Source organism: Periplaneta americana, chromosome 10, assembly GCF_040183065.1.
Source record: "Periplaneta americana isolate PAMFEO1 chromosome 10, P.americana_PAMFEO1_priV1, whole genome shotgun sequence".
In the NCBI taxonomy this organism is placed as follows: domain Eukaryota; kingdom Metazoa; phylum Arthropoda; class Insecta; order Blattodea; family Blattidae; genus Periplaneta; species Periplaneta americana.
This window is the reverse complement of record NC_091126.1, coordinates 34,535,996-34,657,891: the sequence shown is the minus strand read 5'-3', so window position 1 is coordinate 34,657,891 and position 121,896 is coordinate 34,535,996. Positions and strand designations below refer to the sequence as shown.

The window sequence follows — 121,896 nt, the reverse complement described above, 5'->3', positions numbered from 1 at the left end:
AACATCCCGATTAACGGAACGTTTTGAGGGCACAAAAAGTGTCTTACTTAATATATAGCCTTTGCCCTTCATAATTTTACTATAGCACTACAACGATGAATTCAAGTTGAACAGTAAATAACTTTACAGCACGAGATGTCACATGTCCTGCCATCTGTTGACAGAAGCAAGAACTGATTCTTTTAGCATTTTATGATGCTGCAGCAGAATATTTAATTTAACTTCTTGATAGGCAGATTTAATTTTTCCACATTTTCAGGGAAATTGTTCAGAAGCTGAAAACCCTGTTAAACGTTTTAAAGATACAAATATTGTTGTGAATAACAGTTCATTATTTAATGAAATAATTTATATCAAGTCATTGTGCAAAATAAAATTGAAACTGATAGGGATGAGCTAATGACTCATGAAAAATCGACGGGCCAGTTCAAAAGGAAAACAAATCAACATTTAGGGCCGTATTCATAGACATTTTTAGCGCGGGTTTCCGATGGATGAACAGCGTTTTTCGTATTCATAAACCAGTGTTAGCGATTAGGATATGATTTGAATTCTGTGCAAGTAACCAGTGGATAGCCGGGGCTAGCTTAGTACGCTCGTAGCGCGTGCTGCGAAATGTCTATGAATAGCACCCTTAAAGTTTTGCGAAACCTGCACTTCAAAGCTTCATGTTGCTGTGAAAAATCCAGGATCATTGAAATTACTTCAAATTCCCTTAATAATGTTTTATATATACTATAAGTTTCAAATTGTGTTGTTTGGATTTTTCACAGCAACATGAAGCTTTAAAATGCAGGTTTCTAAAAAATTTAGTCAAACTTTGAATTGTCCCCCTTTCAACTGGCCCGTCGTAATTTTTTATTCTTGCCATATTGATGAGCAGTTTATAACACTATATCCATTCTCACAATGCCTATATAGAGAGTGCTTTTAGTATTGCGTCTTTATAGTGGACCAATGAAACAGGTTCAGTAACAGTAGCATTACTGTAATGTTGTTTTGCCCACTCGTTTCAACTGGGGAAAATTTGTCGCAGTGAATTTTATAGTTATTTACTCGATAAACCTGACTTATTGAATACAATAGCAACTTCAAGCAAATATGTACTTCGGTACATCAAAATAATAATTGGTCTCATTGAATGGTCTCTTCCGAGGTTTTCCCCAGCCGTGGGACTGAAGCCGGATGGTCTATGGCGAGTTAAATGTTATGTTTTATTTAACGACGCTCGCAACTGCAGAGGTTATATCAGCGTCGCCGGATGTGCCGGAATTTTGTCCCGCAGGAGTTCTTTTACATGCCAGTAAATCTACTGACATGAGCCTGTAGCATTAAAGCACACTTAAATGCCATCGACCTTGCCCGGGATCGAACCCGCAACCTTGGGCATAGAAGGCCAGCGCTATACCAACTCGCCAACCAGGTCGACTTTATGGCGAGTCTTAGGCATCACTTTATTTCACCCCTTTGATTTGATTACCTGGTTGGGTTTTTCCGAGGTTTTCCCCAAACGAAAGGCAAATGCCGGGTAATCTTTTGGCGAATCCTCGGACCTCATCTCATCATTGTAGAAAATTACTAAATTGTAAAACTGTAAAATTGTAAAATATTGTAAAAATTTGTAAAAACTGTAATTGTAATATTGTAAAATTTTGACTTGTTCCACATCTTAAAGCTTCATTGCTCATGTAAGATCTATGGAATATAATGAATGAATGAATGAATATTAGCCTACTGGAGTGATAACGCTAAATAATTACTTTTATGACATACTGGCACAGGCTAAGTTTCGGTCTTATGGTGGGGGTATGCGAGCTAGCTAGCTGCGAGTGGAATCATAGCTTCCACTTCTGCTTCTCCTCATGCGCAGGTAGGTTTCACGAGATAACGAATGGCAGTTGTGAATACACCGTCGCCTTTTAGAATGGATGTGACTCGATATGTTTTTAGGGTGGGTATGTAATGCTTTTCCAACTGACATAATAAACACGCGTGACATGATACTGAGTCGTTTATGGATGATTTATCGCTACCCTACCCAATCTTACCCCGCTAATACATTTATGTACTGCCATTTCAAGTAGTACATACACATACATAATGTAGGCCTACACTGTCCTTTCAAGTGACATAATGCTGTATCGTTTCTAAGTTTGATCCCTACCCTACTCTAACCCTCTAGTGCACATACCCTAATCTTTCATTTGTATATTTCAAAATTTCGAACCGCGCCCGCATTCTGACAAAAATGTCGCCATGACTTATGCCTAGACATCGGATTTTTAGGCATTTAAGAATTAACTTTTAGGTACCTAAAATACACTTTCAAGCAGCTAAAAATATTATTTCGTGCAGCTAAAATGTAACTTATATCCACACAAACTACAGTAACTATAAAAGTGCAATTAATTAGTGAATATTAAGCATTACGGTATACAGTGACAAAACAGTAAACAAATATTGCGGTTAGAAATTTCATTTTTGTTAAGTCTTAAATTATGAATCTCGGTATGTAATTTTTAATTGATTCATCGGGCTCATTGCTCTAAGGCTGCTAATACGTAAGTGCTTATATTACAATTAAATTAATTAATTTACCAATGAATTCAGAATGAACACATTATTCATAATTGGCATTGCAAGATTTTCTCTAATTTTCTACCGTGAAAAGTTCCCTTTTCTTAGACAGAACCATTTCATAAGCGAAAAAAATCTTCCCAAGACTTTATTTTTTTTATTTCATTTGGTTATTTTACGACGCTGTATCAACATCTAGGTTATTTAACGTCTGAATGAAATGAAGGTTATAATGCCAGTGAAATGAGTCCGGGGTCCAACACCGAAAGTTACCCAGCATTTGCTCATATTGGGTTGAGGGAAAACCCCGGAAAAAACCTCAACCAGGTAACTTGCCCCGACCGGGATTCGAACCCGGGCCACCTGGTTTCGCGGCCAGACGCCCTGACCGTTACGCCACAGGTGTGGACTTCCCAATGATACCCAAGCAATGGATGCATATTTACTCGTAAATCTAGCAATATTTGCCATGCTGATTTCTTTAGGGAGAACTGCATCCTCCCGATTCATCACATTCCTCTGTATGCTCAAGTGCTCAACAACACCAGACAACTTTCAGGAATTTCTTCATTTCTACAACCAAACTATTACAGGATATTTTAACCATATCCACTCCATGACATTCAAGAATTTCTCTTTCACTGCTATAAAAATACATACATAAAAAATAGAAGAAGGAACTTTTAGGCAATAGATCGTAGAATGTTAAATGTTATGTTTTATTTAACGACGCTCGCAACTGCAGAGGTTATATCAGCGTCGCCAGATGTGCCGGAATTTTGTCCCGCAAGAGTTCTTTTACATGCCAGTAAATCTACTGACATGAGCCTGTCCCATTTAACCCTTTCCAGCCCAATGATTCCATATGGCATCATACACTTTACCTGCTCTGAGAATGCATGTAAAATGCCAAATGACTCCATATGTTATCATAGCCATATTCTTAGTTATTTTTAAGATAGCTGGCACCCCTGAAGTCCCGAAACAAAACACTATCGGGCAGCGTTTCTCCTTCATGTCAAAATATATTTTTTTTAATTGTCAATTTAATTTGGGCTGGAAAGGGTTAAGCGCACTTAAATGCCATCGACTTGGCCCGGGACTGAACCCGCAACCTTGGGCATAGAAGGCCAGCGTTATACCAACTCGCCAACCAGGTCGACTAGATCGTAGAAGGTCGCAGTGCTGCGTCATAGAGCCGCCTCTCAATAGTTTCATTCCATTAAAAAAATGCGACAGTAACTTAAGTCTATTTGAAATATTCGAGGCTACTATTGCTGAAAAAAAAAGTGACGAAATTTAATAGACAGTGTTAACGATTTCGATTCTATAAAATATGTTAACGGAACTCAGTCCTAAAATAATCAGCGTTTCTTAATAATTGGCTCCTTGTAATCGAATACGAAAAATTTGCGGCAAATAACAGCCAGTTCTGGGTTAAACCTTAAACCTTAAAAATAGGTCTCAATGGGCAAAATAGGCATATTTAGGCACCACAAAACCGCTTTCAAATGTTAATATTTTAAATAAAATGTGAAGATATTTTAACTACTAGTTTTAGTTTATCTTTACAAAATAAATGTGTGTGTGTGTGCGTGCGTGCGTGTGTGTGTGTGTGTGTGGGGGGGGCGGCCGGGTAGCTCAGTTGGTAGAGCAGCTGGCTACGAACTGGAAGGTCAGGGGTTCGATCCCAGGTGGTGACAGGATTTTTTTCTCGTTGCCAAACTTTCAGAACTGCCCCGAGGTTCACTCAGCCTCCTATAAAATTGAGTACCGGGTCTTTCCCGGGGGTAAAAGGCGGCCAGAGCGTGGCATTTGACCTGAAATCCGAAGTCTACTTATGCCCCCGCCCTAGTATATTATTTTTCGTTACAAATTACTGTTTTATTTTACTTTTTCATGACGTAGTACTGTTTTATTGCAAAATTATTTGTTAATTCCATAATGCTGTTCATGTGTTCTAAAATAAACGTTTTCAATATATATATATATATATATATATATATATATATGAGGTAGTGACAGGTGTACCACTTCTGGCTGATGCAATTATGGTCACTCTAACATTATACCTACAGTATAGATAGGACGCCTGGGTCAGGAAGAAAGAAACCTATAGACTGTACCAGTCATAGTGGCACAATAAACTCCTTCCTTAACACGAAAACAGTATGTCACTCTGCGAATACTGTAGTCAGAAAATAATGCGAAATGAATCATGAACTTTCTTCTCTCAGATTTGAGTATTTCTTGCTCTGAGAATACATCCCCGCTGTTTCGAAATGGGCAGAGGACATTTATTGTGAGGAATCAGAAATTTGTTGCAACACTTCGTCCATTCTCTTGGACGGAAACTTTGTGTCCAGGTCAGAAGCAATAAACTTGCTAGAATGTTTGGTATATACTGTAGTTACAAATCAACGGCTGACAGGTGTGGCAGGGTTCGGGACTTTGAAGTCCCAGCCACCCTCGTTCCGCCCAGTGCCGGGACACGTGTCCGCCACTTGTTTCCATGCTGTTTTCCTTTAGTGGTCGGCAAACTGTCTTTCTAAAAGCGACTGCAGAGTTCACAAAGATAGAATCTTATTCCCTTTCTTTAACTGGAAAAGAAAAATGCTGAAATCCACAAGACAGATGTACATCTCATCAACTAATAGGAAGCAGACGTGAATGTGTTGCCATCAATCCATACATACGCCTTGCGGTATTCTAGACCATGGCATTCAATCTATGGTCGCTGTTTCAATGGTGCCCATCCCACTTGCTAGATATGTAAAAATGCTCACCGCTGTGGAGTAACGGTCAGCGCGTCTGACAGTGAAACGAGCGGGCCTGGGTTCAAATCCTGGTTGGGACAAGTTAGTTGGTAGGGTTTTCCCTGAACCAATTAAAGCAGAATTGTAGCAGTATTAGTAATATTTAGTAGTATTTATTTATTTAACCTGGTCGAGATAAGGCCATCAGGCCTTCTCTGCCCCTCTACCAGGGGATTACAACTATAACATGAACAATAAAATTACAATTAATATTAAATTTACAATTATAATAAAAATTAAAGTAAGACAAGAATACCTGATTAATGCAAGCTAGACATTTTACCATAGAAGTTAAGAACAAAGAATATTTTTGTATTTACTGAATTACAAATTAAACCTACAATAACAAAATTCTATAGTGATGAAATTACCGGATATTGAAATATTTTGTGATAGATTAAGAGAACTATTTACAAGAAACCATGTCTGAACGAGTCTCAATTACTGACCAAGTGCCTAGTAAGTTTGCGTTTGAATTGAATTTTATTTCGACAGTCCCCGATGCTAGCAGGTAACGAATTCCAGAGTCTTCGCAGGGCTATTGTGAAAGAGAATGAGTATGAGGAGGTGCGATGTGATGGTATTGTTAGTATTGTTTCATGGCGAGAGCGTGTGTTCAGGTTGTGGTGGGAAGAAAGGTAAGTGAAGCGAGACGACAGGTACGAAGGAATAGAAGAGTTCAAGATTTCGAAGAGAAGGAGAAGTGAATGTAAATTTCTTTTTTATCTAGTTTATGCCAACCTATTGCTTCCAGGGATGGGGTAATGTGATCATATTTACGAACATTGCTTACAAAACGTACACACAAATTATGAGCGCGTTGAAGTTTCGTTTTGTTGTCGCTGGAAAGTTCAGTCAGTAAAATGTCAGCATAGTCAAAATAGGGAAATACAAGTGTCTGCACAAGGGACTTTTTTAAGCAAGAGGGAAGATGAACATTTACCCTTTTTAGCACATGGATAATAGAATATACTTTTCTGCAGGTTTCTGTGGTTTGCATGTCCCAGTTGAGATTATTATCCATGTGAATGCCAAGATTTTTTACCGAAGAACTGAAAGGGATATGCACAGTACTTGCTTTAACGGGGGAAATGTCGAGGTGCTTTACAGCGTCGGTTTGCCGTTTGTGTCCTAATATGATTGCTTGTGTCTTTCCAGGATTGATATTAAGATGAAATTTCTTTGCCCATGTCAGAATGGAGTCAATGTCTTCGTTCAATTTATCTATAGCGTCATTTATTCGATCTAAGCGGGAAGAGATGTAGCATTGAAGGTCGTCAGCATACAGGTGATAGTTACAATGCCTTACATGAGATGTAATATCATTGACATATATTGTGAACAACAATGGTCCGAGTACCGAACCCTGGGTACCTGCTTCTGGGTAAGTAACTTTCGGCGTTGGACCTCGGACTCATTTCGCCAACATTAATTCACATATCACCATCATCCATACAATAATAATAATAATAATAATAATAATAATAATAATAATAATAATAATAATAATAATAATAATAATAATAATCCGTGGTGCTACAGCCCGCGAAGGGCCTAGACCGACCAGCCGGCTGTTGGTCTCACGCCCACATGCCGAAGCAGAGGTGCACGATCATCCAACGAGAATGGAGGTATCGTGTGGTAAGCATGAGATCACCCCAGCCGTTATAGCTGGCATTCGCAACCGGATTTCGCTACCTATCGTAGCTCCCCAAGTGCATCACGATGCTGGGTGAGCACCATACACTGGCCGAAATTTTACGAAAAAATTTCTTCCCCCTTGAGGACTCGAACCAGTGCGCATTCCGTAACGCGAGTCCTAGGAAGGATGTCTTAGATCACGACGCCATGGCGTACGGTGTCGTGTATATTTCCTGGGGTAGCTCAGTCGGCAGAGCAGTGTGTTAATTTGATTTTTCAGAGCAATATGAAGCTTTAAAATTCAGGTTTCTCAGAACTTTAAAATTTCAGTTGTTTCCGTTTTGAACTGGGTCTTCGCTTTATGTTAACATCCGGAAGAAGGGCATTATCTTTCTTTTGTTCTAACATAAACCTATCGAATCAACTGATGAAAACTGGCTAGCAATGGTAGAGTTAAAAAGTTTATCACTCTCTTGGAAAGAATATTTGTGCAATTTTCTACCATAACACTACTGAACTTTTTGTTACCGGTAGCTACACTTAGCCATGCGCTTCATAAACAGATTTTTCGTTTGTTATTTCACATTTTCATATGAACAACTAACAAGCCTTTAAGAATTCCAACACATCTGTGGGTAACCATCACCCAGCATATCTTTTGAGAACAGTGCATAAATATAATGTTAACAACTCGTCCCACAACTTAAACGGTAAGAAAAGCCCTGCAAATGAATGACTAACTTACTAATTGGGACGGAAATCTGGCTCATAATCTTAGCCCAACAGTGCACTTAAAATAATTACATTCTTCATTAGAAACATTTAGGAATGAAGAATTACTGTTCACTAAATCGTCATCCAAATATTAGACATTTTTAAAAGCAGGTAGGTCTAAATACTTGTCAACATATTCCAGAGACTGAAACCACAAATTCCTGCGTGTAAGTACAGAGTATGAAAATAGAACTGTTCCAAACTTGGATATCTTTCCTCAAGAAATCTGTAATATGCGTTTTTCTTTCTTATTGCATTTAAGAAAGCCAGTTTTTTATTACATTAATATAAATTTAACTTTATGTAAGATAAAAACTATTTTGAAAAAAAAAAACGTCGGTTTTACATTTATATATTATTTTAGTATACACTTCGCATTTTGAGTAAATTTCACATTTTACCGCATATTCAAAAGTCACTGAAAAGGGATACACAGCTCGTAAAAAATGAAAATACAAAAGCAGAGACCTTTACACTTATTTGACATTTATCGCTTTTGCGAAAAATCGCCACCCCTAAATAGGCTGGGCCTTACCAGGTATAGTCGTTTGGGGATGAGACCTGTCAACCAAGACGGCTATACCAGCGAATAGGGATTATAAAGAATGGACACTTCGCGTCGGTACCTTTGATGTAGCCGGACCGATTTCAATGACCTTCAAGCCAGCTAGAGCGTTAGATTCTGCTTTCTCCCTAGAGTTGGCGCTGACATCACACCAGCTAGCAGTCGACACAGCGGAAATATAACACATATAATTAAGCAAATCAAGATTTTCAGGTATAACTCCCTGTAAAGTTGATTTGAATAATTTCGAGGGAAAAATTGTTCCGGAGCCGGGTATCGAACCCGGGACCTTTGGTTTAACGTACCAACGCTCTACCACTGAGCTACTCGGGAACTCTAACCGACACCGATCCAATTTTTCCCTCTATATCCACAGACCTCAAAGTGGGCTGACAACCGTCAAGCAGCCAACTTCGAGTGCACACTAACTCCGTGTGACTTAAATTGTGGTTTTCTGTTAACGAACAGTGACGTGTATTATGCAAATGAAGATTTTCAGGTATAACTCCCTGTAAAGTTGATTTGAATAATTTCGAGGGAAAAATTGTTCCGGAGCCGGGTATCGAACCCGGGACCTTTGGTTTAACGTACCAACGCTCTACCACTGAGCTACTCGGGAACTCTAACCGACACCGATCCAATTTTTCCCTCTATATCCACAGACCTCAAAGTGGGCTAACAACCGTCAAGCAACCAACTTCGAGTGCACACTAACTCCGTGTGACTTAAATTGTGGTTTTCTGTTAACGAACAGTGACGTGTATTATCTGTAAAGTTGATTTGAATAATTTCGAGGGAAAAATTGTTCCGGAGCCGGGAGTTATACCTGAAAATCTTGATTTGCATAATACACGTCACTGTTCGTTAACAGAAAACCACAATTTAAGTCACACGGAGTTAGTGTGCACTCGAAGTTGGTTGCTTGACGGTTGTCAGCCCACTTTGAGGCCTGTGGATATAGAGGGAAAAATTGGATCGGTGTCGGTTAGAGTTCCCGAGTAGCTCAGTGGTAGAGCGTTGGTACGTTAAACCAAAGGTCCCGGGTTCGATACCCGGCTCCGGAACAATTTTTCCCTCGAAATTATTCAAATCAACTTTACAGGGAGTTATACCTGAAAATATTGATTTGCATAATACACGTCACTGTTCGTTAACAGAAAACCACAATTTAAGTCACACGGAGTTAGTGTGCACTCGAAGTTGGTTGCTTGACGGTTGTCAGCCCACTTTGAGGTCTGTGGATATAGAGGGAAAAATTGGATCGGTGTCGGTTAGAGTTCCCGAGTAGCTCAGTGGTAGAGCGTTGGTACGTTAAACCAAAGGTCCCGGGTTCGATACCCGGCTCCGGAACAATTTTTCCCTCGAAATTATTCAAATTATACATATAATTAATACATATAGGTACATTATGTACTCAAATAAAATAAATTGGATCCATAAAATAATCAATCCTTCATTAATAGTAATGTCTAGACTCTAGAGTTCCTTTATAACGAGAGTTCAGACGTTGACCCCAACAACAAAAATATATAATGATTTGATAGCACTGAAAATTGAAAAAACAAAACTCTTACGAGAAGCAAAACCATATACCTATATTATATTATTATACAAATATTAAACGAATTCGATACTTAATTTTATAATGTATTATATTATTTTATAATATAATTTATGATATCTGAAATATAAAATATTATTATTACAACTAGTTTGTCACTGAGAAATAAGGAAAAGCTGTTAACTTGAATTTATTTGAAGCAAAGCGTTACTGGATTATGCAATAAGGTAGGCGATGTTTGGATCCTGTGCCTTAATTCTATTCTCAATTGTTATCTTAGCGTATGCTCGATTACACTACCTCTAGCGCTTGAAAGTGGAACTAGCCGCTGGCGTACAGAGAAACAAAACACAGGAAAATTCGTTCAGTGTCCATTCTTTATAATCCCTATTCTCTGGCTATACTAGCAATAGCCCTCTTGCTATCAGCATGGGGTTCACGACTGCCTTCGAGGTTACCCTATCACACTCGGACAACCATCGCACGACTATGACGCACAATGGGTCGACATTTCAAGCGGGGATAAAGAAATAGCTGTTCTGTCAAACAAAAACACCCTCGACAGATTAGCTTATTATGAATTGTGCGATTCTCCTGTTACGTAAAGTTGGTGGTAAATGTGGTGGTTACTGAAACATGCAACCGGGCCAAAAACCGTCACTGTAATTAGGCTACACATTTTGTTCCACAATATAAGCGTTCTGAATGAATGACATTTCCGTGGAAGTAATAAGTATCCGGAAGACAGAGTTCGGTTTATCTTCAGTACTAAGAGTCTTTAGTTTTCTTTCCTACATTAACCATAAAATATTGATCTATTACAACCTTTATTCCAGATGTTGTATGTGCTTTATGTCCTTCAATATACCTATGATTTTCATACAGTTCATCTCCAATTGAAGTCTTCGTTGAGTAAAATATGTGTTATTCCAAATTGACGTGAAACAACACAAAATATAACGAACAGTCACATCTTGTGTAAAAATTAGCCTACTTCTTTAATGTTTTTAAATCACAGACATTTTTATATACAGGTTGTTTCCGGGCTAGTGTTACAAACTTTCAGGGATGATGGGGAAGGGCACATGTATCAATTTGAAATAAGGAACCCAGGTCCGGAAATGATCTAGTCGAAAGTTACAAGCAAAAGTAGTTGTGTAGATGTGAAATAATTTTATTCCTCTGTACACCTTATTTATGTGTATTTATCTGTACATCTTCCACATACTGTATTCATCTGACGTTGTTTTCGTTGTCTACTTACAGTATTCCATTCAGTGCGCTTGTCTGAGGGATGGGGACAGAAAACTACACTAAAGCAATGCAGATAGCGTAATGTGAAACGGACATGGTCGGTCCTGATAATGCACGCCTGTAGACAGCAGTGTATGTGTACAAGTTACAGTGTCCAGCTGATCAGTCCTAGTTAAATGGAGGAATACACGAGAGCGGAATATGCAGACCTGATTTTCGAATAGGGATGAGCCAATGGGAACAGTAGACAAGCTCACAGATTGTATTGGGGGCAAGTACCCACGTAGGAGACATCCGGCCCATACCATCTTTCCACGACTATTCCAAATGTTAAGGGAAGGAGGGCACGTGGTGCCAAATTACAATTCCATTTCCACACAAATATTTTTGCTTATAACTTTCGACTCAGTCATTTTCGGACCAGAGTTCCTTATCACAAATAGATACATGTACCTTTTGCCATCATCCCTGAAAGTTTGTAACACCAGCCCAGAAACACTCTGTATAGGCCTACATTAAACAGCCTATCATGAGATTAGTTACGTCGTACATGTGAACCAACAACGAAATTTTAAAGGAAATGCAGCTAGAAATTGTTATAAAAATAAAATGCAGGATTGTTTTCCACATTTCCATATTTTGTGTACGAGTTTTCTTCCATTTCTTTTGATTCGTAAATGTCCGTAAGACTGCTATTACATTATCAAAGTTCTTTGACAAAGATTTTTATTATATATATATATATATAATACAATATATGACAGTGTAATGGGTTTTCTTTTATAAAAGTTTCTTTGAAAAATAGATCTTTTATAAACTGTAAGTGCAGCTTGTTATATTTGATAAAATATGGCGGAACGCAAATGTAACTGGACTGTTGCTACCACAAAAATTCTGATATCGGAGTATGAAGAAAATGAAATGTTGTAAATAAATAATTTGTATAGTAGTAGTAGTAATAATAATAATAATAATAATAATAATAATAATAATTTATAATATTTTTCGAGTCCTCACGGGGGAAGAAATTTTCTCATGAAATTTCGGCCAGTGTATGGGACCGGTGCCCACCCAACATCGTGATGCACTTGGGGAGCTACAATAGGTAGCGAAATCCGGTTGCGAATACCAGCTATAACGGCTGGGGGGATCATAGTGCTAACCACACGATACCTCCATTCTGGTTGGATGATCGTCCACCTCTGCTTCGGCATGTGGGCGTGAGGCCAGCAGCCGGCTGGTCGGTCTAGGGCCTTCACGGGCTGTAGCGCCACGGGTTATTATTATTATATTTTAATTGTAGCCCTTTCAATAAGTTCTGATGTATACCTCGCTTATCGCGCCTTGCAATCCATGGTTTAACCCACAGGCGTTTCTTTTTCAGTAACATGTATATTGTAATAATTGAACTAATTGTAGTTAAGCAACCATTATACTCTTCTTCGTTCATAGTGTTATAAACTTAACGCGTAAATATTAGTATAAACAAATCATAAACTTATCACGTAAATATTAGTATCAACAAATTGTCGGAACACGTGTTCACTGTTATGGAACAAGTGTCAGGCGAGCTTTTGTTCCTAATTTTAGTTTATGTTTGACAAAATCTTTTGTAAAAGATTTTATGTAGTGTAACAGACCCCAAATCCTATCCAGGCGTTTCTTTTTCAGTAATATGTATATTGTAATAATTGAACTAATTGTAGTCAAGCAACCATTATACTCTTCTTCGTTCATAGTGTTATAAACTTAACGCGTAAATATTAGTATAAACAAATCATAAACTTAACACGTAAATATTAGTATCAACAAATTGTCGGAACACGTGTTCACTGTTGTGGAACAAGTGTCAGGCGAGCTTTTGTTCCTAATTTTAGTTTATGTTTGACAAAATCTTTTGTAAAAGATTTTATGTAGTGTAACAGACCCCAAATCCTATCCAGGCGTTTCTTTTTCAGTAATATGTATATTGTAATAATTGAACTAATTGTAGTTAAGCAACCATAGTACTCTTCTTCGTTCATAGTGTTATAAACTTAACGCGTAAATATTAGTATAAATAAATCATAAACTTAACGCGTAAATATTAGTATAAATAAATCATAAACTTAACGCGTAAATATTAGTATAAATAAATCATAAACTTAACGCGTAAATATTAGTATAAATAAATCATAAACTTAACGCGTAAATATTAGTATAAATAAATCATAAACTTAACGCGTAAATATTAGTATAAATAAATCATAAACTTAACGCGTAAATATTAGTATAAATAAATCATAAACTTAACGCGTAAATATTAGTATAAATAAATCATAAACTTAACGCGTAAATATTAGTATAAATAAATCATAAACTTAACGCGTAAATATTAGTATAAATAAATCATAAACTTAACGCGTAAATATTAGTATAAATAAATCATAAACTTAACGCGTAAATATTAGTATAAATAAATCATAAACTTAACGCGTAAATATTAGTATAAATAAATCATAAACTTAACGCGTAAATATTAGTATAAATAAATCATAAACTTAACGCGTAAATATTAGTATAAATAAATCATAAACTTAACGCGTAAATATTAGTATAAATAAATCATAAACTTAACGCGTAAATATTAGTATAAATAAATCATAAACTTAACGCGTAAATATTAGTATAAATAAATCATAAACTTAACGCGTAAATATTAGTATAAATAAATCATAAACTTAACGCGTAAATATTAGTATAAATAAATCATAAACTTAACGCGTAAATATTAGTATAAATAAATCATAAACTTAACGCGTAAATATTAGTATAAATAAATCATAAACTTAACGCGTAAATATTAGTATCAACAAATTGTCGGAACACGTGTTCACTGTTGTGGAACAAGTGTTCGGCGAGCTTTTTTTTTTTTTTCCTAACTTTAGGTTACGTTTGGCAAAATCTTTTGTAAAAGATTTTATGTAGTGTAATATACCCCAAAATCCTATCTTTTCTCAAAGATATTTGATAAAGTATTTTATCATATTCTTTGTCAAAGAACTTGAAAGTGTAAAAGCAACCTATCACATATCAAGACTCACAGAGGCTATCTTCCAGTGGTCCATAAATATGTCTAGTATCTCCGCCCTTTCGCAGACACGATGTAGCATTCTTACAGCATGCGCTCATTTACTGGAAGGGGAGGTTTGACTTGAAAGCTACCTCGAAGCAGACTCACACGTGACAGGAAATGACAACATGAAACAAGCTGAATTGAAATTCTGAGTTTTTATATTCCAAGCATGGATAGAATTTATTTATTAAGATCTTCTTCCCTGTCCCAAATTGTACATACGATATAGAGCTAGACGGTTATGGTATACGCAGATTTAACTTTGCTAGCAAGTCGGAGCGAGCATTTTAATAGGTCATAAATATTTATTCATAATCTGCGTCGCGTGTTTATATCAGTACTAACTTATAAGCTTAGCATAGAGATGAAATTGGTGATAAAGAAATGGTATTTCGCGAGATGAGGCCGCGGATTTGCCATGTGACTATCTGGCATTCGTCTTACATTTCAGGAAATCTTCGCGGAAAACCTAATCAGTTCATCAGCCTAAGGGAATCGAACCCACATCTGAGAGCAGCTCCGGATCGGCGGACGCAGGTAGCTATGGTTTCATATACGGGGTGTTAAGAAAAAGCATTCAATATTTTTAGAGCTGGTAGTATTCATCAAAACAAAGAAGTCTAAAAAACATGTGTCCCAAAACTGATCTCTTAAAAAATATGAGTAGGCCTACTTGTTCACCAGCATCATAGAAGATGCTCAATATGATTTCCATTAAAAAAATTCAATATTCTAACAGATGGTAGTATTCATCAAAACAAAGAAGTCTAAAAAACATGTGTCCTAAACTGATATCTTCCAAAATATGAGTACTTGTTCACCAGCATCATAGAAGGTGCTCAATATGACTTCCATTAAAAATTTCAATATTCTAACAATGGTAGTATTCATCAAAACAAAGAAGTCTAAAAAAAATGTGTCCTAAAAGTGATATCTTCCAAAATATGAGTACTTGTTCACCAGCATCATAGAAGTTGCTCAATATGACTTCCATTAAAAAATTCAATATTCTAACAGATGGTAGTATTCATCAAAACAAAGAAGTCTGAAAAAATGTGTCCTAAAAGTGATATCTTCCAAAATATGAGTACTTGTTCACCAGCATCATAGAAGATGCTCAATATGACTTCCAATAAAAAATTCAATATTCTAACAGATGGTAGTATTCATCAAAACAAAGAAGTCTGAAAAAATGTATCCTAAAAGTGATATCTTCCAAAATATGAGTACTTGTTCACCAGCATCATAGAAGTTGCTCAATATGACTTCCATTAAAAAATTCAATATTCTAACAGATGGTAGTATTCATCAAAACAAAGAAGTCTGAAAAAATGTGTCCTAACAGTGATATCTTCCAAAATATGAGTACTTGTTCACCAGCATCATAGAAGGTGCTCAATATGACTTCCATTAAAAATTTCAATATTCTAACAATGGTAGTATTCATCAAAACAAAGAAGTCTAAAAAAAATGTGTCCTAAAAGTGATATCTTCCAAAATATGAGTACTTGTTCACCAGCATCATAGAAGATGCTCAATATGACTTCCAATAAAAAATTCAATATTCTAACAGATGGTAGTATTGATCAAAACAAAGAAGTCTGAAAAAATGTATCCTAAAAGTGATATCTTCCAAAATATGAGTACTTGTTCACCAGCATCATAGAAGTTGCTCAATATGACTTCCATTAAAAAATTCAATATTCTAACAGATGGTAGTATTCATCAAAACAAAGAAGTCTGAAAAAATGTGTCCTAAAAGTGATATCTTCCAAAATATGAGTACTTGTTCACCAGCATCATAGAAAATGCTCAATATGACTTCCATTAAATTTTTTATGTAGGTTATTTTACGACGCTGTATCAACATCTCAGGTTATTTAGCGTCTGAATGATATGAAGGTGATAATGACGGTGAAATGAGTCCGGGGTCCAACACCGAAAGTTACCCAGCATTTGCTCATATTGGGTTGAGGGAAAACCCTTTCCATTAAAAAATTCAATATTCTAACAGATGGTAGTATTGATCAAAACAAAGAAGTCTGAAAAAATGTATCCTAAAAGTGATATCTTCCAAAATATGAGTACTTGTTCACCAGCATCATAGAAGATGCTCAATATGATTTGCATTAAAAAATTCAATATTCTAATAAATGGTAGTATTCATCAAAACAAGAAAAAAAGTCTAACAAAAATGGGTGCTGAAATTAAATTTTGTATGAAAAAGGACTCTGAAACTGTAACTGTAAGAACAACATACTTTTTAAGCTCTTCGATTCATATTGGGTGTACAGTATCATACAAAAAGGTATAGGTGTGTAAGACGAAGAACAGAAGAATGCGCTGCAATGAATGGAAATCACATTGAGCATCTGTCGTGATGTTGACGAACAAGTAGGCCTACTCAATCTCGGAAGATATTAATTTTAGGTCCTAAGTTTATCAGAATTTTTTTCCTCGTTTTGATGAATACTACCACCTTTAAAAAAAACGAATGTTTTCTTTAACACACCCCCTGGGGTGGCTGAGTGGTCAGACCTCCAACCTGTCATGCAGACGGCCCGGGTTCGAGTTCCGGTTAGGTTTGGGATTTCTAATTAAAAAAATCCAGAGTGACACTTGTGCCGGACAAGTTCACAGTTGTGGGTTTTCTCGGGGTCCTTCCGTTTTCCCCATATTAAGCATCTACATCATTCCGTTATCATTTCTCTATTTCGTCATCATTTCACAGCATTCCCTGGTCCCCGGCTAGCGACGCACGGAGGGGGCTGGCTTGCTCGAAACTTGGGTACGCAGCGAACCTTAGTCTGGTCAGCCGGTGTGGGTTTGGGAATGGGCCTAGCTTGAGGGGATTTTTACTAGAACGTACTTACATTATGAAATGTAAACGTCAGGTAAGGGATTGTATCTAAAGGGTTTCTCCTTGTGACCTTACAATGTTTTGAGCCTGAATTATAGTTACTGGCAAGCCATTATAGCTTGCGCTATTACAGCTCATGCATTTTGTCAAGATACTCGCGATGTGCAGTACGGGAACAACGTTTGTGTAGGAGTAGGAGTAGAAGGGAAGGTCGGGCGTGTGTCTACGGAGTTCACGGCAAATACTAACCCATTCCCCTATAATTCATAAGTAGATCCATCCGATCTCGTGCGCAGCTCTGTAGGAAGAGTGTCTGGACATAATGCATGAGGTGTACTGTACATATTATGTCGCAGGATGTTATCAACACGCAATTTAACATTGCACAGCACCGACAAAATACGCGTTTTATAGTGCCGCACAAGCATCAAACGGTGATAGAAACTGATTGACCGACATATCTTTGGGTTAGAATTTTGAGTGGTGACGCACCATTACACGACCTCCTTATTACGTTATCACGCATCATGGCAAAGGTTCGCTATGGATCCCGCCTACAAAACACATTACTTCGTGATAACATTAATTAGTTTTTCAGATGCTTCAAATATCTTACTGCTATCGCGTTTTTAGAAAAGCAGCAAGTTTGCCATTAATATTTCGAAAATTTGTAACAGATATACTTCCAGAAAGGTCTTATTTAACAACTTGCAAAGATTTTTATGAACAAAACATTATTGAGAAAATTACTTACAAGCAATGGATAGCAAATGACAGATCGAATTTGAAAATTATAGTCAAACGATGAGGATTTTTTTTTGGAAAGTTGCCCTTGCAACCCATCCATTTATTTCTCAGCTGCAAGCTAAATTTCTCAGAGAACGAAAATTTACAGGAAGGAGAATGCTTAGTCATATGTGATTTTTCGAAAAATTATGCGTTCGTCATTCAAAATTCTGTGCAGGGTGTTCACTGGAGTAACGATCAGGCCACGATGCAACCATTCGTAATCTATTTCACACAAGAATTTTAAGTGAAAAAACAGGAATCTAGTTGTAATATCCGAGTGCCTTAAACATGAATCCTATGCAATTAATCTTTCTCAACGTTATTTAATCACTCTTCTAAGGAGAAAGTAGGAACTGTTAATAAATTTATTTTTCTGATGGCGCGAATCCACAATATAAGAACAGAACTAATTTTTTAAGCACATGCTACCATGAAAAGAATTTTGGAGTATGCGCAAAGTGGAACTTTTTTTACAATATCGCACGGTGTACGCAGTTGTTTTCTTGACGTGAACACATCATTAAATTCAGGCAGACACATGGGGTACCAGGATGGAAACGTCGATGTAACCTTTTCAGGGTGATTCATTTCGACACTATTCCTGACCAATTTTATTTATTTTATTGGGTTATTTTACGACGATGTATCAACATTAGGTTATTTAGCGTCTGAATGAAATGAAGGTGATAATGCCGGTGAAATGAGTCCGGGGTCCAACACCGAAAGTTACCCAGCATTTGCTCATATTGGGTTGAGGGAAAACCCCGGAAAAACCTCAACCAGGTAACTTGCCCCGACCGGGATTCGAACCTGGGCCACCTGGTTTCGCGGCCAGACACGCTGACCGTTACTCCACAGGTGTTGACTCCTGACCAATAACACGACTGAAACAAATGACGTCTCGTTCGATTGGGTATACAACTACGCTGCGAGTATGTCCTTCAGGTGGCACCGCACATGCGCGAGGCGCGGTTTGGGGTTGCGGCGACTGGCGGCCATTTTGGGCGTGGACGAAAATTTCCGGGCAGTGTATCTTGCGACTCAGTTGAGCTAGCGCGCTGATTTTGATGCCAAATGAAAGATCCCATCTAGAACTGTCGATTAAAGTCAGACGTATTCACGTAAATCCCACGGCCGTGTCCCCGAGACAGCCACACACCGACTTTTTATTAAAGATTTATTATTATTATTATTATTATTATTATTATTATTATTATTATTATTATTATTCCAAAAATTGTGACAGCCTTTTGTAATTGTATAGGACTTGGTTTGATCCACAAATAATTACTAATCATACCACTAGCATAGCCTAAGCTATCAGTGGTATTGTTCGATTGAAAATATCCCCTTCTGGATTTGTCTGCTTCTCATTATTGGTTGTTCGCAGCGGTCGTTATTCATCGTCTCCGCTGTTACATTGCTATATTATGCCCTAACCACAGCACATTATATGGAACATATTTTGATTTTTGAAGTATATAGGCTAATTCAGAAACATTTCTCTAAAGAGAACATAAATAGTGATTCAATTAAAAAGAATATAACAACAGAAAACGTATTCAAGGAGAACGAAAAGTGCGAAGTTGCTGTCGAGTTCATCCCTTATTGAAGATTATACAATGCTATAAGTAACTTCGAGAGTTTATCATCCGATTGTAGTTTGAATATTATTTGCTTCGGTTACAATGTTTCTGAAAACGTTTATTTCTAAAAATTCTGGTAAAAAAATTATATCTGTATTATCTCAATATTAATTTCTTATTATAATAAAAATTAAGGTTAAACCTTGATCACTACGCCATATTGCTTACATTACGACAAACGTTTCCCGCAAAGTTTTCACGACTTAAGTTTTCTACTTTCGTCTCTCAATGTGTGCTTCACGCATGATGGCACTTTTTTGTTGGTTATTTTACGACGCTTTATAAACTACTATGATTATCTAGCGTCTGAGTGAGATGAAGGTGACTATTTCCTTTATATGACGTCATTCCATTTTCGGCCAATGAAGTGTAATGAAATTTTGAATTCCAACTAATCACAGTCATATACCGCGATAATTTCTGGAGCTAGATTTATCACTATCAATTTATCGCATGGTCGTTCATTTGTTTAGTCATTGTCGTCCACTGCTTCCACGTAAATCGATGAGCATGAATCCATTGTAACAAAGTGCGAGATTCTACATCTACATATTCTAATTCAATGTCCGCTGTATCTAATGAAAATGACACTTCTTCATAACAATTGTTCAATTAATTAATGTATTAATCAGGTTATTTCTAATACCACAAAAGGTTTGAATTAAATTATATCAGCAGATAATGAAAACGTAAATCTGTTATAATAACAAGAGAAAAGCTTTTCTCAATATTGAATAACATTCAATTTCTTTATTGCAATAATCGTTATTCCTCTATTTCGACTTCACAATGTCTGAATAGGTTGTGTTTATAAATATATAATTATTAACATCTTGTGAGCGAATTTTAGGGATATGTTATTTACATTTTTATTTTATTCATGAAAATAGTCCTAATACATATCACTCGAGGTCTCAGATTACTATAGATAATGCTAGAGAAATAATTCCAGGATCCAACGCCGAAAGTAACCAACATCTGCTCTTAAGGGGTTGAGGGAAAACCCCGGAAATACCTCAACCAGGTAACTTGTCCCAACCAGGATTTGAACTCGGGCCCGCTAGTTTCACGGTCAGACATGCTAACCGTTACTCCACAGCGGTGGACGATGGCACTCTTGAACTGTTTTCAGTTCAAGAGAATTATTTCACACGCAATCAGAGGCAGGAGTAAGGTTACAGGAAGACCGAGTGTTTTACACAATCACAGTTCAGGTTATTGAATATATTTCAGCGATTTATGATTAATTACAATAACATTATCATTGCAGTGGTCTACTGGTGCTCACTCGAGTGCGTACGAAGCAGCGAACTCCTGGGCCGAACGCGCCAGCGTGTCCTGTGGCTTGCGGAGCTCTCGCACGATGTCGCCGTCCAAGTCACCGCAGATGCCGCACAGCCGGCCCCTGGCTCCTCTGTCGGTCTGCAACAAGCAATACTTACTCCGTGAAAAATCTGTTGTTATAATTCGATAACAGTTCTTTGAAAGACTGCGCCCCGAAAAAATCCGCTTGGGAAGTTATTATCAATTTCAGTCCCGGGAAAATAGGGCATTATATATCATGTTCTGAAAAAAAAAATTTGTGAAAAAGAAAAATCATATCAAAAAACTATTATATTATTATATTTTTTTCTCTACAGGCCTATTTACACGTTTAGAAAGGAAACCTCAAAAAGTTTTGTTGGATGCTTCTAATGCGTCGCGATTGTTTGAAATTGTTGCAGAGTGTCTTGTTTCATTGCGATATAATCTTCATCTGATAACGTGGATCGAACAGGAGAAGGCTCAATGTGTTTTACAGCTGTCTGATATGCAGTCGGTTAAACGAGTGCAACGTCGTTTTTGGACGAAACGTGGCAGAACTCCGACGGGCGACAGCAACCTCAACTGTGACAAGCAATTTACTTAATTATTTATTTATTTAATTACCTACTTATTTATTTATTTAACCTAGTAGAGATAAGGCCATCAGGCTTTCTCTTCCCCTCTACCAGGGGATTAAAACTACAATATTAAGAATACAATTACAATTATATCACATGGTAACAGGAGCGAATAGTAGTGAGTTCAGAAACCCACATGCTGACGTACGAGGAAGTGTAGAGGTGATGACACATCGAGAAGATAAGTGTAACGTGATCAAGCAGCGTAAGCAGATTCCTAGTCTCCATACGATGGCAGTAAGGTTAGCGCACTCCAGAAGGAATGCTGACAATAACGGAACAAGAAGCACAGGTGTTAGAAAAAAGGCGAGTGGGGATAAAAAGAGAAACCAAGAGTCAGGAAGTGATAGGGAAGAAAGTAGTGAAAAGATTAAGGGTGCGAGTGTGAGTGGAAATCTAGGATGTGGAAGTGAAAGCGTGGGGTGGAATAAAAGAGGAATAGAAGAAGAAGAAGGAAATAGAAAGAAAGACAGAGATAGAAATAAAGCAGAGACAAGCAGTAAAGAAAGGTCAGAACCTGCGACAGCTGAGGATATAGCAATGTTATTAGACACGATTAAAAAATGTGGGGATATGATCAAAAAGTGCTAGTAAAGGGTAATTGTAATTGTAAATGATAGAGAAGTATAGGGGAGCGAGAAAGTGTATAAGCTGATGTGTAGAGAGAAATATAAGATTTATAGGAAGTGAGAGTATTGTGAAAGGATTAGGTGTAAGTGGAATAGAGAGAAAGTTGAAAGTGAGCGCAAATATGAATGAGTGAAAAGTGAAAAAGGGTTAAAAGAAATGAACAAGTGACAGCATAAAATTAGTACTGACATTTGAACGTTGGAACAGTAAATGAAGATAAGAGACAGATAGGAGAAAAGGTAAATGAACAAGTAAGGCAAATAATTCAATATGATAATTTGTAGAGAATAAGTGAAATTGAAATCTTAGTGAATAGTAGTTAGAGGAAAAAGGGGGTTTGAAAGGCATATATAAATTTAGATATATTACGATTAATGATCAAATAGAGAATAGCAAACGAAATGTAGGAGAAATACTGAAAGGGAGATTGAACAATAATAAAAAAAAAGTACATAGTTTAATTGGTAGAAGTTGTGTAGACATGTACTGCAAATATGTGTTACTGTAAGTGTTAATGGTGGCACCGGATACAGAAATGTGAGGTACACCATTACATGTAAAGAAGTGCTGTGACCAAATATATCAAATATCAAATATCAAAATTACAATTATAATTACAATTAATATTAAATTTACAAATACAACAAAAATCAAAGTACTAAAAGATTTATTGATTAATAAAAGCTAGACAGTTTATTGTAAAATTTAAGAAGAGAGAAACATTTCTTTTATTGATTAAGTAAAAATTAAACCTACTCTACGCAGTAAGAAAATGCTTAATAAGTTTGCTTTTGAACGCTACTAAATTCCGACAGTCTCTGATGTCACTGGGTAGGGTATTCCACAAGCGCGAGAGCGAGATTGTGTAGGATGATGAATACGATGATGTCTTATGTGTTGGTATGGCTAGTATGCGGCTATTTTGCGTGCGTGTGAAGAGATTATGATATGACGACAGGTAACTGAAACGGGAGGCAAGGTGTAGAAGTATGAAGGACTTGGAAAAGGAGAACAAGAGAATGAAAATTTCTACGTTCGTTAAGCCGTAGCCAGTTTAGAGTTTGGAAGGATGGGGGTAATGTGATTAGCGCGACGGACATCGCAGACGAAGCGAACACAAGAATTATGAACACGTTGAAATTTTTGCGACTGGTTGACATTGAGGTCAGTCAGTAGAAAATCACAATAATCGAAGTGGGGCATTACTAGTGCTTCCACTAGTATTTTCTTCAGTGATAGCGATTCAGGGAGAGAGGTAGTGTTATATGCCAGAGCTGTAAAGCAAGTGAACAACAGCATCGTTCCCTCATTTCTTAATGACTCCTGTATCTGCCAAAGCGGACCTACATCATGGCCACCAAAATCGCCGGACTTGTGCCCACTGGAAATTTTGTGGGGATTTACGTCGCTGAATCGTGGAGGCGTGGTGACAACATATAGACATGCTCTCACACTTATTAGGGGATTGAGTTTCGCCTGGATGTACTCCGCTTCACAAATAACGCACATATCGAGATGTAATAGAATGTGAACAAAAGTCTGAGTTTTTCCTTCTAAACATGCAGACATCAAGAAAATAAGTGCGGTTTTTCCTGAGATTTTAATTTTTTTACTATGTTTTTCCCGGGACACTTTGTATTTGTAGGAATCAATAACAACAATATCGTTTTTGTATTAATTTGTAACTTCTAAAATTATATTGGTAATATCTTCCTGTATGTATTGTATAGGTTTGTTTCAGAACTAACCAACTCACTAACTTGAATCTAAATTCTAATGCAGGACCTCTCGAAAGTGGCAGTCCTAACATGAACGAAGGTACGAATGGTCATTCCCATCCTCACATCACTTCCATTGCAATTTAAAGTAGTGTTCTATTTTTAACTGACCAAGGGAACTGTTTATGAACACATGTCCAAACCTCTTGAGTAGGTACCACAATGAATCTACGGTCGGTCCCAGAAATCTGTAGAGTAACTTCACGTATATGGGGGCGGAGTCTATCCGTGCCGGAGTGCATTGCGGGCAACATCAGCTCCAGGCCGCTGAGGGGTAAGATGCTCGTGGTAGAAGGTAGAGTAGAGTTCAGATAGAAATGATCAGATCGATGCAAGCGATTGCTAGCATCGTTCAACCAACACCTCCCCCCAGAGCGATCACTGGCCCTAGCTCTCCCACATACCCACTTGCGCAGAGATCTTGTTTCGTCTTTGTACTCTACAGAAGCCTGGGACGGACCATAGGGCATTTCAATGGTCTAAATGCACATCCATATCTCCCACCCTCTTTATGCAATCCAATTCAATCAATCTGTCAGATCCACCAGATACTAGTAATGCGTAGAACACAGATATACTTACCAAAACCAGGGTGGAGGATCCAGTGTAAACTAACGAGAAACCGTGTGCCGGCATTTCCACAACGATTATGTGCTCAGGTTCATCACTGACCACCATCTGCAGGACAACAGTTCCGTCCTCGTCAGCGATCTCGGCCACTACATTGTCTTCAAGGCGCAAGGGCTCCTGGTTCACTGTCACATTGGGCCCGGGCTGCAGAGACACGACCTGGTAGTTGTCGAGGTTCAGCTCCAGCTCCTGCAAAATGTATGATACCTCTTCGCGTGCATCGAGCATTCGTTGTGAAGTTTAATGTCGTTTGTGTGAATTCACATTTCATATAGACCAATCCAAATGTTGAGTTATTTGAAAGAGCCAGACAAAATGGGTCCAGCAGAGTAAGCGTGACTTTGGTTATTTGGCGACATGATCCTGAAGGAACCACTAACAGGGAAGCCTCGACACATGGATTGTGAACCCAAATTGCTATGCACAACATAATCAGTGAAAGCTTGAATTGTCGTGTCTATTACGATCTAATCAGAGTTCGAACCGAACGTTCTCCTTTATGAGTTGAGCAAGCCAGTGGTTCAGGCAAGAAATGGGTTTTCTCCGGGTACTACTGTTTCCCTGTAACATCTCAACAATTCGCCATCATGGTTCATTACGAGCAAAGGCGTTGTAGTTATACAGGTGAACCGTAAGTAATGTCATTAATTTCAGGGTGTTATTCTTTGAGATATTTCAAACAACAATTTAAATACAATTTTGCTCGTTCTCGCTTTCTTTTCAAGATAAAAAAAAAGTTATTTGAAACATTGTATAGCGTGTTTTGGGAAAGCCATTGATTTACTTCCCGATATGGTTTTTTATCGTGTTATTTTAGGAAGCTGTATCAACATCTAGGTTATTTAGCGTCTGAATGAAATGAAGGTGACAATGCCGGTGAAATGAATCCGGGGTCCAGCACCGAAAATTACCCAACATTTGCTCGTATTGGGTTGAGGGGAAAACCCCGGAAAAAACCTCAACCAGGTAACTTGACCCGATCGGCATTCGAACCCGGGCCACCTGGTTTCGCGGCCAGACGCGTTGACCGTTAAATAATAGAAATAAATAATAATAAATTATGTTTTATTTAACGATGCTCGCAACGAAGTGGTTATATCAGCATCGCCGGTGTGTCGGAATTTTTGTCCCCCAGGAGTTCTTTAACATGCCAGTAAATCTACTGACATGAGCCTGTCGCATTTAAACACACTTAAAAGCCATCGACCTCGGCCGGGATCGAACCCGCAACCTCGAGCATAGAAGGCCAATGCTCTACCAACTGGGCTACAGTGGGCGACAGTCAATTTAAAGGAGCAGTGTTTTATAATAATAAATTATTGAAAGAATTTTAGTTTTGTCCTTCAAACGTGTAGAAATTCGATCCGAACAAATATAACATTTTAAAATTCCTTTTCAGAACGAAAAATTACATTTAAAATTATGTATGAGTAACAAAGTCAGAAATAAATGTAACTAGATATTTATTGCTTTAACCAAAAGCGTATCTTTGTTCAAAATATGGATTCTTGGAATTATTTCATTATTGAGACATTAATTTTTTTTCTGGGTTGTTTCCTTTTGAAGAATGTTTTCCAATTCATGCAATGATCAAGCAAAATAACTTAAGAATATATACACAATACAGTATTAAATCACTGGAAACTTTACCGTCCTGTTGCCATCGAAGGAGCGGATGAGAATGGCGACGCGACTGTTCCCAGAGCAGTCTTTCGCGAGAAGGTGCCAGCAAGATGAAAGCTCGTAGTCAAACTCCACGCCGTCAAATGTCCGGAATTTTTTTCCTCCGTGACCGCAGTATGCTGAAAAAAATTACCCGACGTGAAACTGCCTTCCAATACGAAATGACAGCAGAAACATACACAGAGAAGTGACAAGTAGTGTGAAGTATTTATATGACGTTTGATGTTTCTACTGCATATGGTACAGTAATATCACTCACCCTGTCCTTTGAGGCGCTTGCTGTACGGCAGGGCAGGGTGATAGCGCAGGGCGCCCACGACCAGTGGGTTGACAGGTATTTCAGCCAACTCGAGTTTTTGAGTCTCTGTCCGAATCAATGCGTTTATAGAGTCCAACTGTGGAGTTATCTCGAAGAATCCTTGTATAGTGTTGGCAGGGGTGAACTTCCGTGTTGAGTCATCCACGTCCTCCACGACGTTTGGAGTCAGCCATATGTACAAATGGGTCATGTAGCGTCTTACGAACTCCTTTATAAATTGGCCCTGGAATTTGAAGCGATGAGGCATTTAACAAATGTAATTCAATGGATTGTCTACTGATAATATTTCGGCGTACAACTTCTATACGGTGATGTCTACGGGCTATTCCATATGAAATCGATCAGTAAAAAGACCTGGCAATTTTTTATACTCTAATTTTTCCCTATTTATACAAGGTGCTGAGGAGAGTGCATTTTCAAAAATATACTATCGAAAGCCAAGTGGTTTTCGTATTGTTGAGCTACAAATTTAGCGTATTTTAGAAAAACAAGCCTCTTTCAGCGCTCAGAACTCTGGAACCATTTACTGTAGAACAATGAACGAGAGCTCATTTTGAAGCTGGCATTTGGTAGGTTATAATAAGAAGTAAACCTTATTTTTATTGTGTACAGAGAGACAGATAATCTGATTTCACTTACTTTTAGGCTTTTTGCCCATTTTTTAAATGTAAAAAAAATATTGAGAAAAAACCTTGCATTATTAAGAGGAATTTGGCATTGTTTGCTTAGTGATACGGCAATAAGTTTCGAGGTTATTAAATAAATTATTTTCACATGCCTAGATTTGAACGGCGCAGTACCGCACGCACTGGCCGAGAGATGATGATAAGCGAGCGTTGGGCGTCATTTTACTCCTGTGTATATGCAAACTTGTGATAAAGCTAGCCCAGCTATGCGCTACTAGACGAAACATCACGTGTTTGTCTCCTGGCCTTGCTTGTCTCGGCTAGCTCCCGTCTCACAGTCAGCTGGTTAGTTCACGCGCGTACTATTTATTTTCTTTATTTGATATTTTCAATACTTTCTTATCAACATACCATCAGTAAAAAATATTTGTTTATTTGTACTTTCAATACGGAATCTAACTATGTATTTTTAAAATATTTTTCCTAGGCAAAGGCGTCTTAATGAGGAAAAATCTAAATTTCCCCATTTCCATAAAAAGTAAGAAAATCTGTTTATATGTCAATATAAACCTTATTTTCTCAGTATCAAAATAAACCATGATTTTTGTCATTGGGTGAAAGGGTTTCGGAGCTACAACAGTTTAAAATTGCTAATTTTATGAAAATACGATAAATTTAAATATTTTTAATTTAAACACTATGAAGTTCTGATGCCTCAAACTTTGCACAAAGCATTGTATCACAGTTGTCTACGGACAGAAAAAGTTTCATTGTATTTAGAAATTGTAAGGTCAATTTTCTCTATATTTTGGTCGATTTGAGATGGAATAGCTCTATACGGTGATGTCTACGCAGAAAGGTAAAGAGATTCTGTAGGCTGTAGGGAAGTTCGGAGGTAGCCCCCAGGAGAATCTATACAATGGGACCTGTCAACTGGTTTATCTGAGAGGGCATTCCCCAGTTCATGCCCCTTCTCTTAAGGGGTCCAATAAAATAGAACTTCTCATATGCCAAGCATGGCAACCGCTAGATCACAGAGGACGGCGGTTTGGGAATTGTTCTCACTCATATTCATTAGAATGGATCAGTTGATATAGAACATACGTGCCTCTTGGTCGTACATGAGTGTTACGTTGTATTTGTTCATGAACAAGGCCTCCATTGCGGCGTTCAGACACTCGGGGCTGATGTCAGTCTCTGGCCCCTCCCGCCTTTCAATGCATTTGTCCGCCAGACCTCTGTCTTCCAGGTTGTTTAGTTTCATGTTGCCCTGAGACATTACAGTCTGTAAGATAAATCACAAATATTAGTTTCATCTGAAATTTATTTATGTAAACACTATTCTCTACAAACAGAATATCTTATATTAATATTACTGGAGCCCTCCCAAGAAACTAGTTCGATTAATTAAAATGTGTCTTAGTGAAACTTACAGCAGATTCCGTATAGGTCAGTTTCTATCTGATGCTTTTCCAATTCACTGCGGGCTAAAGCAGGGAGATGCACTATCACCTTTACTTTTTAACTTCGCTCTAGAATATGCCATTAGGAAAGTACAGGATAATAGACAAGGTTTGGAGTTGAATGGGTTATATCAGCTTCTTGTCTATGCGGATGACGTGAATATGCTAGGAGAAAATCCACAAACGATTAGGGAAAACGCGGAAATTCTAGTTGAAACAAATAAAGCGATAGGGTTGGAAGTAAATCCCGAAAAGACTAAGTATATGATTATGTCTCGTGACCAGAACATTGTACGAAATGGAACTATAAAAATTGGAGATTTATCTCTCGAAGAGGTGGAAAAATTCAAATATCTTGGAGCAACAGTAACAAATATAAATGACACTCGGGAGGAAATTAAACGCAGAATAATTATGGGAAATGCGTGTTATTATTCGGTTGAGGAGCTTTTGTCATTTAGTCTTCTGTCAAAAAATCTGAAAGTTAGAATTTATAAAACAGTTATATTACCGGTTGTTCTGTATGGTTGTGAAACTTGGACTCTCACTTTGAGAGGAACAGAGATTAAGGGTGTTTGAGAATAAGGTTCTTAGGAAAATATTTGGGGCTAAGAGGGATGAAGTTACAGGAGAATGGAGAAAGTTACACAACGCAGAGCTGCATGCATTGTATCCTTCACCCGACATAATTAGGAACATAAAATCCAGACGTTTGAGATGGGCAGGGCATGTAGCACGTATGGGCGAATCCAGAAGTGCATATAGAGTGTTAGTTGGAAGGCCGGAGGGAAAAAGACCTTTGGGGAGACCGAGACGTAGGTGGGAAGATAATATTAAAGTGGATTTGAGGGAGGTGGGATAAGATGGTAGAGACTGGATTAATCTTGCTCAGGATAGGGACCAATGGCGGGCTTATGTGATGGTGGCAATGAACCTCCGGGTTCCTTAAAAGCCAGTAAGTAACTAAGTTACTGGAGCATTTATAATATTTGAAATAGACAAGCAAAAATAGGCAATTTAAACATAAAAAGGCACTATAAATCTACGAAAGGATAATAGGCAGCCAAGACGTGAAAGAGAACTGTAAGTTTAAGAAAGGGATAATGTATTTTTCATTTAATTATACGATATTCATGCAAGAAAACTTGTTATTCATTGTAAGAGTCATTATTTTCTCGCATTTATTTTTAATTTCGCGGATAGGAAATTTCTTTTCGATTTTTTTTTTCACGAAATATTACCTGCTCTATCGCTTTAATTTCGCTTTGTCTTTATTGAAATGTTTAACAGAGAAATTATGAAAATGATCATACAGGGAATATCTTTTATCTGTCACGAAGAGTTGGAATTTCCCGGTCGCGGACTAGTAGTAGCGACTGTCTCCCGCTATGTACTAGCATGCACCCGCTTTTCGCCTGGCAGGCAAGCAATGCACAGTTATTTGTACTTACCCAGCTCATATTTTATGCTCAAAATGTCCCCCGTTACCTGCTACACATTGCTGACACCTTCTCATAAAATTATTATTAAGTTTCACAAGTTCAGCAGCACAGATTGACTCCATTTTAGCTCTTATGTAATCTTTTACGATCATTTATTGAACCTGTTTCTTTGAATTTTTAGCTACGTTCTTTTATTGTTTTTACACAAGGTACGGGTCTTTTTGGAAATTTCTGTCTGAACTTGCGTCGCGTTTTCGGACAAGATTTTCTGTATTTTATACAAGTATTATAAATATACGCACTCTCACGTAATGGAAATGGGATTGAAACTAAACACTTCACACATTAATCACTAACTTCACACAAATAATTAAACAGCTCAGAAACTAAAGAGCATTGGAGTATGCATCCACCCGTACGGCAGCCAGTCTAGCACTGAGACAGCCAACCGGGAACTGCGTCATCAGCGTGTTGGTCACAAGGTCGCTTGGGAGCGGGAAGCGGCAACTCTCCGGGACAGTTAAAAGATATTCCCTTATTATTATTATTATTATTATTATTATTATTATTATTATTATTATTATTATTATTATTTTAAATTTGTTAAGTATGTAAATAAAAAATCAATACAATACAATACTTACAATTTTATGACATTTATTCTTTATATTTTCTACCGATAATTTACAAATTGCTCAATTCTTACTTTTACATTTTTGAACATGGTCGCAATGAATGGATGAAGACTACCTGCCAGAAATACAAAAGCTGAGATTCTTTGAAACCCATAAATGAGTTAAATGATCCCTTTCACGTTGCAACTTTCATGCAGCCTATAATCTACTGTTGGTCCGTTGTAGGCTACATCATGATTGCAGCTACAGCTTTCACCTTTATTGCGTCTTATGAAGATACGGAATGTAAAATTGGAGAATAGGGTTGTCAGATTTCATGATTTTTGCGGGATTTCTCGAAATTTAGAGAATTTATGTCATTTTCCGCTTCTCGTTTTGAGATAATTTCCCGCTTTCCTCTATTGAAGTTGAGAATATTTGTCAAAGTTAAATTTCAGCCGTTTTATTTTACACATTTAACATCGCAGGACTAAACTAATCGTTTGTACTGCAAGTCAGTTCTTTGCATTGAGCTCTATGATACGAGCAATCACTCGACATGATCACTCGCTCACTACTCGATACTCAATAGTGACGTCATGAGAAAGCGGAAATCCAGATATTCACTTTGATTGGAAATGTGTCTTCGCCGAGTTTCTGTTGTGTGGTCCAAGTAATAAACAGTAAATCTAAAGTAACCGGTGTTTTAATTGTGCTGTCTAAATATTTAGGAAAGCGAAATTCTAATGTTGAGGATATTGCATCGAAAAAAATAAATGTTTCTTAAAGAGCCGGAAATGTGTGTATAATTGGCTTGTGCCCGGGCGTAATAACTCTACTGAAGTTCACAATGAAGCACAAATGATGAAACAGCAGGAACAGAGAAATCTAAATAATGAGACTGGATTAAATTCTAAAATATTTGTTTTCTTTATGAAAATCAGCATTACTTTTCATAAAAAAATATTTCTTTTCCTCATTAATTGGGACATTAACTTTATGAAAAACTTTATTCAGTGCAAAAATAAACAATGTGATAAACTTAAAATGTATAAAATACCGGTTTCCCAATTTTTTGTTAAAAATCGGGAATTTCCATAATTTTTAGAAAATCCATCTGGTGATCGTATTAGATAGTGAATCCCTATCCACGGCAAGGATGGCCAATTTCAAGAAGTGAATGTTGATACAAGTAGCTACTCGATACAGGTCATTCGTTACCTCGTAAAACAAAATGCTTGCGTGCGCCGTAGCATATAGCAAGAGCCTTATGGTGGGGGTAAGTGAGCTCGCTAGCTACATGTAGAAGCGTAGCTAGGGGGAAAGCTTCTCAGTCCTCTTTCTTCTTCACCTTACGCGCAGGTAGGTTTGAGAAGATAACGAATTGCATATACTCGTACCTTACCTTGAGCGACATCTGGAACTGGCTGCTGGGACTGACGTACATCAGATCTGCGTGCCAGGAGGCCCTGATCTGAGCTCGCATGGCGCTCGCAAGCTGTATCATTGGTCGAACTGTCGATACCAACGACGACGTCACAGCGACCTGCGTGACATCAATGTAGCATGAAATTTAACAACAAAAGACTAACACTCAGCGTTTGGTTCAAAATAAAAATTATTGTCGCAAAAATGCAGAAATGAAAAATTATATTTGCGCAAATTGCGAAGAGCTTGTGCGACATTCTAAATAATTGTACAGAAAGATAAAATTAATAAAGTTTGCAGAAACAGAAAAGAAAACATCTAATTTACTTCTTGGAGTTTTATTACTTTCAACCCATTTTACCATTCTCTAGGCAGACGTATATGTAACTAAATTATTACACGTGTGTTTAGAATCATTTACTGCTGAATTTTGGGCCTACATCGCGTTAAAATACGTCTATTTTTATGAGCACTCCAAATGTTTAAAGTATTTAAGAAACAAAATTCTTTGTTAATAGGCCATTCAAGATTTATTTATTGCTAGTAGAGTGCCAATTCTTTTCCTTGAAAGGAGACTTCTTTCAGCTTTTACAAGATTCGTGTAGGCCTATCTAAATCCTAGCGCAAAATTTAAAATATGGAAAGAAATTTTTACAGCACACTGTATAACTAAATAAGAGCAAATTGTTCAACGAACTTTTCACCTGTAACTTATACCTCTTATCCCCGAATATTTTCCTAAGCACCTTGTTCTCGAACACTCAAACTCTGTTTCTCTCTCAAAGTGAGAGTCCAAGTTTCATAACCTTACAGAACAACCGGTAATACATTATTATTATTATTATTATTATTATTATTATTATTATTATTATTATTATTATTTACATTTTGAACTTTTTAACACAGGTATCATATTCCACAATGTTTTACGTTTACTCCCTTTGTTCTCATCGGTGTCCATGTTTTCATTCATATATTAGTTATAAAATTATCGCAAGTTCAAAATAATAAAAATAAATATATTGACGTTTTCAATCGATAAATTTGTAGACCTATTTCAAGCAAACAGTTTATTAATTAGCTAAAGTAAATTTCTTCCACTTGTTACTCCATTTACTCAGAAAACATAAGTAATAGAAGCCGATTCCAAGCATTTTTTTTTTTTGCAGTTCTCTAGATTTAAAATGATTTCTCTTTATTTCCAAACCTACTGCGTTATGCAAAGCGTTCAAGCAATAGTAGACGAAAGAAGAAAAACGTCGGTAGGTTCACAATGCTTATTAAAAATCTTGGTTTAGAATTAGAGTTCCGTGGAAAAGAAATGTCTTTAGCATGGTCCCATGAATGAAAAATTTGGGAATCGATGGTCTACTGGTTCACGAAAGCAATCCATAGATGTGTCCTGCCGTGCTTCCTATATCGCTATCCTTAACCCTCTCGTAACCTGAAGTATAGGTAAAGCTCTTTTACTACGAAACATGATGTAGGACTTGGATATATTTTTGTAGGTTTAAAGGGGTCCCCCTTTCTGTAAGAACGGACAATTTTTCATGTCGTCATGAAATAGCTGCTTTTGGATCAGATCTTATAGCAATCCTTGTGAATGGAGATACACGCTAATGGTGCTAATTTTCCTTCTATTTTCACTTCAGATGATGGTCTTTAGGCTGTTCATCGTACATAAATTTTCATCCACTGAAACGTTTGTTAATGGTAATGTCGTAACAAGGAAAAATGTATTTAATGCTTCTTTAAATATGTATTTGCTTTCTCTGACAATTCTTTGTGTTTGAATATGGGGAATATTTTAATAGACTTACTGGTAGTTTTCGAAAACAAACTCGAGTTTTGTTTTCAAGCGAATTATTCTTAAATTTGGGAAGGTCTTTTGTAGAATGGACAGAGCATTTGGGGAAAAAAACTGCTGTGTACTAAAAAAAATTTTGAAGTAATAACGAGAGAGAAAGACAGAAATGATTGAATGTCTTGAAATCTGGTATTAACTTGCACCAAAATCACACCAAGCATTTTTTTTAATAATCGTTTATATTTTTTAACGATTCGATCTTGTGAGAGCTTGACATATTTTTGTCCTGAAAATCCATTCCTTTGTTTAGCCATTTCAAAGACAATGACAGAAGCTTAATTTGTTCTTATTTATTTAATAAACGGATGAGTGTTTGTTACTTGTTTCTCTCAAAATAACTAACGCTCAGAGATTACTTCTGAACATTTTTAAATAAAAGGCTAATGATCTTTAAGATTCCCTTGAAAACCAATAACCAGAAATAAATTTTCATAATCGTTCATACAATTGAGGAACCATTTTGAAAATGTAACTGTTCTATAACATAAAAATCTTTAGCTATTTTCTCAAACATTGATCTCAAATCATCCCATTCTGTGTAATGTCATTGTTCAATTTATAATAACAAAATTTGGCTTCCTTTCCCAAATTCACTTTCTAGAAATTTCTATCTTTTAATATTGAAATATTTATAAATAGGTACACAAATTCAAATGTATATACAGCCGAGAAGATAAGACTTGAACGAAAATAGACATGCGCGGTATACCATGGTGACATCTCCTTTGAAGTGGCCAGCGGAAGGAAGTGCCTTCAGCGGAAGGGGGGAGTTTCTTCCCCTCTGCGCATGTTTGGTAAGACCTGAGCCAAATATTTGCATGCGTAGTAGATCATGACAGCATCATTTCCTTTGTAGCAGCAGGCGAAGAGAAGAAGTGCCTTTCCCTCTGCGCTTGTTTGTTGAGAATTAAACCAAACATTGGTATGCGCAGTAGACCATGACGGCTTCATTTCTTCTATAGCGGTAGGCGAAGAGACGAAGTATCTTCTCCTGTGCGTGTGTTTGACTCGCATCTAATATTCCTAGTCATACTTATATATTTCATTTGCTCAGATGTATCAATTTTACTTTTGGGCTTGCATTTATAATATACATGAAGTGCGATTCATAATTTGGAAAACAATATATTATGCATGCTCAAATATACGAATTAATGTTCATGGAGTAAATATTATTTGAAGACGAGACTGAAATTTGTTAATATTATTCAGATTTATGTAAGCGGTGTGTCAAAGAAATGTTGAGAAAAAATGTGTTTTAAATAACCGTCCTCCCTCAATTCTTTGTTTAGAAGCGATTACCCATTCATAACAAATTTGTTTGTTAAGAAATTACTTATTCTTGTCCAATAAACGTGAAATCAGTAGTTAATACTCACATACAAAGGGAGACGTACCGGTATTAGTGCAATCAAACACAAAGTACTACTGGTTAAATACTGCTCTGCGATCTTCATGTTAATGTGTACATGGATCTTATCTTATCGGTATGAAATATTTATGTAAGTAAATACAAGAACATAACGTGAAATCCTCCTATGTTAAGGTTCGACTCAAACCAATGCTTGGGTGTTACCTCTCTATCACCATCTTCCAAGAAGAATCCAAAGCGCTTTTCTTTGCCACTGCTACCAGCAGCGTAGCTCATGAAGGTTGCGATTTCTCTTGTCTCCTTACCTTCCACGCTCATGTTTAAGCCTATCACAAGTGCACTTCCGCCTGCAATAAGAAAATCAAACTTCACGTACACACAAATAAAAATAAAATGAAATGTTAAATTAATCAAACATTTTAGCAGTACAAGTACTAGCAGCACCATTAGTAATAGTACTAATATTATTAGTAGCGGTAACACTACTATGGTCTGTCCAAAACAACTTCCGACCTGACAAATGGCGCCTTTAGCATGTTACCATGGCAACAATTCAAATCAACCAATCACGAGAGACCAGTAACCATGGTAACGGGACGGTGTTGCCGTGTCTATGTTTACATGTAGCACGTGAATACCACGGCCTAGTGGTGAATACAGTGGCCGGAATGACTGAGTTGGCTGGTTAGCGTGTGCTTTGTGTGAATTAAAATATTATTTAGTTGTCTTATTGTTTTAGTGTATCGATAATTAATGTGTTTAAATTATATTACACGTATTATCTTCGTTGTCATTGATGGAGTATGTGGCTAGTGTGTGTTTTCTACTTTCTGCGAGAGTTACTAAACAGGTCGGAAGGAAGGAAAGGCAGGCGGAGAACAAAGAATATTGGACAAGGTGTCCCGTTAAAGAGTCAAGCGTGAGAGATGGTGGGTTATGTAAGAGAGTATTTTGAGACGAAAAAAGATAATGGCGGGCCTCTTTTACCTTTGGCGCAAGTCGTAATGAGGACTGCTGCTTGCGTTAAAATTAATAAGAACAGTGTTATCGATATTGGAAAAGAAAAAAAGGCCGTGCAGATTTTTAATCATAAATATTCTTTAGTTTACAATTTTTTTCAACGTTTTTCTAACAATATTACATTGAAGAATACCGACACTCATAAAAGTAAAGGCTTCGTATTAAATTTAAACCTGTTTTTTAAAGTTTACAGTCCTTTCGACGCTTTTCTAACGGAATTACATTAAAGAATACCGGTACTACTACTACTACTACTACTACTACTACTACTACTGATAATAATAATAATAATAATAATAATAATAATAATAATAATCTATCGGCAGTGCGCTCGCTTACACGAAAGATGGGCAACATGACAACACTGCTCCCCCTTCTCTGTAAACTGTCAAGTCGGAAGTAGTTTTGGTCAAGGTATAGTACTACTATTAGTAGCAGCCATAATAAGAGTAACAATAAATATGTCGAGGATTAAGCCGTTTGACCTGTTCCAGTGTTATTCTTGTGAGGATTTTGAAACAACATTACAGATTTACAAGCATCGGGACTCTGTTTATGTAGTAGTATTTATTTAACTCGTATGGCATCACTTAGTGTAGGAGATAAAAATGTTAAGTTGGCTGCCTCGTAATTTCTTGCAAACAATTATTATAATTGTCCAGCTGCATAGTTGATTGTTGTGATACAAAAGGTTTCCATACCACACTCTTATTTCAAGTGATACAATTCAGTATTACATATGGAGTAACCTGTTCTTCGGTATCAGAGAGAGAATATCATAAAAAAAACCCAAAGAGGATCAACACCGCGTATTTCAGTATGCTTGTCAGACTTAACCTCAAATAGTTTCTTAAAACTGGCTACCAACGTTATACTCCCAAACACAATGCAACCAAACTAAACTTGGCATGGCCATCCGCGACGTAACTCCATACAGAATCAACTAAGTAATTAAGTAAACATCAGTGTGCGTATTTTGTGTGTTGTCTAGAATGTTTATGAAACAGAATTCAGTCAAAGAATGAAATTATTTTTATGAGTGTAGTAAAATAGAGTGTTAGTTGGGAGGCCGGAGGGAAAAATACCTTTAGGGAGGCCGAGACGTAGATGGGAAGATATTATTAAAATGGATTTGAGGGAGGTGGGATATGATGATAGAGATTGGATTAATCTTGCTCAGGATAGGGACCAATGGCGGGCTTATGTGAGGGCGGCAATGAACCTCCGGGTTCCTTAAAAGCCAGTAAGTAAGTAAGTAAGTAAAATTAAGTACCGTAATATTATTAGTGTGTTTATAAATCAGGCCCATAGTAAATCTTATCAGGAGACTGTCTGCCACACACAGTAAAATGCGCAATAGGTTTATAGTAGATTTACGGACATCTCCGAAATCTTCCATCGTTTTCAGTATGCCTACAACCAGAGGAAAAATAGCGCAGCGCAACTAGTAACTGATGCAGAGATTCAACAGAATGTTTTCAAAATTAAAAAAAGAAATCATTTATCTTTTCAAATAATCTTTAAATTCAAACCCATTTTCTATTGCAGGTTGTATCCGAGTGTCAATTTTTCGAAACAAGGTTAGAATTATAAAGCCTAATTCTGAAGGTTAGGACTGTCTGCTTCGAAAGCCTCAATCTGTTTTAAAACTTATGTTCATTTATATTTCAAAGTGCTTCACTCTATTTCTAAAAATTCTTTGCCGCCGTGGTCGTTCAGTAATATTGATCACTCATAACCCCTTGGAAAACGTCTGCAATATCCATGTGTATTGCGGGAACCGCCATCTTGAATTGTTGAGTCTTGAACTGCAGTTTAAACGGCAGAGGACTGCCGATCAAGTAAAACTCGAGTTAACTCAAGATTAACTAGTAGTTAAGATTTATAATATGAATCAGAACGAAAAACTTCAATTTCAACTGAAAGCAAGGTTTAAACGGCGTTTATAGTACCGGACCTAAGAATATTTGCAGTCGAAAAGGGGGCGGTACATGAGTGAACTTACTGGGGATTCCCACGAAGATTTGCCGGAGCAAGTAGTCATGGCGACTGCCATTGAGTCCCTCCATGAAGGGTTTCACAGTTGTGACGTTGAATATTCCGTGTTGCAGAACTGCGCTCTTTACAGGCGGCCTCACGGTGGTGGGTGCTGTGAGGGGCAAGTCTGAATACGAAGCTGTGGTGGCTTCGTTGACAACCGTGGTGGGTGTCGCAGCCACCACACTTGGAGCAGTAGGCGTCGTGATATTGTCAGCTGCACCCTGCTGGCTCATTTCTAGGAGTCGCAGACGTCCAAACCAGAAGTTCTGTGGTCTCGTGACTACGGCGTCTGAGTCTGAGGAGGACTTTGCGCTGGCTGCTCCGGACTGCGATGCTCTCTGATCCCCTTCGGAACACTCCTCGAATCTGCTCACTTCTCCAGCTGGCGCACCTCCCAGAATTTCTCGGTAAGCTGGTAACGTAACACAACATTAAAAAAGCAATACATCTACTACACTAAGGATTCTTGGTCGCCTTAGCTTCCAGAAAAAAAAATAAACTTTAATTGAAGTACTTAATTTAAAACCATAAACCTTTTCAGTACCAATTTATATGAAAACACGATAATGCTTATTACAAAATATTATAAGTCTATATAATAATTTATTTTTATTTATTTATTTTTATTGCTAGTAAGTTTGAAATGAATACAAATTAATAAATACAATGGAAGATAAACTAGCCCACTCCTGAATGAATAAAGGCTGGTTCACAATAAACCGGGAACGGAAACGGCAACTAGAACGAGAACGGAAATAATGATAAAATAAATTATTTGAATGTGAACGTTCACAATAGTTAATTGTGAATCCTCAGATTTAAATACATTTATTTTAACAATGTTTCCGTTCTCGTTCTCGTTGCCGTTTTCGTTCCCGGTTTATTGTGAACCAGTCTTTAGACTCGTGCTCAGGAGGGGATTCCAATACAGACAAAAATAAAATTAAAATTGAGAGTGAATACAGATTAAATAGAGTTTAATATGTTTAAACCCAAACTATAAATCCAATACAAATTTTTTTATTTGTTATTAATTTGGAGAGGATTCGTGGTTGAAATATTATTGGAATAAAATTCGTTTAATAATCTGGGACCTTGACTCATGCATTGGTTTTACATTTTGGTTCAGACAAACGCAGAGGATTCATATTTTTAGTTCTATATTTATATACTTTTCAAAGTTATTAAAATTTCTATGAAAATATTTTAATAAAATAAAATAATACATTTGTTTAATGTTGAAAACTTTGAAATGTTTAAGCAACAGTTCAGTTGGGTAATATAATAATTGAACCGGTTATTGGAAAAATCACACATGTACTTAACTATAAGGTTTGAGAAAACTGCAAAAAAAAAAAAAAAAAAAAAAAACTGTCTGCAGTTAAAAAACATTGGATGTAAGTTCTCATCCGTTTACAATGAACTTTTCATATGAATGTAATACTTTTGAATATTATAAAGAAATGTATAGGTCTAATTATATTCGAGAGCGCCAGGATGCTCTGAAGTTCATAGGCATGCTTCCCAAATAACCGACATTTTACAGCAAGAATGCCTAATAATTTGCATTTTTTTGTCTGTAAATTAAAGAGTACAAAAACTGTTTCACCACAAATGTTGTATATAATGTATTATTGTACTTCATATTACAGATCCACTCGGTCTTTCGTAAAATTGTTTGTCTGGACTCTTAGAGGCAATAGAATCAAGATAATGACCAAAAAATCACCTTCAAGTGTCCAGGTGAAGCAAGAATGGGAATTTTACCTTTAAACATTTGCGTCTACACTGTACAAGGATAATTAAATTCATGGCATAGCTCAGAGATTCTTAATCTTTTTCTGGCCAATTCTCAAAGTAAACTAGGCGAAGACCTTGCAAGTCTCATTGATCTCTCTTGAAGTTAAACGGTGGTAATGTAAAAATACCGCATAAATAAGTGCAGAAATAAATTCAATGGGCTATTTGTGAGAAGCCACACAAGTCCATTTTTTAGGCAAAACAGGTTTATAGTGTTACTGACATTAAATCATATACTTGCATGTTTGTGGGAGAAAGTATCAATGGCTATAGGAGCATCGTTTCAAAACGTATTATGTGCAACTTACAATTTTTTTAAACGAGCGACGAAAAACTGGATTACTCGTAAACCGGAGAAGTTTTCAAAACACTACACAAAACCATTTTTACTGGTTTCACAGTTTACAAATATGATGACTTGGAACCATCAGACTTCACAAAATGAAAGATAAATAAACAGAAAGAAACAAATTTAATTTCGTCCACTGGGGGACTTAATACGTTTTGAAACGATGCTCTTCCAATGTAATAGAACACAAAGAAATGTAATTTAACGTAATAATAAGATATAACGCAAATTATTGTAACGAACTGTAAATTAATGCGTCTTAAACAACAGAAGCTATTCATGGACGATGACAACATGGCATAAGAGGTGCAGGAACGAAATATTCAACAGCTACTTTGCTCAGACTTCTGTCACTTCTGTGAGAATTCATCAGTCGAGACTGAGGTACGGTCGGGGGATTTAATAACTGTAATTAAAATGTTCCTAGATGGAATAAATCGTCGGAGAGACTACCTTATTCTAATGCATCTTGAGACTCTTTTAATGTAAACAAAACAACGCCGTCTCAACGTTACTCTTTCCTCTTTCATTCGAATGACTACTGAAAGGAGAAATATGACAAAGTGTTAGCAATTTCATTCCAATCATTGGTATGAACACAAACATTTTATTTCTGTTGTAGACAAAATTACTTGTACTGCAGTGAAATCTAAGCGAAATAGTTTGAGTTGCAATATAATGGTTCAAGCCTAATACTAAAGATGGCGTAGATGATGATGATGATGATGGAAAATAACAGGCGGTAACAATGATGCAATTTTAGCATGTTTCGCCAACTGATTCACAGATATAGCCTCAATAATTGAAAACCAAAAATAATTACATCTAGACTATCAGCAATGACAGATGAATTAGGCGGGCCTTCGATTAGGTGTAAAGGCCCATTCACAATGAAAATTAAACATAACCATAACATAACACAGAAGTTTGCGCCCAGGCTACCAAATGGGGTCATTCACAATGATCCGCATAGGCATTGACATAAACATTACCGTAAGACGTTAATATGAAAGTTTCCAAACTCCAAACTTTCATGCTTATGCTTACGTGATTTACAAACAGAACACAATCGTGGAGCGCTGAAGTATACGACAGAATATGAGAAAATGGCGTCGTTGTTATGTTTCCATGGTTACCAAGTATGTTTGCTGTTACGTTTATGTTCCCATCGTAAATGATGGTATGACTTCTTGATTTTACGTAACGTTTATATTTTTAAGTTAACGTTTACATTATGCTTAATTTTCATTGTGAATGAGCCTTTACTTTAAAACGCTAATTTACCGGGTACCTTCTCGGTTTGATTCGTTCCGTCCTCAGAGGTCATGGTTAGGTTAGGTTACGGTGGCTACGGGCGGTTTACGACGACCGTTTTGCAAGTCGGCCATACTGAGGCCTATTGTGCACCAAGAATGTTATGGGATGAATGAGGATGAGGGTGTACCAGCCCACCGGCCTTTTTTACCCCTCACCCAATTGAGTCATCCTACCCTCTCCCTCTCCAAGTTCATACCGCCAAGGTGACCAAGCAGCACAGGATCCATTCCAACGGCCCTTCCAGGGAGTCGAAGCGCCCTTGGGAGTGCTCTTAATGAATGAATCCTGGCAAAGATATTGTGGAAGGCTGGGAACCCAGAAACGGTTGCGGAGAGGACGCCCCCTCTTGTAAACGGATTAAGACATGCGTCTTGACATTGAATATATCTATTGAAAGAGATCAGGAAGATGAATCATATTATATGAAATCTAATTTTTTTTCTACACGGGAAGGTAAAATGGATCGTGGTAATGAACATTCCAACCCGGCATTTGGAAAACCACGAAAAAACCACAGTCAGGTTGGTCGGTCCGGGAATCGAACCACGGACCACCCGAATGCGTGTCCCATGTGACACGCATGAGCCAACTCGCTCGGTACCGTCCCCAAGTCTGAGGAATTTTAGCAAATAAAACACAAAACATAGGAGTATTCCTTTTCCATATGACGAACATGGCGCAAATCACCGATTAGAAAACACCAGAAGAAAGAGAAGCACCGCAGACAAAATTCAGTTGAGAAGGAAGAAACATTTTCATTCACGTCTGGGAATCGAACCCTGATACACTATCAAATGAGACAGAGCGGGAGACATAAAATACTTTTTTTTTATTATTTTACATTCTTTAATTCTTACCGAATGAAACGTTGAGGGTAACAGAATTGAGTGCATCAATTTCCACTTCCAAAGAGTTTGCTTCAATGGACGGCCACATCATGTAGAATCCTTGGATGTTAATGCTCTCCTGGAGCCACTTAATGGGTGAACGGTTTGGCGCTTCTGTTGTGTAGTTTATGTTCACATTTGGTATTGGCGATTTCCATTTCTGCAATGTGCAATAATTGAATAATTAATTAAAGAAAAAGAAAACTGCAGGATAAACAATTAAAAGTGTATGAGATCGCTCGTCCCTGCAAGGGAATTTGGGGCTGTGAATCTGTGTGAGATCCAAGCCTGAGGCCACTGGCCTCACTCCTCTTTTTACGGTTCTATTGAAGGAACTGAAGAGGATTTGAAGGGGAAAGGTCGAACATGGACGTAATCCAACAGCTACCACATGACGAGGAGAATTGTCGCAAGTACGACTAAACAACAGCAGATGTTAAAAGACTGGGCAGAGCGATTGGTGAGAGTGGGTGTCGCTATACTCGCTAGACAAGGAAAAAAGAGTCCTTGCACTGACGAGTGACGATCGGATAAGATCGACAACTCTATTACTCATGCAGGGATTTTTCTTAGAATTTCTTTAAAATGATTAAAAACCATTACATGGGGCAAAATCTGTTCCAAAATAATGTTAATTTAAGTCTAGCTGCCAAAGTGTAAAATAAAGTTTTTTTTATCTACTAAACTGAGTAATTGGTCACTTTCCATGTAAATCGTTTTCGATTTCTTAGTCTCCCGTACATCCTTGTAAAAAGTTGGCAACCTGAGGGAGTATGTAGGTCCGGGTTCAAGGGTTCAATTGCTGTCATCAGTTACACATCTACTAACTTTCAAGCGTATTGTGCGAGTTGCTCTCAATTAGTTTGGGACATACGCTCTTTCGCATTGACACGATAATATCAAGAGATTTAGAGGTGATCGTATGACTTTAATAACAACAATAATAATAATAATAATAATAATAATAATAATAATAATAATAATAATAACAATAATAATAATAATAACAATAATAATAATAACAATAATAATAATAATTTGCATTATCGATATTTTAAATTTGTGTATTATTGCTATTATTATATTATTATTATTATTATTATTATTATTATTATTATTATTTTACGGTATATATTACTGTTATAATTCGAACGTGCCGCAGCACCAAGCACAGAAGAAGAGGTAGGAGATACCATGTCCCATGTCGATGTAGATTTTGTTACTCTGACAGTGAAAAATTAGAGAAGGGAAAGCGATTATGCATAACAAATATACTCAAATCTAAATATTTATTTTTTTTTTAAGTTCAATGGGTAGGGGGTTTCAAACTCTGTAATCCTGCCTCTTGTGTACACCCCTGGAAACTTGGCACTTAGCTACTAGGTTACTTCTGCTGATGGAGCAAAACATGCGCAGTCACACCTAAATGGACATAGTTTTAAAAATGCATTTTCTTGAAAAATAATTCACTGTATATCTACTATCATTGTTTCTCTCTCAACTTTTCTTCATCAAAACTATGTAAAGAATAATGAGAACTGTCCACTTCCCTGTCGGGAATGGAACCCTGATCTACACGGCAGGTGTTCTTACTGTTGTGCTCTTCTTGTTGTGTACGACGGACGCAGAGTACTTGTGAGTGGCGGGCAGCAGGTCGAACACGCTGTGCTGGGAAGTGAAGGGTTTACTGGAGTGGTGCAGCACCACGCGCTCCTCCGGCCGCATCGTCCTCAGAGCGAACTGCAAGACAGCAGGCGTGGCAATTCGGGCCGTGGCCTGCACTTCCGGCAGCCGCACGAAGCTGACGCCATGGGACGCCGCCATGTGCACCGTGTCGTCCCACTTCGTGAAGAAACTCAGTTCTGATAAAAGCTGCGCCGAGTACCTGTACAGTGGAAAGGTCAGTCATAATCGAGTCAGATTGAAGGTAGTAGGCCTGCATGATTCCTGTTGTAGACACCAGAATATTAATCAATACACGAGTCGACGTTTTCTTTCTAATACTCTGTTGTCTTCATTCTTTCATTTGTAATATGTTTCGTTATTATATTATTTAAATACAAGATGGGTCAAAAGTCACTTTCCCCAAACACTTCCTTACATTTATATCGCATTTTGTACTCCTATTATTTATTTTATGCTCGACCATGCCGAAAAGTAGTAATTATACGCCTGGTAGCAGTCCTTTAATGCATGTCATTAAAGTACACCTACTCATTAAAGTTCAGGTTTTCGATTATTCTCGGATATGTAATCGAAAGACAACTAGCGAAACGTCATGGAGGCTGGAAATCCAATACTGTCGCAGAAGGTTATGTTCTGTTACTATAATAATTAGCGTTAATTGTAAATAATATTCAAATAAATTCAATTTGTCATCTCGTTTTTAAATATTTTTATTATTGGGTTATTTTACGACGCTGTATCAACATCTAGGTTATTTAGCGTCTGAATGATATGAAGGTGATAATGCCGGTGAAATGAATCCGGGGTCCAACACCGAAAGTTACCCAGCATTTGCTCGTATTGGGTTGAGGGAAAACCCCGGAAAAAAACCTCAACCAGATAACTTGCCCCGACCGGGATTCGAACCCGGGCCATCTGGTTTCGCGGCCAAACGTGCTGACCGTTACTCCACAGGTGTGGATTCGTTTTTCAATTCTAAATCAATTTCCAGGTTATACATTCTCTGCATTACATCAAGGTCAATGACATTATTGTTCCTCGGAAAAAATCAATACATTCGCGTCTGCGCACATCTCACAATTCAAGAGCTATGAACAAGGTCACTTCCGATCTTCTGTCAGATACAAATAAAACTGAATAATTTAAAGTTAGAAATATGGCCGAGCATAAAAAGTCGTATGAAACTTGCCTATAATGGTAATTAAGACGCTCGTATGAAAATTATGAAACTCGCTTGCGCTCGTTTCATAAACAAACATACTTGCGTCTTAATTACTATCATTATAGACACGTTGCATAATGTACTATTAAAATATCGCACATAAGAACAGTGTTAACTCAGTGAAAATGGAGCACTGGTGAAATGAAATCGTTTGGTTGGGCGACAGACCCCTACGCTGGATCTCCAACGCTTTGGTTAGATTAGCGTGGAATTGACAATATTTCCCTCGAAAAATATCTTATCACGAAGGCTATTGGAATAGAAAAAACAGGGAGCATTTTTACACAAGAAAATATGACACTTCATTAAAAAATGAACTGTTTTAATTGTGTACATTTTTTTTTGCATTTAGTTTCATCTTGAGTAAAATTCGCAAAAATAATTATTAATTCAATCAATCAAAATCAAAGCAATAAATTAATCAAAATCAAAGCAAGCAGTCAATCAAAATCAATTAATCAACCAAAATCAAGGCAATAAGCAAGGGACAGAGTTTAGTTTCTTCCGCTACGCTGTACGTAGATACTCATGCTGACTGTTCTGTTTACAATATGAGTTTCCCATCCCTGCAATAAGCCAATCAAAATCAAGGCAATCACTCAGTCAATCAAAATCAAGACGACCGACCGACCTCATTATCAACCTCTTTTCCACTGCTTGTGTCCTTTTCGAGATAAAATGAATTGCGAAAAATATCGTTTTAGAAATTTTTTCCATTAGAGTTATGCTAATTCTTGGCCGCTACTGTAAGCATATACAGGGTGTTTCCGAGCTGGTGTTACTAGCTTTCAGGGATGATGAGAAAGGGCACATGTATCAATTTGAGATAAGGAAACCTGGTCCGGAAATGACTGAATCGAAAGTTATAAGCAAAAATATTTGTGTGGAAATGAAATTGTAATTTGGCAACAAGTGCCATCCTTTCCTTAACCTTTGGAACAGTCGTGGAAAGATGGTATGTGCTGAATGTCTCCTACGTGGGTACTTCGCCCAATAGCATCTGTGAGCTTGTCTATTATTCCCATTGGTTCATCCGTATTCGAAAAGAAAATCATGTCTGCATATTTCGCTCTCGTGTACTTCTCCATTTCACTAGGCCTGATCGACTGGACACTGCAACTTGTACACATACACTACTGTCTACAGATGTGCATATCAGGACCAGGGATGTCCGTTACACATTACGCCATCTGCATTGCTTTAGTGTAGTTTCCTGTCCCCAACCCTCAGACAGCGCACTGAACGGAATACTGTAGGTAGACAACGTGAACAACGTCAGATGAATACAGTATGTGTAAGATGTACAGATAAATACACATAAATAAGGTGTACAGAGGAATAAAATTATATCATTTCCACACAACTATTTTTGCTTATAACTTTCGACTCAGTCATTTCCGGACCAGGGTTCCTTATCTCAAATTGATACATGTGCTCTTCCCCATCATCCCTGAAAACTAGTAATACCAGCCCGGAAACACTCTGTATATTAAGGCTGGTTCACAATAAACCGGGAATGAAAACGACAACGAGCTCGAGAACGGAAATATTGTTAAAATAAATGAATTTAAATATGAGCATTCACAATAGTTAATTGTGTATGCTCCGATTTAAATACATTTATTTTAACACTAGCCGTACTCGTGCGCTCCGCTGCACCCGTTAGAAATAAATATAAAGTAATTACATAATTAAAATAGGACATTTAATCCAAGGAACATTCGTGTTTGATAGAAGGATAAATCGTTTAATATGTTACTTAATTTAAATTCCATCCAAATAATTAAAATGCGATCATTTTGGTTCAGAGACACTCATTTGGTGCAATGACGATTCCTTTAACATGTTTCTTAATTTTTATTACATGCAACCATAGTTTAATGAAGATTGACATCATTTAGATTTAATGTGTATATTTTATTTACTTGTTATAGGTTTCCATTGAATTATGGTAATAACTTAATTTTAACCCTTGTTTTCTACGTATTCAGTAAATTTCGCTTGGCCCACTATGGTTCTGAACCCTTCAAATAAATTATATTATATATTATATTATATTATATTATATTATATTATATTATATTATATTATATTATATTATATTATATTATATTATATTATATTATATTATATTATATTATATTATACCAGAAGTTACTGTAATAACATTATAGCATTATGTCCATCTAGAGAAAATACACTTTCCAATGGTGAAATAATAATTAATTATACAAATCAGTTAATTTAGCCTCCGATATTACTTCATACAAACACAGAAACATTCTCTGTAGGCTATCTTTCATAGCTTTCGATTGTTGCTGTCCAAGGCCCCTTATAGACGAAGTCATTGCTTTTTAATTCATTACACGGCCTTAGATGGCAGTTATTTTAATTTTAAAACTCATTTATCTCATTAAATATCAGTCCTATCAACATTTTTCAAGGAATAAAACTTATCGCAAATTATTTTTAAAGAAACTTTTGTTATGTAACATTTTTCACAAAAATCAATAATAAGCGAGATATTTCGATTTATTTAATTCAGGCCCCCTTATAACCCCACTTTTAAATAATGTATTTTGGATGCCATATAGCCTAAAATCTAAGTTACAACGAACTTAATTTATATTCCAATTTTCATCGAAATCCGTTCAGCCATTATCGCGTGAAAATGGTAACAAACATACAGACAGACAGACAGACAGACAGACATACATACAAACAAAAATTTCAAAAAAGCTATTTTCGGTTTCAGGATGGTTAATTATATATGTTAGGGCCAATTATTTTTGGAAAATCGAAAATTACCAGAAAAATTTCGGCTACAGATTTATTATTAGTATAGATTATTTCCGTTTTCGTTCTCGTTGTCGTTGTCGTTTCCGTTCCCGGTTTATTGTTAACCAGCCTTTACTGTGGATAAAACTGGTAATCTAAAACAAAACTGAATATGATAAGCTATGCACACATACGTACGGATGTTACACAGGGCAATGAAAGAAAATACATACATCATTCTGATGTCCAAATCTAAGGATTGGTTCCCAGTGTTGAGTTTGGCATTACCCGTGGCTCGGGTCATCCAGGGCACAGAGAGTTCGAAGTTAACAGGAAATCCTAGCTCGGTGACCACTGCCATCCTCAGAGACGTCTCATCCACCTTCTGGAAATGGAAGTCCTTTCCATATTCCATCGTCGCCAACAGCCTGTGGACAGCTGCAAAATCATGTTCCATGTGACAGTCCCTTCGAAGGGTTCGATATTTCTCGGGTTTAGACACTGAACTATACCTTCATCAATCATTGCGGGCAGTTTGTTGTCGAAAGGGAAGATGCGCTCCACGAGTGCGCCGAACTGCAACCGCAAGTCTCCCTGCACCGGGGGCAGTTTCCTCTCGGCGATCTTCAGTTTGTGGCGTATCCAGCGAGTGGAGCGCTCCAATGTGTCCATGGCTGGCCTCGCCTGTGTAACGTTACCGCTGGGCAGTATGAATTCTTGCATGAGAGTGAGGAGTTGCTCGGGGTTTGTCACAGATAAATCGACCTGGGACGAAAGATAACAAGAACTGGCCATCAGTCATCCACACCCCTAGCACTTGAATGACTGCACGAAACAATAATCATGGTTATAGTAGGCCCAATTGATTTTTAACTTTATGTGTTGAAAGTGTTTCTTGCCGACATCAAAATAATCATTTCAGGAACCGAAAATAAGCATAATCAATTTCGAGAAGAACTGCAAGAACATCACACTGAGCTCAAGAGACATACATGTTAATAGCAATAAATGTCCCTAAATTACAGAGCGTTTCTCGTGGAAGAGAATGATTCTACTACTTCTTCTACAAAAGGAGACTGTTGCATGGATTTAACACTAGAAACAAACTATCATACAAACGATGGACTTTGTGTAAGAACAAAGGCACAGACTTCATTCTGCGTGCGAACTACGGTCATGAGTTCAAATCCTATCCCGAACGTTTTCTGTTCTTCGTAAATGTGATTTACTGAGCTATGGTTGAAAACAGTCGAGCTTGTTCTAGTAGGTTACTTAGAGATTTACCCAGAGAGTAGAGAACGAAAGTTATTGACTGAAATATTAATATCACATGGTTCCTGAAGGCCAAAGGTGTTTAATAATATCTTGTAAACAACAAACAAACACATGAGGAAGAAATTAAACGAGTAAACAAACACTCAAATTAAACAAAAATAAAAAACTATAAGAAATAAATTAAAATAATAAAAATACAGAAAGTAAGAAATAATAGTAAAGAAAGTAAAAACTATGTAAAAATGCAGTAGAAAAAATAAAGTAAACAATAAAAATCTAAAAATAAAGGAACAAAAAAGCTAACAAACAGATGAGGTAAGAAAGTAAAAGAAATTGAATAAACGAGTAAACAAACACTCAAATAAAATAAGAAATAAGCAAAACAAAATATATAAAATAAAGTGAAATAATAAAAAATACAGACAGAAAACTGGAAAATAAAAGTAACGAAAGTAAAAAATAAATAAAAAGCGAATAAAGAAAATTGAAAAATTAAAATAAAAAAGTAAACAAAAAATAAGAGAATGAAAGAAAATAAAAAAGAAAAATAAACAAGCAGAAATTATAAACAAAAGAAAAATATGAACAAATGAACAAAGGAGAAAATAAACAAAAAGAAAATTTAGACAAACGGAAAAATAAAAAAAGGAAAAATAAAAAACGGAAATATAAAGAAACGGAAATATAAAAAAACGGAAAAATAAAAAACATAAAAATAAAAAAGGGAAAATAAAAAACCGATAAAATAAAAAAACGAAAAAACAAAAAAACGAAACAATAAAAAAACGGAAAAATAAAAAAACCGAAAAATAAAAAAAACGGAAAAATAAAGAGAAAGGACAAATAAAAAACGATAAAATTAAACAAACGGTAAAAATTAAACGAGCAAAAAATTAAACAAAAACATAAGCAAACAGAAGAAAATTAGCAAGCAAAAAATAAAGAAACTCGAAAGAAACGAAAACAAATAAACAAAAGCAAAGAAACAAAACCAAGCAAACAAGAACACACAGAAACAAGTAAAAATAAAAAAAAAAAAAAAAAAAAAACAAAGGAAAACAAAAAGCAAACAAAAAACGGATTTTATACTTTCACGGAGAAAGTGTACAGAAATAGACTCCAGGGTACTCCACCGTGTTCTGGAAGCTAACATTTTCAACGTTTCGAAACTACACACAGTTTCCATCATCAGGAAAATAATTAATATAGTCGGAATATTCAGTCGCCTACTCTGTAGGATTCGTTATGTCTGGCTACTCCAGCATCGGCTTAGTTGTTTGTAATAGCCGAACACAACGAATCCAACACAGTAAGCACTATCTGCCCTGATTATGGATTCTCTATGCAATTCCGAGACGTAGGAGGAGTTAATTTCCACGACAACGTGAAACACCCAGAATGAAAAATATTGTTTCAATTATTATGTTTGTTGTCCCATTGTTGCCAAATTTTCTTACAGAGGAAGAGTTCTGGATCATGATCGTTTTATTGCAGTATTGTGTTTTGTATTTCGTCATAGTTAATTAATAAAACATTCCTTCACAATACTGTTGAAATATAAACAATTTAGTACGGATGAAATAACCTTAACGAAGAAACTACTATCTAATCGGAATGTGTGGCTACTTTGAAGAATCCAAATGGCAATTATTATTACTAAAATGTGACTTCCACAGACGATGGTTAGATTTAAACTCAGCTGGTGACTATCCTGCCGATTACTCAATGAATTATAAATTTCAGGCCTGTCTGCGTTTAACATGATTAAAGGAAATGCAAACCAAATAACTATTACTCCAAAATACACGGAATGCTAGTCACCCCAAAGCTACCCTCATTACAGAAATAAAAAAATCTACATATATGAAATATATTTTTTTAATCACTTCATGGTGTCGAATATTAGAAGGGATGGTCTTACGAAGTACTTCAGTAAATAATAAAAATGTCAGCTCCAGTAACACTTTCAACTCTATTCAAATCTCTCACCTCAAGAGGCACACGGAAAATTCCCCCGAGGCGCTGTGTATGTCGGAAGTAGATATTAAAGGGGTCCATCCCCTTCTCGTACGACATATGGTTGAGGATGACAGTGTGTAATTCCTCGTTCACCCGCGTCCACAGGAAGTTCTGCGGAAGGTGCAGGTCCAAGGGCGCTGGTCGTGCCAGAGGCAGTGCAGCAGCTGCGCGCCTAGAACTGAGCATGGTCGAAGCTAAGAAGCGTGTTTCACATGGATTTCTGTTCTTTTTAAGATTGTAATGATTTGTGACGAAGGAAAATATTGAAATTTCAATGTTGAATTTAACAACTTTGTGATATGGCATAACTTTCTTTCGTACATTTTTAAGAACAAAGGATGCTATTCATAGAAATTTCGCTAGCCCGCGCTACGAGCGTGCTAAACTAGCCCCGACTATCCACTGGTTACTTGTACAGAATTCAAATCATATCCTATCGCTAACACTGGTTTATGAATACCAAAACCGCTGATCATCCACCGAAAGCCCGCGCTAAAAATGTCTATGAATACGGCCCTAAGTTACTAATTTTGTCTGGCTCAGGAGACTTTGAAAGGTTTAAAGATTCGCTTTACACTCATTTAGCAATACTGTATACAAGATATAAAATTACTAGCCCTATACTACATTGACCTCTTGAATGAACTACAAATAGATTTGCATAACAAAGGACTCCTTCAATTTAAAATGATTGAAACTGATTTTCAATTACATGGAAATCCTTTTTGGCTTAGAAATAATGAAACTAAGGCCAGAATTACAAGAGGAAATTGTATATTTCTTGAACGACATGTATTCGGAAACCTAATATAAAGATCTGGAAGGTGTTAATATATTCAAATTGCTAAAATTAAAATAAGCTAATCTGAGGTCTTATGTAGCCAAAATCACAGCCATTTTGCCTCCACATTGTATTATTTGTGAAGAGTAATAGTACTCATGTACGAAATACCACTTGAATATAATAACAATTACTTAGTGTTTATTTAAAGGCACCTTATATGCAATAAAATATATTGTTTACCAGGTTAGACAACACTAAATATTTTCAGGAGCCAGCCCCATTATTTTCGGGAACCACCACATTTTGTTCGCACATGCAATGAGAAAACCATTCTAGCTAAGATACATTTACTGATAGATATTTAAAAAAATAAATAAATATCTATGCAATACAAACACACGCCCTCAGAGACGCTCTGCGCTCTCAACTGAAGCTATGTAGTGACTATCTTAAGATGCGCAACAAAATTTACAGCAATATTAATATAAGAAGCACGTTGGAATTTATTCATAACAGCTTTTGTTAAAATTATTTATATTAGTTGTGGTGACATACAAGAAGTCGAAGCCTTAAAAAAATTGAATTCAAGCAATTCAGAAAATACATAAATTTTTTTTGTCGCAACAGCAACATGCTGCCCGGAATTTGTCTACCCCATGATTTTTACAATAAGTAAAACGTATTAAGGTCCCGCGCCGTGACGTAGTGGTCTAAGGCATCCTGCCTAGGACTCGCGTTACGGAATGCGCGCTGGTTCGAGTCCTCATGGGGGAAGAAATTTTCTCATGAAATTTCGGCCAGTGTATGGGACCGCTGTCCACCCAGCATCGTGATTCACTTGGGGAGCTACGATAGGTAGCGAAATCCGGTTGCGAAAGCCAACTATAATGGCTGGGGGGATCATCGTGCTAACCACACGATACCTCCATTTTGGTTGGATGATCGTCCACCTCTGCTTCGGCATGTGGGCGTGAGGTCTAGGCCCTTCACGGGCTATAGCATCAAGATGCTTTATATTTGATTAATGGCTGGAATTAACAAATGAAAAACATACATGTCAGCACAAACTTGAAATAAATGAAATTATGACTGCTTTACGAGTCTCTACACATTACGATGAATGACTGCAAACATTTTAAGTGTTTCAAATAAAAAAAATCTCCTTCTTTCTAATAAAATACATTTTCTTTTTTCCTAATGAAGTGATGCTTACCAAATTCTTCTATTGGAGCACTGATCTCCAAGCGCCCAGCTTTGTTTTGTTTTCGTATGTTCACTGAACAGCAGACCTGAACTTTGTAGCAGGGTCGAGTATCGCCGATCTATACTCCATACATTCCTACACTGTTACGGGTAGTTTGATGCTTCAGGTAACCAAACGCAGGACTCTAGTTATAAAGTTCCCTTTATGATTATTTTAGACTGTACAGATTGAATAAATACTGTAAGAATGGCACCGCAAAACATTAGATTTGCGGTCGACCTGGTTGGCGAGTTGGTATAGCGCTGGCCTCTATGCCCAAGGTTGCGGGCTCGATCCCGGGCCAGGTCGATGACATTTAAGTGTGCTTCAATGCGACAGGCTCATGTCAGTAGATTTACTGGCATGTAAAAGAACTCCTACGGGACAAAATTCCTGCACACCCGGCGACGCTGATATAACCTCTGCAGTTGTGAGCGTCGTTAAATAAAACACAACATTTTTTTAGATTTGCGTATACTCGTATACTTTTCAACCATACGTAAAGATCTGTATTTAAACGCTTTAAATTGATTCAGTAAATCCATCATGGGTGAGGGTTCAATTGAGCGCGACACTTACACCTCACTGTAGACAGGATCCCGCAGGCTGGCCAGGGCCCGCAAAGAGGAGTGCACGAAGGCCGCGACCGTGGCGCTGGGGTCGTACCAGGTGAGCACAGCGACCCGCTGCAGCAGCACCAGGCTGGGTCGCGCGTACAGCAGCAGGGACACGGCGGCCACTCGCACCGCGGCGGGCTGCCCCACGTCGCGGTACAGGGCGAACAGCGTGCGAGCGGCGGCGTCGGGGGCAAGTAGCGTCGGGTGCTTCATGGCCACCACGGCGGCGGTCCGCAGTTGCAGAGACGCGCTCGGCTCCTCCGCCACGGCTCGCAACGTCGCCAGCGCCTTCGGGACGCCGGTGTTGCCCAGCGCCGCCACGTACACCCGGCGCAGAGGGTCCGTCTGGGCGAGGCCCGCCAGCCACGAGATGTAGCGCTCCACGTGCTGTGCGTCACAGCGCGCGTCTAGCGTCTCCTCGGAGTAGCGCGCGCGTCGCAGCCCTACGTCCACGCAGGCCACGCGCAGAAGGTGCGAGAACGCCAGCACTGCAGATATACGCAGCTGGGGGTCCTCCTTCACCGCGTTGCTGCGGACCAGTTCCTGCAACAGCAGCTCTTCTGCTTTCTTGCGATCTAATAATACTCGTTCTGGTTTACTTTGTTGTGGCATGCAGTAATATGGATATACAGTAGTTTATATACTCGTACATTATAAATACTGTATAAACATAAAATATACACAGTGAAAGTGATATAACTAGAGCCTGGATGTTCAGGCATTTATTTTGGTTAAAATAGACAGGCATTTACTTACTTACAAATGGCTTTTAAGGAACCCGAAGGTTCATTGCCACCCTCACATAAGCCCGCCATCGGTCCCTATCATGTGCAAGATTAATCCAGTCTCTATCATCACACCCCACCTCCCTCAAATCCATTTTAATATTACCCTCCCATCTACGTCTGGGCCTCCCTAAAGGTCTTTTTCCCTCCGGTCTCCCAACTAACACTCTATATGCATTTCTGGATTCGCCCATACTTGCTACATGCCCTGCCCATCTCAAACGTCTGGATTTTAAGTTCCTAATTATGTTAGGTGAAGAATACAATGCGTGCAGTTCTGTGTTGTGTAACTTTCTCCATTCTCCTGTAACTTCATCCCGCTTAGCCCCAAATATTTTCCTAAGCACCTTATTCTCAAACACCCTTAACCTATGTCTTATTGTAGGGATTCGTAACAAGCTGTTTTTTTACGGTGATGGGTTGTTAGCCCTTCGCCCAACCCCCAAGCTGGAGGACCACCCCTTATCGGCTGTCCACGACTGCTAATTCAATATATTCGCAGCTACCCTCCATATCTGGAGGCCGTCTCCTCTATTCGCAACCTGAGGACACGCCATGCCGTGGTGATAGGGACCCACCATACATGGATAGACAGGCATATAGGCACTAAAATAGTAAAAAATAGGCAGCAAATAGGCACTTATTATTCATGGACACAGACAAAAAAAATAGACAAATACTTAATAAACTATCCCATACGGTAATCACTTTCCTTGGTTACATGTCACAAAAAGATACTTTTTTAAGTTGCCAACTGTCATAGTGAGCCGCCTGTCAGAGAGAACGTTTTTCATGGTGGAATAAGATCTTTCTACTTCTACTGAAGTGATTGGAGCAAACTTAAAACAACTTATTTCAGAAGGACTGTATCTACTTTCTTTCAGAGATTGGGAAAAACAGACTGTGTATTTTCTGAAAAAGATGGATGTGAGAAGGGATTAGAGACTTCAAATTACGCGTGACTTGTGCGTGCAAGCGACAACAGTAATGGGACCTGGAGACTTGCTTTTAATACTTCCCTCATCCCCTTTCTTTCGCAGGTAAACCCTGAAGCTACCTGAGCACTGAGGGTTATACTGTTCAAACAGATTTGTTAAGTGACATAAAAGATAAAATCTGTAGGGGAGAAAAGTTTACGACTTCTTGGAAACATATGTATTGCTGGAGAATAAGATTCTCAGCAAATATTTGTGTGAGGTGAATATACATATATTTTTAATTTGTAAAACTGTTATTTTTTGTTTTATATATGTATATATATATATATATATATATATATAATTTATATGCAGTTTAGTTTAAATGCATTAAAAATATAGAAAATGTACAATAACCATGCAAAAAAGGCTAAAAAAAGGCATTTAACCTTAAAATAGGCAACGGGGGCTAAAATAGGGGAAAAAAAGCAAAATAAAAATTGGACCTATCATTCTCAAATGTGTGGAAACATGTTTATCTCTAATAGGTCTTTCATACATACACTCAGTTTAAAAAAAGGCATTTTGCCTAACATCCGGGCTCTAGATATAACTGTGCAGATTGAAAGGGGAATGGAATACATTAAAATAAATAAAAAAAAACTATTATGCGTTTTGTAATTAAGTGCACGGTTAATGAAAGAAGCAGGCTGACAATGTGCCCAGTTTGGCAACAACACATCGCCGTCTCACCTACGAATACTGTACACGAACTCACGTATGAATAGCAGTTTCTTTTTCATTGCAGTAGTGTTGTTTCTCTTCCTAATTGCAGGGATTAATAACGATACGTGTCAATATTTTTATTCAATTTGCAAGATACCCGTCAATTTTGTTGGAAAACTGTGAAGGAATAACTAGCTTATCAGTTTAACTAATGAAAAGAATTAAAATCGGAATCGTGCTGATGGTACTTAACGAGTAAACTGTGTTAATATTTAGGAGAAAATTACTTTTTTAGGAAATTATTCATTTGGAACTTATAGGATATTATAATATTTTTGTTGTACTTTATCTAAAGAACAAGCTGTTAAAATATGCAGTTGTATTACTTTCACTTCCAAGGATGGCTCACCAAGTGATAATGGATTTTCACAACGATCGTTCTTCCCAATATGTTCTATTTTAAATAAGAAACCTCCCAATAAATTTCTACATCCGGAGAAAGCCTAGTTTTTGAGATGATTTTTTTTTTTTGCAAATTCTTCAATCCAGAGCTATAACAGCTAATGTAGCGGTCCTCAGCACACTGCACCCTCGGGCTAGCGTCTCTTACCCGCGGAGAAGACACTGCACTATGGTGCATTCGTAGCTGCTGGCGGGTATGCTCTCTACCTCTTCCTGCTGCACGACGGTGCACAACACGTCGCTCCGCTTACCCTTTACCCATTCCAGCGAGTGCTGACGACCACTGAGCTAATGCAAACAGTGCTATGTGCTAGACATGTCAGGCAATATATCTCGTCTAGCTGCATACCGTACTGTCAAAATCTCCGTAATCATGTAAATTACGAAAACGACATAACAGATACATAATATTCATGAAATTGACTATAGAATAGTCTATGAAAGAATGATAAGGAAATGTAAGCTCATATGAAATCACTCACTGTAGTGATCACACTAGTATAAATCGTTGTAAAAATGCTCAACACACAGTGGAACTTTGCACCACGAATATTTCAGAAAAATAAGTTTCTCACAGTCAGCTTTAGACTAGTTCTGTACATCAACGTGAAAAAATAGTTCTACAGGAGTGACGAATTTATCAGGTTTCTTGTCAAGGTACCAGACTTCATTCCAGCCATATTTGAACATTTTTACATATCTAGAAGATGTAAACTGATTATGTGTTAAGGACTGCAATTTTATCACATTATCTCTCTGATACAATATAATATTCGTGCCAAGTAACAAAACACTATAAGATAACTTCCGAATGAAATTTTTCCAAGGCCTTAAGCCACAAATGTCAATCGGAGCTGTGTGCTTTGGATTTGTTAACATTTTCACAGTTTTACCTTCTGGAGTTATACTTTCTATAGCCTGTATATCTCGTTAACGGGTCCACGAGTCCACCAAAAGAATGCTATGATCACTGACAGATGGAAAGTAGGCCTATACTACTTGAAATCACTTGAAGAGGTGAGTTTTCATAAGCTTCCCTGATTTTGAGAAAAATGCATAACCATTTGGGGCATTAAACATTTTCTTCTTCACAATGACAATGGAGATACGAGACTTACATGAGTATCAAGCGATTACAGTACTTTGGAAAATCATATGTTAAAGGCTAGGCCTTCTCCGGATGTAGAAATTTATACGGAGATTTCTTATTACAAAGGGAACGTCTGGGGGAAACATCTTTGCGAAAATCCATTATTACTTGGTGAGTTTTCCTTATCAGTTAAGTTACATATTGAATGAACGTGATCAAAAAAGTTTCGCTGGATTTTTCATTTTGCTGTAGCTTAAACGTTTCACGTAGCTAAGGGCCGTATTCATAGACATTTTTAGCGCCGGTTTCCGGTGGATGATCAGCGTTTTTCGCATTCATAAACCAGTGTTAGCGATTGGATATGATTTGAATTCTGTACTAGTAACCAGTGGATAGCCGGGGCTAGCTTAGTACGCTCGTAGCGCGTGCTGCAAAATGTCTATGAATAGCACCCCTATAGACTACGTTGTTAGCTCGCCCGTGGCAGAGTGGCTAGTCTCTCTGCCTTCCGTGGGGGCTGCCAAATTTCGATCCCTGTCTGAAGCATGGAGGAATTTGTGGTTGAAAAATCGGGAGCGAGGTGTTTTACTTGGGGTTCTCCCGTTTCCCTTCACCATAGTCATCATCATTGCAACACATCATCACCTCTCACTCTTCTACGTAGGTTCCAAAGCCAGGCCTCCAGAACAAATAATAAAAAAATGTTTAAAGTTGTATAAATTTGTGTTTAAAAACGATTACTATAAGTTTAATATTTAACATTTTAGGAGAAAAATTCGCTCCGGCGCGGGGATCGAACCAGAGTCCTTGGTTCTACGTACCAAGCGCTCTGACCACTGAGCTACGCCGAATTCAATCCGCAGCACCGGATCGAATTCTCCTCCTTCGATGTTTCCCTTTGTGGTCTGATTCCAAATTAGGCATATATATGTTGACGTGTATCCAATGTCAACTGCCATTATACTAGGAGCGCACTCAGCTGAGTGACTTGACCGGGAATCCGCAGTTATTATGCACTGCTAGCTAAGAGAAACATCGAAGGAGGAGAATTTGATCCGTTGCTGCGGATTGAATTCGGCGTAGCTCAGTGGTCAGAGCGTTTGGTACGGAGAACCAAGGACCCGGGTTCGATCCCCGGCATCGGAGCGAATTTTTCTCCTAAAATATTAAATGTCAATATTACAGATAAATTCTGTAGGACAAATTAATATATCTATAATATTACTATAAGTTGTTTTATCTTCCACAGTTTCAGCTTTACCTTTGCTATTTCAGTAGCTCACGGTCCTGTTAATGCACGCGCAGGTATTTAAGAACTATAAAACGTATTTCAGGGAGAATGAAATTATAGTTAAATGCTCACATAAAAGTGGCGCACGACATCAGGACTCGGAGTTTGCAAGTGCTCAGGCAGGGCTGCCACCACCTCGCTCGCGGCCTCTCCAGTCAGATCCTTCTGCTCGATCCACGTCCTCAGGACATGGAAGGCTGGGTTCGTGCCGCACATCACGAGGACATCACGGAGAAGTTTACTGCAACATTAATGTGCTTAATACACTTGTAGGTTAAAAACTGAAGTGAAGGTGGTCAAAATTATATAATAAAAAAGAAAAGACACTTATGCATCGTGAGTAACAAAATTTCTATTAATACTTAAAAAATAAGTTAACGAAAAATATTTATTTTTAATTACGAAGTTATCTTAACATAAATGACTGTATACTTCATGAAATGATAAATCTTAACAGGTTCTTCGACTTAACCTGCCACCATTCTGTAAATTACACACCACCACTTAAGCCTTGGTTTTTCTGAACCGACGCGTGCGAGTTGCGAGGCCCGCCTCGCACAGCTGCGGACTACACGAGAGATAGTGAGTGGGTTCTATAACTGCGAGGTGCGAGGTCTGCGTACCTAGCAGTTATAGAAACCACTCACTATCTCTCGTATAGTCCGGATTTGTGCGAGACGGACCTCGCACCTTGTATGGTTCGGTTCAGAAAAACCAAGACTTAAGAAGAAGTAACAAAAATTGATGCCGAGGAGCTGTATCGTATCTAAAGTCCAAAGGTTTAGCCCCGATCTAACTCGCAACATGGTGGATGTAGCAGTGCGTCTGTTTACTGCTGCACCGTGAAGGAAGCGGCGATGTAACCTTTCCATGTGACCCATTCCGGAACTATATCGTGACTAACAACACGATTGAAATAGGCCTAAATGCTCATTAACAATGAAAATTAAACATAACGTTAAGCGTTAATTTAACGTTACAGTAAAATCAATAAGTCATACCATCATTCACGATGGGAACATAAACATAACAGCAAACATACTTGGTAACCATGGAAACATAACAACGACGCGATTTCCTCATATTCTGTCGTATACTTCAGCGCTCCACGATTGTGTTCTGTTTGCAAATCACGTAAGCATAAGCATGAAAGTTTGGAGTTTGCAAACTTTTATGTTAACGTCTTACGGTAATGTTTATGTCAATGCTTATGTGAATCATTATGAATGATCCCATTTGGTAGCCTGGGCATAAACTTCTGTGTTTAAGTCACGGTTAAGTTTAATTTTCATTGTGAATGGGCCTTAAATGTGGTCTCGTTCTTTCGGGTATATGACTACGATAAGAGCATGACCTTGAGTTGGTTCCACGCATGCTCGAGGTGCGAGTGGAGACCTGCAGCGACTGTCGGCCATTTTGGGGTTGGGCGAAAATTTCCGGGCAGTATATCTCGTGACTCGTATGTTATAGCGCGCTGATTTTTTTATACCAAACGAAAGATCTCGTTTAAATCTGTGGATTTATGCCAGACGTATTCACGTAAAACCCTCGGCCGTGTCCTCGACACGGAAATTCCGATTTTTTATTTTCATTTTGGTGCTCTCTGCTCTTTTATTATTAGACGGAGATTCGGCGTAGTACTGATTCAATAACACGGAAGTGCGTCCAGTGAATCTGAAAAAGCTTAAAATAGAACTGTGAAACCTCAACAAGATTATGAAAATTTTTGAAATGCTCAGATACAGTATACTCTTTTTCGCGGTAACATTGCCACTCTGTAATCGCAGTTTATCATCATAACCATTGCTATAACCATCGAAGTTACCACATTACCACCGATCTCACCGATCTCTCTCCTGTAAATCCGAGGAAAGACTCACCTTTCAGAAAGCAGCAAGTTGTTCTTTGTCTGAAAAAATACATTTCCAACAATTTTCTTGAGGTCAAATAAAGGCATTGTGCGACAAATTCTGACGGCATTCATTATTTTCTCCAAAGTCATTTTCTCAGAAATTGTTTTGGACATCTCGAAGTCACTGGCCGCTTCCGCTATGAGTTCTCTGACTTTCTGAACAGATTGCAGATTTCCTTCATAGCCCCTCCGAGCAAGGGCATAAGGCGTGAGGGGTTGGTGAGGGGCGCTGTGAAGTCCCAACAGTCCGAGATCCCACTGGCTCTTCTCTGACGTACTGATTTCGGATGAGGTTCGGTTAGGATCCATTGTGGTTGGAGTTTCTGTTAGCGTGGCCTCTGTCGTCACCGAGGGAGTTTTACTTTTCTTCTTCCTTTCTGTCTCTAGGGAAAAGAGTTTCTCTCTCTCTTCCGCGGTAAGACAGTACTCCTGTATAAAAAACAAAATTCCACAGTACAATGAACTGAAGTTACAGTGTATTCCTTGCAAAGAGAAAAAATATATATATACAGTGTAATGTGCACAATGACATTCCTTTTAAGGAATGAATTCTGAGCATGTTGTGAATGGAGAATTCTTGTATCATTTTCGTCATTTGCGCTAGATTTACCAGAAATAAGTATTTTACACGATAATTATCTTTTAAAGGCATCTAGAAATAGGTATTCTTTAAACGTTTTTACATTAAATATCGGTTCCAACAAATAATTGAATGCTTGACAGAAAAAACCGGACAAGTCCAAATATTCCAATTTTGAGCATAGTATCTACATTTCTGTTCATTTCAATCGGCATCTATTGATGTAACAAGCTTCTACAAAATCAGGATATGTGTCATTGAATGAGTGTTTGAAAATGTAGAGTTTCTGCAAAAAGCGGATTAGTCCAAAGTCTTTGTAGCAAACTTATCCGGTTCTTGTTAGAAAATATCATGAAGTTGGCATTAGTGTTGTCTATTTCATTGCCAGTGTTTATTTCATTGCCATATTAGCTGTTATTGTCGGTGTTGTTGGTTAAATATTTCGTTTTACAAATGAATGATAATTAAAAATGAATCAGATTAAAAAAAGCAAGTCATCAGAATGAGCGGAATGTTGAAGGGGCAAAAGATGACAATAGCAGTGGGTGTGATGAGTGAAAACAATTATAGAAAACAATTATAGTAAATAATAATAATAATAATAATAATAATAATAATAATAATAGTAATAATAATATTTTTGATTGAGCATAGTTTAGTATGCTGTTGCTGGAATAATTATTTTTCGGTACTTGATGTACCTGACGTGCCAAGAATTCAAAGACTGAAGAACACAAATTTAGAAAGAGAAAAATATAGACATAATATTGTTTTTGTTGTTCAGGAAGAAATCATTCCAGCATTAATTTTTTTATTTAATAAGACACTTCTGAAGTATTTATTTGTATGTTGATACAGTTGACAATATGAATGGAACCTTATTTCATATATTTTTTCTCAATTAATATGTGTACATGTAACATTTTCTGCAAAAAGTGGATATGTCCAATTTTTTTTCCCGGGAAATCATATAAAAGAGAATAGTGAAACGTTTTACAAAAGTTGGTAGATATATGATATATATATATATATATATATATATATATATATATATATAAATTATGTCAGATTACTTCATTGTTTAAGGAATGTGAGGGACAGTTTTTTTTTTCAGTTTTCTGAAAAATTAATGTTATGGACTTGTTCGGTTTTTGCTATCAACACTTCAATTCAGGGCATGAGTTGACTAACAATTTAAGTAAGAAAATAAATTTTTGAGAAAATCGCAGTCAAAGTTTCAGAAACAGTGACAAATTAGTACACATCTTTTTGCTATGTATATGCTCATTATAATAGTAAAAATGTGTGTGTTCATTTGCCAGAGTTGCTAAAGCTTCGACTGCGATTTTCTCAAAACCTTATTTTTTTTTTACTTAAGTTGTTAATCCATCCATGTCTTCAATTTTGCATAACAGTTCTGTCATGTTTACGGTTTAAGAGTATTTTAACAGTTTAATTATTAATACATCACTTTAAATAATGAATGTTTGGCAAAGCTGCTTCAACTTCAAGCCTGATTGCCAACGAACGTAAGAAAGGGCAGTCACCTCGTGAGAAATGTCTGATGTTGATATTGACTACATAACCGCCTTCAAGGGGAGAAGCGGTGTTATTAAGCGTTGGCAAATGCTAATGTATTTGTGCGATGTTGCAATCCTTTTCTAGAAACAAAGTCGAGTTCCAACTAAATAAAAATAATTCAAAAACAGTACGTGTAAAATTTAGTCATAAATATAATTCAGCAAGTAGTATGCACCTATGTGTGTATTTTTTTTAAAGGTTTTACAGTAGCCTACTACCTCAGGCATACTGTATCCAAAACATTTAAATAGAGCGTCGATTATTAAATAATAAGAAATCTACAGAGTGGAAGTGAAATAATCCTGGAGATTGAAAGGGACGATAGCTTACACTTAAATGAATAGAAAACCTCTATTACGTTTCGTGATTAGTACGGTTAATTAGAAAATTAAATATGGAAGTTTCAGCAGTCTGAAAACATCGCCGCAAACACATTCCTCTTTCTTCTCGTAATAAAGATGTAAGAGGTCAACGAACTTAGGTCTATCTCCCTACGCGAACTACCTCCCACCTACCTCTCTGGCTACAGCTTTGCAATCTGGTTGCTTGAAATGAGTAGTTTTGAAATTAAATTTACACGGAAACCGTTCACGCTATTGAAATACGCCAGAGGGATAAATGATTCTATATTACATTTTTCTATCGATATGAACAAAGATCACGACCATACCTGAAATAATTACCGAATAAGAAGTAGAAAAATCGAAATTGTATTTCCTGTTTGCATTATCAGTTGTCCTTCGTTTAGTTATATCGATTAATAATATTAATATAGATCTTAAGCTTTGTTTAATAGTGTATATATTTTATCACTTTTAATTATTTTTTTCGTTTTGTACTACTGTAATTGTAAATGTTCTTGTTTTGTGTCTGTTTTTGTGTAATTGGATATTACTAATTGGTTTCTTCGTTGCTGTAAAAAATGTTGTTTGTGTAACTACATAATATATTCCTGGTGGTGTGGAAGAGAAGGCCTGATGGGCTTAACTCCGCCAAAATGAATGAATAATTAATTAATTAAATAATTAAATAAATAAAGTAAATAAGTAAACAAATAAATAATAAATACATTTATTATTATTATTATTATTATTATTATTATTATTATTATTAGTCAAACATTTGAGCAAAAAATTTCTGAGAAAATTATGAACTTTCCACCAATATGGTATTACATCTTTTTGTTGCATACAACATTCACCCTGAAAATCTGCAGGGTTATTTCACTTCCATTCTGTATATAGCCTACCTGATGACAATATCTATGACTTATTTGAACACATACCCTAAAATCTTTAAGCAGTTAAGTAATGTTATCATGAATTCCGAAAAAAAGAAAAAAACAAATTTGATTGCACATAGTCTACTTCCCGTATTATTAAAAAAGAACATAGTCAATTCCCGTCTAGGACTGTGACTATAGTCTTCATAAATTTATTTTATATGCTGAAAATATTAACATTCGGCGGATTAAAACACCAGATTTTGTGGTACATTAGTAGCGGGACAATGCATTGGCGTGTAATGTGCCACTGTCATAATAAACTTTCAGAATTAGCACCAAAAGTCACGTCTTTTATTTCACAAGCGTTGATAAAGGCAAAATAGTTTAATGTTAAAGGTCAAATTCTCACATTTTGAGCTCAGAAATGCTATTCAATTATTACTTTCAATCTTAAATGACGCCTCTGTTGGTGCATGTACTTTTGCAGACGTACACATTTTACACTTGAACTACGTGTAGCCATCTACTTTTTCTGAACATCACAAGATGGACGATGCAGACGTTAGCGTAAGTGTCAGGATGAGCTTCGTACCTTAAGTGGATCGACCTCCGTGTGCCGGTGCTTCAGACCACTGAGCTCAACAGCGTTGGAGGGATGGCTGAATCGCTTCGACACTGGTTGGGTCGATTCTAGGTTGAGCGCGACGTACGAGCTAACGGACGCTCGTGAGCCGCTGTGGAGGTGGAGGTCCACAAGCACCCGAGAGTTGGTCTCAGCTTGCAGCACGTGCATGTCGCCTTGCTCGCCGCAGCCGGCCACCCTCGTCACCGATGCTCTCTGTGCACAGCAACAAATTTGATCATTTCTACGACTTACCTATAGTGTATCGTGTGTGCTATACATATTTCGGTTTATGTTGGCACAGGCGGTTGAAAGAGAAAGTTTTCTCACCAATAACCTGCTTCCACCCCTATTAAAGCACAATGCAAAATCCTTATCAAGGCTTAAGATTATCTGGAAGAACCAAACACTGTTGTATCATCTTTCTAGCTGCCTCGATGTTTTCACATTGTATTTTTTAGTTTTCAATTGAAACAGATTATAAGCATCACGAATCCGGAAATTCATACACAGGATGATGTACAAAGTTCTTCCCCACTTAGGGAGATGATTCGAGAGGTTATTTGGAAACAAACATACCTGAAAGCCAGATTTGCGTAATATATACGTTACTGTAGATACGTTAGCAGGAAACCACAATTCAAGTCAGAGTTTGTGTGCACTCAAAGTTGGGTTTCTGGCGCCTTGTCAGCCCACTTGAGGTGTGTGGATATAAAGGGCAAAATTGAGAAGGTGTCGGGTATAGTTCCTGGATAGCTCAGTCAGTAGAGCGTTCGTGCGCTGAGCGAAAGGTCCCGGGATCGATACCCGGCTCCGTAACTATTCTTCCCTCGAAATTATTCAAGTCTGCTTCACAGGGAGCAGAGAAAAAAATTATTAACTGTGATGTCCTGTAAAGCCCAATAATTACAGAAATTCACTCGACTTACACTGTCACTTGGCTCTAATTCCTGCACTAAACTCACCCTGTACGGTTTCAGTTTTAACAGTTTAGTTGCTGCGAAGATTGATTCTTTTGAAGCACCTACTTTGAGACAGACAACGTTGGAGAGTATTCTATTCATCCAGTTTTATTTCATTACAACCATTCTTTTTCGCCTACGAATTCTAACGCTTAGCGAACCAGTCTCTCTTGATCTAAGAACCAGTCGCCTAACTGTATTTCTGTTTGGAACTTGAAAGCCTGGAAATTTTTTGTGGAAGCTGCCTACAAAAATCCCTCGACATGATTCGCTTTTTACATATTCTGTCTTGCATGAAAATTCTTTGTTCTAATGTGAACTTTTCAGCTGCTATTTCAATAGGATAATAAACATACACACGCCACAACTATGCATAAATAAAAAAATACTGATAGTAATGTCTACTCTTTGTGAAAGAAATCACGCGATAGCAGCACTCGTACCCAACTAATCGCACAAAGCGGCCGTGAGTTACTAGTAACGCGACTTTCAAATCGCTGTGTTAGTTCCCGCGCTCTACCGGCCGAAAGATAACCTGACCGCTCTGTATATAAGAGCATTTCGCAGGAAGCATTCCTAGGTAACTGTACCATTAACCAGGGTAGAACTTAATAAAGCATCCTTATGTTGTATACTTTTCTCTACTTAATATCGGTGGTTTCACTAGTGATTATGATTAAAAAAAAAGCTTTAAAATCACATGGTAGGAACATCTCCACCAGTGCTATATCCATCGACCACATACGAGGGTTTCCCCTCCTCCCACCGACACGCTTCAGATGTTTTTCGAGAGATGTAAGTGACAGGGTGAGTATTTCCTTCTCTTTGTAAAGGTGCTGTGTCAACAATAATCAAATGAACTTCAACGACCACTGCGGGAATACTTACGCTCCAAAACTGCTTACACATGGCTCCTCCTACTGGACAGTCCTTAGACTTCGGCAGACCAAAGTGCAACGTAGCGCTGTATTCGCAGTTGGAGAAGTTGCGAGTCTTGAACACCTCGATGAAACTAAGACCGTCGCAGGTATTTGCAGACGGGAAGAGATGGGGTTGGGCCAGCGCCACAGCTCGAGGGACTCGTGCTATCTCGTACAACACCTCACAGCGCCCGAACATGGAGTCCTGTTTCAATCAGCCTTCATTAGACATTCACGAACAGGAAATAGTTTGACTACAAGATCAGTACGGCAAGAGTCGAGGCTTTCGGACAGGGGATAATCTGCAATTTCCTCACTCGAATTAAATTCATTACCACCTAAGTATCGAAACTGTTGAATTTATAAAAATAAAAAAAATATATTTTATTTATTACATTCAATATCTTAAAGGAAGCATTCGTAGTGGTACCATTACTAATTTATATATTTTGTCCTTGTTTTCGTTAAGATTATGGATATGACTTCCCCTTCCGAGCACAAATAATAAAATTCGTGTTACTCCAATATACCATTTATTCAGAATCAAACTTTTGGGTTATTAACCTTGTCCTGGAATGGAATGGAACTTAAGTGAGGTGGCACGGATGACCCAGCACTGCGACCTGTAGAGATTATTGCGCTAAACCTAGATATGGAATGAGTTGCGTGCCATAGATCACCTACCCGCACCAACCCAACCACATGACTCCCTAACGACCGGACCCTACAGCCAACAGAAATCCATATACCATTCCTGCTTCGGCAACTTCCCCCTGTCGGTCCGAGGCGAAACTCCTCCCCCGAATAGGTCGTCTCGGGTGCTCGTTGCAGAAGCCATTCTACGTCGCTTAACTACATATCCACGGAGGCCGGTCGAGAGAGCCAGTAGTTTCGGGAGGCCGCCTGTAGAGTGATCTGAAAAACCGGAAACGGGATTATGAGGAAAGGACGATGGGGGAGGAAAGGAAGTGGCGAATATGAGTGGGGTTCCAATCGCCTGGTAAAGTTAACTGATATTTATCCATAGGTGTGAGGGAAAAACCCCGAAAAAAATCTCACCCAGGCAACTCGTCCTGACCGGGAATCGAATCCGAGACTGCTGGATTCGGAGTTAACCCCTCAGCCACAACGGTGGACAACATTGTCCTGGGACTTACAGCATACCATTTTACCCCAGCATTAGCTCTCTTTTTATAAACAAGAACGAAGTTCAGGTGTACTTTAACTTTGCCACTTTCATGCGCTAACAGTTGAATAGGAGAAATGAAGAGGGAGATCGTACATAGTAATCTTAGCCCGAAGGGACGATGAGGAAAAAAGAAAATACTGTTGGAGTTGTAGTTACACACTTCAGAAAACATTTATCTCTCCTGCACGCTGGGGGCAGTGACGATTGACTGGTATCACTGGAGGTGTCCGATTATGAAAGTAACAACATATTTTAACGTTGACAAAAGCATGCAAATTACAATTTCTGAAATAAATGGACTACAGATTTGGAAAGAGTGCGAAAAATACTATAACTAAATTTCGATAAAAATGGCGTATGTCCGTCTTTAATATCAGGCTCCTCATGTGTCACAGGAAGAACAATTTTATTGTTTGTATACATCTTAAGTCTGATTAATGAAATACTCTACGCTATTAGTCAACAATGTATACAATGGAGGAGAAAGGAAACTATTCACCCTACCCCACTATCTCCTGGCTTAGTTCCAACCTGTCTTCGAACAGTTGAATAAATAACAATAATATAAAGTTTTATCTTCGCTCAGTCGCCTGGAGTTGCCAAACTTAACGAGTCCAACAGAGTAGGCTACCCGTCTGGTCTTGTCTATCCCTCCTGATAATGGAACCTGTATGTTAGTACGTAGTTTCGAAACGTTGATAATGTCGAGTTCCAGGACACAGCAGAATACCCAAAAGTCTAATTCACATCACATTCAACGTGAAAGTTAAAAAAAAAAGTTTATGGACTACTTGTTACCTCCATAAGCTTGTAAGACGTATTAAGCTGACTTCTTTTGCTCTTGCTCTTGTGCTTTTCCTTCAGCTTAGTAGTATCAATGTGCAATTGATTAACCATTCCTTGAAGGAAATTAATTTCCCAGTCATCTAAGCCCGACTTCATTGACAGCGACACCGGCTGCAAAATAAAATAGTGTAAATTTATATAACGTACAGTACGATTATTCAGCCCTGACAGTAGCCGGAGATGTGCGCCTCGGTCAGGCGAGTCAATTTAGTTACGCCAAGGGGTGTTTGGGTTAGTCACTCGCTTGCCTTCGGAGCGATCGGATGTCATGCGTGCGGTAGAGCGGTATGTTTCTAGTATAATTAAGCTGTACTGCATTCCGATCGCCCTTATCTCTACTCCGGAGCACTTCCTACTACTCCTATTACTTCCCCTATTTCGCGTCGCTGAGCTGTCAGGACTAAATAATCGGTATGTACAGGAACTATGTGAAAAGTAACAAAACATATAAAGTAAAGAGCATAAAGCCATAGAGCACATGAGAAAATGAAATACCCCGTGCGGACCGAATTTGACGGCGACTGTTGAACCTGTGAGAGGGAGCTCCTTGTGTTTCTCACGGACTTGGTTGCTTTCCGCCCACCACCCATCAGGCAGGTTCTCGTGCAGATTCGTGTAGCTCATATTCTGAAACTGTTAAAATGCATTACAATTAGTACATGATACATATTGTAAGAGCATTCATGTGTATTCACATATACGTTTCATTTTCGCCGTCATTTCGACTCAATCGGATGGTGAAATTAAAGCAATATCAGTACTAACAACAATAAAAAATAATTCTGAACAGCCCATCAATATGATTTTTCTGTTGCTCGTCGTTCACTGAGGTTTTATACAGTGGAAAGGTGTAGTATCTGTCCAGCTTGGAGCTAGTATAAAGCATATTGGTATACAACAGATACAGAGGGAGGCAGCGAAAAGTTACCGCACTATGCAAGGGACGTCGAGAAACAGATTGTCCGCAATTCATTGCTCGACTCACCGGTAAGCTGTAGCAGCGAGGCCTAAAATTCCCAAGTGGTGGGGATGGAGTGCGCGGGCAGCGGGAAGCGTACGGAGTGTTTAGTTGAGCGCACGTTATTACGTAGTGTTGCATTACTACACCTGTTATTGAACATTATTAAAAATGTTATTTTTGCTTGCTATCAGTATGGTGGCGTGTAATATTGTACAATGGATATTTATAGTCGAGACATTTCTCCTAAAGAAGAAATCGCATGAGAGTACCGTTCCCAAGTTTCTAGGTTAGTTCTGTGACGCTGCAATGTCTTCGAGACAATACGTACCCAAGTTATTCAGAAAATGGCGAGAAGCAGGGTCTGTTTTAAACAAAAAGAGGCAACCATAGAGGATGAGGAGGGTATTAACAAAAGAGAAGCTTGCAGATATTCAAGCAAGCATTGAAACCAGCCCGAGAAAATCTTCACGCCGTTTGGCGCAGGAGTGTAGTATTTCACAAAGATCGGCATTACGGGGACTGAAAATAGTACACTTTCATTCTCACATCAATTTTAACAGTTACTTTGATGAGAAGTAAGATCTACAACAGTTTTCAACTTCATTACGTAATTCTTAACTAATAATTTAAGCCTACGGTAATGAAACTGAACGCCCGCCCAGCTACAGCTTACCGGCGAGTCGAGCAATGAATTGCGGGCAATCTATTCCCCGACGTCCCCTGCATAGTGCCGTAACTTTTCTCTGCATCTCCCTGTAGAATAAAGCAAGCGCTTTTGCAAGACGTGACTTTAAGAAGAGGTTAGTCAGTAGAGCCATTTTCTCTCACAAGTTGAAACCAAGCTTTATGTTGGGATTAGTTAAAATGTTTCTAAATGAAGGCCATTGGACGAAGACGAACAGGTAGTTAAAGTGTAAATCAGTTGTTACCATGTGACGTCTTTGGAAGTCTGTCTCTCAAAATATTGATAGTGATTATTAAAATGACCAACTGAACGCGGTAAACCCACATATACACTGTCAGCTGAAGTCACTCAAAATGTATACCGTATAAATATTTTAAGGAGGGAGAGCAATACAAAGACACACTAGCAAAAATCTTAGCTGCGACGGAAGTATTGTGCTCAACATGAGATCAGTGGTTCTGTAATACGGGAACTCGTATTCTGGCGGAGAGCGCTAAAAATTTGTCTATATTCGAGCGATTTTATTTGAATAAAAATTCATATACTGTCCTTCAAATTTATGGTCCGTCCCAGGAATCTGTGAAGTAACTATGCGCATATGGGGGGGCGGAGTCTATCTGTGCCGGAGTGTATTGCGGGCAGCATCAGCTAGAGACCGCTAAGGGGTAAGATGCTCGTGGTGGTAGAGTATAATTCAGATCGAAATTATCCCCTCCTGCAAGCGATTGCTCGATTCGTTCTAGCAATGCCTCCCCCCAGAGCAGTCATTGGCCCTAGCCCTCCAACGTACCACTTGCGCAGAGGCCTTGCTTCGTCTTTCTACTCCACAGATTCCTGGGGCGAACCATAGTCACGACTAAATTAATTGATTCTACATGAATCTGTTTCGTTTAGGCGAAGAATAATTTTCTATATTTAGCGAAACTATTTTTCTTCGGAGTTTCTCTTACCTTAAGTAGGAGAGATCCTGTGGGATCCTGCTGAACTCTCAATTTGCCACGGTAGTGCACCCCGGCGTGCTGCTGGTTTGGCAGACTTTCGATACCCGCCACGGTGCGGCCGTCCACCGAGTAAGTGTACTCCACCCTTGGTTTCCATCCTAGACACAAATTAATTTTGTCAGGTGTGTTTTCCTGGGTCTCTGAGACTTAACCGGCACAGAGACGAGATACCAAGCCAGAAGGAAGTAAGTCCAAAATCTCCACCTTGAGATATGACGAGGTGAATGTTCCACTTTGTATAAAACTTTACGGCTTGCTTCCTTTGAATATACCAGGTGTAACTGGATTCTGCTAGACCCCAAATATATTTTACAGTTATGGTACCATTTACGTGGCACTTTGAGAAGTGTTTAAGTGGTATAAAAAACACAAATATTTGCAAGTGTTATTTAAATACAATTTCCGGTTTAACTGGAAATTACCCTAACTTTCTCATTTCAAATGGAACAACTTGTATATTAGTATAATTTTTGCTCCTCTCTCAATTCTGAATCCAAATATGTATAACATGTCCAGATTTTAAGGGTGCTATTCATAGACATTTCGCAGCACGCGCTACGAGCGTACTAAGCTAGCCCCGGCTATCCACTGGTTACTAGTACAGAATTCAGATCACATCCTATCACTAACACTAATTTATGAATACGAAAAACGCTGATCATCCACCGGAAGCCCGCGCTAAAAATGTCTATGAATACGGCCCTAATTGACTGTCTTTTCTTTAATTAAAAAAATTGCAAAATTCGTTGCTATGGAAGATTGTGGTTGGAAACAAAAGAAAGTTTGTTTACATATCTGACGTTGTTGTGGACAAATTGTTATACAATTATTAATATTTGGTGAATGCAAAAGAAATTCAAATTTATGCATAAAAACAGCAAATCTTGAGTTGCTAATTTTTTATACAATCACTGGAGTGTTGCGTTCGCAGCTTTCCCCCCATAATCATAACAAAACGAATTCAATTGTGAAAACCGTACCGCAATGGCTGCTTCCATTCAAAAGTTGTAACTCAAAATTGTTTGTATTTAGGTTTGAAATTGGCGGAAAGTAAATTTTACTAAATTTATGGCAAAATGAATAAGGCCTATTTCCTTAGAGAATTAAAATAATCACCATTTTGATCCATTGTACATTTCCTTGGAAATACGTAACAATTAATATCCAGTGTTAGATTACTTTTAATTGCAAATTTATTCTTAGAAATCATGTTTTCTTTTTATATTAAAAAAATATATATTAAATTTTTCGTAAGTCTAAGCCACAGCTCTCGAATTTTCAAGAAAACATTATATGTTCGTTCATTTTAATAATACTCATCATTCATACGTTTCAAAGTATAGGGAAAATCCAATACATCTCAAATAATTTGTAGCTATCCCTAAATGTTTTGACAACACTAAAAATTAACGAGATTTCAAAGGTGTTAATCCTAATGAATTCGTATTCCATTGTCTGTATCTAGACAAATTAAGTATCCTTGCACATTTTCATTGTAATATGTAAAATGTCGGACAAAGTTTCTTCGGAAGTATGGGATATAAATTAAATTATGTTTTACTTAAGGGGAGAGGATGGTATTTGTGATGAAAAATGACTAGATTTAAAAAAAAATATTCTTTAAAATACTCTGTGATATGTGTGGATCGCCATTTTTAAACTTCCTGCGTTATGGATTTTTAAATCACTCGCCCACTTTTATTGTAGTTTCCGGTAAATTAAATTTTCAAAATTTTTTTTTTCTTTAAAATACCCTTTGGTATGTGTGGAATGAATTGCATAACATTTTGTGGGTATTTGTTCCCCCTTTTCGGATGTTGAGACGTCACTTTTAAACTTCCTGCGCTATGGATTTTTAAATCACATGCCCATTTTATCGGTTTCCAGTAACTTCATTTTTTTTGCTACATTGTCAGACAAAATGGATATAATTTCTGAACTATTAAAGATACATACATGAAATTTAGGACACACATTCTTTAGACTATTAGGAAACTTTTCTCTGTAACAGAATTTTGTTAATTGATTTCATTTTAAAAATACGTCCGTTTCTTTGCAAGAAAGGAAATCAGAAAATTGTTGCTAAATTTTAATTGTTTATTTTACAAACGTATGGACTAATATCAAAATTCTGTTACAGACAGTTTGTAGAACATACTTTTGCAAATACATTGCAAAAACTGTTTGAATCTATCTTTAAAAACGGTTTAGATATTTCGGCTTTAGTACAATCCTGCATTGGGTATATATATATTTTTTTTTTCAAATTTGGGCCCCCAATTTTTTTTTTTTCAAAATATTTTTATTTGGTTGAGTTGCCACAGCTATGAGCTCTCTACATATATACATTTTAATTGTTTATTTTACAAACGTATGAACTAATATCAAAATTCTGTTACAGACAGTTTGTAGAACATAGACTACTTTTGCAAATACATTGCAAAAACTGTTTGAATCTATCTTTAAAAACAGTTTAGATATATCGGTTTTAGTACAATCCTGCATTGGGTATATTTTTTTTTCAGATTTGTGCCCCCAAATAATTTTTTTTTTCAAATTTTTTTTCGGTAAGTTGCCACAACTATGAGGTCTCTGCATACAAAAAATTAATAATTTACACCAAATAGGAAAAAAGTTTTAAAAAATACCATCCTCTCCCCTTAACGACGCTTCCAACTGCCGAAGTTATATCAGCGTCGCCGGTATGCCGGAATTTTGTCCCGCAGGAGTTCTTTTACATGCCAGTAAATCTACTGACATGAGCCTGTCGCAGTTAAGCACATTTAAATGCCATCAACCTGTGCTGGGATCGAACCCACAACCTCGAGCACAGAAGGCCAGCGTTATACCGACTACGCTACCCAGGCCGACGCAACTCAGAAGAGAATGATCCACCAGGATAATGTTAAAACTCAATCAGAAAATTTAAGATAATGCAGTTATTGTTTGAAAATATGTTCATATATGACCAAGACTTTACACAAATTAATTCCGTTACAGAAGTCCTCCGCTGTGACAAGTGGTAAAGCCTCAAGCTAGGAATCCAGTTGAACCGGTTTCGGTTGCAAATAATTAACTGGAGATTATCTCCCTCCCACTGGAAAAGGGGTGGGTGTTAATTGCCATATTTGTCTTGTGTTGACTAAAATGGTAGTATTTCTGTAATGCTGACCACATGGTCAGCGAATCCCGATACTTGCGATTACCTCATGTTTGGGTGAAAGACCAAAAGAGGTCTGCAATATCGGAAACATTTGGCAAATTAAAATCTTCCTACTTTGTTCTTCGACTTACAGCAAGTATGAAGGAAACATTACGTTGTTGTGAGGAAACAGTTTGGAGCTTTGTTTAGGAAAGTAAATGTTAGCAACATCCCCTATAACGAATAGGCCTGAATGTTCTTTTATGGCAAGCCTACCTGTGTACAGCATATTCTAAAAGAACTTCTTTCATACTGAATCTATGAGTGCATTAATTGGTAGCTAAGTATCACACGATAATATGAAATTAGTGAAGATTTATGCCAACTTTTCACAAAATAGAGCCTTCTCAAACGACTCCAAAGATTCCTCCTTCAAAGAAATAGTGCCAAATAGAGCAATATAATATATGGTATGTCCCTGAAAAGTTTGGTGCAGGTCTACGTTAATCATAGGTAGATTTACCAACAACTTCCTACGCGGGTTAACACATGATTTGCACGAAACCGCACCGGCAAGCATTTATATGATAATTTGAATCGTGCCAGCTGTCGAGGTCGCCACTCTTCGTTGTTACTATAGGCTATTTGTAGACTCCTAGGGCTAAAAATTTCACTACTTCCGGTAGAGAAAACATTATGACTTAGTAAAAGAAATACATATTTACGGATGTTATTGTAGATAATTTTCTGCTCCTTACTGAAAATTGAAAAAATTGTCATTTTAAAGTTGGCATATAAGCCTAATTATTGTAATACCTTCTTAATATGTATAATAAAGTGACATTCATTTCCTATTTATTTCCACAAAAAAGGCGATTTTCGAAAGAATATTATTCATGAAAATGAATATATATGATATTATGTACGATATTATTATTATTATGATGATGATGATATGATAAATGATACGATATACATGATAAATGATATATGTGATATACGACACAACACGATACGATATGATAAATAAATACATCATATCATATATTTCATCAGCAAACTTTACAATTAACAGTTATGGTGGACCTTACATTTCTGCTTTTCGATCCACCATCACTTTAATATATACCTACATACCACCCTTGTTCACTGATTATTATTGTTACTAACTCTCTAGCCCTTTTCTTCACCATCCATCTTTTCTAATTCTTATACACTACTGTTTTGAGTTAATATCACAGTGTAGTATATACAGTCGCGAAACTCAATACGTAGTAAATATGCAAACATTAGATAGTTGCTCACCACTAGGATCGCTAATATCGCCTCATTACAGGCAAGCAAAATAGTACCGTCACAGTCTCTTGTTTCTAGCACCCTCAAAACTCAAGCTTCGTGACTATATAGTAGACTGTGTTAATATATTAATTTACCAAGTTTTTCCAGTTTAATTCCAATCCTTCTGTTCTAACTGCTTTGCTATCCTTCCCTATCCATTCTCTTTTTCTTTCGCTCATATCTAGACTGCCTCCCTTCCATTTCCCGCTTTCGTATTACATATTGTACATTATTTCTTTCATTAAATATTTGAATTATTTTTATTCTCGATTCACATTACTCATTATTTCCATATTATTCTCTCATAAATGAATAATACATAATATATCTTAAATTTTTAAATTTACATACGATACGGGACCGGTCCAATTATTATTTGTGAGGAATAGCGAAAATCAAAACATTTTAATATTTCAAAAAATAGCTGTACACGGAACAAAAGACGAAATATTTTTCGTGTGTAAATACTTTGCTTCAACGTGCAGCTAACTTAATTTCAGTGCACTCACTTTTACGCAGACGAGACCTGAGACGGTTCGATTTGTTGTAATCGGTGCAGTTCTTCCGCGTCATTAGCTACTGTAAACTGCATTCCATGCCACACAAAAGATGGACAAAGTCGTGCTGACAATTTTATGTACTTACGCATGTGATCATCGGCGGCAGGCCCAGGAATTACCCTACACGGGGAGTACTAATGGATTCGTGCAATGGACTTCGAGATAAGCAGCTGCAACGGCAACATCACTTCTCTACTTCCAATACTTGAGTGACATTCTAGGAGTTGCAGAGATTGCCGTCATTTATTTCCCCTAAAGGTCATATATTTACACCACCTGCAAGGTCAATGACGGTTGCTCATCAAAGAGCACCGGACATAAGCCTGTATTGCGAGATGTGTGTTCGAGAAAACTGATATCTAAGGAACTCTCAGAGTGATTATGACTCATACTTTCTCTATACACGTTTTACGTGTTTCATAATTAAGTTTTTCATGAAACCAATTTCTTACTATATAATATACAAAGAAAGGTCCGGTTTTTCACGCAATAAGTTTTCTGCATCCTTGATACCAAGAAGTCCTTGTAGGCATTCCACACTGGGGAAAATGTACTTATAGAAATCGAGAAAACAAAGTCGCCATGCAAATGAGAAGCAAATGTAGAATTATTGTAAGATATTTTTCAAGGAAAAATTGTTCCGCGACCGGGTATCGATCCCGGGACCCTTCTCTTAGCGCGCGAACGCTCTACCGACTGAGCTACCCCAGGAGCCATACACGACACCGTCACAATTTTTCCTTTATATTCACACAACTCACATGAGCTGACAAGACGCCAGAACTCAACTATGAGTGCACACAAATGCTGTGTGTCGTGTCGTGTATAGTTCCTGGGGTAGCTCAGTCGGTAGAGCGCTCGCGCGCTAAGCGAAGGGTCCAGGGATCGATACCCGGCCCCGGAACAATTTTTCCTTGAAATTATTCAAACCTACCTTACAGGGAGCTACTACCTGAAAGCCAGATATACATATTGTAAGATAATCTGGTTTTTAGACTACACAGATATAGTAGTATATTATTATTATGATATATTTCAGAAGCCACTGACAACATCGCAAATTTGTGGGATTTTTATTGCCAGTTTACCTCTGTCCTATAAACTGAATTTGTGCGCTAGGTTTTCCCTGTATAAACGTATTGTGATTTTCTTATAATGGAAACATCCTTAGGATATGAATTTTCACAATCCGTTGTATTTGGTCGTAATTGTCTACTTTTAACTTAAGATTTTAAAAATTTTTACACATAATTGTCTCAGGCAGTGTTCAATTGGAGGTACAAGTCTGTATTTATTAATTAATATCTCTCAAACAATCGTTTTAGGGATACACTGAAGTAAAATAATATTTTTAACGAAAAATATCAACATTTTGTATTTAGGCCTACTCTTTAAAAATTTCTTGATGCTTAAAAATGCACTCCGCAGAATTTCATAGTTTCACCCCTTACAGGCGTTTGCCATTTAAACCCCTTGCAATATCTGCTGTGTAAGTACATTTTCCTCGTTTTTTTATTTTTTTTTAATTTTTGCCCGTGTTCAAATTTGTCTTCTAGTCTGCTTTCAAAAAATCTTAAAGTATCATGGAATGATTGTAGTGAATTCAGAACATGAAGATGTAATGCTCCAGTCATTTTTGTCCATTACGAAGTCCATTTGGTCTCGCGAAGATTTGAATGCAGTTCTCTCGAGTTAAATGATACAAAAGTTTCTCGGCTAATGGTTCGCCCGTCACAACGTACACTATTAGCTAAAAAATAATGTCTGTGAACTCACCATGTTCTGCTGTGATTATGGCAGCTGTAAAAGAAAATAATATTTCATTAGTACACATTATTATAAATCTATCATGAAAGAATAAGATTGTTTTTTAAAATATAGTTACAAAAATGTACAATTCCTCACGGTTATTTCACGACCCTTTATCAGTCTAAGGTTATCTAGCACCAGTGAAATTGGTATGAGATTCAGCCAGAGAATCAGTCACAGGTTTATCTGACATTTTCCTTATAGTTGGGAAAAATTTGGAAAGATACCAACAAAGAAATCAGCCCACGTTGGGATTCGAATCCACTTCCGGACGTGGTCCCTGTATAGGAGTCAAGCCCGATAACACTACGTGAATCTGGTGGCCATATGGCAAGCAAAATTAAACAGAAATATCTGAAAAGAAGACTTAGCTACACTGTTGGCGTAATCTTGAATACTTCATGTACAGTAGTGGCAAAAAAAAAAAAAAAAACCGGACCGATCCTTGTAGCTGATTTCACAGCCTTGTTCACTCCAGAGCACGATAGACTGGTAACTAAGACTTTCGTGGTTCGAATCCTGCCTGGGAAGGAAACTTTTTTTGTTCCTTATTCAAATTTATTCCCAATAATTTTCGGTTGCTGGTAAAATTCATGTTCTGGGCATAATAATTTAATTAAGTAGTAAAATATCGCTGTAATCGAAAAGTAATGAGACTAAATTTGAATAAAGAACAAAAAAAAAGTTTCCTTCCCATGCAGGATTCGAACCACGAAAGCCTTAGTTACCAGTCTATCGTGCTCTGGAGTGAACAAGGCTCTGAAATCAGCTACAAGGGTCGGTCCGGTTTTTTTGCAACTACTGTACAGTAGCAATAATAATAATAATAGTAATAATAATAATAATAATAATAATAATAATAATAATAATAATAGTAATAAAATGAAATGAAGTAAAACCTCTACCTAAATTAAAAGTTTTTTTGTTGAAGCATAATTTGAAATCTGCGTTTAATAAAAATTTAATTTAAGAACATACTTTCAAAAAATATACTCATGTTAAATGAATTTAGTAAACGAAGTACACAAAACGTTTGAGTCCTGAGGTTCATTTACATACTGGGTTGAGTCTTGAGGTTCATTTACATATTGTCGACATACTTTAACGAAAAATATTTGAGTAACAGTGATATTTATACAGTAAATCTCAGCATGATTTCCTACTGTTGCCAGGAACTTCCAGAACTATCAAGAGCTTCGATATTCTGATTACTAAAAAGTTTTGAAAGATTCGCTAAATGGCATACTGAAAACAGTGCGACAATCAGGGTGGTCACAAGGTGATATTCGTAACCCGGTACCACCGAAATTGCAGCTCCAAATGTTTTCCTAAGCACCTTATTCTCGAACACTCTTAAACTCTGTGCGCCTCTGAATTCAATGTTCACAACCATATAGAATGACTGGTAATATAAGGGTTTTATAAATTCTAACTTTCAGCTTTTTCGAGAGCAGACTGGATGAAAAAAACTTCTCAACCAAATAATAACAGACATTTCCCATAGTTATTCTGCGTTTAATTTCCTCTCAAATGTTATTTATATTTGTTACTGTTGCTCTAAGGTACTTGAATTTTTCCACCTTATCAAAGGATAAATTTCCAATTTTTATATTTCCATTTCGTACTATGTTCTGCTCACGAGACAATCATATACTTTGTTTTTTCGGGGTTTACTTCCAAACCTATGCCTTTACTTGCTTCAAGCAAAATTCCCATGTTTTCCCTAATCGTTTGTGGATTTTATCCTAACAAATTCACGCCATCCGCGTAAACAAGCAGGTGAAGTAACCCGTTCAATTCCCAACCCCCTATGTTTTCCTGGACTTTCCTAATGTCATATTCTAGAGCAAAGTTACATGGTAAAGGTGATAGTGCATCTCCTTGCTTTAACCCGCAGTGAATTGGAAGAACATCAGACAGAAACTGGCCTATACGGACTCTGCTTTAAGTTTCACCGAGACACATTTTATTTAATCGAACTAGTTCCTTCAGAATTGAAATTTACTTACTGGCTTTTAAGGAACCCGGAGGTTCAATGCCGCCCTCACATAAGCCCGCCATTGGTCCCTATCCTGAGCAAGATTAATCCATTCTCTATCATCATATCCCACCTCCCTCAAATCCATTTTAATATTATCTTCCCATCTACGTCTCGGCCTCCCTAAAGGTTTTTTTCCCTCCGGCCTCCCAACTAACACTCTATATGCATTTCTGGATTCGCCCACACGTGCTACATGCTCTGTCCATCTCAAACGTCCGGATTTAATGTTCCTAATTATGTCAGGTGAAGAATACAATGCGTGCAATTCTGTGTTGTGTAACTTTCTCCATTCTTCTGTAACTTCATCCTTCTTAGCCCCAAATATTTTCCTAAGCACCTTATTCTCAAACACCCTTAACCTATGTTCCTCTCTCAAAGTGAGAGTCCAAGTTTCACAACCATAAAGAACAACCGGTAATATAACTGTTTTATAAATTCTAACTTTCAGATTTTTTTGACAGCAGACTGGATGATAAAAGCTACTCAACCGAATAATAACAGGCATTTCCCATATTTATTCTGTGTTTAATTTCCTCCCGAGTATCATTTATATTTGTTGCTGTTGCTCCAAGATATTTGAACTTCTCCACCTCTTCAAAAGTTAAATTTCCAATTTTTATATTTCCATTTCGTACAATATTCTCGTCACGAGACATAATCATATACTTTGTCTTTTCGGGATTTACTTCCAAACCTATCTCTTTACTTGCTTCCAGTAAAATTCCCGTGTTTTCCCTAATCGTTTGTGGATTTTCTTCTAACATATTCACGTCATAGAGAATATGAAATTTAATAAGAATATTATATAAAACATTTCTCTTAACCGAGTCATATGCCTTTTTGTAGTCTATGAATAACTGATATATATTACACACACAAATGTTATTTTATTCTCACAAAGGAACATTTTTACCAATGTTGCAATGAAATAACTCTCATTGCGTCCTTTTCTTGAATGACTGTCACCATTCTTCAGCTAGTCCAGCAACGTATGCAGTTTGTCGCAGATAAACAGCAAACACTGGACTCAGCATAGTACAGGTTCACAGGCCATTGGTCGCAGGTCACGGAGGTTGGAGGGAAGGGGGAAGGATCCTCGTGGTTCGCTTGGAGCGAAATAAGCGTCGCACTAACTAACAATCCTAGTAACTAGATTAGTAAAATTTGTTATTATCTTTACTATTGTTATTATTATTATTATTATTATTATTATTATTATTACTATTATTATTATTATTATTACTGTTTATATTCTCGTAGTTCAAATTATAAAACCAAGCGTGATGTCACAGTGAAATTAATAGACCCATTCTTTACTGTTTACTGTAAGTTGCTACTGAAAGAATTTTCTAGTGAAACTCCACTTGGTTATAGTAAGAGACTTCGGCAACACTAGGTCTACGTAGTACGTACTGTCGCTGTTTAGGTTGACACACAATGTGAGAGAATTACCTCTATAACGGATATGACTATGAACAGACTTTAAATATCAATTATCCAATTTCATTGATTTACTTTAATTTTCTGTCAACTGGTAAATGTTGCTCTGCGACAATGTAAACTAGCTATAGTCCATTCGTTATCTCGTGAAACCAAATGCATGCGTGCGCTGTAGTTTGTAGTAAGAACTAATGTTCTGCAATATTCGAACATGAGAGAGGCGACCAAGACATTACTAACTTCGTCTTATTTCATATGAAAAACTAATCGGAAGATCTGTAGTAAAATTCTTAAGTGGCTAAACGTGAAGGAGTGGGAGTGGAGGACAGCGAATATTTTTATAACCAGGTGGAAGAAACATAACAGGCCTCCTCCTTCAGAGCGAACATCTGCGAATATACTGTGAACGAGCCTTGTAAATTGTTTGCCTCTAAATACAAACAGCAAGGCCCGTACTAAGGGGAGTAGGGTTTCACTGTGACATGAAGTACGGATAGAAGTGCATGATAGGTCAGGTCTGGTGACATCAGCTTTCGAAGAGTAGGCCTAACACCAGCATTTCACCATCTTATATTGGAAGATACCGGTTTAGAAACCAGGTGACGTATGAATAAGATCAACATGATTTCCTCCCTCAATTTTCTGGTGCAATAGCAGCTCAACTTGTGTATCAGACGAAAGTGAAAATCATAACAGCCGGTGATCGAAATCCCCTATGAGGTCTGACAATTAGAAAATCCACTAGCGTATGTTGTAATGAGGGGTCCACCGCTGTGGAGTGAAGGTTAGCATGTCTAACTGTGAAATGAGAGCGCCCTGGTTAAAATCCTGGTTGGGACAAATCACCTGGTTGAGGGTTCTTTCCGGGGTTTTCCCCTCAACCCATTAAGAGCAAATGGCGGGTAAATTTCGGCGCTGGACCCTGGACTCATTTCACTGGCACTGTCACCATTTCACTCAGACGCTAGATAACAATCGCAGTTGATAACGCGTCGTAAAATAAACGAATTTGAAAAAAAAAAAACAAAGAATAAAGGGAAAATATTTATAATAACTCTTATGACTCAGACGCTAGATAACAATCGCAGTTGATAACGCGTCGTAAAATAAACGAATTTGAAAAAAAAAACAAAGAATAAAGGGAAAATATTTATAATAACTCTTATGACTCAGACGCTAGATAACAATCGCAGTTGATAACGCGTCGTAAAATAAACGAATTTGAAAAAAAAAACAAAGAATAAAGGGAAAATATTTATAATAACTCTTATGACTCAGACGCTAGATAACAATCGCAGTTGATAACGCGTCGTAAAATAAACGAATTTGAAAAAAAAAACAAAGAATAAAGGGAAAATATTTATAATAACTCTTATGACTCAGACGCTAGATAACAATCGCAGTTGATAACGCGTCGTAAAATAAACGAATTTGAAAAAAAAACAAAGAATAAAGGGAAAATATTTATAATAACTCTTATGACAGAGACGCTAGATAACAATCGCAGTTGATAACGCGTCGTAAAATAAACGAATTTGAAAAAAAAAAAAAACAAAGAATAAAGGGAAAATATTTATAATAACTCTCATGACTCAGACGCTAGATAACAATCGCAGTTGATAACGCGTCGTAAAATAAACGAATTTGAAAAAAAACAAAGAATAAAGGGAAAATATTTATAATAACTCTTATGACTCAGACGCTAGATAACAATCGCAGTTGATAACGCGCCGTAAAATAATCGAATTTGAAAAAAAAAAACAAAGAATAAAGGGAAAATATTTATAATAACTCTTATGACATTAAATAAGATGACCCGGACTATACTGTCCTACGAGGCACAGCGGGGTAAATGTAAATTTTCTGAGTATGAGATAATGACGTATAACAATTCTATGGTGTATTTGCACTTAATACTAGAGTTTCATGGTTCTAAATACCTTAAAATTATGTTCAACTGGGGGTATGAACATTTGCGTACATGTTATACTGAGCGTTTTAGTTCAATTATTTCGGAACTATAGGGATATCACTTTGTAAATGCAGTTGTAATGCGCATTCGCTAATCTCCCCTCCCACAGTTCTTGCTCATGGCGAACGCTGAGTTCGTAGGGAGTACAGTTGCGCCGAAGTGAAGAGAAGTGTAGTATAAAATAAATGAATACTAGTAATAGTGCTGTGTGTTTAAGTTATAACCAGAGTATTGGCATGTCTTTACGTGAGAAATAGTGTTTGTTCATAAACTCATGGATGAATATTTCCCCGAAAAAAAGGAGGAAATTATGTGAGCATGTGCGGAAAATAGAGGACAAATATGTTGTGTACGGTTGAAGCGGAAGTAACCAACGTAATCCAATGAGAGTCACGATAATAGCGGCCTAGTACCGCCAACTGGGGTTAAGACACAGATTCTGGTGATCGACGTCGGGGAATGCAAGAGGGGAACACGCAGCGAGCATGGGAGAAGGAAATGATTTAAGTTTCCGCCATAAATTCATTTTCCAAGTGGTCTAGCTATAACCAGATTGCAGTTACCCCCTCTGTGCTTAGTAGGGCAGGATATTGGAGAGGATTTTCGTTTTTTGTTTGTAAACCCTTATCTCTTATACAAGGTGAATCTATGGTGACATGGTTTCAGTACACCTGGCAGGTCTCCATTTCAGACGATAAATAAACTTCCATGTAGCAAGCGTAATTCGAATACAGCACCGTGGTTTTCGTGCAACATTAAAGCTGTTCTTAGCCGTTACGTTGGCCTATACCTAGGCTGTTCGTCATGCAGGTATCCGTGCAAATACGACTAAAAGGACTCATGAAGTAGTGCCACAATTTTGCGGGAAACGTTCCTTTATCTCTGCCAGGTTAAATAAATCATTATTATTATTATTATTATTATTATTATTATTAAAAGTGGTGATAAAGACCAGTTTAATACACAGTTGACGTTCGCCGACTTCTTTCAACAAATGTATCAGCCAGCCGAAATAATTACATCCAATAGTTATAAATGTGCAGCAGTAAAAATCGTACCACAGTCTAGTACAGGGATGTCGAACAGCGCTCTCAAGCTGTGAAACGATTAGGTACTGCTTACTACCTGAGCTGGAGCGGTGAGGCCAGTCTACCCTTACTGTAGCAGTGTTCTGTACGCAGTGTGTTTATCAACTCTGGCGGCTGGTATGGATATGGAACGATGTTTCAGTAGTGAATGTATAGATAAACATTTCTTTATCTTAAAGGGTGGAAAGGCGCATTGCTTAATATGTAGAAATAAACTTTGATACATAAGCCAGAATAATATTAAAAGGCATTTTAATTCAATGCATGCTGAAGCTTATGGAGCAGAAAAATTATCCGGTTCCGCTCGTGAAAAGGCAAAAGAGATATGTCTGGAATGTTTTTAAATCTCTAAGTTTGTCCCGTAATATTGTTGCTGAGCGCATGCCAGAAATGGGAGATAACTTGGACGGACAATTGATAGCAAGAATGAAAACTTTTATTTGTTATGCACTAGCTCTTGTTGAAAGTACTGACCGCAAAAATACGGCGCAGCTAGCTATATTCATAAGGGATGTCGATTCAGACTTTAATGTTCATGAAGATCTAGTAGATGTCATTTTACTAAAGGATCGAACTCGAGGAGAAGATATTTTTGAATCTGTAACAAAAACTATGAACAAATTTCAAGTCATAGTAAGATTAATTAATTTTATACATCAAAACAGTTTATATTTTTGAACTTGCACTGCTACAACACATACACATAAAGTTGATATTTTAAACATGAATTAGCAACATTATTATGATGATTTATTTCTGCCACTAACGAACAACATTCATGAATGATCCAGTAGATAAAACGATATCATTATCATCGTCATCCATCCAAACATCCATCCATCCATCCATCCATCCATCCATCCATCCATATGTAGACCTACATTCTTCGTTCATCAAAGTTTTCAAGTGCAAATCTAAAATGAGCTCCTAAAAATTAGTAAGATGTATAAAAATTATCGAAGTACCAGCCGCCGCATTAGTAGTTTCGCTTTTGTTTACGATCATTCGCCCGGTCTGCCTGCTACCTGTGTTGAACCGTTGCACAGTAAGGGAGGAGTGAAGGCTCTTCTGTTCACAGCTCGAGAGCGCTGTTCGACATCCCTGGTCTAGTATATACAGTCACGAAGCTCAATACGTAGTAAATATGCATCCATAGACAGTTGCTAACCATTAGGATCGCTACTATCGCCTCATTACAGACAATGCGAAATAGTACCTGCACAGTCTATTGTTCCTAGTACCCTCATAAACTCACCTTCGTGACTGTATATAATAGACTGTGCCAATACTATCAAATCAGGAAGGTATTATTTCGGGGCTGTCTGAAAATCTGGAGCGAAATACTATTTGCGAGGTCTTTCAAACAACTGATAAAAATTAAGGGGTTACCACAGAAGAGTACTCACGCAAGAGAAGGCAGACGAGCGTCAGGGTGGGCTCCATGCTGTCAACTGGCGTCATAGACCAGGACTTGGGTACGGGCGGAATAAAGCAGAGTGTGCAAATTCGAGGGCAAGGGCCGGGTCGCGATCCCCCCGGCCTTGAGCTTGCGCGCGTGTAGTTCTCGATTATTTCTACCACAGAGACTATGGTTCCTTTCTAGGATGAATGGATGGATGTAGTCTATGTCCATCAGGTCGCAAGCGACCCCTGGCGATTCAGTAAGGGGATATTCACAGCGGTTTGTAGGTGCGCCATTCCCCTCCTATCACTTACGTCAGGCCTGCACAAGGTTTGCGCTCTCAGAGACGGCTCACAGCTCATGAGCGGAATGCAGATATTAGCTCCGCTCTGTATAAGGGTGGACTGGAAGAAGGGGTGATCTCGTACAAAATATACACAAAAGAAAGTACTATTACAAGTGTTTATGAAATAAATTCCCGTTCAGTGTTTGCAAAACTATCTTGGACTATTATTAATTAATAAAGAAATATTTATTTTACATAAATAATATACATTCTATAGCTACTTAAATGTACAATATCATTTTGTTATATTTTTATTTATCAGTACATCAAAACGAGGTTTTATGCTGTTGGCAGCTGAAAGGAACAGTAGCTTACTGATCGTAATGAAACATCAGTTACAGATGTTCGATGTCTGCCTTTATTAAAGTTGATTATAGAAAACAGTTGCTCACAAATATAACTGTTGAGCCAAACGTAGCAATCATTTTCACAGCCAGCCTGTGTAGTCGTGGATATTATTGCTAATGTTTAATCTTGTAAAACTCAACCAGGCTAGTAGTATTATTCAAACGATCTTTAGCCCTTAGGTCACATTGAAGATCAATAAGTTCGAGCTGTAAATCGTTAAATGTTAAATGATATGTTCCGTCTTTTAGATTTCTCCATACTGTACTGTAGCAGTAGGTAAGCAACGTTAAACAGTTACTGAGAATAGGCCTACACACTGCACTCCACTAGATAATTGAGTGGTCGTTTCTCTCTCCTCTACCCACATCAAGTCTATGTCATTCTGGCGTATCTTCCTCTCCGTTTCGGCGAGCGGTAAACACGTCTCTCCCGCTCCAAAGGAGCGCGTGCGCTCGTTGAGCGCTGTTTTTTGCAGGTATGACTTAAATAAAACTTAAACCTAAGGACAATACAAGCACACAGGCCATATATAACAAAGAATAACTCCTAATTAAGTAAAAACCCCTCAACAGACTCTAAACTCGAACCCGAAACTCTTAATTAGTAGCCAGCATTGGTAACAATTAGCCTAGACCAAGAGGCTGTCAGTTTTTGAAAATCTTCAACCAAAACTGAGTTGCAAGTCGAAAAATATTTCTTCCACATATCCTTTCTTCAGAAATATTCCAAGATTTAAATTGTACGAATTAAAAATAATATGCAAATGGCGCATTATTAGTCAAATTGTTAGTATACTTAAATTTTTAAACCAAAGCTTAGTTTCAAATCGCGAAGAGCCAAGTGAAATGTATAGTGGAATAAAAGAATCTGATATGGATTTCTCAAGTTACTACCACTCGCCTTGCCATCGTCTCCCCCCTGTAGGTAAGCAATCAGCCTTGCCAGCACAATGATTAGCCTGCAGTACAGACTTCAGTCATCCTCTTTGGTCTCGGGTTACAATTCTAGGCATTGGAACCGCCCGTTAGTGAAGGTTTTGATCAATGACAAGCACACAACCGTCACTTCATAGCAACTTTTAAAATCACTCTGATAGGCCTAAAATACAGATCAAAGTCAACTCTTAAAAGCACAATATAAAAGTTGTTGTACGCATATGGGGTACACAAAAATGTTTGCTTTATATCTCAAAATCGGTTAAATATTAAATGTGAATGCTTCTGATTCAGATTCAAGAAGATTAATAGCAGAAAATTCGAGAGCTGTGCCGGAACTCCGATTGCTAAACTGATACGGTGAGTTCTTGTAAATATTTTTCGAACTAAATCACTGCGTACATTACATTCTACTTTATTCACAACGTGTGAGCATTTCGCTTACGTTTGCACAGAATATATATTTTTAGTAGGTTATTTTACGACGCTTTATCAACAGCTTAGGTTATTTAGCGTCTGAATGAGATGAAGGTGATAATGCCGGTGAAATGAGTCCGGGGTCCAACACCGAAAGTTACCCAGCATTTGCTCATATTGGGTTGAGGGGAAACCACGGAAAAACCTCAACCAGGTAACCGGGAATCGAAACAGGGCCACCTGGTTTCGCGGCTAGACGCGCTAACCGTTACTCCACAGGTGTGGACTACACAGAATATCTGAATAGAGTTCCCATAAGCTTACACTGCCTATCAGTTCATAATAATAATAATAATAATAATAATAATAATAATAGTAATAATAATAATAATAATAATAATAATAATCCGTGACGCTACAGCCCGTAAAGGACCCAGACCGACCAACCGGCTGTTGCCTCATGTTCACATGCCGAAGCTTTGGTGGATGATCATCCAATCACAATGGAGATGATCCTCCATACGTTATAGCTGGCTTTCGTAACCGAATTTCTCGCTCAAGTGCATCACGATGCTTGGTGGACAACGGTCCAAAACACTGGCCGTAATTTCAATTTTTTATTTCTTTTTTTATAAGTAGGGTATTTTACGAGGCTGTATCAACATCTTAGATTATTTAGCTTCTGAATGAGACGAAGGTGATAATGCTGCTGAAACGAGTCCGGGGTCCAGAACCGAAAGTTACCCAGCATTTGCTCAAATTAGATTGAGGAAAAATCCCGGAAAAACCTCAACCAAGTAACTGTCCCCGATCAGGATTCCAACCCGAGCCACCTGGTTTCGCGGCCAGACGCGCTAACCGTTACTCCACAGGTGTGGACGCCGTAATTTCATAAAAAAAATGTATTTCCCCATTAGAAATCGAACCAGCGGACATTCCGTAACGCGTGTCCTAGACAGGATGCTTTAGACCAGAGTGGTATTCAATGTTTTTTTGCTAGCGTACCCCCAAAATATATTTATACTATCAAACTGCATTGAAATTACGGAACAACTGGATAATACGCACGGCAGACCAATATCGATAGTCGACTCTACTCGCTGGCCACTAGTCACCGGGCCGTACCGAGCCGTATCAAACAAAATATAATCGAAATGGTGGTAGTCAAATTCGCGACTATATTCTTAAATAATTCACTCCATTAGTCAAGTTCAAGGTTTTATGTAGTACAACGGCGGTTTTTTGAATGCATTAAATGAAAATGAAGATGTAATAAGATAATAAACTAGGTTATCACAAGGAAATTAACAGGAAAAAAGATGTGTTTCACGGAATACAATTAAAATGATGGAAAGTAAATTTCCGGTTAATGTTCGCCAAAGCGTAAAGTACGTAATTATGACGGCGTTGCTGTTTTATTTCTGGCCTATAGAAAAATACCTAGCCTTTTACGAAAAAAAAATTTAAGGACCATGAAATTATTCACCGCTTTCATTATAGGCCTATTATTTTTTAACAATATTACGAATCAAAAACTGTCATATTATATAATTTTAACTACTACATGGACGAACCAAATCAAGCTAACCTAACCTAACCTAACCAAAGCTAACCTAACCTAACCAAAGCTAACCTAACCTAACCTAACCTAACCAAAGCTAAGCTAACCTAACCAAAACTAATCTAACCTAACCAAAGCTAATTTAACCTAACCTAAGCTAACCTAACCTAAGCTAACCTAACCAAAGCTAACCTAACCTAACCTAACCTAACCAAAGCTAAGCTAACCTAACCAAAACTAATCTAACCTAACCAAAGCTAATTTAACCTAACCTAAGCTAATCTAAGCTAAGCTAACCTAACCTAACATAACATAACCTTCGTAAATGCAAGGCCTGTAACCGGAGCAAGAAGGGATCTCAATCATTTAATCTGCAAGTACATGCAAAAATAAATTCAAGTAAGGATCACGCTCCCACTGCATGAGAGGTCCGCGCATGCGCTACAGCAAAACTGTTTCTGTCCCGAGCCTCTCATCTAAGGCACTCGTCATAATTTACTCGCAATATTTACGCAAATACACATTGTCGCTAACAGTGGTGCTATCTCTCAATAATGTTCAGAACGAAGGAGGTAGACAGAGAGAGAAAAAATTTCTCCCGCCAACTACGCCACACACCAACGTCACGTTCTTATGTTGGTGACATTGTGTATTTACTTAAATTTGGTGCTAAACGTAACGGCACGGTTCAAAGTGACCGTGCTAATTCTCCAGTATAGCGGAAATTACATAAACATTAAAAAAGACTATGACTGATGTATTAAGATAATTTATTATTATTATTATTATTATTATTATTATTATTATACAAGTTATTTATGTAATGATAATAGTATTGATTTACGTAAAATGGTATTCAAGCGAGGAAAAACAAGAGTTGATATTGCAAAGGAAACTATATTACAATGCAATAATTATCAACCAGTACTGTATAATAAAATAAATATGTCAGCATTTTTATATACTTAATGAGTGGGATCCGTACCCCTGAGGGTACGCGTACCATAGATTGAATACCACTGCCTTAGACCACGACGCCACGACGCGAGTCGCCAATTTGTTATGGTGATAGTTTTAAAAAGTAGCTTTCAGAGTTTCCATTTGGATGAACAGAACTGCAGTAAAATTTTATGGAAATGAGTACGCATTCGACCGAAAGCAAAGTCTTGTCAAACTGTCCTATACTAAACGGTTTAAACAAAGCTAATAGAGAGAAATATCAGGTTGTAATGACTTGAATTTCGTCGAGCACTTACTGTAGCTTCGCAGTTTTCTTTCATTCCATGCATTATCAACTTATTGAAATCGAATTCATTGTAACTATTGCAAATGAAATATACGCCTATCGCCTTGGAAAAGAAATGCCTCTCTTAATCTTAAAATGTAGCCTTAAAAAATTAACTCTCACCTTTGAGACTCAACTTCAAATACGTTGAAGACGAAATTGATATATATTATTCTAAACATCAATGTACCTCGTGTTGGATAAAAGATGTTATTCTTAACAACGAACCGGCGGAAAAGATCTGGATATTCAGCAAGAGATTCCCTGGCGCCTTCCACTCTCAAGGAGAGTAAACACTGCCGAGAGTCGAATCCGGAACCTTCACATCTTCCGAAAGAGAGCAGCTCTCGCGAGAATGATAGCAAGAATTACGAGACGCTCTCTAGCGTATGAAAAAGGAACTGAAAATATATTTGGCATTACTAATCTGAGAAAGATGTAAACGTCAGTGTCACATTCATCATAATACTTCATGCGACTGCGAAAGGCAAGGGTCCATAACACACCTGGAATTTATTTAAACAGGCATATCAAGTGCCACCAATTAAAAAATATTAAATTAGTAATACGCATAGTAGTAGTAGTAGTATTAGCAGTAGCAGTAGCAGTAGCAGCAGCAGCAGTAGTAGTAGTAGTAGTAGTAGTAGTAGTAGTAGTAGTAGTAGTAGTAGTAGGTTTATTTTGCCTGGCAGAGTTAAGGCACTGAGGCCTTCTCTTCCACTCAACCAGGTTTCAATAATATATATGAAATACAAAATTAGATTACAAAACAACACAAAAGAAAATACCTTAGAAATTACATAAAATATAGTAGAAAATTACAATAGACAAGATCAGTTACATAATATAAAATTACAAATAGTCAAGATCGCTTACATAATACTTATATAAAATAAAGTAGAAAATTACACATAATCAAAATCAGTTACATAACATAAGGGGAATATACACACTCACACACACACACACACACACACACAATTTATTAGACCTAAAATGCTCGAGATAAATTCGACGATTAATTCACTTCAGATATACTATACAGTTAATATACTAATAGGAGAATACATGTGGGTTACAAGACATAGAATGTTGATTAGCAAAGTCGTACTAAATGGCATGCAAATACAAATGATTAAGTAATATATCAAGATAATAAAAAAGAGAGAAAAAAAAAGAAGAGAGAGAGGAGAAAAAAATAACAACTTGCTCATTTAAGACTATTTAGAAACTTCCGCAGGAGTCTAGTTCTGTTCATTAAAAACATTTCTAAGTAGAGTGTGCTTAAAAGATTTTAGACTCCGACTGCTCCTCTTAGGATGGTATTCATAGTCGACACTTTATATCACCACTTTGCAAAGTGACACTTTTGACGAAAGTGACTCTTTCATATTAGTGGTATTCATAGACGATTGAAGAAGTGCACTTCACAAAGTGTCACTTTACGCCAGCAAAGTGTAGAGTTAAAATTTGGTTGGTAATAGAAGTCCCACAATGCCTTTCAAAACAAGTGAACAAATAATAACAAATTAATGACGTATAACCTACAAATTACAATGCTTGTGATTTGAATTGGGAGCCTATTGATTGCGCGAGGAAGAAAATATATATTTAAAGTTGTTTTATTTCAGTTTCTAGTTTTTGTTGCCGATAGTTTAGATTATTTCAGTCAGTTCAGATATATAACATTTTATTAAATAGTTAGTGATACTGCTGGTGAAATTAGGTTAGGTTTTGTACAGTACATAACTGATCCATTAATTTATATAGTTAGATTAGGTTCTGTACATATCTTTTTCATTGATTTATGTCGCTAAGTTAGATTATGTATGTATCCGTTCCACTGATTTATACAGTTCGGTTAGATTTTGTAGCCTACATATCTTCTATTAGTTTATATAGTTAGGTTAAGTTGGACTGAGTAGGTTAAGTTTATATATATATATATATATAATCATTAAATTTATATCGTTAGGTTAGGTTTTATACGTATCTGCTTCATTGATATATCGTGTTATTTCCGTTATTTTCATTTTTGTCTTTTTCGTGAATAGTGAATAGAAGTAAAAAAAGAATGAGATAAACACATTACTACTGCTATTATTATTATTATTATTATTATTATTATTATTATTATTACTACTACTATTTTCTCTCTCTCGTTTCCATTATTGCCTGCTCTTCAGGAATATTTTGAATGCCAAATGTTTCTATAATGCAAAACAAAATAGGCCTAATAGTATGAGATCTCTTTTCATGGTGAGGTTATGACCACATGAACTAGAAACAGTAGATGTATTGCTTACCGGCGTGAAAATATATATTACCGGTATCAAAACAGTAATGATTATATCAACATCAAGATAAATCTTATCTCAAAATACAGGTAGTCAACAAAAATCAAAATCATTTTAAACCCAATATAATTATGGAATCTGCTTAGAAGGCAGGCACGTGAGGTCTCTCAATGCTAATTTAAAATAATTATGCCTACATTAGATTGAAGTTAGTTTAATATTATTTAAGTTAAAAAATTCGTTTCAGTAATAAAAAGTAGGTTATATAGGCATATCTACCTACATATCACTTCATCGAATTCAGGTTATAAATAAATAAATAAATAAATAAATAAATAAATAATATATATATATATATATATATATATATATATATATATATATATATATATAAATGTATGGTACATATCTGTTGCATAGAATTTTAATGCAGTCAATAACTGTATTATTGGAGGCACTGGCAAACGTCTATTATTCGTTTTTGTCAACCAGTCATCGAAAATATAAGCAATCTCAATAAGTTTTTTTATCAAATCGGAACCGTTTTTTTTTTAATTCTATATCATTATAAAATTCCACGGGATTGTCTTTAGGCCTATCTCTAATTTGTACATTGTCCACTAATTGTGCCATCTCTTCCGCACGTTCTAATAATTCGACAACTTCCAAGACGTCCGCCATTTTTATACAAAGTGCCACTTTCGGCTCAAAGTGTGGTCGGAACTACACTTTCATCCAAAGTGTTCCTTTGCACCAAAGTGTCGACTGTGCAACGGAAAAGTGATACTTTGCGTCTTCCAAAGGACACTTTAATCGAAAATGTCGACTATGAATACCAGCCTTAGTCTTTTGCATGCTGCGATAAAAAGTAGCCCCTGCAGTTATTTATATTTTCTTTTCATTTTAGTAGGTTATTTTACGACGCTTTATCTTAGGTTATTTAGCGTCTGAATGAGATGAAGATGATAATGCCGGTGAAATGAGTCCGGGGTCCAGCACCGAAAGTTACCCAGCATTTGCTCATATTGGGTTGAGGGAAAACCCCGGAAAAAACCTCAAACAGGTGACTTGCCCCAACCGGGAATCGAACCCGGGCCACTTGGCTTCGTGGCCAGCCGGGCTAACCGTTACTCCACAGGTGTGAACTTCATTTATGGTAATGAATTAGAATATTGTATATTTCTTATGCTGCCGCTGATTGAGGTTCTGGCTGATATGTACCTCTATTATCAGGCAGTACATCTCATTTGACAGTATGTGTCTGAGGAAGAACAATCGTTTGTATACATCTGAAGTCTGATTAGTGTAATATGTAGCTAATCGGCGATGTATGGAATGGAGGGGGAAAGAATCTAGCCATCGTACCCCACTATCTTCTGACCTAGTTGCCTCATAAGTGGTGCCTTTTTGGTATCACTTATGAGGTTCAGACCTGTCTTTGGAAATTTGACTAAACAACAACTCTTATGCGGGTGCAATTAGTAAAACATGCCAATAAAATCAATAAATGTCCAGAGATACAATTCGTTAACATATGATTTTTATTTTATTTCAGTAGGTTATTTTACGACGCTTTATCAACATCTTAGGTTATTTAGCGTCTGAATGAGATGAAGGTGATAATGCTGGTGAAATGAGTCCGGGGTCCAGCATTGAAACTTACCCAGCATTTCCTCATATTGGGTTGAGGGAAAACCCCGCAAAAAACCTCAACCAGGTAACTTTCCCCGACCGGGAATCGAACCCGGGCCACCTGGTTTCGCGGCCAGACGCGCTAACCGTTACTCCACAGGTGTGGACTTATCACATGAAAGACGTTTATATCATCATCATCATCTGTGGTCATACAGCCCTTTTAGTTTAGCCTTGACCTCCTTAAGAATTGCCGCCCAATCTTCCCTCTCTAGGGCTCTCTGTCTCCATCTCTTAATTCCTGCTTTAACTAGATCATCCTGAACATCATCCAACCATCGTAGTTTAGGTCTTCCTGCTCTTCTTTTACCAATTAGCGTGGCATCTAGTAATCTTTTAGGAATATTATTAATGTCCATTCTGATAATGTGGCCCAGCCACTCCAGCCGTCTAATTTTTATATCAGTGACAATACTTGAATCTTTATATAGTTTTTGTAGTTCAGAATTGGTCCTAATTCTCCACTCTCCCTTATCATAAATAGGGCCATAAATTTTTCTTAAAATTTTCCTTTCCCACGTATTTAAGATGGTTATTGCTCGTTCAGGTAGAGTCCAGGTTTCGCTTCCAAAAGTCACTGTAGGTTTAATAATTGTTTTATAAATCCTCACCTTCATTTTTTGGAGATATATCTGGTTCTTATAATTTTATCTAATGCTCTGAGGCTTCGATTGCCAATGGCTATTTTATCCTTGATCTCAGTTAATATGTTGTTATCCTCGGTGACTATCGAGCCGAGATATCGGAACCTTGAAGACGTTTATATAGTAAAGGTAAATATCCCCTTAAATTACGTATGTTTTTATGTTAAATTAGCCACCGGCGTAGCTCGGTTGGCTAAGGCGCTTACCTCCCGATCCATAATTGTGCTTGGGGGCGGGTTCGATTCCCTCCCTTGGGCTGTTTACTTGGTTGGTTTTTTTCCGAGGTCTTCCCAACCATAAGGGAAAGTCAGGTTCTCTATGGCGAATCCTCGACTTCATCTCACCAAATATCATTTCACTATTACCGATTCCATGGACGCTAAATAACCTTGTAGTTGATACGATGTCGTTAAATAAACGAGTAAAAGAATAATAATTTGTGTTAAATTTTGAGGTAAGTACTCCAGTAGGCCTATATTAATTCCCAAATACTACTTTGATATATATTTTTATTTTATTGGGTTATTTTACGACGCTGTATCAGCATCTAGGTTATTTAGCGTCTGAATGATATGAAGGTGATAATGCCGGTGAAATGAGTCCGGGGTCCAGCACCGAAAGTTACCCAGCATTTGCTCCTATTGGGTTGAGGGAAAACCCCGGAAAAAACCTCAACCAGGTAACTTGCCCCGACCAGGATTCGAACCCGGGCCACCTGGTTTCGCGGCCAGACGCGCTGACCGTTACTCCACAGGTATGGACACTTTTATATAAAAGGAGAAGATAAATGCGATAAGAAGTTTGTATAATATAATAAATTATGGTGAATTCGAACTCATACTTACACCTTCTTGCTCAAATCTGAAGTACAGCCCACTAAACCATCCAGATACATCATCATCATCATAAAGAAAATTGGAACACTGAACGTAGTCTCTCTTCTGAAGCCATTCACAGTTTCTTTCTCTGTCTCAAGTGCCTTGGCATTTCAAGATCCGGACCCAGGTCGAATTCTTACTTTGACCCATTGTGCACTCTATATATTATGCAGTGACGGTCGAAGTCCGACAGGTGACCAGGGTTGCATTCTTGATCCCGATGCTCACAGGTGGGCTTTCCTGCCTCAGTCCCATCCTCAGAAATGTAACCGATAAGCCCCAGGTCCCGGAACCCCAAATCTTTCCTATATAAGCACTTGACTCCCGTATTACCCCCGACACTTCACCCCATCTTATTTTTAACTTTTGCAGATGAGAGGTGAAATTAGGAGAATAAAGAGTGTGTTGGTGAAATGATAAAGGGAAACGGGAGTACCCCGAAGAAATCGATCTGCAATGTCTTCTTTGTACACCACAAATTTCATCACGACCTGGCCGGGATCGAACCCGGGCCGTCTGGATAAAGATCATCGCGGTAGCGCTTCAGCCATAGACCCAATCTGCCATCTGCAGGAGCCCACGTACCAAAAGACTCTGAAAGATTATCTTCTAAGACTGTAGTCTTTCATATTTCCTACAAGTGTATATGGCAGCATTAACTGTTACCGATATAGTCGACATTTTCATCATTCATTTAGTGTTATGCCCAAGAGCAGGTCTTTCACTGCAAACCCAGCTTTCTCCAATCTTTCCTATTTTCTGCCTTCCTCTTTGTCTCCTCATATAATCCATATATCTTAATGTCGTCTATCATCTGATACCTTCTTCTGCCCCGAACTCTTCTCCCGTTCACCATTCCTTCCAGTGCATCCTTCAGTAGGCAGTTTCTTCTCAGCCAGTGACCCAGCCAATTCCCGTTCCTCTTCCTGATCAGTTTCAGCATCATTCTTTCTTCACCCACTCCTTCCAACACAGCTTCATTTCTTATTGTTTGTCCACTTCACACGTTCCATTCTTCTCCATTTAGGTATTAATAATTATTTTATTCAACATAGGCGCGAATGGCTAGAGCTTCGGCTTTCCACGCTGATAACTCAGGCTCGAATACTTCTGGATTCAACAGAAATTTGTGGACAAAAACAGGGCTTGGTATTAGGTTTTTCCGGGGCATTCCCGCTTCCCTCACCGACATTCCATTATTGCTCCATTCATCACCATACGGTGCTATATAATTTCTCCCACATGGTGCATCAAGGACAACGCCTAATGACGGTTAAAAGAACTACAGCTTCAGCTCGTCACCCACTAGGTAGAGATAGTTGGGTGAATGACGTAAGGGAAGTGTCCGCCATTAGACATTAGGGCTTATACATATTATCTAACACATCTTTCTTATCATATCCAAGCTCCCGTAAAGTTTATATCTTTAAATCAAACACGAAAATATTGTCCAGCTTTATGTTGCTACCGAAATTATTTTTAACGTTCTATTAATTTATTCCTACGTCACTGTATGATCCCTCTGTTTTTAGTTTATTATTTAACGACGTAGTGTCAAAGACTCGGATATTTAGCGTTGATGGAATTGGTGATAGCGAGATATTTGACGAGATCAGGCTGAGGATTTGCCACAGATTACCTGACATTCGCCTTACGGTTGGGGAAAACATCGGAAAATCTCAACCAGGTAATCAGTCCAAGCGGAAATCTCTGACGACATGGAAATTCGAATACACACGATCAGGAAAAGAAAAAGAAATTGGCTGGGTCACTGGCTAAAAAGGAACTGCCTACTGGGGGGATATCCTGGAAGGAATGGTGAACGGGAGGAAAGTTCGGGGCAGAATATATGAGATGATAGACAACATTAAACCAGATATGCCTGAGATATATATATATATATATATATATATATATATATATATATTGCAATTTTTGAGTATTTTACAAATCACATTTGATGCAGTATATAATTGAAGTACATGACTGCATGATGTCGAAACATTCTAGTTGTAACTGGTTGAGCTAGAAACAGGTGTCCTTTTAAGAGGACAGTAGGCATATGAGCATACATTTTGAGGAAGAAATGTATACTATGCTTACATGAAAGGAAACAATATCATTGTTGTAATTTACAATTATTATTATTATTATTATTATTATTATTATCATTAACAAATTATTACGTTATTTTATTATTTTCTTTATTATTATTACTAATATTATTCTGCAGAGCGATGCATTGTGGCTACATTCATTTGAAGGGTCCAGAACCATAGTGGGCCAAGCGCCATTTACTAAAACCGTAGAAAACAAGGGTTAAAATGAAGTTATTACCATAATGCAATGCAAACATATAGCAAGTAATATAAAGTATACACATTAAAACTCAATGATATGTCAATCTTCATTAAACTATGGTATTCACTTAACTTTAATCCTACTTTCTCCATTTTTAATAAATGGCACTTGGCCCACTATGGCTCTGAACACTTCATTTTATCTCTAGAAGGCTATCATCATTGAGTAGTACCAGTACTGTATTGCTATTGATACATAAAAATGAAGTAATAGGTGAAAAGTGTGTTGAAATTTTGAGGAGGTTATATTGGGAGAGAAGTGACGATACGTATAATGAAGCAATTACTGTGGCAATGTCATGAGACAGGATTGAGTTAATTTTCTCAAATCTACATTGCTATGACAATGACAATTTTGATGGAAATGTTAAATTTACGAAAATAAGACCTCTTCCAAAAATGCTGAAAGAAAAACAATAGCAACTTATGTGCATTCATTACCTCCCTCCAGAATATCACCAGTCTTCCACTTGTAAACAGATCTTGCTGTGCAAATCTGGCTTTCAGGTATAGCTCCCTCTGAAGCAGACTTGAATAATATCAAGAGAAAAACTGTTCCGGTGCTGGGTATCGATCCCGGGACCTTTGGCTTTGCGCACCAACGCTCTGCCGACTGAGCTACCCAGGAACTACAGCTGACACCATCTCAACTTTTCCCCTTATATCCACACACCTCAAGTGGGCTTACAAGATGCCAGAAACCCAACTTTGAGTGCATACAAACTCAGTGCGACTTGAATTGCACTGTACTTGTACAAGAGTGCAGCTGTTTGGCTACTCATTCATTCACAGGATAGGTCTGGTAAGCATAATAATCCTCAGGCTGCAGTGCAAGTCTTTAGGTCCCTTCTTCGTACAACAGAAAATAAAATCATAATAACTGTATCTACCTTAAAATATTTGAAAGTCGGATTGTAGTTTCAAAGGGAATAAAATAAATGCCAAAATGTTCTTATTGTTATTGTTATTATAAACATCACCAATATTACAGCTTAACTTTATATATACTTTAAACGTAACAAAATATCAACACAGCTTTGCATTGGTAATCATCATTTTGTATATCTTGTCTTTTGGCAAGATTTGAAGCTTGTGTTATGTCTGCACATCAGATGATCTGAAAGCCCTCTAGGAGAATTTCTGAAAGCAGTATATTAATCGTTTTATATGAATGTTTTATATAATTTATAAACAATTCTATAGAATATTTCTGAAGATAAAACAAAATAATTTGCAAGATATGTACAATCCACAATAATATATGCCTTCCCATTTCCAGCAGAATCGGGGCTACCTTGAAGGTTCCTTTTTCTTATAATTGATTATATTACAATGCTTTATGAACTGCTAAGGTTATTTAGCGTCTGAATAAGATGGTGATAATGCCAGCGAAATGAGTCCAGGATCTAGCACTGAAAGTTATCCAGTATTTGCTCTTCATGGGTTGAGGGAAAACCTCTGAAAAAACCTGAACCAGATAACTTAATCCAACCAGGATTAGAAACCGGGCCTGCTTGTTTCACGGTCACACATGCTGTTTCTCTGAATGATCATCAAAAGATTTATGCTCATTCTTCATTCCGATATTAAAAGTAATATAGTTTTATAATTGGAAAGTTGTCCAAATCTCTGTGCAGCTACTGTCCTACACATGACCATTTCCTGCACCCATACACGTGATTCATCGGTCCATGGGATTCCGAAAGTAAAAAAAAAAAAATATGTGTATTTTTGTTCTTTGTAGACTGTTTTTCTTTAACCTAAGGAATACTAACGATAAAGATGTCAAAATCGAAAAGAGTGGTGTTTAGCGAGTTTATTTTAACACTAATGCTACAGTTCTTTTTAGGCGATATTTATTTATAATTTCAAAATAAATACTTTTACTTTCATTTGAGACAAAATTTATTATCTCAACAACATAAAGAACAGTGCATTAAGACCGTAATTCATTCTCAATCAGGAAGTAATAGAAATAGTAGTAATATCTCTACTTTCAAGTTATGCATTTTAAACTTACAGTATCCATGAAAATGTGTAATATTACAACAGACACCCAACATGGATTTTGGGAGGAAAAATCTAAACACTGCCATAACAGAATTTCTTAAAAATATACAAGAGTCTGTGGCTAAGAAAGATGTAAGTACTGGTATAGGACTGTTTCTAGATTTGTCAAAAGTTTCTGATGCCACAGATCACACTATCTTACTAGAAAACCTACAAGCATTCGGAATTAGAGGAATAGCCTTAAATTGTTTCAAATCATATTAGAAAACAACAGGCAAGTTATAGAAATCACTTAAGTGGACAAAAAGACTGGTATAATCAGTAATAAATTATCAAGTGAAAAGCATATTAAACATGGATTGCCACTAAGATCTATTTTTCAACCAATATTATTCATAGCATATATCAATGATTTAGACTTCTGTTCCACTCACACAAAATTAAATCTTTTTGCGGACACTAGTACTTTCATGACAGGGAAAAATAATAGTAATATTGAATTAAATATAAAAGACACTATGAATAAATTAGTTAAGTGGTACAATACAAATAGGCTAATAATAAACACAGAAAAAATATAGCAATCCCTTTTCAATTGCCTCAAAACAAAAATACAAGCCTATGTAGCACCACTTACCAGGATACAACAATAAAACATGTAAATGAAACTAAATTTCTGGGCGTTTGGTTAGATACACATTTAAACTGACAAAAGTTTAATATGCCTTGCTAATTTATTTCCATACATTTTCGTGATAATTCTGTTAACTTTCAAAGTAGTCCCTTTTTTCTCAGCACTAGGCAGTCTTCCCAGATATTCTCCACCACTGCAGAAAATGGCTCCCTGTTCAGTCTCTGACATTTCAGAGTCCAGAGATACTCCACGAAGTGGTCTTCATCAGTGTCACAAGATATATGATGTCAAAAGTTCCTTCAGTGAACTAAATGCCAGACATTTATACTGAGTTAATATCGGCACTGGTGTTTGGAGCTATAAAGTAGTGACAGTTAAGTGATAAGTAGACCTCGCAATTAGGTTAAATGCCTACTTTTTCTGTAGAGATAAACTAAACCTAGTTAAATATCTTTACATTTTATATAAAATATGAATGTTTGAAAGCAGTTTTATGGTCCCTAAATATGCCTATTTTGTCCATTGAGACTTATTTTTAAGGTTTAGATCATAAAATTGCATATTTCTAGTTCTTACACCTGTAGCTCAGATGGTAGAGCAGCTGGCTACGGACTGGAAGGTCCGGGGTTCGATCCCAGGTGGTGACAGGATTTTTTCTCGTTGCCAAACTTTCAGAATGGCCCCGAGGTTCACTCAGCCTCCTATAAAATTGAGTACCAGGTCTTTCCCGGGGGTAAAAGGCGGTCAGAGCGTGGTGCCGACCACACCACCTCATTCCGTCCACACCTGTGGAGTAACGGTCAGCGCATCTGGCCATGAAACCAGGTGGTCCGGATTCGAATCCCGGTCGGGGCAAGTTACCTGGTTGAGGTTTTTTCCAGGGTTTTCCCTCAACCCAATACGAGCAAATGCTGGGTAACTTTCGGTGCTGGACCCCGGACTCATTTCACCGGCATTATCACCTTCATATCATTCAGACGCTAAATAACCTAGATGTTGATACAGCGTCGTAAAATAACCAACTAAAATAAAAATAAACCACCTCATTCCAGTGCCGAGGTCATGGGAAGCATGGGGCTCTACCTCCATACCCCCCCCCCAAGTGCCTTCATGGCATGTTATGGGGATACCTTTACCTTACCTTTTTACACTTGTATATATTTTTAAACTTTCATGTAGAAGTGAAAGAGAAAGTTTTGAATGTAATGGGGTGGGTTTGATTAAAATATCCTGTAATAGTTTGGTTGTAGGAAAAAGAAATTTCTGGAAGGTGTCTGGTTTTGTTGAGCACTTGAGCAGACAGTAGGAATTTAATGAATTGGATGTAGTTCTCCCTAAAGAAATCAACATGACAAATATTGCTACATTTAAATATGCATCTGATATCATTGGGAAGAATTTTTTTCGCTTATAAAACAGTTCTAAGAAAAAAGTAATGTTTCACAATAGAAAATTAGAGAAAAACGTTATGTATTGCAATGCCAATTATGAATAATGTGTTAATTGTAAATTCATTGGTAAATTAATTAATTTAATTGTAATATGAGCACTTACGTATTAACAGCCTTAGAGCAATGAGGCCGATGAATTCATAAAAATTCACGTACTGATATTCATAATTTTAAGACTTAATAAAAATGAAGTTTCTAATTGCAATACTGTTTTTGTTACTATATATCATAATGCTTAATACTAACCATTAATTGAATTTTTATAGTTACTGTAGTTTGTGCGGATAGAAATTACATTTTAGCTGCATAAAGTAGTACTTTTAGCTGCTTGAAATTGTATTTTTAGGTGCCTAAATCTATGCTTTTAGTGCCTAGTTTGATAAATTGAGGGCCTATTTTAGATGCCTAGAAGTTAGGTTTCAAGTGCCTAAAAATCCGAGGACTAATGATAAGACTGCTGCTGTTAGATTACTGTATCCGCACCAGCACAATGTTAAAAGACATCATAACTCATATTGATTATCTGCTTTTTTATGAGCATCACTTTCAGAAGGATGGTGTGCTGCCATATTACAACATCAATGAGAAATTTTTTCCATGTTACTTTCACTGAGAACTGGATAAAAGAGAAAGTGTAGAGTATCCACCTCGATCTCTTCACTTAACATCGATGGAATTTTACCAGTGGGGGGGGGGGGAACTATTATGGAACTAAGTGAAAAGCAATGTGAGCTTCAAGTCTACAAGTAACTGTCTCAGTATGAGGTTGATCACTCTGCTGAAGAGGATCCAAGAGTTCTGCAGAAAAGAGGACATAACCTAAACGAACGTACAAAAAAAGGTGAAAAGCTGAGCAAGTACACTAGTTAAACTCCACAAAACACACTCAATCAGTGGCACAGTTACTGGAAATTGGGGACGACACTTTGTGAATTGTGCCCTCCATGACTTGGTATTCCTATCATAACTCCCTTAAATTCTCAGTTTCTGCAACTGACGTCATCAGTTGCAGAAGAGCTCCACACTGGACATGTCATAGCACTTTTACAGATAAAAGTGTACTGGGAAAGATTACAAGCTTCCATGTAACATATAAAACAATTAATTTTATTCCACAAAAGTGTACAGTTATTTCTCCAATGTAGAAATTTGTAGAAAAGCTTTCATAAACCTTAACTGTATACCGCAGAAAAGGGCTTTCTCTAATGATAGGAGTATTCCAATAAAAAATACGAACTATTCGAATAAAAAATACGAATTATTCGATTCTTTTAAGTTCTCGAGTTGTGAACAAGTATTCGAATAATTTGCTCAGATGGTAGATGCTCTGAGAAGTGAAGAATAAGAACACCGATTGCTCATCAATCGTATACATTTGGCTAACCTCGCCCACAAACATGAGGTAGTTGCGTGCAATAAAAACTTGCTCCAGATCGTCTCTCTCTGTCTCACCTCTCTCTTTTTTTTTCTCTCGTTTAATTACAGAAACTAACATCTTTATCAGAAGTTGCAGATAGCTACCAGCATGTGATAATTAAAAAAAAAAGATGTAAATTCCTGTGCTTGCACAATACACTGCTGTACCTGCTATTGTTATCGCTCTCATGCTGGATGTTGGATAAAAGAACTGAGAAGCGAGAACCTGCAGGTGAGTAATCAAATCGTTATTTGAATGACGAAAGTATTCGAGAACTTTTATTCGAATAAATTATTCTATTCTTAATATTATTCGATTCTGCCCATCACTAGCTTTCACTTTTAATCTCAGGCTGTAGTCAAAAGACAGAAAAATTTACAAAAAAACTCTCATGTAGTTCCAGGAGATATCTCCAAGATGTATTATGACATAAGTTCTTTCCCAGTTAAAACTTCATTATGGCGAAAAAGAAATGCAATATCTGCGGTCTGAATGAAATGTGAAGAAGTTGTATAACCTCTTTAAAATGCCTCATCCCTGAAGCAAAGTTAAGTATAGTTCTATCTATCGTAATTTAATGATAATTTTACATTAAAGTTTGGGAGACCACAAATGAATGTTTGTTGCAGGTGTGAAGAGCTGAAAATAGAATTAAAAGCACCTCATCTCTCTGATTCTGTTAAATGAGCTGTACAGGGTGAACTGGAAATTCATAAACGAAGAAGAGAACAATATTACAATGAAGGGGGGTAGTAGTAGGGTTTAAGAAGGGCGCGTCAGCTACTATGGCTATTTGCGCCCTTATCTAAAATTCTTAATATAACAAAGACATAAATAATATAATAATCAGAGTGCTAAAAACTAAAAAGCGTTGTCACGATAAAACGAGGCACACAAATGCAGTAGACATAAGGTGATTTCTACAGAATCATAAAAGTGAGCAATTCTACCACACTAGGTGGTATTCAAGACGAACAAATAAAACAATAAAACTAAGGCCACCAGAGATAACTTGTGAATCATATTTTAAAACCATAAAATTTTATAAAATATTCGGATGTATAAAGTCCGAAATGTCAACAATGTAAAATCAAATATAAAACAACAAATGTAACCTCCGGATGTAAAGGGTCCAGAGGATAAGTAAAACAGATCAATAAAAAACTAAATCACCTTATCCAAACTTGTATTTGATAAAAATCTCAGAACTGCATTTGTACAATTAAAATCATTTCCAAGAGCGATTACAATGAATTACAGAAGTGTAGAGAACTAATCATCAAGAATGACTTGGTGTGTGGACTCGTGTTTCACTACTGGTACAGGCAGAACTTGTCTGTGCCATGCATCCCAGTGCATACCAGCCTCAATGGTGCAAGCGGTAAAGGCACGGAATGTCTCTATTGCTTTGACTGAACGGTTGTGGGTACAAGTCAGACCTCAGGCACTGGTGTTGTGTTTCGTAGTAGTTTAAGAAGAACGGGGGGGGGGGGGGGGGGGGAGTGCAAGAAGTTTTTTACTTAAGACAGTTATCTATGTTTGTTTTCTGTGTAACAAATCTGAAAGACAACAGTTTTGTTGTTAACTTATACAATGAAGGAGATTTAAAAAAAATGTGCAAATGAAGCTTGCACCTTTCTGTATCATTTTACTCAAAACTATGTTCCTGCAGGTGTCAAAACTTCATATATATTCTCTGATTCTTGTCCTGCACAAAACAGGAACCATACTGTCATTTGTTTCTGTTTAGTACTCACTGAATCTTTAAAATTCGAAGATTCTATTCATTGTTTTCCTGGTAGAGGACATTCATTCCTTGATTACAATAGAATATTTGGCTTTATAAAACGTGCTGTAATTTTGTGTGCACAAAAATAATAATAAAGTAATCTGGAGTGCCAATTCATTATCTGATAATAAAGTAGAATTGAAAAGAACTAAGTACAATACATTCATTTCTGTAATAATGTCTAATCTGTTTAGCATTACGTTATTATTTGAGAGGTTGCATTTTCATTTTTGTTTGCAAAAATACATATACAGTAGAACCCCATTTATCCGCCACCCTATTAACCGATTGGCAGATTATCCGATTATCTTTCTCTCGCTCGTTTTTTTTTCGCTACAGAAACGTATGAAGTTGATACTGTTGTACGCTATATTAGTATACGTATTTTTTTCTAGAGTGTTATTACAAACATTTACACTTAGGCCTACACAGTTTTGGTCTACTGTTCGAGTTGCTGTACTCTATTACTTCTATATAAAATGTTTTCCATGAGTTTAAAAAAAACGTGTTGTGCTAAGTGTCGAATAAAATCCAAATAATTGAGTGGTTGGGGAAAGAGAAATTGTGAGTCATCTCGCATCACGATACGAAACTGATGTTACAGCTATGAGCGATTTAATAAAAATCAAGGATAAAGGGTATACAGTATGTAAATGTACAACATGAGACCTTTACTATTCCTATCTTTCCGCAGACAGCCATTAAAAGGAGTTTCTTTTACCTCTTAAAAACACGTCTTTGACAACCGAACTTAAATTAATGAACTTCTGATTCACTACCTAGTGTATTAAACACAAGACCAAGGAGAAAATAACCAGTGTTATTCACTTAATTTACGAAAATATTTTATGGTACGGATTATCTGATTTTTCGATTAACCGTTCAGTCAACCCCCTTCATTACCGCGGATAATAGGGGTTCTTCTCTGTGTGTGTGTGTGTGCGTGTGTGTCTATATATATACTCTATGCCATCGAATAATCCGAATAATCCGCGCACCCTAGTTTTAGGAGAAAAAAAAGAAAAGAGATGAAGTGGTACAAACTTATTTCAAATAATACGCGCACCCCAGTTTTTCTGTGGTAAATTCCGGAAAAAATAAGCGTGGAGTATTCGTGTATATATGGTTATCTGAAATGTCAATTTATTGGCTGATACTTTCATGTAGAATTGAAAGGAATTAGCTACAATATATTAATTTATTTATATACCCACAGTAAAATATAAAATTAAAATTTATATTCAACTTTTAACATCAATGACTCATTCTGTACCAGTCTGAAAAATGAAATAAATGAAGAGTCCACTGCAAGAATGATGGATGTCACTTTCTTGTCGAAAATGAACCAAGACTGTCAATGCATAGCTTAAGACATATAGAATGTACATAGAGAGTTATATGGCATTAACACTGATAGTCATTGTCCAGTAATGATTGGAAAATCACAGTTAAGCTTTGAGCGCTAAGCATTTCAAACTTTCAATTGCTTCTCCTGAAAAATGCATTCCAAATGACATCCATCATTCTTGCAGTGGACTCTTCAAATGTAAACATTGAAAATTTAATCTTCCAACACTTTTTTTTCAATTTACCACACGAAATGTAGTTAGATACTTTCACAACTCACCAATTCATGTTTATCTTCACATAAAAAGTTATGCTAGGTATGTATATTTCATAAAAAATTTTCCTGTCTGACAAAGTAATTATTTAACACATTTTTACTAAACATTTTTATTGAAAGTAAAAATTGTACTTGCACTAAGTTAATACAAAAAAAAAACATTTTAATTGCTCTTCTAGATCAATAGAAAGGGAAAGGGAAATGACAAAATTAGAAAACATATTAAAAAAAACTTTCATAAATGAAGGGTACACGGGAAAAACGATCAAGGTCCATCAAAAATCGAAATTGAGTTAATAATGCCACCTTATAGTGGAAAGGAAGTACTATCATGTGGTCTAGCTAGTAATAAGAAATCATCGTTCTTGACATTCCACTACGTCAATTTCTATTAAATGCACACATAACAAAGTATTAAGTGCTTAAACTTTAAAATTTGTTTTTCTCGAAACTTTCTAAAATGGACCTTGATCGTTATTCCAGTGTACCCTTCAAATTATTTCCTTTAATGAATCATATACGGTACATCTTATTTCATGAAAATATAGTGTGGTTTTAGGGTTAACTATTTCAAATTTCTGATGAAATGATTTGCTGCAGAAGACGTTTACATTAATTCCTTAGTAACACACTAGATCCCTATTATTTCATTTTAATTAAGAAAATTAACTAATGATACTAAGCAATGAAAGAAATACAAATAAAAGCGACCCCACTCTGCAGTGATATGGCCTTCAAGATTGAAGATGCTTTACTCTCATAAAACAAGATGTTATGGAAATTGTCATTAATAGTAATAATTATAACAATAACAAATGATAACAAATATTAAATAATTTTCAGGGAAATCCCGCATATACAGTCTTGGACACAATAAATGACAGTTCTCCTGTAGAGTGAATTTGTCTTAGTCCACTATGGGCAGCATCACAAGACTAGGGAAAGGATGTTTATTTTGCACCTAATTTACTCCTTTTTTTATGTTTAATATTGGTCGACCAGCAAACTTGCTATACAGACCACTGTTAAATTATGGAATATCACATGCAGAATATCATGCTGAGGTTGGCTCTAAAGGCTCCTCTAATTAATTAAAATTAATTAATTAAACATTTTTGTGAATTATGTGAACAAAAATATGATGATTTTCTGTGTTAAATTATGAAGAGTCGTCAGTATCACTAAGAAGGATGTCTTGAGGGAGTTTCCTTTTAAGTCGAGATGGCTGACAAGATCTTGCTCCAATGTTATATGTCACAGCTCCAGGAACACCAGGAAGTTTGTTGAAGAAAGATTTTGACATTGAATGGATGTACTGTTCTAGTGGAAGAATTCCCAATTCTTGATGCAGTTGTTGATTTCTTACAAACCAGGGGGCATTTGTTGCAGTACGCAGGAACTTGTTCTGGAGAACTTGTAGGCGATGCATGTGAGTCTTATTTGCAGTCCCCCACACTGGCGCTGCATAAGTTAAAAGAGGTCGTACAAGCGAGGTGTAGAGTAGCATTGAACAGTCCAATCCAATTTGTGAACGTCTATTAACCAAAGGGTATAATTTTCGAATTCTAGAAGAGGTTAGTGTAACAATGTGAGTTATATGGGCATTCCATGTAAGTTTCGTGTCTAATAATATTCCCAAATATTTGACAGCTTCTTGACTAGAGAGCCATGTAACTTGTTTATTTAGAAGAACCAAAGGAGGTGGATTATGAATAGCCCTTAAAGAGAAGATTTTTGCTTCTGTCTTGGTAATGTTGAGTAGTCATCTCCAGTCAGAGAACCATTTAGACAGCTCCTGTAAAGATGTCTGAAGAGTGCTGATTGCAGTATTTAGGTTACTATGAGAATAAAAGAGAACTGTATCGTCAGCATACATAGCTATGTGTGACGGTTGTAAACATGGAATGCCATATGTGAAGATATTGAAGAGAAGTGGTGACAGTATAGATCCTTGTGGTACTCTGGCTAAAACTGGACGAAGCGTTGATTTAATGCCATCTATACGTACTGAGAACTGACGCTCAGATAAAAAACTTTTCAGGACGCATGTGAGATAGTCAGGAAAACCAATTCTATATAATTTTAGCATTAAACCATCATGCCAAACGGTATCAAATGCTTGGGCAATATCCAGAAACACAGTGGCAGTATACTGTTTTTCTTCAAAGCCTTTTATAATGGATTCAGTGACTCTTTGCAGTTGGTGTGTTGTAGAATGTTTTGGACGAAAGCCAAACTGAAAATCTGGTATTATCTTGCTTTGGAACGTAAATTTACAAATGCGATGATGAATAACCTTCTCAAACAATTTCGATAGCGTGGGCAGTAAGCTAATAGGTCGATAACTTGATGGCAAGTGCTTAGGTTTGTTAGGCTTATGAAAAACAATGATTTCAGCAAGCTTCCAGGCTCGAGGAAAGTACCCAATTAAAAGGGCTAATTTACTCCTTGAATATGTCTTCGTTATAGACTATTCATAACAGTTGGTAGACTGTATAGCTCAATTGATGAATTCTATATGCTGTAAATTGTATAGTAGTCTGTATAGCTCAAGTGATGAATTGTTTATGATTATAAATTGAATTAATCTATTTGATATTAATTGCACAAATTTGTAGAGCTTAATGAAAGTATTCTTGTAAATTAAATTATTTTGCTTACTTTGTATTGTATATATTTGTATAGTTTTGGCCGATGAATTGTATATGCTTTAAATTGAATAGTAATCTGTATAGCTCTATTGATAAATTCTTTGTGTTTGTAATTTGAAGTAGTTTGCATGATATGTATTATCAATTTCTGTACATCACAACAGGTTGAATTGGTTATGCCTTAAATTTAATTAACTTACTTGTTTTGTATTATACATATAGCTCAACTTATGAATGATCGTTTGCGTTTGTAAATTTAATAATCTGATTGGCTATGTATTGTATACTTTTAGTAGAGCCATCGATGTAGCTCAGTCGGCAGACTCGCTGGGCTGCTGATCCGGAGCTGCGTTCGGGCTTGGGTTGGATCCCCCTTTGGTCTTTGGTTTCTTCCGAGGTTTTCCACAGCCGTGGGACTGAAGTCGGATGGTCTATGGCGAGTCCTCGGCATCAATCCCTTTGATTTGATTACCCCCCTTTGATTTGATTACCTGGTTGGATTTTTCCGATGTTTTCCCCAACCAAAAGGCAATTGCCGGGTAATATTTTGGTGAATCCTCGGACTTCACCTCATCTCACTACATCTCGCCAAAATATTGTAAAAAATTGCACAGAACTGTAAAAATTGTAGAAAATTACTAAATTGTAAAACTGTAAAAATTTGTAAAAATTGTAATTGTAATATTGTAAAATTTTGACTTGTTCCACATCTTAAAGCTTTATTGCTCATGTAAGATCTATGGAATAAAATAAGTAAATAAAATTAAATTAAATAGAGAGAAAAAGCAACAAACAAACAAAACAAAACGAAAACAGAGCAGAGTGTATAAGAAATTCCTTCATGTTTAAACCTAAGTTGTCACGGAATAAACTGAAGTGTTCCCAAGGGGACTTAGCATATAACAGCCAGTCATTTTTTTGTCTAAGACTTTACAGTAAATTAATAGTATAACAAATCTAAAAAAACACACATACACACAAACACAGAGAGAGAGAGAGAATACAATTAAAATACATTTATTAAAATATTAACACTTAAAATGTAATTAGACCTATATCAGTGTCAAAATATTCCTTGGTATCATAAAATGGAATAATAAGAAGCCAACTATGTAAGGGATGCTTAAAACTCTATAATCTACATTCTGTGCATTTGGTGACAATATGTGTTGTCTGTTCTTCACATACAGTTGCGCAAACAAAGGTGGTACTTTGGTAGTAATGGAAGTGTCTGATGACTCTGATGACATCACTTTGTCGCTGTCATGTTTGCAGTTCTGGTAACATGAACATATAACACTAAGTTATTTACTTGGACAGATATTAGTAAGCATATGTATTACAGAAATATTAGGGATCCAATGAGTATTTGTCAGTGGAAATTTAGGTGATTAGTGAGGTTATACATTATTGGAAGTTTAGAGATTTACTGAGGTTATATATTAATGGAAATTCAATGGGTTTATTGAGGTTATCTGTTACTAGAAGTTTAGGGGTTCACTGTGGTTATATATTATTGGAAATTTAGAGGTTTATTGTGCTTTTACATTAGTGAAAGGTTAGAGTTTTATTAAGGGTGTGTATTAGTGAACGGTTTGACGTTTATTAAGTATTGTTGTTTAGTCAACTGTCCGAAGACAGGTCTGAACCTCAGAAGTGATACCAGCAAGGCACCACTTATGAGGCAACTGTATCAGAAGATAATGGGGTAATGTGACCAGTTCCTTTCCCCCTCCATTACATACATCGTCGACTAGCTACATATTACATTAATCAGACTTCAGATTTATACAAACAATAGTTCTTCCTCTGACGCATCATCAAGTGAGATGTATGCCTGATAATAGATATACACATCAGCCAGAACCTCAATCAGAGATATTATTAAGTGTGTATCGGTGAAAGGTTAGAGACTTATTAAGGGTGTGTATTAGTGAATGTTTAGAGGTTTATTAAGAGTGTGTATTAGTGAAAGCCAGGGAATTCCAAGCATGTACATCAGGCTGCTAGCAAAGCTATACGAGGGGTGTAAAGCAAGAATAATGACAGAGAGAGGGCGAAAACTTTGAACTAGGCAGAGGAGTGAAACAGGGAGACCCGCTCTCTCTGAAGCTCTTCACATGCTTGCTTGAAATCCAAGTCAGGAAGCTGAACTGGGAAAGCAAATACGGTATCACCATAGATGGACTGAGAATGACCAGCCTCCGGTTTGCAGACGATATAATATTGGTAGCGAAATCAGCAGCAGATCTAAAACAGATGCTTGAAGAATTGGACAGGATCAGCAAAGAGGCAGGCTTATCCATGAACCCAGAAAAGACGAAGTTAATGACTAACACGTCTGAAGACCGGATCCACTTAAATGGCCAGCCACTAGAATATGTGGAAGATTATACTTACCTGGGCCAGAACCTGTCCTTCTCCACCAATTCAGAGAAAGAAATAAAGAGACGAATCAGCATGGCATGGAAGAAGTTCTGGTCTCCAAAGTTCATCCTTACAGACAAATTCCAGAAGCTAAGTTTAAAGGTTGAGACCCTGGGAAAATGTATACTACCTGTCCTACTGTATGGATGCCAAATCTGGTCCCTAACATCAAAACAGAGGCATATGCTTCAAGTCTGCCAACGCAGTATGGAAAGAAAAATCCTGCAACTTTCTCTGAGGAACAAAGTAAGGAACGAGGAGCTATGCAACCGTACCGGCATGAAAGACGTCCTAAACACCGCCGAAAGTCTGAAGTGGAAATGGGGAGGGCACGTGGTAAGGATGGACCAAAGACGATGGACGCACAGACTGACATTGTGGGAACCCAGGATTGGCAGAAGAAGAGTGGGACGCCAGACAACTAGATGGGCCGATTTCTTCAAGAAGAAGGCAGGAGCACATTGGACGAGCAGAGCAAGAGACAGACAGCTATGGAGAGTTCTAGAAGCAACAGTCCCCAGTGTGTAGTGTGGTGCGAATAGGGAACTTACAAGCGAATATAGTGTTTAGATTGTGTACATAGAAACAAAGAAGTGCAGCCAAGTTCGATATCACTCCTTAGGACCAGCTCACCTAATGAGTGAAGCCTACTGAGCCAAGCCCTGTCAATCAGGAGGCCCTTGCCCTTACGGGATCTAGCAGGCTAAATTTATTTATTTATTAGTGAAAGGTTAGATTTGCTTGGTTTGTGCATATGTTAATTTATTTGTATGAGAGTAGGTAACATATCTTGGAGATGTATTTTTTTGATGGACGAGAACTGTGTTGCCTGCTTTTTATCCATTGTGATGCATGGAATGTGCTTGGTTCTTGAGAAGCTGTAGGCCTGATAGTTTCTGTACTTGGTTGTGATTTAGTGCTTTCGAATTGGATATAGCATCTGTATGTCGTGTATGAAGGCCAAGTAAGCGTTGGGGAGCTGGGGGCATGTTTTTAAATTGTTTTTCCACAGAAATTTACATAGGTGGTTACATAGATCCTTCGTGCCTCTTCTTTTACTGAAGATTTTTTCATCTGGGACCAAGTGGAATGTAAGGATTATGTGTGCACCGCAGTTGTTGTATCTGTTGGGAGTAATGAGATTAAATTAATAACATTATTATGTTTAGTGTTAAAGATGAAAATTGACTTAAGGATTATGTTTTAATATTTACCTACGAAGATTTTTGAGTGGCTGACAGTCTTAGGTTTGTAGGCAGAAGGATCTAAGCTGGAGTATGCTTTCCATTTATCTGTTATTATCATTGATCCTACTACGTGTCTCTCAATGATAAGATCTTCTTTTGTTCGTTTACTGTTAGGACATAGGTCAAGGAATACTTGTGATGTCTTGCAACAATAACCTCCACTTACATGGAAAAGTGTTTTTAGTAGTTTTTTTTTCTGTGTTGCAATATGATGAACTAGAAGTGTGATGATATATATTATTTAGTAGAGTCAGTTTGTTTGTTTATGTTTTATCTTGTTTCATTTGTGGATGCAGTTTTATCTACCCATTTCCCATTTGGTCCTTTGTTATATTTTCTCTTTCCGAAAAGTGTGTCCTGTCTCGTCGATTTCAACAGTCACTGATATTCCTCCTATCTGGAAGTCTTTGTCAGTAGAGCCCGGACGAGAAGTTATGGCACCAGCGCGAGGGACGCATTTTAGTTCGTTTGCTTGGACTCGTCCTCACACTAAACTAGAGGGGTGTTGGGTTAGTTGGTTACTAGCATTCCGAGTGTTCAGATCGTTCTGCTACTACCACTATTGCTAATACTGAAAACATTGTCCTTCTGAGTGCCCTCATTATGGCATTGTCTAAGGTGTGAAATCATAGAGTAGTTCATAATCAAGGACATGAAATAGCATACAATGTATGGAAATTCATGTCAGAAGAGGCTGTAAACGGAATACCAATTCCATTGAAAAGCGGGTGTGCAAGAGTACTTGCTGCCACTAGTATTTCAAAGCGAACCTTGGCAATAATCAGGAAAGAAGGAAAAAATATTGAGGCAGATTCTTTCTCCAGTCCAGAAAAATCACAGCCGGAGAAGAAGATTGTTGCAGCTGTAGACAGTTTTGATGAGGAAGTCCTAAGAATTCTCATCTATAATTTCTATGCTACGCATAAGCAGAGGCCGACTCTGCAATCGCTTCTTCCAAAAGTGGATATCAGTGTATGGTTATGTGAAGAAAGTAGAGAACAATTACATTGAAAGTGAGCACATGATGGCCAGTATTTTAGAGAACATTTCCATAAACTTAGGGACATCTGATTCCAGCACAGATCAGTCGTCTGATTCGGGCGGAGAATAAAAATATAAAGATGGAATAGCGGACATAATTCCATTAGGTACCTTCGGACTCTTGAGTAGGAAAGTGGTGATACTAAGGTAAGACGAATGTTTTTGGAAAGAGATGAACTGTATATGCCTGCCGCTCTGAGCTTGAGAACCGTAACCCAAACAACCCCCACTCCTCTACCCTGCTGGCCGGCAATTTAAAACTTCGTGCAGGTTGGTGCCATAATATCTCGTCTCAGCTCTATAGAGTTCACTAAGGCTCAGTGCAGACTTCCCTACAGTAGGAGTATCTTTTGAAGTTCAACCACCTCGGAAAGAGGATTCTTCTATGGCCCTCTTAGGAAATTCTTTCAGGCAGATGCAGAGGATGATTATCAGGCACTTCTCCAGCGATATATGGGCAGACTCTATCCACATTCCTATTCTACAGCTTCGTTTGAGTCCTCTACATATTTCTTTTCTGTTGCAGTGGAATATCATTTCAATTGCAATGTCCTTGAAAAGAAATGGGAGATTATTTTAAAATATCTATTACAAAACAGTAAGAAGTGAAGTGTTTTCAGTTTGTTCGCTTTTTAGAATTTTAATTTAGCATTATACTTTTGTATTTAATAATTATAGTTGAGGATGTGTTTTCATGGATTTTTTAATATTTTGATAGAGAACTAATTTGTGGGAAATAAATGCTGAATGGAAATGTTTGTAGTCATTTCTTGATCAGCTGGAGTGGGTTTCATAGGCAGTTTTCATTGAGGACATTTGGCTTCACTTTTCATTACACCTATTTTTATAGTGTATTGTACATTGTACAGTATCTTGTTTGGAACCGAGAATTGTTGCTGTTAGACTTACTAAAGTTATGAGGCCTTTCAAACTGCTAGACATAGTGTCTTCTGTTATGTTCATTGTTGCGGTAGCACTGGTTATGTTCCTGATGCTTGGCCGATGTTCGACGTGGTTATGAATTATGTTGCTACGTGAAGCCTAAATGTTAAGAGTGAAAGCAACACTGTTTTCGAGGTAGAATGATAGTAGACTAGTGGGATCCGTTGTTATTTAGACAGCGGTGTTTGCATTTACTGTTGGAAAATGAAGATGTTAAGTGTTTTGCATGTGACGGATTTAGAGGGTTTGTTGTAAAGATTATTATTTACAAATGTTTCTTTCGCGAGAATTTTCGTGTTTTTTATGACAGTAGATTTTGATATTATGGATTGTGTGATGAAGTGGAAAAATCTTTCTTCATAAGATATACTGTAATGCGAGCTGTATGTATTTCTGCAAATCTAGTCTTTCAGGTGAAGCTCCCTGTAAAGCAGATTTGAATAATTTCAAGGGAAAAATTGTTCTGGGGCCGGGTATCGATCCCGGGAATTGTGGTTTTCTGTTAACGACACAGTACACTGTGTCGTTAACAGAAAACCACAATTCAAAATCACACAGAGATTGTGTGCACTCGTTGTGGGTCTCTGGCGTTCCATCAGCCCACGCGAGGTGTGTGGATATAAGGGAAAAGTTGAGACGGTGTCGGGTGGAGTTCCCGGGTAGCTCAATGGTAGAGCGCTGGTATCTTCAACCAGAGGTCCCGGGATCGATACCCGGCCCCGGAACAATTTTTCCCTTGAAATTATTCAAGTATGTATTTCTGTTTGACTTTACCTTTTGTATGAGTTTCAAACATCTAGTTTGTAAGTGATAATGTAGAACAGTGATCGTCAGCACTCGCTGAAATGTGAAGTGGGTACGCGGTCCCGTCCCATGTGCACTGTCGTGCAACAGGGAGAGATAGAGAGCATACCCGCTAGCAGTTACGAGAGCACTATAGTGCACAGCATTTTCCGTGGGTAAGAGAGGCTAGCCCCAGCGTGCTCTGTGCTGACGACCCCTGGTGTAGAATAACAGTTAAGACTGTGGGGCATAAAAGTGAAAGATGGTGGTTCTAGTCTCGAATCTGCAAGTAAGTAAAATTGTATGTTAATGAAACAGTATGTAATGTGGAAATAAGATTAGATAGTACTAGAGGCATGGGCTACAGAGAAAAGTGAAAAAGTATGGAGGAATGAGAGAGTGGAAGAGTGAGCGAGAAAGGTAGGGGGAATGCAAGGAGAGGATGAATGATAAAATCTCCTTATTTTCTTTCTTTTTTTTTTTTTGACGCAATTCGTTTCCTAGGGTGTTCAGGTGATTTTTTTTTCTAAAAAAACAGGAAAACTCTCTTCAATATTCTTTGGGGTATTTCATTAATATATAATGTAGTATCTATGAATTTTTTCTCTTGTCCCATTTCGCCATTGCCCCTGTATGGTACCGCATCCCAATATCTGTCACGGGCAACTAGCTCTTATTAAAGATCCCTTTTCTAGTCTTCTCCAATGGTGGAGTAAGAAGGTATACACCAGGCCTGCACAAACAGCGCTCAACGAGCGCGCGTGCTCCTTCGGAGCGGGAGAGCGGTGTTTACAGCTTGCCGAATCAGAGAGGAAGATATGTCAGAATGACATGGACTTGCTATACTGTAGGTAGAGGAGAGGGAAACGACCACTCAGCTATCTAGTGGAATGCAGTGTGTAGGCCTATTCTCAGTAACTGTTTCACGTTGCTTACCTACTGCTATAGTACAGTATGGAGGAATCTAAAAGACGGAACATAACATTTAACGATTTACAGCTCGAACTTATTGATCTTCAATGTGACCTAGGGGCTAAAGATCGTTTGAATAATACTACTAGCCTGGTTGAGTTTTACAAGACTAAACATTAGCAATAATATCCACGACTACATAGGCTGGCTGTGAAAATGATTGCTATGTTGGCTCAACATTTATATTTGTGAGCAACTGTTTTCTATAATCAGCTTTAATAAAGGAGACATCGAACATCTGTAACTGATGTTTCATTATGATCAGTAGGCTACTGTTCCTTTCAACTGCCAACAGCATAAAACCTCGTTTTGATGTACTGATAAATAAAAGTATAACAAAATGATATTTTACATTTAAATAGCTATAGAATTTCTATTACTTCTGTAAAATAAATATTCCTTTATTAATCAATAATAGTCCAAGATAGTTTTGCAAACACTGAACGGGAATTCATTTCATAAGCACTCTTACTAGTACTTCCTTTTGTGTATATTTTGTACGAGATCCACCCCTTATTCCAGTCCACCCTATACAGAGCGCAGCTAATATCCACATTCTGCTCATGAGCTGTGAGCCGGCTCGGAGAGCGCAAACCTTGTGCAGGCCTGGTATACACGTAGTTAGCCTACAAAATAGTGAATATCTATAAACCTAGAGTCCTATCATTTTCTTGATGTCCTGTTGTTAAAATCTCTCATTCGGCTAGCAGGCTGAGCCACAGCCACACTAACGACAGCATTGACAAATGTAACAGACTTGGCTATAGAATGCAACATTGCCACTTATCTATAAATAATGCTGCCAATTTATAAGCATAGTAGAAGAAGCAAGACCTGTCCTGTGATCCTATCATGTGCCACGTCTGTATCCCCAGTGGGTATGGAGTAAGAAGATAATTTTTTAGTCTGAGCGAACTTCTGTGTCAGTATATTCGTGTAATATTAATGATCATCACCCCTCATACATCAAAACTCTTTTTCTGTTCTCTTAATCTTTCCCTTTTCGTGTAACTCAAATGCCAGGTCTCGCCTCCTGACTATACAACTATACACATTACTGACACCTTGACTGCACTTGGGTTAAGGAGCTGTGGTGTGCTTGCCTGTTTCATGTCACCTGTAGACAGTGGGACATCATACAAATAATCATACTGTATATCAGTAGCAGCCCGCGGTTGCAAAGGCTGGCAGTTCTGCATGAAAAATATTGTATTTAGCAAACGCATGCTGTTTATTGCATCTTAATAAGGTAACACGTGTAATTACAGTGTCTTCTCAAAGTTGACTGTGCACCTGAAATTGTACTCCAACAATCTGTGCGCCATACCCACCCCGTGTGCTACACCTCTCCCATCCGGCACAACTACACCTAGTGGAGATATGCTCCACATGTTGATACCAGAATGAACAATGATTAGGAACTTTCTATCGTTCGAAAGCTTTTAAACTCCTACCGAATTACGTTACGTCAACTTTTCTAGCCTACAGCCGTACTGGCAGACAGGATTATAAGACATTGAGCTGGGAGTTCTCTGTGCAATTTCTCTTTTAATTTAGAAAATGGTTGGTCGTTTAGGTTTTCATTTCATTCATTTTAAAATAAAATATTTCCTTAGACACACTGACTAATCACATCACACCACCCACAGTATTATAACACACTGGAACTGTAATGATATACAGAAGTCCAGAAGCCTATGTGTTCTCTTAACGCAGGTCATAAAGAGATTAGGGTGTTGGTGGTTCTTTTGTATATTCGGAGAGAGCTCTTCGGTTGCAGCTCTAATGCAGTCTTATGGGATGGTGAAGAAAACCAGTTTTCTGCTACCGACTACCCTACGTTGAGTTCCAGGAACTGCCAATCACAGATCCGAAATGTACACTACAGATAAAATTCTCGAGCAGTTCAAGGCTCCTACAAACAGAAAATCTCGAATCGAAGGAGAATGAATTGGAAATATGAATGAAACAATGAACTAGATTACATAAAAGCACGTTTTACATTTTTAATTTTACAAGTCCATGTAAATGGCGGTTCTGCAGCTCTGCAGTTCTTATTGTACAGCCGCCCCTGCTGTATATCATAGTGAAAATGAAGAAATAAAGAAAACATATCGTTCTGCATTTCCATACAGTGACATAAAATATCATACTTATACTGTTTATTTTGTTTGACAACCAATGAACAAAATGTAGCTATATGGTAAAGATGTGTTTAGACAAAAGTGAAGAACAAATCAAATTAAAAATATTGTTAAGATGGTGAACATGCCAAAGATATAATATGGAATATTTTTATAGAATGTTTATCAACGAACAGAGGTGGATAATAGATCTGATGTCAATTGTTGTCATTCCTACATGAGAAAATTTGGTTTCCTTCTCTACCTTTCTCCCTTCTTCCTAGTCGCCCTTAGTGACACGACAAGTGGCCCTCTTTCGGTGATAAGGTTAGGTAGGGCCTTATAAGGAGACACTGACAAGAGCTTCAAGCAAAAATGACAAGAGTGAATGTTAAGTGAGGCCCATTATCCCTGTGTTTCTTTATCAATTTCCTAAGTTTTAAAATTAGAATGTTTATACTTAAATTTCTATGTATTCATATTTTTTTTTTTATAATGTTTGACTTGTTCTAGATCTCAAAATTACAATGTTGATATAATGTCTATGGAACACAATAAAGAAAAATAAGAATGTATTAACAGTTTAACAGTAAAATGTAGCATAGCCTACTTCAGCATCAATAATATGTGGTACATTTATATTTTGATGAAGGATGAATATGGGTCTACCATTAGCACGTACAAGATCATTAAACCCACTCTAACATTGTCAAAAATCTCCTCGGCGTACAGCTAAACAGTGTTATCTATTGACTGAGGTGATCTCATGACATGTGCCGTGGGGCCGTGATATACAATATTAAATTATAATTTAGTAATTCTTTACAGTTGCGTTACCAAAATACGACATACCGAACTGCAGTGCAAATCGCAATATAGCGAACGTAGAAGCTCCGCCCATGACCCCTTCCACTTTTCCCCTACTAGCTCATCAGTCACTCTAGGTGATAGGCGAGTGTTGTGTCGAATACACATTTCATGTGGGTGGGGATAACTTCCCCTACTGGCGTTCACTATATTGCGATTTATCCAGAAAAGGTAGTTT

The 121,896-nt window shown here is 37.3% G+C and overlaps 1 protein-coding gene and 1 non-coding gene across 2 annotated transcripts; one reads left to right on the top strand and one right to left on the bottom strand.

The window, feature by feature from the left end:
* Positions 1 to 20,807: 20,807 nt before the first annotated feature.
* LOC138707586 (vitellogenin-like) lies at positions 20,808 to 87,029 on the bottom strand. The gene is made up of 23 exons (XM_069837193.1): positions 86,982 to 87,029; positions 79,002 to 79,025; positions 72,135 to 72,283; positions 70,034 to 70,171; positions 69,491 to 69,649; positions 67,472 to 67,708; positions 65,592 to 65,837; positions 61,582 to 62,042; positions 59,774 to 59,942; positions 54,393 to 54,973; positions 51,757 to 51,964; positions 49,005 to 49,257; positions 48,726 to 48,930; positions 44,400 to 44,691; positions 42,777 to 42,966; positions 38,419 to 38,865; positions 35,598 to 35,740; positions 32,132 to 32,272; positions 28,316 to 28,492; positions 26,522 to 26,804; positions 26,230 to 26,381; positions 24,532 to 24,768; positions 20,808 to 21,020 (listed from the first exon to the last, which is right to left on the bottom strand). Exons 1-23 carry the CDS (start codon positions 87,016 to 87,018, stop codon positions 20,883 to 20,885), a joined length of 5,067 nt encoding a protein of 1,688 aa, XP_069693294.1. The 5' UTR covers positions 87,019 to 87,029; the 3' UTR covers positions 20,808 to 20,882.
* Positions 87,030 to 117,626: 30,597 nt separating this feature from the next.
* Positions 117,627 to 117,698, top strand: TRNAK-CUU (transfer RNA lysine (anticodon CUU)). Its single transcript has one exon. It is a non-coding gene; the product is annotated as a tRNA-Lys (tRNA).
* The last annotated feature ends 4,198 nt before the right edge of the window (positions 117,699 to 121,896 follow it).

Excerpts from the sequence above, each read along its gene's own strand:
- LOC138707586 (XM_069837193.1), bottom strand. The coding sequence starts at position 87,018 with ATGGAGCCCACCCTGACGCTCGTCTGCCTTCTCTTGC. Across the intron at positions 72,284-79,001 it reads CATAATCACAGCAGAACATG|GATGGAAACCAAGGGTGGAG; the intron begins GTGAGTTCACAG and ends ATTTGTGTCTAG. Across the intron at positions 65,838-67,471 it reads TGTGTAAGCAGTTTTGGAGC|AGAGCATCGGTGACGAGGGT; the intron begins GTAAGTATTCCC and ends TGCTGTGCACAG.